At 44.0% G+C, this 144,179-nt stretch overlaps 1 protein-coding gene across 3 annotated transcripts; it reads left to right on the top strand.

The window, feature by feature from the left end:
- Positions 1-37,658: 37,658 nt before the first annotated feature.
- EIF2AK3 (eukaryotic translation initiation factor 2 alpha kinase 3) lies at positions 37,659-142,348 on the top strand. 3 transcript variants are annotated; one of them, XM_082252890.1, is made up of 18 exons: positions 37,659-38,020; positions 64,245-64,374; positions 83,327-83,521; positions 83,607-83,737; positions 86,094-86,328; positions 99,604-99,766; positions 115,994-116,134; positions 117,141-117,263; positions 118,288-118,347; positions 119,144-119,367; positions 120,274-120,380; positions 123,497-123,619; positions 124,337-124,486; positions 124,699-125,482; positions 132,209-132,376; positions 133,602-133,703; positions 137,936-137,998; positions 141,821-142,348. In XM_082252890.1, the coding sequence occupies exons 1-18, from the start codon at positions 37,773-37,775 to the stop codon at positions 141,995-141,997; spliced, it is 3,324 nt and encodes a 1,107-aa protein (XP_082109016.1). In that variant the 5' UTR covers positions 37,659-37,772; the 3' UTR covers positions 141,998-142,348. The 3 variants fall into 3 exon arrangements, with proteins under 3 accessions (XP_082109016.1, XP_082109015.1, XP_082109017.1); XM_082252889.1 differs by having other exon boundaries at positions 118,288-118,380; XM_082252891.1 differs by lacking the exon at positions 118,288-118,347.
- Positions 142,349-144,179: the final 1,831 nt, after the last annotated feature.

Here is a 144,179-nt window from a genome sequence, read left to right as displayed (position 1 = left end):
TTTTTTTTTTTTACAAAGCTTAATTGAACAGCTGGTTAGAAGCTGATTGGCTACCCTGCACAGCTGCACCAGATTCTGAGTGCTCCAGTTTTAGTACATCAACCCCTATATTTTATACTCACAAAGGTACTTGGTATAAGCATGTGTAACATAAAATCTATCTACCGTACCTAGAAGTAGACATGGGCATAACAAAAAAATTTGTTTAGTTTTGTTTAGATTAGTTCATCTAAATATTTAGTTTTGTTAAATTTGGATAATTCATTCAATTCGAACTCAGAATTCGTATTCAGAGTTCATTTTATGTCTTTTTCAAATTGTTTTTCAAATTTACTGATTTTTTTTTCGATTCGAAATGTTTGAATCGATAAATCAGTGGAATCAAAAACTTTAGATTTATTTTTTTCGATTTAAATGTGGCAAAGTGAACAAACAAAAGAAAAATCTTCATCAAATAGATTACTATGACTTTAAATCATCTTTGGCTTAACAAAAACAGCATTATTTCAAAATGATACTCTAATAACACACACAGTCTTTGATTTCATAAATAGGTTTACAGTTCGCATTCGACTGGAATTTCGTTTTTAGTTTTGTTATTTAGAGCATTTAGTTTCATTATTCAGAGCATTCGGTAAACTTCGTTTATACTGAAATTCGGATATATCTGAATAACGAAAAATATGTCTGAATATTTATTCGGAACGAAACGAACCGCACATGTCTACGTAGAAGCTCTCTCAAACCAATAGGCACAGATATCCAGCTGTTGAACAGCAGAATGTGATCATTGCCTCAAATGTGCATAACAGCTTACAATTTTTGAGGGTGTGCCCTCTTCTACAGAGCTCTCCTTCGGCTTTGATCATTTTGATGATATTTGAACCACCCATTTGGAATCAGCACCACTCCAGCCTCTCCCTGAATGTCAGTGGTAAACACAGGATCTTTCATGAACTGCTAATGGCGTAATATGATGAAGACAAAACTCTAATGGGTTATGATTTGGAGTGTATGTGCACTCACAGGGGACACAGACAGTCCACCAACCTTTATCACTCTACTGGGCAGTGTCGGCCCCTCCATTGGGGGAGAAGGGGCGCCGCCCCCCTATCCATGCATCCGGCCCCCTAATCTACATGCAGGGCATGGATTCCAATGTTTTTTTTTTTTAAGCACATGATTAGAGCCAGAGGCTCTAATAGGCTTCAAAAAAGGGTGGGCTCGGGGCGCAGAGCACTGCGCCCTGAGCCCACCCAGTTGTGTGACAATTGTTTCCCGATTGGCCGAAAGGAGAAGCCACCCTATTGGTGAAGGAGGAGGAGGAGGGAGGAGACGCAGGGGAAGCCCGACCCATGGAGGAGACTGAGTGGGAAGCTGCCGCGGCCGCTGCCTGCCCTCCGCATGTCAGTCCAGGGTGAGTGAGCCAGCGACCGGGGGGGCAGGGTATGTTGTGCGGGCTGGAGCTGGTGTGGTCCGGGGGGGGGGGTATGGTGTGGTCCCATAGAGCACTGGTCCTCAACCCTGGTCCTCAGGGCCCACTAACAGGCCAGGTTTGCAAGATAACTGAAATACATCCCAGGTGATATAATTTGCTGTTCAGTGACTGCAGTACTCTAGTCTGCATCTCCCCAAGGTAATACTTAAAATCTGGCCTGTTAGTGGGCCCTGAGGACCGGAGTTAAGGACCCCTGCCATAGAGCACCAGCCGCCACTGCTACTGGGTTTATTGTGAGTAGATAACCATGGATGGTTTGGATAGAAATGGGTTATACTGGGGTTGGTGGGGTGAAGAAAAAAGGGACTGAAGGCAAGAGGTGGGGTGGCATCAGGGGAAGGGTAAAGAAGGGAAGAGAGAAGAGGCAAAGGGTGAAAAGTAGAAGGAAGAGAAAAAGAAACAAAGGAGAGGGGGTGAGTATGTTATCCAAGGTAAAACAACAACAAGAGAAGGGGCGCACTGACCTAGGGCATTATCATAATAAAATTTAAATGTATTGAAGGAGATGTACAGCCAAAGCTCGTTTGGCTGTACTTCTCCTATGGATTACAGGAGTGCAGTTTGTTCTGCACTCCTGTGACCCAATTTCAGCAGAGGGCGGACTTCAGCCTGCTCTCTGCTGACATCACAGAAGTCGGTCCAGGCTCCGCGTCATCACGACCACGGAGTCGGGATCCGCCAGATTCCTGGACCGACACCCGGCTCAGCCTCTCAGCCAGCCGCTCTGCCCCTCTACAGCCTAGCGCTCCAGTGAGTGTAGAGGGGGCAGAGCAGAGAGCTGTGAGATCTAAGCGATCGACAGTGTTCGATCACTCAGTTCTAAGTGTGGAGGCGCCGGGGGATAGATGCAGCATCGGACCAATGCTGCATCCACCTATGTAAGTATGATTCTGGAAAAATGTAAAATCCATAATTCACTTTTAAAGGTTAAAAGCGTCAAACACCATACTAACAAAAGCATGGTAAGTAAAGGCATGGAATCGCCTCCAGGTTTGCTGTAATCAATCAGTGATGTGGGAAGACCAAATGCAGTCTGTATTGGCTGTCGTGTTTCAAAATCTTCAGTTTTACTCAAATTAGTTGATGCAAAAATGAATACACCCCACAACAATAACTAGTACATCTAGTATTCTGTATGAGCTCCATCATTCGTAAGGACAGCACTAAGTCTTCTAGGCATGGAATGAACAAGTTGGCGAGATATTGCAACATCTATCCTTTTCCATTCTTCGAGAATTACCTCTTTTAGAGCCTGGATGCTGGATGGAGAGTGATGCTCAACTTGTCTGTTCAGAATTCCCCATAGGTGTTCAATTGGGTTTACATCAGGAGACATACAGTACCTGGCCACTGAATCACTTTCACCCTGTTCTTCTTCAGAAATGCAACTGTAGCCTTAGATGTGTGTTTTGGATCATTGTCATGTTGGAAAAGTGCATGACGATCAAGGGCACGGAGTGATGGTAGCATTTTCTCCTTTAATATAGAGCAGTACATCTGTGAATTCATGATAGCATCAATGAAATGAAGCTCCCCAACATGAGCAGCACTTATGCAGCCCCAAAGAAGGACACTGTCACCACCATGTTTCACTGTAGGCACCATGCATTTTTCTTTGTACCCCTCACCTTTGCAACGCCATACAGTTTTGAAGCCATCAGTACCAAAAACATTATCTTGGTCTCATTAATCCAGAGTACAGAGTCCTAGTAGTCTTCTTCTTTTCAGCATGAGCCCTGGCAAATTCTAGGCAGGCTTTTTTTTTCATGGGCTTTAGGAGAGGCTTCCTTCGTGTATGACACCCATGCATGCCATTCCTCTGCAGTGTATGCCATATTGTGTCACCGGAAGCAATCACCCCTGTTTGGCTTTCTACTTCTTTAGCTAAGTGCAATGAACTTGCATGGCAAATTTCTTCAACCCTTCTCATCAGAAGACGCTCCTGTCGAAGTGTTAATTTCTGTGCCTGGAATGGACATCTCTGTGAGATGGTTGCAGTTCCATCTTTGTTAAATTTCTGTATCACTTTTGCTACAGTATTTTGACTCATAAGTGAAGCTTTCCCAGGACTTTTGACATTTACCTTCCTTGTGGTGCCATTGCCAACAGCATGAAATGAGAGAGGTTTTCTTTTTTAGGTTCCGCCCTTTTTATAATCAACTGTCTTCTGGACACCTGTTTCATGAATAATTAGATTCATCTATAGCTGAATTTTTGTTAATTATGTAGCACCCTCCTAGTTAGGTAGTTGCTAGGAAAAGCATATATTGCTCCTTCTGCTTATCAGGGGAGCCTGATCTATTAGGTTGCCTGTCACATGTTTCCAGGTGTGATTCACTGGGTCTGAGGGAGTGTCCCCACTGCATCCAACGAGGGAGATTGTTGGACAGTGGAGGAAACCCAGCCAGTGACGCATCAAGTTTTATGGCAGTCCCAGTGGGAATGCACCACCACCATAAATACTGAGGGGACATGTGACAGGGCATCTTTGGCGGGTAGCAGAGTCCCAGGAGGAGGTGGATGGCTGTCTCCCCTCCTGCAGATGTGCGGAAGGTGATCTTAGGCGGTTGGCCTAGTGAACCAGGGATGGAGCTGAGCAGCAGAAGATCCAGTGGAGCTGCTGGCAGAATGTCTTGGGAAAAACAGTGTCCGTGAGTACCAGGAGATTTGCCAAAGGGGGGGGGACTCCAATAATCTGGGGATCAAGGAGCTAGCTCACACAGGGAGTGTTACAGAAAAGGGGGTGCTGTGTAGAGAACCCTGAAGAGTAGGAACAAAGGGGGTGCCAGGAAGGGCCCTGAAGAGTGTTCTGCAGTACAGTACAGCTTATCTAAAACAGTCCATTAATTACTACTTCACTGCTAGTGACAAGGTGAAGCAGCGGCCTTGCCGCACTCAGTGATAAATAGTGGTCCCAGCAATTTTTGCATAGTTCATTCAAGTTGGTGTATCCCACTCATTCCCTTCTCCCATCCAAGTTCTCAATAAAAACACAAAAAACCAAAGCTCCTAGACTGTATCCTGACTGAGCCAAAGACACTTTGAAAATGTTGAACTGTCATGTTGTTGCTAATGGTAACCCAGGGGAACCTGTAACCAGCAGCTCCCAAGGGAGCAGTGCTACAATTAGAATTTTGTTGTCTAAAATTTAAAAAGACTTCTATTGGGGTGTATTATTTTTTGCAACATGGTCTTGAATGAATTTGTTAGTAAAAATACTTTTTTGTGTGTTCAAATTAACAAATCTTAGTTGCAATCAATGACTTGCACTTGTGGGAGAATTTTGTAGTATAGCATCCCATAGAAAATGTTGATTCTGAAAGGGAAGTAAAGGTTTTCTGATGAATTTGTTGGGGTGTACTCATTTATGCCGAGCACTGTATATAAAATCATAAGAATATCCCCACACAGGGGCAAGTCGACCGTATATGTGCCATTGTAAACTCGCAATGCTTTCGTTGCTGGAGTAAGATGGATAGAGTCAAGGGTTTAAAATGTGGTCCTTCCGCCCCATCGACCAATCATAGGTTGCTATGCCCTGCACCATTCAGAGAACGTCTTGTATTTTTATCAGTGAATACAATGCATTCTCTTATTACACAAGAGAGAGATTGTGGCGTCACCACCCCACTTCCTCCTCATCCAATTAGATAAAACTTTGCATTCTTTGAGAAAGTACAAAGCATTCCCTAAATGGTGCCAATGCCTAGCAGGTGACTTCCTGTGGTGGTTACTATATAGCAGGGCAGCCCCTCGTCACAAAACTCAGAAGATAGCGAGGATCATTGTAGTAGTGGCTGCTACTTCAATTTTTCTCCGCTTCCACATGGATCAGGCAGGTACGACTTATACATACTTACATTGGTCCTAGGTGGATCAATGTAACAATGCAAAAATATCCAAACCTGGAATTCAGTTTTAACCACTTCTGGACCAATTGTGTGGTCATACAATGCTGTACCCAAACTAAATTTATGTCCTTTTTTTCCCACAAATAGAGCTTTCTTTTTGTGGTATCTGATCACCTGTGTGGTTTTTATTTTTTGCGATATAAATGAAAAAATACCAAAAATTTTTGAGAAAAAATGAAATTTTCTACTTTTTCTTATAAAAAATATCCAATGAACTCAATCTTGTCATACATTTTGGCCAAAATGTATTTAGCTACATGTCTTGGATAAACAAAATCTCAATAAGCGTATATTTTTTGGTTTGCGCAAAAGTTATAGTGTCTACAAACTATGGTGTATATAATGGAATTTATGCAGCTTTTACTTTCTGACTGCCTATCTCATTTCTTGAAGTACTAAAATGGTAGGGCAGTACAAACCTGCCTCCCCAAATTACCCCTTTTTGGAACGAAGACACCCCAAGGAATTTTCTGAGATGCATGTTGAGCCCATTAAATATTTAATTTTTTTTGTCACAGATGTTTAAAAAATGACAAAAAAAAAAAAATTACACAAAGTTGTCATTGAAATAATATATTGCTCCCACATGCCATGGGTATATGTGGAATTACACCCCAAAATGCATTTTGCTGCTTCTCCTAGGTACGGTGATACCCCATGTGTGAGACTTTTCTGCAGTCTAGCCGCGTACAGGACCCCAAAAGCCAGCTTCCTCCAGGCTTTCTAGGGGCGTAAATTGTTGATGTCACTGCTCACTACCTATCAGTTTTGGAGGCCATAAAATGCCAAGATAGCACAACCCCCCCACCCCCCCCAAATGACCCTTTTCAGAAAGTAGACACCCTAAGCTATTTGCTGAGAGTCATTTTAAGTCCATGGAATATTTTATATTTTGTCACAAGTATCAGGAAAATGCCAATTTTTATTTTTGTTTTACAAAAAGTTGTCACTTACATGATATATTGCTCACACATGCCATGGGTATATGTGAAATGACATCCCAAAATACATTCTGCTGCTTCTCCTGAGTATGGGGATACCACATGTGTGAGACTTTTTGGCAGTCTAGCTGTGTACAGGACCCCGAAAACCAATGACTGCCTTCAGGCTTTCAAAGCGCATAAATTGTTGGTTTCACTCCTCACTACCTATCACAGTATCTACTTTCCAAAATGGGATTATTTGGGGAGGGTTTGTGCTATCTTGATATTTCAGGGCCTTCGAAACTGTGATAGGTAGTGAGGAAGTAAAATGAGCAATTTATGCCCTTAGAAAACCTGAAGGCGTTGATTGATTTTCACAGTACACAGTTAGGCTCCCAAAAAGTCTCACACTTGGGGTATCCCTGTACTCGGGAGAAGCAGCAGAATGTAATTTGGGGTGTAATTCCACATATACCCATGGCATATGTGAGCAATATATCATTTCGTTACAACTTTGTGTAAAATAAAAAATTTTAATTTTCCCGAAACTTGTTGCAAAATATAAAATGTTCCATGGACAAAACATGCCTCTCAACAAATAGCTTTGGGTGTCTACTTTCTAAAAAGAGGTCATTTGGGGGGTGTTTGAACTGTCCTGGCATTTTATGCCCAATATTAGAAGCTTATGCCACACATCACCCACTCTTCTAACCTCTCGAAGACCAAAGCCTTTTCTGGCACTTTTTGTTTACATCAAAAAAATATTTTTTTTTGCTAGAAACTTGCTTTGAACCCCCAAACATTATATATATTTTTTAAAGCAGAGGCCCTACAGAACAAAATGGTGGGCGTTGCAATTTTTTTTGTCACATGGTATATGCGCAGAGATTTTCCAAAAGCAATTTTTTGGGAAAAAAACAAATTTTTTTAATTTATTGCACAAATACACTATATATTGCCCAATTGTTTGGTAAAATATAAAAGATGATCTTATGCCGAGTACATAGATACCAAACATGACATGCTTTAAAATGGCGCACGCCCGTGCAGCGGCAACAAACTACGTTCATTTTTTAAAGCCTTTAAAAGCCTTTACAGGTTTAGATTTAGATTTACAGAGGAGGTCTACTGCAGGAATTACTATCCTCAATCTGACGTTCATGGCGATACCTCACATGCATAGCGCAATTGCTGTTTACATATAACACTAGACCGATGCTTGTGTTCGCTTTTGCGCGCAAACGTGGGGGGACAGGGGTGCTTGAATTTTTTATTTTTTTTATTGTTATTTATTTTGCATTTTTATTTTATCTTGACACCTTCCCTTTCATTTTTCTTTTTTTATAATTTTTATTGCTATCACAGGGAATTTAAATATCCCCTATGATAGCAATAAGTAGTGACAGGTACTCTTTTTTAAAAAAAGTTGGGGTCTATTGGACTCTAGATCTCTCTTCTGCCCAATGCTTTCCAAATTTCCCAATGGCGCTGTTTATATCTGGCGAAACCGAAGTCATGAAATGCTCGTAGCTTCCGGTATCTTAGGCCATAGAGATGATTGGAGCCATTATGGTCTCCAATCATCTCTATGGTCAGCTGATGGAACCACCCGCTGCAGTCTCGCGATACCCGGTGGGACAGGTGAGCCCGAGAAAACCGACGGCGGAAGAATGGGCTGAAGGAAAAAAAAAGAACATAGCAGATTCCTCTATTTGCATCGATCGATGTGGATGAAGAAATCTCTGACAAGAAAAGTGTTTTTAAAAAAATGGCGAAGCATAGGAGAGATCCACCCTCTGTATCCACCCCATCCCCTATGCTTCGCCATATATGCTCTTTTTTTAACTGCGTTGGTGAAATCCCCTCCTACAGCGCTATAATCATTGATTACATATATGGTGAGAGCAAACTCTGTTGCTGTCAGAGTAAACAAATCGGTGCTGCAGCTGATGGGAGTGCCTGCAAAGCAAATAATGGTTAACAATAAGACACAGTAACAATAAAACATTACAGTATAACAGTAAATTATAAAGGACAGTAAAAGTAGAAAGAGTAGAACTGTAGAGTAAGAACAGAAAACTAACTCAATAAAACGACCACTGTCTTTTTTATTTTTATATTTATTTTGTAACTTTTTTTTGTAACTGTAAAACAACTGTTTCAAGCTAGGGTCTCTCAAAATAGCTAGCTTCGATAGCTTCACCAGAAGGTTGAGCGGCACTAGTACTGACACTCTGCTGCATGCGAGAACCCTGCGGATGTTGCACTTCAGCAACACAAGAATGGGTTGGGTACGCCTGACCCTAGCAGGGACCACTACTCGGTCGTCAAAGCTATCTGTTAGGGTGCCGCTGCTCTCTATAGGCTTGAATACTGAGGCTGATTCTGACAGTGAGGCTTCCCCATCGCTCTCGTCTGTCATGCTCAGCATTGTGTAGGCTTCTACACTAGTGTACCTCTGTTTGGACGTTTTGGCCAATAAATTTATAGGCACCTAGTGTGACTCACAGATAAAAAAGCACCTGGTTGTCAAGGACTGTTTGAACCGCTACCAAAAAATGTAACTGCTAGTGCTAGCAGAGATCAGGCCTGGCTCTGCTAATGCTGTGGTGTAGTGTGCTGTGTATTGGAAGTGACAGTAATCTGTTTATTCTGCACTTCTTGGGGGGGCGGAGGGGCTAAACCCAGGTGCTGGCAGGTGTCAGGGCCGATCCTGATTCCGGGAACACTAAACTTTTGGGGACGCTAGTATAGTTCTGATCAGATCAAAGATATTGTTCCGTTCAGACACTAAACTAGTAATGGAGGTGTTTAGTGTGTGTGTGTGTGTGTGTCACTGGCAATCAAAGGGTTAAAATGTTTTACTAAATATGTGGCGGGCAATCCGACGCTGTCCTGATTTGATGCTAGCCAACTGATGTCACCTGTGACACTAATACAATGATCAGAAAAAAGATCTGTACACTATATTAGTGACACTGTGGCAGGGCAATGAAGGGGTAACTGGGGGTTATCAGGGGGTTAAATCATAATTAGGGGATATATGGTGGGGACCCTAAACTTATCTGGGACTCCCTCTAACTACCGCTAACTGCCTCTCACACAATCTGAAGTCACAAGTGACACTAATACAGTGATCAGTACATTTTATCTGTACTGTATATAGTGTACACTATGACAGGGAGTGAAAGGGTAAATTAGGGGGTAATCAGGGGGTTAAATGTGTGCCTATGTGTACTGCGTAAGTGTAGTGCTTGTGTACTCACAGATGATGTTGTCTCCTCTCACACTGGAACCAAAAAGGACTCCAGGAGGGGAGATTGCATAATTTCCTGTACCTGTGTTTACATTACACAGTCACAGGACGTTCTGCCATTGCTCAGAACCGATCAACAGGTTCAGGCCAAAAATCCTTGGCCTGGACCTGATGACTGATCGGTTCTGAACCGAATCAGAGCATCGCAGGGACAGCGGGGGAACGTGCGCACCCCCCCCCCCCCCCCAGCCCTGCGCGCGACTGCAGTACAGATACACAGCCGATTTGCGCAGCCGGGCCAGCTTGCTGCAGTTTACCTGCAGTGCGCGGTCGGCAACTGGTTAAAATATGAGTCTTTGGGAGGTATGGTGTCACCCCATGTGATGGTTCATTGGCTGAATGCCAGGGGAAGAATAGTATTTCCAACGTCATTCTAAAGGAATGAATTAAATACTGTAGGTTTTTTTAGAATTCTAGAATGTGCCAGTCCTTTCTGTGAGGACACGTCATACACTAGACTAGTAAGGAAAGTACCGACAGCTTACGTATGGTTAATACGAAGTAGGTATTGACAGCTTTGTAATACCCATACAAAAGTAAACAGCACTATCTGGTGTGAAGGAAACTGTTTACCCAGCTGCAAGGCATGGAACAGCATATCTCAAGGACAAGGGACATTATACTGAAGACTGTGGGCGGCTCTGTGTTCTGTCCTGTTCCAGAACTTTTCAGAAGTTTTCAAGAATCAAACAGAAATTTCCACGTCCCTTATAACCCTTTATAGCTTAAATACTTCAAGTGGTGATGGCTCAAGAGAAACATGGAGGTTGCTCTTTCTGATTTCTCATTTTGTAAATGCGGGTTGCCTGGTTGTTATGCCTCCATACTTTCAGTCATTGTCCCAGAACACAAGTATGTAGATATATGGAGTGAGAACAAGTATGTAGATGTGGACTGCTGACATTATTCTGACCTGCATTCGTGTTCCTGGTCCCTGACTCAAATATATTGAAGCCAGTGTCACTGCATAAAAAGTATATAAAAAAGGAAAAATCATATATCATACAGTGATATCCACTTGTGGATATCACTGTATGATATATGAATTTTTTCCTTATTTATATACTTTGTATGCACTGTGACACTTTAAAAATTTAGTTACCATGATATAAATACCTCTTGGATACATTTTAGCATCAATTGCACTCAACAGACACGCCAGCGGGGTGAGAGGTATAGGTGTTTGGGCTAGATCAAAAACAGTTTGCATAACTCCTGCCCAATATCGTGTAAGTTTCGGTAAACGCCATATCATGTGTATAAAGTCCCCTCTGTGGACTGTACATTTCAGGCATAAAGGAGAGTCCCTGCATCCCCAATCAAATAGATTAATAGGTGTACGATAAGTTCTGTGTAGGATAAATAGTTGCAAAAGTTTATGGGAGGCCGATACCGACCCAACTGGAAGAAACTCCAGGGCCATGTCCCATTGATCCCCATCTATATCTCCAATATCAGTAGTCCAATGGGTTTTACATTTAAATAAAGCAGGATCCTGAATAAACGATAACAATACTAAGTACGCTCGCAATATCAACCCCTTGCGATCAGACGCCTGCATGACCTCCTGCAGCAGCAAGGAGCTAGAGACAGTCAAATTTAGCATTTGTTTTTGGGTCTGTATCGCATGCCTGAGTTGGAGATATTAATAGGATTGTTTGTGTGTTAATCAAAATTCCTCACATAATTAATCATACCCCTAGAGTGTGCCACTAGAGTATAATTGATTGAAAAAAAAAATCCCCTGCTGCCTCCATAAGAAAAATCCTTGTAGTTTACATAGTTCAGGATAATTAGGATTTTTCCACAATGGAGTAAACTCCTTAGGTCCGGTAATGAACAGCGCCTTCCTGGTTGCCTGCCAAACCTTCCTAAGCAGATTCGCTGTTGAAGAGGAAGAGGGAACACCTGGAAGATCCATCTCCAGGTGAGAACCAGCCATAAGCGTAGAAGTAAGTAAAGACACCAGTTGAGCAATAGGGTCATTAGTAGTGATCGGCCGATATTGACCGATATTTTCGGACATTTAAAAAATTATTATTATTTATTTTAATTTTTTTACAGGTACTTTTGTGGAGGGATCTGGGGGTCTAAAAGACCCCAAACCCCTCCTCTGCACTTAAAAGCATTCAAAACGCCAAGTTTGGCTGTTTTGAATGCTCGCATTTTTTATTTATTTTTTTCCAACACGCATTTTTTTTTAATTTGCCGCCGAGTACCTGGAAGTTATGTCATGACATCCCTTCCAGGTTTTTACATGGAGACCCGATCAGAGCCGAATGCGACTTTGATGGGGTCTTCTGTTTGGCGGCCGTGCAGGTAGGATGCCCGGTGGGACGGGAGACCCAGGCGAGCCTCGGAAGGCAGCGGGAGTGGGGAGACGTCCCCTCCCGCTCCTTGTAATGATAGCTGAGTGGCTGGCTTCTCAGCTGCATCGGTTGTCATTACAAGACAGCCGATCATCGGCTATGGGCGCCAGTACTGGGGTGATGCCTCTAGCTGCAGGCATCACTCCGGTACTAGCACTTTCCCTAAATATCGGTAACCTCAGGGGCCGATTCCGATATACCGGGGAAAGTGCATATCAGCCCCCCATATATCGGCATTGCCGATAATCGGTCAATCCCTAGTCATTAGTGTCCCCAATCCCCCAACCTATGAACTACTGTAATTGGGATGCCAAAAATATGCATTTTGGAACCTGGACATATTGTAGGGTACTGTATTCAAGCTATTACAGGCCTGCCTCTTCTTCCATATAAAATCACGGTTAGTTTAAACCATTTAGTAGAAATCCACATAGGTGAATTTTGGAAGATATATAAGAGCTGTGGAGCCCAGATCATCTTTAGTAAACTTCCTCTTCCCACTACTGACAATAGTAACTTGCACCAACCTTGACATTTAATATGTTGTCTGTCTAGTAAAGGAGTTAAATTAAGTGTCAGGTATTCTGACAGATCAGGGGATATCCCCACTCCCAGTTATCTAAAATAACTAACAATAGCAATCTGAGAGGCACCTATGGGGAGGGGCGATACCAGCGGATCAAGGGGCATAAGAACAGATTTAGACCAATTTTTGGTAAATCCAGAGAATTGCCTAAATGTAGTGATAGTTCCCATTAGAGTTTACAAGGAGTCATTAGTGTCTCCCAAATATAACAATGTGTCATCTGTGTAAAGAGATATCTTATCTTCCAAAGCACCTCTAGAAAAGCCTACAATGGCAGAGTTCCTATGGATCAACATGGCCAAAGGTTCCACCGCCATTGCAAATAAAGGTGGGGACAATGGACACCCATGAGGAGTTCCTCTATGCAGGGAAAAAGGAGAAAAGAGCGAGTTGTTAATGCGGATCTTAGCACGGGGAGAAGAGTAGAGAACCTGCACCCAATTGATAAAGTTGTCCCTCAAGCCAAACCGAGACAGAATCTCCCAGAGGTCCGGCCACTCAACGCTATCAAAAGCCTTGGAAGCGTCTAAAGATAGAATGGCCCTACCCCCAGGATTATCCACTGGTATCTGTAAGTTTAGAAATAGGCGTCTTATATTATCTGAAGTTGATCGTGTTGGGATAAACCCAGATTGGTCTTGGTGAACCAGACGGCCAATTATCCCAGAAAGCCTATTGACAAGGACATGGGCAAGGAGCTTAATATCCGTTTTTAATAAAGAAATAGGATGGTATGAGTCACACATTTCTTGGAGTGAATACCAGTGACCCACTACTGCAGTCCATTTGAATTGCTGAGCAGTCTTGTGGTCACCCATCTTCATGATATCATCATATCTCTCTTGATGGACAGCCAAAAGAAAGTGTCCATGTCACCAGACTGAGGGGTGGGTACCCGAAGAAGGACTCTTGAACTCTACAGACCAGAAGATGGAATACTCAGAATCAGGTGCACCATGTGTCCACAGATTTAGGTGTGTATTGGTTTTTCTTTTTCAAATGCTGCTTTATGCATTGACATATCTCCATAGACCCAGTCTGTCCGGAACTGGCGCACACTGCGCTGAGTCCTGCACTGACAGATACGGAAATTGCAACCAGTGCAAATTTCACATTAGGTAAGTGCAGAACAAGCAGTGTTTTTTTTCAGTCTTATAAAGTGTAAGAAGACAATGACTTTCCAAAGCTGTGTCACTGTGAAGAACTAACACTGACTTGGTGAACGTGCAAGAAACAGGGAGGGTCTAGCTAGGACTGAACTAACTATCATTAAAAAGGAGGGAAGGACAGAGGGAAATACCAAATCACATAAGTAAGCTGTAGTGGCCCTAAACTGTCATTAGATGTAAACATACATCAAAACAATAGCAACCTGATGCGGTTCAAAACAACACAGAAAAAGGGAGAAAATTTATCAAGGATACAAGTACAATTTACAAAATGAAGGAGCAAAATCAGGACGAAGCCCTGTCCCACCCACTCAGCGCTTAGGTCTATGCAATACCAAACAAAGGGTGAAAAAAAGCCTTTAGGATGAGCTAATCTTAGTAATAGATTACTGACAATATTCAAACAAAAGCTGCTGCTATACCAACAAATGAATATCAAAAAGGTGCGTATATAAACCAAGCCTATACATGCACTAGCAGCGCTGATAAACTCTTACTGACAAGAGAAACTAATCTGTCCATAATCCAATTGAATGAATGTGATCAGGTGTTTTCTTAATCAGTCACTCTGAATGTCCAGTTAGCAAATTGGCATCCAAAAATAACATGCAAGTCTCTTATTGACAGTGGTGAAAAGATAGCGTGGAAAGGTTCAAAAAAAGGGGGAGATCCTCCTCTATTCCTCTATACACCACCAAAAGCCTTCACCACACCGATGTGCTCCCCTAGGTATTAAAAACGTACCCTCATAACACGGATCAAGCGCCTTTAGATCAAACCCAGTGATCCTCCACTATTAAAAGGCGTTCCACCTCCAGGTTCTGATGTCAGCTTGCCAATATGGATCAACGATTCCTCATATCCTCATATTATGATCACATACACACTGCAAGCTCTGGTGGTAGACAGGTTTTGCTAAGAGTTTGTAAATAATCTCATCAAGCATACTGGCTGCCAGGAACATTGTGCCAGCCGTCGGACTCATGCACATGCACATAAGCGTGCAAATGTTTCTGTACATAGCAGGCTAACTAGATGGATGACTTTGCAAATGCTTAGGTGCCAATGTCTGTGGTAAGTGTGTATATCATATGCATCATGCATGCCCATGACAGACCACTACATTGGCGCTAAGCTGGCTATTTAACCACTTAAGCCCCGGAAGATTTTACCCCCTTCCTGACCAGGGCCTATTTTGCGATTCGGCACTGCGTGACTTTAACGGACAATTGCGAGGTCGTGCGACGCTGTACCTAAACGAATTTGATGTCCTTTTTTTTCCCACAAACAGAGCTTTCTTTTGGTGGTATTTGATCACCTGTGTGATTTTTTGATCATGCGCTATAAACAAAAAAATGCGTAAATTTTGCAAAAATAACAATATTTTTCACATTTTTTTATATGAAATTCCCGAAAAAAAAATGTAAAAATCTAAATTTTTTAACATTTTAGGCCAATTTGTTTTATGCTACATATGTTTGGTAAAAAAATCTCAAAAAGCGTATTTTGATTGGTTTGCGCAAAAGTTTTTGCGTTTACTAACTAAGGGAAAGATTTTTGTCATTTTTGTTGTTTTTTTTTTTTTAACGAGTAATGGCGGCGATCTGCAATTTTTTTTGCGGGACTGCGACATTGCGGCGGACAGATTGGACCCTTGACTGACATTTTTGACACTTTTGGGGTTACCAGTGACATTACTACAGTAATCAGTGCTATACATATGCACTGTTACTGTAAAAATGACACTGGCAGGGAAGGGGTTAACTTTATTTGAGAGGGAGGGGTTAAGTGTGTCCCTAGGGGCGTGTTTCTAACTGTGATTGGATGTGGCTTGAGGTGTAAGAACAGAGATCAACGGTCCTACATAGCAGAACCATATGATCTCCATTCTTACACAGGGAAGAATGACAGGCGGATTTGTTTACATTAGCCGCCTGCCTTTCTCCCGCTGTAATGGACAATCGCGAGTGCATACGCGTGCGGGGGGGTCTGTGAGCAAGCGGCAGCGCGCCTCCAGTGGCGCGCGCTCGCTCCCTAGAGCCTCACAGGCTAGCGACGTAGACCTACGTTGCTTTGCCTGTGAGGGGCTGACCGCCGATGTAAATCATCGTTAGGCAGTCGGCAAGTGGTTAAACCTGAGTCCTGCATAGGCTTGTTTACTAAATGGTCTTACAGTCTATGTTCCTGTGACCTGAGATCCCTGATCCTGAACTTGTGCCTGTCCTTTGTTACTGACCCAGCTTCTGTCTGACCTGTTCTTGAACTTCCCCTGTCTGCCTGTCATTGCTGGTTACCAACTTCCGCCTAGACTTCTGACCAAGATTCTGCACACCAACTTTGTACTTCACTGTGTCAGTGTTGCCGACCTCTGCTTATTCTCAACCTCCATTCTGCTTAGGATTTGGTGCCTTGCTGCTTGTCTTTAATAAACCCCGGCCTGTGATCTGACGTCACCTCTATCTGAACTTGGTGCTTCTTCTGTATACTGGACTAGGTGGAGAGTTGGGGAGGTGATGTTGCGCTCTATACCTTGTCCAATCAGAGAATGCTTTGCAATCATTAAGAAAATACATAGCATTCTCTAAGGCCGGGTTCACATATGTGCGGCCGCAGGTTCATGCCTTGGGTCCAGTGCGTGTCTGTTCACTGGTTCAGGTGCAATTTAGGTCTGAATTTTTGCCTGAATTCACACCTGAACCGGACCCAAAGACGCACAGGAGCCTTCTGCACAACAGGCCGCGGCCATCTCGGACCTGTGTGAACCAGCTACATTGAGAGCCGGTCACACTCGCCTGTCATGCGAATTGGATGCAGGGAAACCCGCATCCAATTTACATATACACTATATTACCAGAACTATCAGGATGCCTGCCTTTACACGCATATGAACTTTAATGGCATCCCAGTCTTAATCCGTAGGGTTTAATATTGAGTTGGCCCACCCTTTGCAGTTATAACAGCTTCAACTCTTCTGGGAAGGCTGTCCACAAGGTTTAGGAGTGTGTCTATGGGAATGTTTGACCATTCTTCCAGAAGCGCATTTGTGAGGTCAGGCACTGATGTTGGAGAGAAGGCCTGGCTCAAGGTCTTTGCTATAATTCATCCCAAAGGTGTGCCACTGGGTTGAGGCCAGGACTCTGTGCAGGACAGTCAAGTTCCTCCACCCCAAACTCGCTCATCCATGTCTTTATGGACCTTGCTTTGTGCACTGGTGCGTAATCATGTTGGACCAGGATGGGGCCATCCCCAAACTGTTACCACAAAGTTGGGAGCATGAAATTGTCCAAAATGTCTTGATATGCTGACACCTTAAGAGTTCCCTTCACTGGAGCTAAGGGGCCAAACCCAACCCCTGAAAAACATCCCCACACCATAATCCCCCCCTCCACCAAATGATTTGGACCAGTGCACAAAACGAGGTCCAATAAGACATAAAGAATGAGCAAGTTTGGGGTTAGGGTTGCTACCTCATTACTTTAAACCCAAACACATATTAGTTAGACAGGATCTTTGGCTGATTAAGGTGGTAATTAAACTCACTTAGTGCCTTATCTGCATTAATCTACCCTCAGAATCTGTGTAATTAATATGTGTTCAGGTTTAAAGGGATTAGGTGGCAACCCTATTTGGGGTGGAGGAACTTTACTGGCCTACACAGAGTCCTCACCTCAACCCGATAGAACACATTTGGGCAGGGCCGGACTGGGTATGAAAACCAGCCCTGGAAAAAATTACATACCAGCCCCATAGCATTGCGTCGTCATACCAGCACAACGTCGATTTCTTGTTCATAAAAGGTAAAATCATGCATTTTAATGCACATTTAATGAGTGCATTATTTATAGATAAGACAGATATAAAATCACACAAAGGACTTAGACCCCGTTCACACTGGGGCGACTTGTCAGGCGACCTGGTCGCCTGACAAGTCGCCGTGGGTCGCCTGCCATAAAGCAGCACAGGACCCGTTCTAATAGGAGCGACACAAGTCGCTCCGACTTAGAAAAAGGGTCCTGAGCTTCTTTGGGGCGACCTGGAGCGACCTGCATTGACTTCAATGATATGAAGTCCGTGCAGGTCTCTCCGAGGTCGCAGTGCGAGCTGTGCACCGTGACTTCACAGGTCGCCCCGGCAAGTCGGGTCGCGCCTATGTGAACCGGCTCTTATATATAAAGAGCAAAAAAAAAAGTTGTAAGCGTGGAGCAATCATCAAGATTAGACCCTGTATTAGGGGGAGGGGGGGGGTGGATCAGCATTATATTAGGGGGAGGGGGGGCAGCATTGTATTAGGGGCCTTAATATGCTGATCCCCCCCCCCCAAATGCAATACAAGAGGATGAGGTTCCCCCCACCCCTAATACAATGCTGATCCCTCCCTCCCCCTAATACAATTCTGATACCCCCCATCCCCCTAATACACTGCTGACCCCCCCCCCTGGCCTCCTCCCCCTAATACAATGCTGATCCCCCCTCCTAATACAATGCGGACCACCTCCCCCTAATAAAATGCTGACCCCCCCCCGGCCCCCTCCCCTAATACAATGCTGACCCCTTCCCCAGTCCCCTCTGTTGACCCCCTCCCCCTAATAAAATGCTGACTCCCCCGGCCCCCTCCCCCTAATACAATGCAGTTCCCCCTTCCCCCTAATACAATGCTGATCCCCCTCTCCCCCTAATACAATGCTAATCCCCCCTCTCCCCCTATTACAATGCTGACCCCCCCCCCCCGGCCCCCTCTCCCTAATACAGACAAAAAGGCTAGAGTACAGATAAAGGGGGGGATCAACTGGAATTTGTCATGTCCATAATTAAATATGTAAAAAAGAAAAAGGCCAATGGCCTGAATGCCCCCTCATGGACTAAACTGACAAATGCCATGCATAAAAATAAATGGTATTTTATTCAAAAATATTAAAAAGTATTCAAAGAGTACTTAATACAGATTATGTCACTAAAAGAGAGACAATAAACATGTATATAGTTTGTTAAAACATATTGTACATATTAGATAGTGGTAATGGAATATACATATCGCCTGACATGTCGGACATCAGCTCGTTCCTGCATTGAACACCTTGACTGCTTTTGCTCCCTATGTGTGAACTGAGTGATATTTGGGCACAGGTGATACACCAGCCCTGAGTCCCTGTGACTCGCACTAAACAGTTGGCTTGAGAATTGCACTATGCACTTTCCTACAACATCCTTCCACCAGTGGCACCTGTCATTTTTATGATAAGCAGTATCCTATCATCAGCTATATTTTGTGTTGGCATTGGAGAAAAGCTAAGCACACCAATCTCTCACGGATACATATATATATATATATATATACACACGTGTATGTGAACTGGGATACAGCCTATGAAGAAGGACGCCACCCTCTTCATGTCCGACATGTCAGGCGATATGTATATTCCATTACCACTATCTAATATGTACAATATGTTTTAACAAACTATATACATGTTTATTGTCTCTCTTTTAGTGACATAATCTGTATTAAGTACTCTTTGTATACTTTTTAACCACTTTACCACCGGAGGATTTTGCTGTCTTACGTCCAGGCCACTTTTTGCGATTCGGCGCTGTGCGACTTTAACTGACAATTGCGCGGTCGTGCGATGCCGTACCCAAGCGAAATTTACGTCCTTTTTTTCCCACAAACAGAGCTTTCTTTTGGTGGTATTTGATAACCTGTGCGATTTTTACTTTTTGCGCTATAAACAAAAAAAGAGCATTTATTTTGAAAAAATAACAATATTTTTAACATTTTTTTATATGAAATTCCCCCCAAAAAAGATGTAAAAAACAATTTTTTTTTACATTTTTGGCCAATTTGTTTTCTGCTACCTATGTTTGGTAAAAAAAATCACAATAAGCGTATTTTGATTGGTTTGCGCAAAAGTTATTGCGTTTACTAACAAAGGGAAAGATTTCTGTCATTTTTGGTGGGTTTTTTTTAACGCGTAATGACGGCGATCTGCGATTTTTTTTTTTGCGGTACTGCGACATTGCGGCGGACAGATCAGACCCTTGACTGACATTTTTGACACTTTTGGGGGTACCAGTGACATTACTGCAGTAATCAGTGCTATAAATATGCACTGTTACTGTAAAAATGACACTGGCAGGGAAGGGGTTAATTTTATTGGAGAGGGAGGGGTTAATGTATGCCTGGTGCTTACTGACGTGTGGAGGGGGAGGTGACTGAGTGAGCCAGGGACAGATCGGATGTCCAGCTATGCTGAACACTCCGATCTGTCACTCCCTGTCACTTGGGAGATCCGCCCGCTTGTGTTTACACAGGCGGGCGGATCTCCACACTAGATCCCCGACGATCGGGGATGAGCGGCGGCGATCGCCGCTGCTCTTCCCCTGGCCCGACTCCCGCTGTGACCGAAAACAGCGGGAGCGAGCCTCCGGCGGCGCGCAAGCGCCGCCCAGAAGGGGGAGTGTCTGACGACGTAGTACTACGTCGTCAGACGATAACGAGCCACTCTGCCGCAGTAATATTACTGTGGGCGGAGGTAAAGTGGTTAATATTTTTGAATAAAATACCATTTATTTTTACCCATGGCATGTATCAGTTTAGTCCATGAGGGGGCCAGGAGGTGTGGCGGATCAGCATTGTATTCCCCCCCTTCCCCGGGCATTGAGTCTTACCTGGGTTTTTACATGTGGCATGGCAGCTCATGTTCTGCTCTGCTCACATTGTGACCTGTCCTGCTGCTGCTGCGATGATGCTGCTGGCGTCTGTGTGGGAGGGATCGGCGCGGACCGTCATGCAGAGAGATGAAGGAGATGATCCGCAGCCGCCTCCCCCATCGGATGTAACGTCATGCCACTCACAGCGGCTGGCGTAGAAGAAGCTATCCATCGCTGGAGTCGGATCGCAGCGGGGGCCGTATCAAGCGGCCGGACGTCCCCATCTTAAAGCGGCCGGACGGCCCCATCTTAAAGCGGCGGCAGCGGCCCCCTCTTAAAGCGGCGGTAGCGGCCCCATCTTAAAGCAGCACACCGGGAAATTTCCCGGTATCCCGCTAGGCCAGTCCGGCCCTGCCTTTGGGATCAAATAGTGTGGAAACTGCGAGCCAGGCCTTTTCTCCAACATCAGTACCTGACCTCACAAATGTTTTTCTGGAAGAATGGCCAAACATTCCCATAGACACACTCATAAACCTTGTTGAAGTTGTTATAGCTGCAAAGGGTGGAGCAACTCAATATTGAACCCTACAGATTAAGACATTGGTGCCATTAAAGTTCATGTGCGTATAAGGGCAGGCCTCCCAATTTTTTTTAATATAGTGTATGTGAACCCAGCCTGAATGGTGTCCATGCCCAGTGGCCGATCTCCTGTGTTCAGAATGCAGTATAGCAGCTGCTCAACACTGTAGAAGCTAGCGGAAATCACTGGATGAGCGGTGTCCCACAGGTAAGGTGTATGAAAAGATACAAATGTCTAAGCTTGACCAATGTAATTATGTAAAAAAATACCTGTATACTTGGAATTCTTCTCCACTTTAATGCCAGGCCTTCTTCTGACACTTATTTACAAATTAAAATCAGAATTTTTTGCTAGAAATTTACTTAGAACCCCCAAACATTACATAATTTCTCTAGCAGAGACCCTTGTTTTTCAAATGTTTGGGAAAAAATGCACAAAAAACACAATATAATACCCATTTGTTTTGGTAAAATATAAAAGATGATGTTACGCCAAGTAAATAGATACCAAACATGCCATGCTTTAAAATTGTGCATTCTCATGGAACGGCAACAAACTACGATACTTAAAAATCTCCATAGGTGACACTTTAAAAAAAAAAAAATTCAGGTTACCTGTTTAGAGTTACAGAAGAGGTCTAGTGCTAGAATTATTGCTCTCACTAAAACAATTTTGACGATACCTCATGCGTGGTGCGATCACTGTTTACATTGCGCAACCTACGTATGCGTTCGCTTCTGGTCTCTCCTCTTCTCGATCTGGTCTCTCTTCACCTTTGTGTCCAGCCGCACGAACCGCCACATCGTTTCTCAGGCTCACAGGTGAGAACAGTAAAAGCTGCGGGAGAGGGGAGACCCCGGCCACTGCTTCTAAAATTGATCCAGCAGCTAATCAGATTGCTTTTATCTGAAAGAGAATTTCTGGCTAAAAAAAAAATAAATACCTGGGTTATGGCTGATAGCTTCAGTCATAACCCTGGTAAACCACTTCAAATCCGTAACGTTATTGTATGTTAGGGGGTCTTGAAGTGGTTAAGTTACTGAAAGGTCCATTTGTTGGAGAATATGCTGTGGCTATATTGTATAGCATTTCCTGTTTTGTCCTCCATTTTACGAGTTACGAGTTATAATCCTCACCTATGGTCAGGTTCTGATGTCGGCTCTTTTTCACCAATAAAGTTTGTAAAATTTTTTTTTCCTCTCCAGCTCCAGGAATACATTCATGAGTAATATAATTCTTTGTGAAGATGAGTCATTGAATTTTAAATGCCCCGGAGACTGTCAATACTTAAATCACTTGATCAACCATTTCCTGCAGTGGATAACCCATAAGTGCTTCCACCTAAGGATAGGAAGACTTTGACCGGGGTAGTAATCGATGTTGACCTGCCGTTCATGGAAAACTTGGAATAAAAAATATCACTCTCTATTACTACGTGTTTGGATTTGTAATATATATGTTTTATATAGAAGAGCCGTCTTTGTATTGTGGATATCATAAACTAGTAAAGAAAATGGCAGCGCACTGCCATCTTGGTGAATTACAGTTTTACTATTGGTGACCAACATAAATGGTTGTTTTAAAGGCATTATATTCCCAGTCAGCCAGTTTTATGTGTGGATTCTCCTTGGCGTTTAATATATACTATGGATTTCCTACAATTTCCATATTGTTGCTCTTTTTTTTGGATGTGTATTGAGGGGCACTAAGTACAAAGGATCATATCACTTAAAAAATAACAATGAATAAAATCCTCTTTTGGGGGGAAAGAGCCTCCCCCTTCTTTTGGCTGGGCTCACACATATGCAAATTGCATGCGGGTTTCCCTGCATCCAATTCGCATAACAGGAGAGTGTGACCAGCTCTCAATAGAGCTGGTTCACAGGGCTACAGGTGGCCGTGGTCTGCATTTTGAAAGGGTCCTGTGTGTTTTTGGCTCCATTTTAGGTCTGAATTCAGGCAATTATAAATTTCTGATTTGCACCTGAATCGGTGAACAGGGACGCACCAGACCCCATGCTGTGAGCCGCGGCCGCAGCATGTGTGAACCCAGCCTTTGGGCTTGAGCAATGGATGTTGGTAGAATCATCATGAAATGCAGTAGATCAGTGGTCCCCAGCTTGATTGAGATCAGGGCCCAGTACATTTTTCCAAAACCTTCCATGCCGCAAAAAAATTATACTAACACAATAAAAGTATAGGGATACAAAATATACATTGAAATTCTGGAAGGCTCTGGATGGGGCTGGGTGTCTTCACGGGGGGGGGGGGATGAAGGTTCTGGAGGGGTTTAGGGGACTCTGCAGCAGACTTAGTGGTGCTGTAAGGATGAGGTTTATGGAGGGGGCTGTGAGAGACTGGAGGGAAATGTGGAGGCTGAGGGACACTGTGGAGGGGGGGGGGGGGGGGCAGTGTTGGAGGTTAGCAGGCACTGTTTGGATTGAGATCTCTTACAGAGTTTTACTGCCCCTAACCGTAGATATTAATGAGCCATAGAAGTAGTTAACCACTTAAGCCCCAGAGGATTTGGCTGCTAAAAGACCAGGGGGTTTTTTGCAATTTTTTACTGCGTGACTTTAACGGACAATTGCGCGGTCGTGCGACGCTGTACCTAAACAAATTTGACGTCCTTTTTTTCCCACAAACAGAGCTTTCTTTTGGTGGTATTTGATCACCTGTGCGATTTTTTGATCATGCGCTATAAACAAAAAAAGAGCGTCAATTTTGCAAAAATAACAATATTTTTCACATTTTTTTATATGAAATTCCCCCCAAAAAAATGTAAAAATCAAAATTTTTTAACATTTTCGGCCAATTTGTTTTATGCTACCTATGTTTGGTAAAAAAAATAGCAAAAAGCGTATTTTGATTGGTTTGCGCAAAAGTTATCGCGTTTACTAACAAAGGGAAAGATTTTTGTCGTTTTTGGTGTTTTTTTTTTAAACGCGTAATGGCGGCGATCTGCGATTTTTTTTTGCGGTACTGCAACATTGCGGCGGACAGATCGGACCCTTGACTGACATTTTTGACACTTTTGGGGTTACCAGTGACATTACTGCAGTAATCAGTGCTATACATATGCACTGTTACTGCAAAAATGACACTGGCAGGGAAGGGGTTAACTGTATTTGAGAGGGAGGGGTTAAGTGTGTCCTAGGGGCGTGTTTCTAACTGTAAAGGGACATGGCTATTGGTGTAAAAACAGAGATCAACGGTTCTACATAGTAGAACCGTCTGATCTTCATTTTTACACCAGGGAGAATGACGGGCGGCTTGTTTACATAAGCCGTCCGCCTTTCTCCCTTCACCGGAGCGATCGTGAGTGACCGGCGGACAATCGGGTCCGCCGGTCACACGCACTGACTTGTCAGTGAAGGAGCCGGGGCGCGCGCGTGCCTCGGCGGGCGTGCGCCCGTCCGCAACTGGCTCACAAGTCAGTGACAGGCGAGTGACGTACCCCTACGTCACTCTGCCTGGCCGGGGCTGACCGCCGCAGTATATAGTCGTGCGGCGGTCGGCAACCGGTTAATGGATGATTCTAGAATCCATCATCCTGGAACGATAGTAGTGATGGTCACTCATGCTCGAGCTCTGGAGGGAATTGTGGAGGCTGAGGGGCACTGTGGAGGGGGGCAGTGTTGGAGGTTAGCAGGCACTGTTTGGACTGAGATCTCTTACGGGGCCTGGGGCCACTGTGAGGGGTTGAGGGGCACTGCGGGCCACTATGAAAGGTTGGTGGGTGGAGGGGTTATCACTGCGGCCGCAAAGCATTGCATTGCGGCTGCGGCATGTGAACATGCCTGGCCACTACCTCTCCTGCTAAAAGCAGAGCTGTTGAGGGGTGGTAAAACGCATCTAAACCACAGAGTTTTACTGCCCCTAACCGTTAATGGATGATTCTAGAATCCATCATCCTGGAACGATAGTAGTGATGGTCACTCATGCTCGAGCTCTGTCATCTGCTATCACAAGATATTGGTTAAATGACCAGCAAGAAAGGAGATTTAAAGCGGAGTTCCACCCTGGATTTTTTTTTTTTTTTTTTAATACCCCCGGGACAGTCAGGGCTAGTGCATTCCACAATGGCTAGCCTCTGATCTGTCCCGGGTTGCACTTACCTGTTAGGACAAATACTTACCTTGCAAACGTCTTGTCCAGCGCTGCCATCTCAGATGTGGGCAGCTGGAAGCCAGCGCGTCCTCTTCGGCGTCTTCTTCCGCCTTCTTTGGTCCCACGATGCTCTGTGCCGGCCCCGACGTCACTTCCGGGTCGCGCGCGTCATCCTTCCACAGCTTCTGGGCATGCCCAGAAGCTGTTTAGAAGGGGATGACGCGCGCGACCCGGAACTGACGTCGGGGCCGGTGCAGGCGCAATGATTCCTGGGAGCTATGACGTCCAGCTCCCAGGAATCATTGCAGAGCCAGGAAGTGACGACGGGCCGCGGCCGAGGAAGGAGGAAGAAGGAAGTAAGGTAAGTATATTTTCTTCGCTACGAGGTAAGTAAAAAAAAAAAAAATATGCGATTATCCATTTCTTTTTCAGGTGACCCGGAGCGAGAAGATGGAGGTAAGTATAAAAATAGGGTGGAACTCCACTTTAACTTAATTATGCTCATTTTAAGCCACTGCTGGTAGGGTTAGAGCGGCATAAATGGCTATAAAAACGGCAATATATATATATATATATATATATATATATATATACACCGTATATATACATATATACACACACACACACACATGCCAACATAATGACCCAGTGCAACCTATGGCCCACACTTAACACCCCCCTGCCCAGATCATGACTACTTTCCTGGGGCAGCCCAGTCTAGATCACATTCATTTTCTGGAAGGTCCCAATCCTAAATATGCAAGAACTGCCCACTAACGACTGCAATCCTCTCAATAATACCCCTTTTTTTAAGAGAAAGGAAAAGATCTGGGTGGGCACACTCCAATGCAAACACCTTTATTGCTGTGATAAGTCCATACAGCATAAAAGCATAGGAGAAACTAACAGCGAACAGCTAACGCGTTTCACACCCTTCACTGGTGCTTAATCATAGGTATGATTAAGCACCAGTGAAGGGTGTGAAACACATTAGCTGTTAGTGTCTCCTATGCTTTTATGCTGTATGGACTTATTACGTCAATAAAGTTGTTTGCATTGGAGTGCGGCCATCCAGAACTTTTCCTTTCTCTGCTGTGTTGCAGAGCCAGCACCGGCTTGCAAGGTGGAGGTGTATTTGGAATGCTGATACCTGGAGCGGTACCTATCTTTGCCTCTTTTTTTTAGTTACAGTGCATACTCAGTAACTCAAATAAGTGTGATGCTGTGACCTCGGGACCCAGCCCGGGACACAGCATCACCGGAACAGAGCACCTAGATGTGGGACTATTCTGGCAAATCTGGGAAAGTTGGCATCTACTGTATGTATATGCAGTATGGTAGAATGTTGTTCTAGGATTTTCTTTGACTGCTATAAGGGTTCAGTAAGGATTTTCTTTTTACAGGTTAAAGGTGAACTCCAGGCAGATGTAAAAGACAAAAAAAATAATAAAAAACTCCCTGAATTTCACTTGCTATCAGCCTCTTGTGGTGCTTGTACAGCAGGGCTGGTGTGTGGGAGGAGGAAGCAGCAGCAGAAGGAGCCAGTCATGCTAATAGGGGGAGAAAGCTGACAGATGAACTCATCACTGCTGCTTTTCCTTTCACTGTCCAGTTACAGGCTGGGGGAGATCCAGGACAACCTGGGCTCAGAGGAAGTCGGCTTAATGATGCTGGCCCTTAAATTTAGGACATCTAGTGGTAGAAAAAGTACTGCGGGGGAAATCTTTCATTTTAAGGTAAATATTAAAGTAAAAGCTGGTTTAGTTATGTTATCTCTTAATGAGCTTTTTAATTTCAATGTGTTATTTTTAGCTGGAGCCTTGCTTTAAGCACACTGAACTTCTGGATAAACTGAGGCTTTTGAAGATACAAGCATTTTTTTTTTGTTTGACATGTCAAGACCAGACTAATAAATTACATCTGCCGGCAACAGAAAAATTTCCAGGCAAATCCAATAGGATTAGGACAAGCCGGAGGCAGATAATAATTTCACTTTGGCGCCAATGTTGATTTTTTTTATGAATGAAAACCCCCCGGTAGAGAGATGACATCACCGATAACTGAAAATATAAATATAAACCATCCCCAGAGAGAGTTTAGGATGAGCTCATCGGATATCTGACCACGTGACAGGATGGTTTCAATGCATCTGAAATGAGGCAGGTCAGACACCGCAGAGACGAGAGATTCCGATTCCCTCTTTATCTCGTGTCGGCTACAGAATGACCTCATCTCATTCACCGCCATTCAATAGTTCCTCCTTCCCCCGGACACCATCAAAGACCTGCTTTACTATGTAAATGACCACACACAGATCAATACATGGTAACCTAAGCCGTACAAATGTTTCCTAGTGCTGAGATACTTCTTGGATGTGATGAAGCATTGCTATTTTTTGCATCATATTGCACTTTGTGCTTTTGTAGCATATTATGTCAGTTTATTAAATGTCAACATTCCAAATATTTTATTTTAGTATTTTCTATTATTTCAGTTCATCATTTCAATATTTTGTATGTGCGTAGTTTGATTGAGGTTATCTATATTTGTTCTAAATAAAGAGAAACTGAAGTCCTTTAAATGTGATCTGTGCCCATTCAAATCTAGAAAAAAAGTTCTATCAGACATACATGTGGTTCTGACCCAATGAAAGTGTTCTATTAGATAAACATGTGGTTGTGACCCAATAAAAGTGTTCTATTAGATATACATGTGATTGTGACCCAATGAAAGTGTTCTATCAGACATACATGTGATTGTGACCCAATGAAAGTGTTCTATTAGATATACATTTGATTGTGACCCAATGAAAGTGTTCATTCGGATATACATGTGATTATGACCCAATGAAAGTGTTCTATCAGACATACATGTGATTGTGACCCAATGAAAGTGTTATATCAGACAAACATGTGATTGTGACCCAATGAAAGTGTTCTATCGGATATACATGTGATTGTAACCCAATGAAAGTGTTATATCAGACAAACATGTGATTGTGAACCAATGAAAGTGTTCTATCAGACATACATGTGATTGTGACCCAATGAAAGTGTTCTATCAGACATACATGTGATTGTGACCCAATGAAAGTGTTCTATCAGATATACATGTGATTGTGACCCAATGAAAGTGTTCTATTGGATATACATGTGATTGTGACCCAATTAAAGTTTTCTATTAGATATACATGTGATTGTGACCCAATGAAAGTGTTCTATCAGACATACATGTGATTGTGATCCAATGAAAGTGTTCTATCAGATATACATGTGATTGTGATCCAATGAAAGTGTTCTATCAGATATACATGTGATTGTGACCCAGTGAAAGTGTTCTATCAGATATACATGTGATTGTGACCCAGTGAAAGTGTTCTATCAGACATACATGTGATTGTGACCCAATGAAAGTGTACTATTAGATATACATGTGTTTGTGACCCAATGAAAGTGTTCTATCAGACATACATGTGATTGTGACCCAATGAAAGTGTTCTATCAGACAAACATGTGATTGTAACTCAATGAAAGTGTTCTATCAGACATACATGTAATTGTGACCCAATGAAAGTGTTCTATCAGATATACATGTGATTGTGACCCAATGAAAGTATTCTATCAGATATACATGTGATTGTGACCCAATGAAAGTGTACTATTAGATATACATGTGATTGTGAACCAATGAAAGTGTTCTATCAGACATACATGTGATTGTGACCCAATGAAAGTGTTCTATCAGACATACATGTGATTGTGACCCAATGAAAGTGTTCTATCGGATATACATGTGATTGTAACCCAATGAAAGTGTTCTATCAGATATACATGTGATTGTGACCCAGTGAAAGTGTTCTATCAGATTTACATGTGATTGTGACCCAGTGAAAGTGTTCTATCAGACATACATGTGATTGTGACCCAATGAAAGTGTTCTATCAGACATACATGTGATTGTGACCCAATGAAAGTGTTCTTTCGGACATACATGTGATTCTGAACTAATGAAAGTGTTCTATCAGACATACATGTGATTGTGACCCAATTAAAGTGTTCTATCAGATATACATGTGTTTGTGACCCAATGAAAGTTTTCTATCAGACATACATGTGATTGTGACCCAATTAAAGTGTTCATTCGGATATACATGTGATTGTGATCCAATGAAAGTTTTCTATCGGATATACATGTAATTGTGAACCAATGAAAGTGTTCTATCAGATGTACATGTAATTGTGACCCAATGAAAGTGTTCTATCAGACATACATGTGATTGTGACCCAATGAAAGTGTTCTATCAGATTTACATGTGATTTTGACCCAATGAAAGTGTTCTATTAGATATACATGTAATTGTGACCCAATGAAAGTGTTCTATCAGATATACATGTGATTGTGACCCAATGAAAGTGTTCTATCAGACATACATGTGGTTGTGACCCAAATGAAAGTGTTCTATTAGATATACATGTGGTTGTGACCCAATGAAAGTGTTCTATTAGATATACATGTGATTGTGACCCAATGAAAGTGTTCTATCAGACATACATGTGATTGTGACCCAATGAAAGTGTTCTATCAGACATACATGTGGTTGTGACCCAAATGAAAGTGTTCTATTAGATATACATGTGGTTGTGACCCAATGAAAGTGTTCTATTAGATATACATGTGATTGTGACCCAATGAAAGTGTTCTATAAGATATACATGTGGTTGTGATCCAATGAAAGTGTTCTATCAGATAAACATGTGATTGTGATCCAATGAAAGTGTTCTATCAGATAAACATGTGATTGTGATCCAATGAAAGTGTTCTATCAGACATACATGTGATTGTGACCCAATGAAAGTGTTCTATTAGATATACATGTGATTGTGATCGTGATCCAATGAAAGTGTTCTATCAGATAAACATGTGATTGTGACCCAATGAAAGTGTTCTATCAGACATACATGTGGTTGTGACCCAATGAATGTGTTCTTTTAGACATACATGTGAATGTGACCCAATGAAAGTGTTCTATCAGATATACATGTGATTGTGAACCAATGAAAGTGTTCTATCAGATATACATATGATTGTGATCCAATGAAAGTGTTCTATCAGATATACTTGTGATTGTGACCCAATGAAAGTGTTCTATCAGACATACATGTAATTGTGAACCAATGAAAGTGTTCTATCAGATATACAGTACATGTGATTGTGATCCAATGAAAGTGTTCTATCGGATATACATGTAATTGTGACCCAATGAAAGTGTTCTATCGGATATACATGTGATTGTGACCCAATGAAAGTGTTATATCAGACAAACATGTGATTGTAACTCAATGAAAGTGTTATATCAGACATACATGTAATTGTGACCCAATGAAAGTGTTCTATCGGATATACATGTGATTGTGACCCAATGAAAGTGTTCTATCAAACATACATGTGATTGTGAACCAATGAAAGTGTTCTATCGGATATACATGTAATTGTGACCCAATGAAAGTGTTCTATCAGACATACATGTGATTGTGACCCAATGAAAGTGTACTATTAGATATACATGTGATTGTGACCCAATGAAAGTGTTCTATCAAACATACATGTGATTGTGAACCAATGAAAGTGTTCTATTGGATATACATGTAATTGTGACCCAATGAAAGTGTTCTATCAGACATACATGTGATTGTGACCCAATGAAAGTGTACTATTAGATATACATGTGATTGTGACCCAATGAAAGTGTTCTATCAGATATACATGTGATTGTGACCCAATGAATGTGTTCTATCGGATATACATGTGATTGTGACCCAATGAAAGTGTTCTATCAAACATACATGTGATTGTGACCCAATGAAAGTGTTATATCAGACAAACATGTGATTGTAACTCAATGAAAGTGTTATATCAGACATACATGTAATTGTGACCCAATGAAAGTGTTCTATCGGATATACATGTGATTGTGACCCAATGAAAGTGTTCTATCAAACATACATGTGATTGTGAACCAATGAAAGTGTTCTATTGGATATACATGTAATTGTGACCCAATGAAAGTGTTCTATCAGACATACATGTGATTGTGACCCAGTGAAAGTGTTCTATCAGATTTACATGTGATTTTTGACCCAATGAAAGTGTTCTATTAGATATACATGTGATTGTGACCCAATGAAAGTGTTCTATCGGATATACATGTGATTGTGACCCAATGAAAGTGTTCTATCAAACATACATGTGATTGTGACCCAATGAAAGTGTTATATCAGACAAACATGTGATTGTAACTCAATGAAAGTGTTATATCAGACATACATGTAATTGTGACCCAATGAAAGTGTTCTATCGGATATACATGTGATTGTGACCCAATGAAAGTGTTCTATCAAACATACATGTGATTGTGAACCAATGAAAGTGTTCTATTGGATATACATGTAATTGTGACCCAATGAAAGTGTTCTATCAGACATACATGTGATTGTGACCCAGTGAAAGTGTTCTATCAGATTTACATGTGATTTTTGACCCAATGAAAGTGTTCTATTAGATATACATGTGATTGTGACCCAATTAAAATGTCCTTGCACTTGCATCATCCCCTGAGTTTGATCAATGAGACAAAAATGAATTTAAACAACTTTAGTATCAGGCTGCATCATAGACATGTGCAGAACGGAAAACTTTGTTTAGATTTGTATTTGCTATGTAACTAATTTTGTTTTGTTGATTAGTTTCGTAATTCATTTAGTTTAGTTTAATTTTCTTTCATTTATCAATTTTTTAATGAATTCCAAATTTTCAGAACTATTCGGATCGGTCGAAAAATGATCAATCGATTTGAATTCTGTGAAGAATAGCTGGTTGTTAAGGAGCTGGCCGGGAAGCCAGCCGCTGCGTCCTTAAGAACCGATGACTCATCAGCTGTCAGGGGGCTTTCCACTGACAGCTGAAATGTAAACATAAGAATGCCGGCACAGAAAATTCTGAAAAAAACAGTATGGGGTGCCCCCCCCCCAATCCATACCAGGCCCTTCAGGTTTGGTATAAATTGTAAGGAGAACCCCACGCCAATTTTTTTGTTTAAAACGGCATGGGCTCCCCCCCCCTCCCCCAAAATCCATACCAGACCCTTATCCCGGCATGCAGCCCAGCAGGCCAAGAAAGGGGAGAGATGAGCGAGTGCCCCCTCCCCTCCTCCTGAACCAAAGCAGGCCGCATGCCCTGAACATGGGGGGGGGGGGGATGCTTTGGGGCATGGGGGGCTCTGCCAGTTATTCTTCACACAGGATTCAAATCAGTCAATCATTTTTCGACCACTCCCAATTCGAATAGTTCCGAAAAATTGGAATTAGTTAGACCACCATGCTTAACTGTTGGGATGGTATTGGGCAGGTAACCTCTGTGCACCACACATGTGAGGTATTGTCACGAATGTCAGAGCAAGAGCAATAATTCTAGCACCAGACCTCCTGTGCTACTCTAAACTGGTAACCTGTAAAGGCGTTTAAAGAGTGGTCTATGGAGAATTTTTAAGCGTAACTCCACTTTTGTTGATGTAGCACTGCCCCCTTGAGGGCTGCTGGATTTCCTCACCTTTTTGGGTTCGCCCTGGGTTACCGGTAGCAACTGCATGCAGAAACTTAACACTTTACTTTCCGGCTCAGTGAAATGAACAGTCTAGGGGTTGTTGTTTTTGTTGTTTTATTTTATATGGGGATGGGAGAAGGGAAAAGTGGGATACTCCAGAACTTGAACTATTCACAATACTGAGGACTTCTGCCTGGATGTGGCTAGGCCGCAGTTTCACCTTGCCACTAGATGAATCTTAGGTAAAGTTCCTGAATAAACACTTGCTTAGCACTTATCTTCAAGGTACTTGCCTAGCACTCTCTTTCACTCCACCAGCTGACACCTGTCCTCTGACTACTCTACTCTGGGGTGGCCCCAGACATCACAACCTGCAAAAACTAATTTCAGGGAGGTAGCAAGCTAATTTCAGGGAGGTGGCACTCCGCGACGACACTGGTGCTGGTCTCACTCTCTGGTTCTGGTGCTGGTCTCACTCTCTGGTGCTGGTCTCACTCTCTGGTTCTGGTGCTGGTCTCACTCTCTGGTGCTGGTCTCACTCTCTGGTGCTGGTCTCACTCTTTGATGTTGGTGCTGGTCTCACTCTCTGGTGGTCTCACTGTCTGGTGCTGGTCTCTCGGTTGTAAATTGGTCACAGTTTCAGAGGAGGTTACATACTTGTGGCCAATGGTGAGGTCCGTGTAGCCGATGGCGCGTCAAACCGCTCCTGGAGGAAGGCAGCATGCGGCTGAAGTAGAGAGCAAAGCCGCTGCTTCCTGTGTATGCCTCCTCTTAGCAATGAATAAGCACAAGGTGTGAAACGCGTCTGCTGTCCAGTCTGTCTTGTGGTCTTGTCTGATGTTGTACCCATGATTTGAAGAAATAAACTCACGTTTCCAAGTTCCTGGGTCTGGAAGTGCCACTTTCTTCTTCATTTACATGTATGCCTCCTCCTCTCACAGGCGGAGTGCATTTGATATCACTCCGCCTGTGAGCTGGACCTACAAAGGAAGTAGCGGCTCTGTTCTCACACACTGCAGGACTCAATGATGACTCAGACTGGCTGTGTGTGTGTGTGACAGCTGCTCTCACTCGCTGCTTTGCCGGGATATCCGGGATATCGCCCTGAGCTTTGCCGGGATATCGCCCTAAGCTTGCGGGTGTCCGAGAGCTCAGGCTGGAATGCGGGAGACTCCCGCGACTTGCGGGAGACTTGAGATGTCTGTGGCCCCCTCTCAGGTCAGGCCCTTAGACACGATCCCCTGTACTCATGTTACTGTTTTTCTAGGTTTTCCAGTGTCTCTAGTCAGCTCTCCTGGACCTCTGGGTTCAGCTCCTTCCTTCTGGCTCACCAGGCCGACTGCCTGTGACCCTCCACCAACTGCTGCATTAGAGGAGGCAGCCGCCACCCTCCTTCGGGGACTCTGCTTACCAACCAAAGACCCCGAGCACATGTGCTCCTGGCTTTTTATACCACACCCCACAATGCACCGAGACAGCAGTCTGTAGCGGCTCTGTTCTCACACACTGCAGGCCAATCACTGGGGCTGTATCAAAGCCTGTGTACCCATTGGTCAGGTTTTCTTCACTGTCCAATATGCCTCCATATTGAACCAGCGTGAAACACTCCCTAGACCAGATGAATCACACACTGAGCACCATGAGCAGACCTAACTCACAGATCTGATAGGCAGACAGAGCCAAAACTATACTCACTCTCTAGCATCTACCCAGGAAGGTGCTACATTGAAAAAAAAAACATTCCCCTCTGGGTGATCTTGTACATTGCAAGGATTATAACAAACTTTGTTGCAGATTCCTACCTTTGGTTATTCTGAAGAAATCCCTGTTTGTTTCTCTGAGCTGAGTGGGTCAAGTGGGAGTGGTTCCATAATTATGTGTCAGCTGTGGCAGCTGCAGGGCTCTAATGAGGAAAGCTGCTGGGTCTGTATCCCTTTAGACGTGTTCCTATTGGGAGTATTTCACCAAAAATGACATTTTTGTTGCAGGGGTGCCTGAAATCTGACTTGTATCTTAGGCAGACTTCTGGGAAAATTGGTGAGCCAATCACACAAGCAGGAAATGATGTTTCTGGGGTGTGGTCAGTATACATTCTGTGTACAGAACACCTCCAGGTAGCCATATTGCATTGCATTTTCAGGAAAATCACAACATCTGCAGATTGAAAAGGAAAGGTAATTTTTAATACCATTCCATTACAATATGATTTGTGTCGCTATTGTATACTAAGGTGACCAGATTTCTAAAATTAAATCCAGGGACATTTTTTTTTGTACTAGTAATGGCGGCAATCAGCGGCTTATAAGGGGGTTTACACTTTGTAGGAACCAGTGACACTAATACAGTGATTAAAAATATGCACTGTCACTGTACTAATGACACTGGCTGGGAATGGGGTTAATATCTAGGGCAAGCAAAGGGTTAAATGTGTGCCTAACAAGTGTTTTCTTACTGTGGGGGAGGTGCTTTTACTAAGGTAAGGCATAGATTCCTGCCCCTGCTTTGCAGGAACACAGGATCGTTGTCTTCCGTACTGACAGACCACCTGCCGTTCTGCCTGTGTACAGGACGATCGGTGGGTACCGGCGGACATCAAGCCTCCCAGACCCACTGATCGGCTAAGCAACTGGTTAAGATCACCAGTATTATGATAACTCACAGGAAGGGGGAGCTCTATCATGGCTCTGGCTGGCTCTGTCACAGTGTGTAACATAACATGGCTGCTGGGTGCTGATTTTGTTAACTTATGATCAATAATCAACACCCAGCAGCCATGTTACATACCTCCCAACTTTTTGAGATAGAAATGAGGGACACCTACTAGCAAAAGCATTTAGGCATAGGACACACCCCCTGCCACGCCCCCTTAAAGGAGAATTCTAAAAAAAAAGATAAGTAAAACCCATTAGTGCTTTTTTTTTTTTTTTTTTTTTTTTTTTACCACCGCTATTCCTTTATTTTGGCTTTTGGAATTTACAGAGGCAGCAATTTGTAAATTGGATGAAAGGCTTAGCACTGGGAAACACTTTTTGAAGGATAAATAGCGCATTTTATAAACAACTATATAGATCAGACCAAAATGAGGGACAAATAAGGAGGAAAGAGGGACAGAGGGACTTTTTCTTCAAATCAGGGACAGTCCCTCTAAATCAGGGACAGTTGGGAGCTATGATGTTATGTGACACACTGTGACAGAGCCATGATAGAGCGCCCCCTGCCTGTGAGTTATGATACCATCCATGATACCAGATAGACAGGCACAGTGCATTGCAGTCTATTCACATCACAGACACCCCCAAAGCCCCCCTGGGTTGCAGCCTTGAAGGCACTGGCAACCCCACAATGAGATCCGCTTCCCCTCTGTTCCTGCTGCTGGACAGTCAGCTGAGATCGGCCGTACCTCTCTGTCTGTCGCCACCACCGATGCCCGCCTCATAGCTTCCCAGTCTCGCTCTCCAGGCCCCTGCTACTACTGGGTGAGGAGCGGAGTTGGTTGGAGGACGATCACTTCATCGGGGAAGGCAAGGAGATAGGCAGGCAGGCAGCTACCAGTGACTTGAGCCAAGGCAGAAGAAGATGCGAGCGGGAGCGGAATGGGTATGTGCCCGAAAGTGAAGAAATAGTCCCTCCGCTCCGACCAGCACATGAACATCAGAGAGGGGCACAGATAATGGAAAAAATACCCCCCCCCCCTAAGCTAGTATGAGCTGCGGTGTGTAACTCAGACCTTTTTTTTCGAATTCTGCACTGACTGTCTTTGAAATTACCCCGCCCCCTGTTCAGATCCAATCCGGGGACAAGACTGGGGACAGATTTGGTCCAGGACATTGTCCTCAATCTGGGGACTGTCCTCGGGAACCGGGGACATCTGGTCACCCTATAGTATACTCTATATTGTTTTTTCTTTATTTGCTATTTTTTTTCCATACGAAAGTGGAGTTACCCTTTAAGCACCGCAGTTTGCCGCCATTCCACGGGCAGACGCAATTTTGAAGCGTGATATGTTAGGTATCCATTTACTCAGAGTAACATCATCTTTCACATTTTACAAAAAAATTGGGTTAAATTTACTTTTTTTTTTTTTAGTCCGTGAAAGTTTTTTTCCCAAAAATTTGCATTTTAAAAACCGCTGTACAAATACCGTGTGACATAAAGTATTGTAACACACACCAGTTTCTTCTATAGGGTCTCGGCTAAAAGTAAATATCTAATGTTTGGGGGTTCTAAATAAATTTCTAGCGAAAAAAACAGTTGATTTTTCCATGTAGGAGGGAAGTGTCAGAACTGGTCCGGTGTAACTCACGGGTATGGTTTTTTTCACGGAACACCTGATAGCAAGTAGTTAACAATAAATAAGATCCTCCAGGCATGCAAGGGTTAAAGATAACGCGCGTTTATTTTTGTAGAAGAACCATGTGACTCCCTCCTCCCAGCTCCTCCCACTTGTCACGTTCATATCAATGGCGGCTTTACAGACACTCAAAACCGGCCACGTATGTGTTGCCACCTTCCACCAATCCCCTTCTCTCTACCCTCACTTTCCCGCCTCCTTTGTGTTGACGTTATCACCAGCCAATAGAAATAAACCGCTCAACCCATTGGTTAACCAATCACCTCCACTTGTCCGTAGAACAAACTCTGATTGGGTAATCCAATCTTTGGAAGGGTGATGTTAGTAAACAGAGCGCCGAGATAGAGCGATCTGATTGGCTGCGAGGCTGCCTCCAGTAACTGGCTGAAGACGGACACGCACGGCGTATCCCAGGAGGCTTTGCGCGTCAGCTCCCATGGCTCTGGGCTGATTCACCAATAGAATTAACCAGGGTTTGTTGGTGGGCGGGGAAAATGCAACACGATTGACATGAGCAGTGCCCTATGGCTGACGTACTTGTCATCTCTGTGCGGTGTGATTGGCCGGGAGCGCTGTGAGGTGAGGGAATTCTCAGGCTACTCCGGGGGTTGGGGGGAGTTGTCTGTCAGTACAGAAGTGTCATGGCGGCGCTGGCGCTGGCGCTGGAGTGAGTCGGTGAGGAGCCGCGCTGTGTGCACATGTTGGCGGGGACATGGAAGGCCGGGGCTGGGGGCGGCTCGGCCTGTCCGTACTGGGGCTGTTACTGCTGAGAGTGGCGGCGGGCGGGCTTGTGGAACACGGAGCTCCTCGCGGGAGAGGAGAGGAGGAGAGCGGAGCTATCAGTACTCTGGCCCCGGGAGGGTTCGGGGCGGCCGCGGCCTTCCCTGCCGGAGATGTGACGGTGGAGGATGACGAAGCCTCGTCCGAGCCGGAGGAGAACCGGGAGAGCCGCAGAACCAGGTGAGGGGGCGGACACTGAGGGGTTGGTCACAGCACCGGAGATTCTGCAACCCGGATATCCCTGAGGAGACCCCCATACACCGCCATGTGTATATATCACATCCCTGAGGAGACCCCCCCCCATACACTGCCATGTATATATTATATCCCTGAGACCCCCCCCCCCCCATACACCGCCATGTATATATCCCATCCCTGCGACCCCCCCCCCCATACACCGCCATGTATATATCCCATCCCTGCGACCCCCCCCCATACACCGCCATGTATATATCCCATCCCTGAGACCCCCCCCCCATACACCGCCATGTATATATCCCATCCCTGAGACCCCCCCCCCCCATACACCGCCATGTATATATCCCATCCCTGTGACCCCCCCCCCCCATACACCGCCATGTATATATCCCATCCCTGCGACCCCCCCCCATACACCGCCATGTATATATCCCATCCCTGCGACCCCCCCCCATACACCGCCATGTATATATCCCATCCCTGAGACCCCCCCCATACACCGCCATGTATATATCACATCCCTGAGGAGACCCCCCCCATACACCGCCATGTATATATCACATCCCTGAGACCCCCCCCCCCATACACCGCCATGTATATATCACATCCCTGAGACCCTCCCCCCCATACACCGCCATGTATATATCCCATCCCTGAGACCCCCCCCCCATACACCGCCATGTATATATCCCATCCCTGAGACCCCCCCCCCCATACACCGCCATGTATATATCACATCCCTGAGACCCCCCCCCCATACACCGCCATGTATATATCACATCCCTGAGGAGACCCCCCCATACACCGCCATGTATATATCACATCCCTGAGACCCTCCCCCCCATACACCGCCATGTATATATCCCATCCCTGAGACCCCCCCCCATACACCGCCATGTATATATCCCATCCCTGAGACCCCCCCCCCCCATACACCGCCATGTATATATCACATCCCTGAGACCCCCCCCCCCATACACCGCCATGTATATATCACATCCCTGAGGAGACCCCCCCATACACCGCCATGTATATATCACATCCCTGAGACCCCCCATACACCGCCATGTATATATCACATCCCTGAGACCCCCCCCATACACCGCCATGTATATATCACATCTGAGACCCCCCCCCCCCCCATACACCGCCATGTAGATATCACATCCCTGAGGAGACCCCCCCCATACACCGCCATGTATATATCACATCCCTGAGACCCCCCCATACACCGCCATGTATATATCCCATCCCTGAGACCCCCCCCCATACACCGCCATGTATATATCACATCCCTGAGGAGACCCCCCCCCCCATACACCACCATGTACAAACCCAATTCCAAAAAAGTTGGGACACTGTACAAATTGTGTGAGTAAAAAAGGAATGGACTAGTTTACAAATCTAAAACTTTTATATTTTTTTCACAATATAATATAGATAACATATCAAATGTTAAAAGTGAGACATTATGAAATGTCATGCCAAATATTGGCTAATTTTGGATTTCATGAGAGTTACACATTCCAAAAAAGTTGGGACAGGTAGCAATAGGAGGCCGGAAAAGTTAAATGTACATATAAGGAACAGCTGGAGGACCAATTGGCAACATGATTGGGTATAAAAAGAGCCTCTCAGAGTGGCAGTGTCTCTCAGAAGTCAAGATGGGCAGAGGATCACCAATTCCCCCAATGCTGCAGCAAAAAAAAGTGGAGCAATATCAGAAAGGAGTTTCTCAGAGAAAAATTGCAAAGAGTTTGAAGTCATCATCATCTACAGTGCATAAAATCATCCAAAGATTCAGAGAATCTGGAACAATCTCTCTGTGTAAGGGTCAAGGCCGGAAAACCATACTGGATGGCGGTGATCTCCGGGCCCTTAGACGGCACTGCATCACATACAGGAATGCTACTGTAATGGAAATCACAACATGGGCTCAGGAATACTTCCAGAAAACATTGTCAGTGAACACAATCCACCGTTCCATTCACCGTTGCCGGCTAAAACTATAGGTCAGAAAAGAAGCCATATCTAAACATGATCCAGAAGCGCAGACGTTTTCTCTGGGCCAAGACTCATTTAAAGTGGACTGTGGAAAACTGTTCTGTGGTCAGACGAATCAAAATTTGAAGTTATTTTTGGAAAACTGGGACTCCATGTCATCCGGACTAAAGAGGACAAGGACAACCCAAGTTGTTATCAGCGCTCAGTTCAGAAGCCTGCATCTCTGATGGTATGGGGTTGCATGAGTGCGTGTGGCATGGGCAGCTTACACATCTGGAAAGGCACCATCAATGCTAAAAGGTCTATCCAAGTTCTAGAACAACATATGCTCCCATCCAGACATCGTCTTTCTGGTAAGGCCTTGCATTTTCCAACATGACAATGCCAGACCACATACTGCATCAATTACAACATCATGGCTGCGTAGAAGAAAGATCTGTGTACTGAAATGGCCAGCCTGCAGTCCAGATCTTTCACCCATAGAAAACATTTGGCGCATCATATAGAGGAAGATGCAACAAAGAAGACCTAAGTCAGTTGAGAACTAGAAGCCTGTATTAGACAAGAATGGGACAACATTCCTATTCCTAAACTTGGGCAACTTGTCTCCTCAGTCCCCAGACGTTTGCAGACTGTTATAAAAAGAAGAGGGGATGCCACACAGGGGTAAACATGGCCTTGTCCTAACTTTTTTGAGATGTGTTGATGCCATGAAATTTAAAATCAACTTATTTTTCCCTTTTTAAAATTATAAATTTTGTCAGTTTAAACATTTGATGTCTTCTATGTTGTATTATGAATTAAAATATTGAAATATGAAACCTCCACATCATTGCATTCTGTTTTTATTCACAATTTGTACAGTGTCCCAACTTTTTTGGCATCTGGTTTGTATATATCACATCCCTGAGGAGACCCCCATACACCGCCATTTATATATCACATCCTGGATATCACTGAGACCCCCCCATACACCACCATGTATATATCACATCCCTGAGCAGACCCCCATACACCGCCATGTATATATCACATCCCTGAGCAGACCCCCATAAACCGCCATGTATATATCACATCCCTGAGGAGACCCCCATACACCGCCATGTATATATCACATCCCTGAGGAGACCCCCATACACCGCCATGTATATATCACATCCTGGATATTCCCGAGGAGATACACCACCATGTATATATGGAAGACTGCAAGCTGATATCTCACCTGGGGAACCCCCCACTGACATCATGAGGGCCACACTCTGCTCAGTCATATAGTGAGGAAGAGACGCCACACATGAGCTTCTCTGTGTCTGCCACCTCTACCATGTCCTTCCAGCCCCTGGATTCTTCCATCCTTCACTTCCTCTCTCCAGACTCTTCCATCCATCCATATCTTCTTTTTTTTTTCTTATTTATGGACTTGTCTTGGTGCCTTCCCTGTCCCCGGACTCTTCCCCCCTTCCCCTTCTCCCCTTTTCGTCTATATTTATTTGAGTAGTATTTGCACATTTTGGACTTTATGTAGGTGGAGCAGCGCCTTACCTGTTTTACAGAATACTCTTCCGCCTTCCCTGGACTCTTTCCCTTCCCAAATGCAAAAAAAAAATTCTGCGCTATGGATAAATTTGGTTATTGAAAAATTGCAAACGTGAAGCCTATGATAAACAACAAATGAGCTGCAGCCCCCAAAAAACGCTACTACTTAGTTCCTGTGTAAGAGTATTCTGTAAGATAGGTAAGGTGCTGCTCCACTTAAAGTGCTAAATGTGCAAATACTACTCAAAACGTGCTGCTCAAATATAGAAAAATAGGTAAAGTTGATCACATACAATACTGCAAAAAATCAAATACTGTGCAGTAAGTGGAGCAGCGCCTTACCTATTTTACAGAATACTTTTCCTGGGCCCTTCCCTGTCCCCTTGCTACCCATGGGCTCTTCTCAGTCCTTTACTTTCTAGCTATTTTTTCCTGACTTCTACATCCTTAAATTCATATTTCTGGACTTTTTCAACCTTCCATCCCTATCCATGAATTCCTCCATCTTTCAATTTTTATTGCTGAATCCCTCCATCCTTCAGGTCTATCCCCAGAATCTTCCACCCTTCCTTCTTTTTAATGGATTCCTCCTTCCCTGTCTCCAAACTCTTGTCCTCCCATGCGGTCACGGACCCCCCCCGCGCGTGTGACAGGCGGACCGATGTCCGCCGGTCACTCGGCGATCGTCGGTGCAGAGGGAGAAAGGCAGGCGGCTGATGTAAACAAGCCGCCTGTCATTCTCCCCTGTGTAGAAACAGTGATCATACGGTTCTACTATGTAGGACCGTTGATCACTGTTCCTACAGCTCAAGCCACAGCCAATCACAGTTAGAATCATGCCCCTAGGGACACACATAGCCCCTCCCTCTCAAAAAAGTTAACCCCTTCACTGCCAGTGTAATTTTACAGTAACAGTGCATATGTATAGCACTGATTACTGTACAAATGTCACTGGTAACCCCAAAAGTGTCAAATGTCAGTCAAGGGTCCGATCTGTCCGTCGCAGTACCGCAAAAAAAATTGCAGATCGCCGCCATTACGCGGTAAAAAAAAAATAACAATCTTTCCCTTTGTTAGTAAACGCGATAACTTTTGCACAAACCAATCAAAATATGCTTTTTTTTTTTTTTTTTTTTTTTTTTCCGAACATATGTAGCATAAAACAAATTGGCCGAAAATGTTAAAAAATTTTGATTTTTACATTTTTTTTTTGGGGGAATATCATATAAAAAAAATGTGAAAAATATTGTTATTTTTTCAAAATTGACGCTCTTTTTTTGTTTATAGCGCATGATCAAATAAAAAAAAAAAAAAAATCGCACAGGTGATCAAATGCCACCAAAAGAAAGCTCTGTTTGTGGAAAAAAAGGACGTTAAATTTGTTTAAGTACAGCGTCGCACGACCGCGCAATTGTCCGTTAAAGTCACGCAGTGCCGAATCGCAAAATACCCCCTGGTCGGAATGGGGGTAAAATCTTCCGGGGCTTAAGTGGTTAATAAAGTGGTATAATAAGTGGTCACAGCACTTGGGCGTCCCAAACATTACTAGTCTTGAGTCCCAAATTCTGCCATCTTTCCCCTTTTTAGGGCTACACTGGTACAATGATACTTACTTTCCTGTCACCCATATAGTGAGGGGGCGCAGCACATGAGCTTCTCGAACTCTGGCATTAGTACAATAGTCTTCTATGCTGCCAATCTCACCTAGGGAGTTATAAGAGCCAAACTCCTGTGACCTGTATAGTGTTGGGTCATGTCACATGGGCTGCCACATCTCTGCCATTTTTACCCTGAAGTCTAAAAGGCTAAACTGGTTATATGAGACCCACACTCCTGTCATTTATATAGTAAGAAGGCACAGCACATGGACTTCTCTATCTCTGACATTCCTATCCCTGGAGTCCTCTCTCGCATGGGAAGCCTACACTGTTTTACCTCATTTACATTGGACCTGTCAAACCTACATTTAGTGGGCATTTCTAAACACATATAAATGCATGTAAGGACCTTTTAAATGATGCCATGCACACGGAGCCTTTACCTGTGTATAGGTGCAGTTAATTTAGCTGTGTTTAGGGTCCCTCTCACACATAACTCACCACAACAATTTGAAGGTTCATGTGCAGCACTTATATGTATTTAACATTTTTTGTTTTTATGTGCTTTGGCATGTATTTCATGTCATCCATAGTGAAATGACTGATCCCTGGAAGGGTGAAAATGCTAACAATTTATTTTTTTTATACTTTTACTTTTTCTTACCTGCCTTCAAGGGCTTAGCGGTCATGCAGACAGGTTGCATTTTTAACACAACTCACAGGTACACAGAATTGTGGTGAGAAGCAGTGACCTGTGGAGATCCATTGCAGAAAATCTCAGGTCACTGCACATGATGTGAATGAGCCCTTTGAGAAGATAGAATTGAGTAATTCTTGGATCTCATTAGAAACTCTAGACGCGGCTAAACCTACATTAGGGGCCTGTCCACACTAGATGAGCTGGAACTACACTGGCAGCTATTTCCAGTGCTGTCCCAATGCACAGACAAGAAAACTGCCTTGACTCCAGTGGTGTCAGTTGATGCCACAGAGTTGTTGGAGCACATTGAAAGAAAGAAAGCGAGAATCGGGTTGCGGCACACACCAGCACATGGTCACCACTTGTGACATTTCAATAAAGTTATGTGCAAAAAGTTAGCTTTGCCAGGATCAATGCACTGGCAGTGTGTCTTCCAGAGAATACCATACCATCAGCCTGAATGTTCAGGGCGACTTACTAGTGTGAATGGGCCTTTAAGGGAGGGATATTGAAATGCCAGAAAAAGAAACCTGAGAGGTATAAAAGTTGTTCAAACTTCCCAGAGAATTTTTTATGTCTTAGAAATTTCTTAGAAAAGTTAAGCGCAGGTGTGGCAGTGTGAATGAGGCCTAAGAGTGGCATCTGTGTAAGTGGTCACAGCACTTGGGCTTATAAAACATTACTACTCTGGAGTCTGCAGTTCTTCCATCCTTCCCCTGAGGGCTCCACTGTCCCAATACCAACACTCCTGTCACCCATATAGTAAAAAGAGACGCTCATGTGGTGTTCTCTTTTTACTATTTCTGACATTACAGCTCTAGATTCTTCCATTCTGCTAATCTCCCCTAGGGAGCCTACACTGTTACCATGAAAGCCACAGTCCTGTCACCAAAAAGCAAGGGGTCACATCACATGAATTGCCTTAGCTCTGCTGTTCCTACCCTGAAGTCCATGGGACAACACTGGTACCATGAGACCCAATGCTCTTGTCATTTTATATAATGAGAGGTCACATCACATTGGCTTCTCTAACATTTCTATCCTAGAGTCCTCTATCCTTCTACTTTCGCCTATGAAGCATACACTGCTACTATAAGAGAAAAACTCCTGTTCCTTGTTATGTGAAAGGTCACAGCACATGTCCTTCTCTGACATTATTACCTTGGAGTCCCCAGTTCTGTATTCCTCCCTTGAGCGTTTCACCTGTAATGGTAAACTCACTTGTCTGTTATTATCATCTAGTGAGGAGTCATAGCACATGGGTTTCTATAACTCTTAACATTCCTACCCTGGAGTCCTTAATGCTGCCACTTTCATCCAGGGTGCCCATACTGATACCATTTCATCCATAGTCCTGTCACCTGCATAGTAAGGGGTCGTATCATATGAGCTGCTTTATCTCTGCTATTCCTGTCCCAGGGTGGGTTACAGCATTATCATTAAAGCCACTCTCCTACATTGGTGTCCCAACACTGCTTTCCTTTCCTCTAATTCCACTCTTATTACCATGGAGTCCCAGGACTGCAGTCGCTGCCTCTGGGAGCAGCTAAACTTGAGTCTCCGCTTATCATGCATTCCTATTTTCCTATTATTATTATTAGTTACTGCAAGTGGCTTCACTTCTTACATTCATGTCCTTGCAAGTATTCTTCTGCTGTTAATGTGAGACATCACCAGCACATTGAAATTTTCCACTCTGATAGGCATTGGGGAGCCCTCTGCCTGTTCTAGTCTTGCTTTGAGAGTCCCATATACTTCTGCTACATCGTGGTTACCTACACACCTTTCAGTCTCCCTCCGAGAGTGTTGGGCATCTTTCTTTCACTCTTTTAGGAACCTGTGTACCTGCCATTCCAGCTTGCCCCTAATCAACACTTTGGGTTGCTGAAACACCCAGCCCTCACACTGTCAGCTAGTCAAGCTAGTGGATCTTATTCTCTAAGGCAGTGGTCCTCAACTCCGGTCCTCTGGGCCCACTAACAGGCCAGATTTTAAGTATTACCTTGGGGAGATGCAGACTAGAGTACTGCAATCACTGAGCAGCAAATGAGATCACCTGTGATGTCATTTACTTATCTTGCAAACCTGGCCTGTTAGTGGGCCCCGAGGACCGGAGTTGAGGATCACTGCTCTAGGGCAGTGATGGTGAGGCTTGACACCCCAGGTGTTTTTGGAACTATATTTCCCATGATGCTCAGCTACACTGCAGAGTGCATGAGCATCATGGGAAATGTAGTTCCAAAACATCTGGGGTGCCAAGGTTCGCCATCACTGCTCTAGGGGATTGACTAAAATGAGTGCACATTGATTACTATGCACACAGCCACACCAGAATCTATCAGCTTCCGACTTTAGCTTGACAATTAAAACCTGTAAGTGGATTGCTTAATATGCACAACTGCACCATATTCTGTGTTTAAGTTAATCTCGCCCTTGGTGGGTATCCTCCACTCAGGAAAACAAGGGGGAGAAAGCCGCTCAGGTGAGGTGTTGATCCAGGTGCAGGTCGGATCCTTTATCCGCAATAGTTGACAATCAAAAGAGTATGACCGCACTCGAGAGCGATAAAATCAATGATATCCTTTATTCCTCATGGACAAATCCATACAGACAGTGCATCAAAGACATGCCAGGTTGACGCGTTTCACGATACAGATTATCGCTTACTCATAACCACACAATCACAATTGTGTGGTTATGCGTAAGCGATCATCTGTACCGTGAAACGTGTCAACCTGGCATGTCTTTGATGCACTGTCTGTATGAATTTATCCATGAGGAATAAAGGACATCATTGATTTCGTCTCTCTCTTGAGTGCGGTCATATTTTTTATCCTCTACTCAGGCCTGTTGTAGTTGAAGCATTGTGTGCATGCAGTGAGCTTGGTTTTTCATAGTTACCAGCATGTTACAATTTCCAGGTGCTCTGTGTTGCTTAGTCAGTATATATGTTTGTCAAGAGTCTGAAGGTTAAATACTTTGTTTTCTGAAGTGCTGATTGTCTGTAATACTGAAACAAAACTTGTAGCCAAACTTTGAACTCTGTGGAAAATGAGGATTCTGCATTACACATTTACTCTTCTATAGGTTCTGGAGTACTACTTTATGGTAAATCGATAGACTGCGCAGGCAAGATCAAAAAATGAATGGGTGGGACTTTAAAGTTGCTATTCCATCTAACCTCTGGAAGAATTACACAAAGCCATATGTAAATTCACAAATTTTATTACAAAGTCATAATAAAAAGCGGGCTAACAACCTTCCAAGATTAAAAACCGTTTTAGATGAGACTTTGTGTATAAATAATTAGTAACTTCATACACCTTTTCTTACATATCAATAATCGTCAACATATAGATTACACTTATCCAATAGGCCAGGGGTCTCCAAATTTTCTAAGCAAAGGGACAATTTACTGTCCTTTAGACTTTAGAGGGGCTGAACTGTGGCTATAGGGGGGCTGAACTGTGGCTAGTGTTAGAAGAAAAGGTCCTGACTTCAGTGGGAATAAATAATTTCCTACCATTGGTGTCAGTGGGGGAATTGTGCCACATCATTGGTGTCAGTGGGAGAAATATTGCACCTTCATTGATGTCTGTGGGGGGAATTGTGTCCCATTTTTTTTTTTGTATCTGTGGATGAAATGGTGCCCCAAAGGCTAAAGGTAAGCAAAGGGCTGCAGCTGGCCCCCGAGCTGCAGTTTGGAGACCACTGCAGTAGTGCATAGATGGAGACAAAGTGTAGAGAGTTGTTATGTCCCAAATATAGAGGCAAGGTGGACATCAGCCACCATCTGCTCCCCTCCAACATATCTCCATGTGTCTAAGTAGAAGTTTTAACAGAAGTTTTGAATTCCACTGCAGGAGATGTTTGTGGTCGGACCTTTGCTTAGGCTCCATTCACACCTGAGTGTGGTGCAGCGACAGCTGCTGTTGCTGGTTTTTTAATCTTTTTTGTGTTTTTGGAGCAGCACCATTTATTTGATTGGGCCTCTCTTTTCCAAAGAAGCTCATGTACCAAATTTTGGCACAGAGCCAGGAGCGTTTTGGCATTGCGATTTTTGCTGAGATTGTAGTGTGTTTTGTTGCTCAACAATCATGGCAAAATCCCACCAGGTTTGGGGTACCATTAAGAAATGATGGCATCGCAAATGTGTCCTGCCGCGATTTTGGAAATCGCCTAGGGGTGAACGGAGCCTTGGTGTCTAAGCTGAAAATCTTTTAAACAAACAGATGAGCATTTAACTAAAATAAATATACCAATTCTGGTGTCCATAGACTTAAAATGTTCATCACCAGGATTGATGCTACAGCGAGATCATGAAATCTGGCAGCATCTGCTGACTTTCCATGGGCAGCTGATCTTGTTAGGGGGGGCGTTTGACTGGCAAGCTTGGTTTTTCTTAGCAATTAGGGTATCCTAAAAAATGAGCACCTCTCAGGATGTCCGTGCAATGTCCCTGCTTCCCCTTTTAATGGGCAATAGATCAAAAACATGCAAGCTCAGGCTTCCAGAGCATGAAATATTTTGAGGTTGGAGTGAGCATGCACAACCAGGGTCTTTCTGATTGCTGTGACTAGAATTCCTGGTACGTGTGTGGGCTTTTTTTGACGAGGTGGAGGAGCAGTGATGTGATCACCACCTCATCCAATCAGAGATCACCTTGTATTCCTTGAGAAAAATACAAAGCATTCTCTGAATGGCACCTCTACTGAGCGATTCCTTGTGGTTTCTATCCAGCAGGGCAGTTAGTCCGTAAAGAGAGAGATGGTGGGGATCACTGTGGTAGCAGTGGCTACTAGAGAGATTCTCTGCTTTAACAGGAATCGGGTATGGAATATGCCTATATACATTTGATCCAAGATGTGCCAATGTAATCACACAAAAAATAAATATCTGGAATTCTGCTTTAAAAAACGTTGGCTGGAGTTTGTCTTCACTTTGTTAGTCACTTCTGTAAAGTCCATTTTTTCACTACATCTCCACAGTGTGACAGTTCTACTGTCAAATCTCAGTTCTACTGATCTCCTGCAACCACTTTTTTGAGTTGATTTACTAAAACTTGAGGGTGAAAAATCTGGTGCAGCTGTGCATGGTAGCCAATTACCTCCTAACGTCAGCTTGTTCAATTAAGCTTTGACAAAAAAAAGAAAAAATGGAAGCTGATTGTTTTTTTGCATGCAGAGTTACACCAGATTTTGCACACTCCAGTTTTAGTAAATCAACCCCTCTGTGACAGGTGCATTTTATTGATGGCAGCATGGTGCTTTTTTTTTTTTTTTTTTTTTTTTTTCTTTTTTTTTTTTTTTTCTTTTTTTTTTTTTTTATTATTATTATTGATGGAAGCAATTGTGGACAGTGCCTGTTAAACGTTAAAATGTTTTGAAATGGCTTCTTGTAGTTTTAGGGTGACAACGCAGAAGAATAATTGGGAGACGGGGACAGAGCGTTGTCATACCCCAGCAGGAAGTGAGAGGATATTTGTTATTGGAGTTGCATATACTGTACATTACCATTACAATAATACAGTACAAACTGTTCTGCCCATGTAACGATTCTCTAGTACAGCCTTTTTTTAACCAGGGTGCCCAGGCACACTGGGGTGCCTTGGCAAAATGCCTAAAAATGTATCAGAAATTGTATACAAGCCAGCAGGTGGATGAAGCCTGCCCTTTAGTTATACAAAGCCACGGGTTTCCATTATGCACCATTACGACTTTCTAGACACTGGCATCCTAATAACCAATGACGTCATCAGTTAAGCCCCATACACACGTACCGATTGTCGGCCGTAAATATTCGGCCGCCGGCCGATTGTAGGCTTGTTAGTATGATGCTTCCGACAGCCGACAGCGCATTTTCGGCCGAACAGAATCTGCTTTTAAAATAGCAGACTTTAAAATATTTGTTGGCCGTCACCAGAACGGCCGATTTGTTCGCCAGTCAGCACAGATTTCGGCCGACAGACAGCAGATTTGCAAGACTGGGCATGCTCAGAGAAGAAAAAAGACAAGGAAAGTTAACCAACACATGACATCACTTCTGCAGTCGGCTGTTGTTGGCCGACAAAATTCGTGTGCAGTCTTTTGCACTTTTCAACAGACAAGACAGCCCTGGACAAAAGACGGCCGATCGTTCGGCCGACGATCGGTACGTGTGTACAGGGCTTTAATAAGAAAAATGTCTGTTGCCTTCACCCTCCTGTGCCCCTCTCCCTCAGCACTGGGGTGAAAGCTGACTGATGGAAAGAAATTGAGGGAGAAGAGAAACATTGGAATACTAGTCAGTACCAGTGTGCAAAAGAGTATTTGCTTTGGAAGAATAAATCGCCTCTAACATTGGGTGTCCTACGTGTGGATGTTGCTGCATGTAAATCTATATGAACAGTTTTTTCTTTTTACAGTGGGGCGCCTTGAGACTGTCCATAATTTTAAAGGGTGCCTTGACTGAGAAAATGTTAAGAAACCCTGCTCTAGTATGAAGACAATGCTGGTTCTGGTTGGAATATCTTTGGAACAGTTTGTGTTTAAAAAGGACACTCCTTAAGTAAACAGAAGTGCAGTTTATTACAGAAGCATGTTCTGTTTGATGTACTTCCTGATTTATGAAGGTGCTATGTATTCTTTATGATGATTTTCTCCTGTTGAGGTTACGAGGTTTTCTTGTGTTTGTTGTCTGAAAGAATATCTGTGTCAGGTGAACATCTGGATTGTACAGGTTGGTTTCCCTGTTCTCAGAATTTTGTATGTGATCTTCCCAGCTATTTCTGTCACTTCTCCTACCTTTGGGAGCAATTACAGCGCGTGTCAGTGAAGAAGCCCCAGATGGGAGTTATCGAGTGTTTGCTGGTTCTTCTTCTTTTCTCGTAGTTTTGTTGTAGTAGCCTGGGTAAAACACAGCATCCCATTTTAAAATAATTTGTTTAGGTTGATCCTTTCAGCCCAGGTTTAGTGTGTGATCTAGGATTCAGAAGTATGTTGATACGCTTACTTTCATTTATTTTATTTGCCATTTTCCCTTATGTGGCATCACACTGGATCTTATCAGTACAGACACAAAATATCAATGTTTTATGCCAATTGAATATGATGGCTAAACCCTAGAACAAAGATCTTAATATATTGCTGCTTTACATGGTGTGGCTGCATTTTGTTTTCTTTTCAGGCTTAGTACATTTTCTGCAAGTACAGTACAATGTCCTTGTAAGTTCCTATGTGGTAAACGGACATTCAAACCAATTTATCAGCCTCCCTGCTTGTGTATTTTAAAATACCTCCTTCCTTAATCAATGAAAATGGTGCAGCACTATTTCTGGTTCAATAGTTTTTATTGTACTAGGCAAAACAACATAACTGATCACCCACGCAGGGGATACAATACATCAAACATGGCATAAAGGCATGGACAAAGGCATGATCAACAGAATATTTTGGGAGTACAAAGTGTCCACTGAGTAATCTAGGTGTATGATGAGCCAAAGGTCCACATAGGTCGCCTAGGCCTGAGGGCCTACAGGGGGAGCCCATGTTTCAAGTGCACTAGTTTATGTCAAAATATAATACATATGCAGATCAAAGCGAAAAAGTAAAATGAAAGTGTTACTGAACCCAGGAGCCTGCATTCACTTTATCTGGTCTCCCACGGTGCACAGAACATGGAAATGCAATAATTTTAGTAAATGTAAACTGCTAAATATCCTTTCTCATTAGCAGTATATAGCAGTGTTGTGACTTCTATCAGTGCCTGGTTAAACTTTGCAGGACTTTTCATACTGCACTGGCTGTCCTTTCAAGATGCAGGACCCCTGACCCTCTGTCTGGACAGTGCTGACTCGCCCTGTGCTGATCACATGCACTCTCCCAAGAAAGAAAAAACTCTCTAGCAGTACACACCAAACTGAGCATGTGCAGCCTGACTCCAGTAACTGTCTGGCCCCAAAAACATGTGGGGATAAATGCTAGAAAGTGAGGATCAGAGAAGTCAGGATCAAACATCCTGTTTACACAATGCAGAGGATTGACCTCTTAGGTTCCATAGTGAGTATAACAAGCATGCTTTATCTGCATATACAGACTGATTTTACTGTTGTGGGTTTAGTAACACTTTAGGGAAATGGGTAAGGGCATTCATGGTGTGACAACTTAGAAGTGTAAATGCAAAAATTATGATCTAGCAGTACTAGTCGGATGTCAGCAGAAATGCCCTAGATCCGAGGGCTTGGGGGCATACTGTGAGGAGGAAAGGGTGAGGGCAAATGTGTGCCCAGTCTCAGCAGCAAAGAGAAGAAGGGTGCAACAATATTTCAATAAAACCATGCAATCTTTTATATAAATGTTTATGTGGCAATCTTATCATTAATAACCTATATAGCTTTCAGTGCATCTGTTTTCCACTTAAGGGCCCTTTCACACGGGCGATCCGATCAGATCCGCCTGTCAGTTTTTTAGGCGGATCTGATCGGATCCTCCATGCAGCTCTATGGGGCAGCGGGTGTCAGCGGAGACACCTCCGCTGCCATCCGTATCCGATCCTGTCTGTGAAATCTGGACGGATGGAAACCCTATTTTTCCATCCGTTCAGTGATCGGATCGGATGAGAGCGGACAGGCGGTCTGCTCTCATCCGATCCCCCATAGAGGGCAGCGGGGGCTGTGACACCTCCCTCTCCGCACTGCAAGCGGAGATGGAGCTGTCATCCGCCGGCTCGGCGGGTATTGCGGATCGATCCCCGCTGAGCAACACGGATTTTGCTTGTGTTCCCGCTATTCGCTAGTGTGAACAAAGCCTGCATTTTCTCCAAAGTAGCTTTGCCCAGGACAAGGCTTATATGTTTACAAAATTAAAAAAAAATTCTTCTCTATAAAAAGTAGAGGGATAAAATGATCCAATGATCTTTGGCCTCATTCACTCTGGCGTACCTAAGGCCAGCCATAGATGGAGTGATTTTTCTTTCCTGCAACCACGGGTTGGAGGTAAATAAAATTGATCGATTCCCCCATCAACACAGACAGTCCCTGCTAGGAGAACACAGTGATTACTGCTAGTGGCTATAATAGCCGCTAGCAATTATCAGGTGTAAAATCTGACAGCCTGGTTGAACCCAAGTTGATTGATGGATCAACTTTGGTGCATTCAGCCTGCCCATACATGGTTAGAATTTTGTCCGATTCCTGCTAAACCGGCTGAGATTAGAACCGTCTATGCCTGGCTTAAGCATACACCCATTCAAAGAGCCGTCTTTGCCTGCATGGGATGCAAAAGTCTTCCATGCACCCACGTGCAGGCAGTTCCTTTCATGTCTGTTGGCACACAGTGATTGCACAGACTGTGTGTGTTGGAGGACACGCACCCACAGGGCTGGCAAACTGGGATGTACTTAGTTACGTGTGTGTGTGTGTGTGTGTGTGTGTGTGTGTGTGTGTGTGTGAAGCCTATTTTTTGTAATCCATTACCTATTAGTAACTTTTTGCATTTCATTGTGAAGTCAGCTGCTAAGTTTGAAAACTAGCAAAAAAAAAAAACAGGTTGTACGTAAATCAAGTGACATGAACTGGAATTGCTCCAACGTTGTACAGGAACCATTGCTAGAATCACACTGTCCTGAGTCACATTTAATTTTTCACATTTGATGTGAACAGGCACCATTCAAAACAATGTGATTTCCATTGTCATGCAATTCTGTGCGACTTGAGTCCAATCGCAATTCACACTGGCATGAACTGAGCCTTAGTGTGTGACGTTTGGTGTGTGAAGTGTTACTTGGCATGCTGTACCAAAAGCCATTATTAAATATAATGTGAGAAGCGTTATTGATGTCTTGGAGGAAGTTGTTGCAGTGATGATGGAGAGTGGTGATCGGTTGCAGTTCTCAGTGGGCTGTCCTGACCTCACACACCAGTTTGATGAAACAGTTTTGTCTATTATGGAAGTCAGTGATAGGAGTAGGATGAGGCTTCATGCAGGGATATGGCAGCATGCAGGTAAGGACCTAAATACTGATATTCAGCATCTGCAGTTGTTGGGTATCATATTGTGTAACTTCTGCTGGGCACTCCCTTTTTATTTTTAGGTTTGGTTTTGGACCCTTCCTCTGTTTCAGGTTTCTTAGAGGTTCACCGGTATGTACAAATTTGATGCTTGTATTTTGGTAGTATTCTTTAAATGTTTATTATATTTATGTTGGTTTGCACTGCAGCTCATATTATTATTATGATTATTATTATTATTATTATTATTATTATTATTATTTTTTAATTTTATTATTTACTTGGCATGGTTGAGGATCAAACCAGAAACTGATGACCTGTGCATGGCTGGATGATGGCTATGGAAACCGCAGGCTTTGTGAAATTATTGTACAGGATTTATATTGCGCCAACAGTTTGCGCAGCATTTTAACTTAAACAGACAGTACATTTACAACACAATTCAATACAGGAGGAATTTGTTTATATGCTTGTAGACTTTGTATCAAGAGTGTATATATTGCCTTTATGACCTTCAGATCAAATTGTGATAAAATACATAGATTGTAAGCTCCCATGAGCAGGGCCTACCTAATCCTCTTGTGTTTTATTGTATTGGAACTGTACCGTCTCCCTTTTTTATATTGTAAAGCGCTGCATAAACTGTTAGCACTATATAAATCCTGCATAATAATAATAGCTGCACGATTAATCGTAAAAAAAAAAAAAAATTGCAATCTTGATTCAACTCCCCTCACTATCTTAAAGGAGTTGTAAAGTCAGGAAGGTTTTTTTTTATCTTAATGCATTCTATGCATTAGGATAAAACGCCTTCTGTGTGTAGCAGCCTCTCCAGCACCCCTAATACTTACCTGTGCCCCTCTGTCTAGCGCTGTCCTGGGACTCTCCCTCCTGATTGGCTGAGATTCAGCTGTGGTGCCATTGGCTCATGCGGCTGTCAATCAAAGTCAGTGAGCCAATCAGGAGAGAGAGAGGGGGCGGGGCCGAACAGCAGCTCCGTGTCTGAATGTACAAATGGAGCTGCAGCTCAGCTCGGGTGCCACCATAGCAAGCTGCTTGCTGTGCTGGCACCCGACAGGAGGGAGGGGCTAGGAGCATCAACAAGGGAGCTGAGAAGAGGAGGATCTGGGCTGCCCTGTGCAAAATCAACTGCACCGAGGAGGTAAGTTTAACCTGTTATTTATATATATATATATATATATATATATATATATATATATATATATATATATATAAACATGTTTGTTATATACATGTTCGTAACGTTCTCTTTCACATTACAGAAAAAAATGGGGCTAACTTTACGGTTTTCTTTTTTACAAGTGCATTTTTTTAAAAAAAATTGCATTTGTAAGATTGCTGCACAAATACGGTGTGACATAAAGTATTGCAATGATCTCTATTTTCACTAGTGTCCCTGCTAAAAAAAAAAATAAATATAATAAATATATATATATATATATATATATATATATATATATATACACACAGACCAAAAGTTTGGACACACCACCTCATTCAAAGAGTTTTCTTTATTTTCATGACTATAAAAATTGTAGAGTCACACTTCAAGAGGAAGTCACCTGAAATGGTCTTCCAACAGTCTTGAAGGAGTTCCCAGAGATGCTTAGCACTTGTTCAGTATGCCTTCAATTTTGAATAAATCCCCAACAGTGTCACCAGCAAAGCACCATCACACCTCCTCCACCATGCTTCACGGTGGGAACCAGGCATGTAGAGTCCATCCGTTCACCTTTTCTGCGTCACACAAAGACACGGTGGTTGGAACCAAAGATCTCAAATTTGGACTCGTCAGACCAAAGCACAGATTTCCACTGGTCTAATGTCCATTCCTTGTGTTCTTTAGCCCAAACAAGTCTCTTCTGCTTGTTGCCTTTCTTTAGCAGTGGTTTCCTAGCAGATATTCTACCATGAAGGCCTGATTCACACAGTCTCCTCCTAACAGTTGTTCTAGAGATGTGTCTGCTGCTAGAATTCCGTGTGCCATTGACCTGGTCTCTAATCTGAGCTGCGGTTAACCTGCGATTTCCGAGGCTGGTGACTCGGATGAACTTATCCTCCGCAGCAGAGGTGACTCTTGGTCTTCCTTTCCTGGGGCGGTCCCCATGTGAGCCAGTTTCTTTATAGCGCTTGATGGTTTTTGTGACTGCACTTGGGGACACTTTCAAAGTTTTCCCAATTTTTCTGACTGACTGACCTTCATTTCTTAAAGTAATGATGGCCACTCGTTTTCCTGTACTGGTTAGTTTCAAAGTAATGAACGTCTTCTGCAAATGAGGTCAGTTTAAGCAAGACCAAGCCTTTTTCTGACACTTGTTGCTGACAAGTTAAAATCAGTATATTTTGCTAGAACATTGCTTAGAACCCCCCCCCCCCCATTATATAATATTTAGCAGAGACCCTAGAGAATAAGATGGTGGTCATTGCAATATTTTATGTGAAACAGTATTTACGCAGCAGTCTTTCAAACACAATTTTTTGGGGGAAAATGCACTTCAATAAATAAAAAATAAACTAAACAGTAAAGTTAGCACACTTTTTTGTATAATGTGAAAGATCCCCAGAATTGTGATCTTTATTCTAAGCAAATGAATTGTGAATCTCATTTTATCCAGAATCATGCAGCTCTAATAATACATCTACGTACATGCATTTCTCTTTCTCCTGCTGACAGCTCAGTGATTTATATGACTTTGGCAGGGATCCACTTTTTAGTAACCCTTCCTTTTCTCAGGCTCCATTCACACCTGAGCGTATCGTTTTTTTGTAATCTGTCAAAAAGAAGCTCATGTACTTTTTTTGAGCTTCAGGCGTTTTGCTTCAGGTGACAAAATGCTCAAATGTAAACAGGGGCCATTGAAATGAATAGCATTTTGCTTGTTGGGCGTTTTGAGACTTCAGAGAGAAGCTTTTTAAGAGCTGAAAAATGCTCAGGTGTGAACGGGGCCCTATACTGCTGACATATAAACCAGTACATGCAGATCAGTCTTTGCCCCCTGTAAGAGCTTAGGATCTTCTGTTCCTATCGCACAGTGAAACCAACCAACCATAAACTAGTAGAATTTCTTTAGAAATGTTTGGTTTTAAGAAGAATTTTGTAATAGTGGAGTGAAATCAACTTTTGCTTTCAGCTAAAGTGACTAGAAAATTGGAAGGAGCTGGTTGGAAATTTTTGTCTTGCATGTGGAAGTTTCTAACATTTGTGTGTGGTTTTTGTTCTGGAAAGTGCATTTATTCCAGAATTGAATGTTGACAGTAAACAAAATGTGAAGTACTTTTGAACGACCTACATCAAGCTGTCGAATGTAATCAAAATTTTCATTAAAATTTTTTTACAAATGTTTGCATGAATTTCGAAAATCTATTAGTGGTATGGCCAGATTTAGATAGAGAAGACGCAATTATTGTTATGCAGTCCAGTGCGGTCCCCCCCCCCCCCCTCCAAAAACGCATGGACAGTAGGTTATATGTTTTCCAGTGGCATAGTTCACACCAGTGAGGTCACCTACTTGGCGTTCCAGTTTTAGAAGGGAAAAAAAAGGAGAACCTGCTGCATTTTTTTTTCTTTATAGAACTGTACTGGAATGTGGCAAACCACTTCAAAAACGCACCGAAACTCATATAGAGAGAAATTTTCCTGGAGTGCAATAAAAACACATTAAAAGCTCCCATCAGGGCTCGTACGGTTCTTGAAAACCTGGAAAAGTTTTGGAATTTGTAGATGACACTTTCCAGGCCTGGAAAGGTCATGGAAACTTAGGATTCCACTAAGGTTTTGGAAAAGTCATGTAAATATATACTGGGGATCGGCGGGGAGCGGATGCTTAATTTGTTTAATTTATTATTTTATTCGGTAATGTTTTATTGAGAGTGCCACATACTATTTACTTTGCCTTCCGGGTCCGCGGTATGCCGTGCGCTGTCACTGGCCAGCAGCAGCTGAGGAGATGATCGTGAACCAATCACTGGCAGCGGGGAGGGCCGGCCGCGGTTTGCCTGGAGACACTGTGACTGGCCAGCAGCAGCAATAACAGCCGGGAGATAACAAACCAATCACAGGCAGCGGAAGCGTCACTGGAGGGCGGGCCGGCCGCATGAACGTGATGATGATGCGGAAGGGGGCGGTAACCGTTTTGGTTGCCGCACCCCCGTGTCATCACGTTAATTCGGCCGGCCCGCCCTCCAGTGACGCTTCCGCTGCCTGTGATTGGTTTATCTCCCGGCTGTTATTGCTGCTGCTGGCCAGTCAGTGTCTACAGGCAAACCGCGGCCGGCCCTCCCCGCTGCCAGTGATTGGTTCACGATCATCTCCTCGGCTGCTGGCCAGTGACTGACAGTAGGGCAAACTGCGGACGCGGAAGGACACCTACCTGTGATGTCCGCAGCCTCTGACCACCTCCTGTATCATGTCCGCAGCCTCTGACACCTCCTGTATCATGTCCGCTAAATGTACAGTGTGTGTCGTAAAACGTTTGACATTTCGAACATGGGAGAGGCAGCGCTGTCTAGCCACGCTAAAGGTGAAAAGCACCAGTCTGCAGCTGCGTGCTTGACAGCTTCCAATCCGATCTCTGGCTTTTTCACCCGTGCGCCTGAAGTGACACCGGCTCCCAGCTGCGGCAGCGGTGCTTCCATCTCATCCACTGTAAAACAAGGGACCATTTTGAGTCACGCTGTATCCAGAAACAAAACCCTAACTGCAGAGGTACTGTACACTACAAAGCTTGTCATTTATTTTAGTAAAAATATGCTGGGTGTGACATAGATTTTCTTATTTAACACGTATACATAGACATTTCATGAAACACTAGGTCATGAATATTTACGTGAAGTCATGGAAAAGTCATGGAAAAGTCATGGAATTTTATTGGTGAAAATGTGTATGAACCCTGTCTCATGCAGAAACGCATCTGAAGTTTTTGTGATGCTAACTATAAGGCCCCTTTCGCATGGGAGTCCCTTGGCGGACTCCGTTTTTCTCAGCGGGGGATCGATCCACCGATCCCCCGCTGAGCAGGCGGATGACAGCTGTGTCTCTGCGCTGTGTCCCCCCCCCCCCCCCCACCTACCTTCCCAAACTTCCCCACCATCTGTTATTTTCATAGTTGGATTTGCTAATGTAAGGGGTTTTGTTGGCTTAAAAAAATGAATATTGCACATGCTGTATTGTGGGTAGTGTTTCACACACGTATGTGGTCACATAAATAACACTAATGACGGCAGAAGTGAGATAACTATGTTGCCTGCAGCGGTGCGATGAGAAATGTCACTATAGCAGGAAGGCAGTGCTATCTGGAGGAAATATACAATTCATAGAGGATGGAATGCAGAGAATTGTGTGCTCTGTAATATAAAGACTATGGTGCTTTTTAAATATATGCAAGCACAGCTGGTATGTGTGTGTATGGGGATTTCCAGGATCGCTGACGTCTCCTTGGTGATGACTGATGCTGTGAGGCCGTGTGCTAAAGGGAAGAGAACTGAAGGCTTGGAGGTAGTAGTATGAATCTGTTGGGTTAGCATCCTGGGATGTGTAGTTCCTTGAGTTGTCCAAAACTGCAATAAGGGGCACGTGCTGCCAAGAAGAGAGCACTACCAAGTGAGGAGGTTCTATTGCAAAAAATGGTGCAGCGCAAATCAAAAGGTATATATAAATAGCAGATAATATAAACATTAATAAGACCGAAACATATTAGAAGCTGTCCATAAATAATGAAAAGTCCCAGAGGTTAATAAATCCGTATAAGGTGCTGGAAGAGGCAGGTCACACAGAATCCAATCAGTGAATTCCTTCACCAAAAAGCACACCCAATGCGCTCACCTCAAAGTTTGACCCCTGTTTCACCAGCAGGTCAAACAAAGCAGTATAACAAATTCCTCCAATGATCTCAGGGAACAGCTTGCCTCCTATACTCTGCTCAATTAAAGACGATCCCAGCGACTGGTGGTATTGAAGAACGGAGTGAGTGCTCCTCAGCAAGCTCCTGCAAGGTCTTGGCCGAAAGGATGGGCTCAACTTTGTGTTGCACCGCGCCTCGGCTCAGCTGGATCTGGTGTGGATGTGATGAGAGAGGCCTCCAGGCTGCTGCTGGATGTCCAGAAGTAGCGGACAATGGATGCCTCTGTACACACGCTCAGTGACTCTCTCTAGGACAGGCTGCGACTTGGCCACAGCACAGTCTGACACTGAGTCACTTGCTTGCAGATCCAGGCCAGCATCCCAAGTGAGGAGGTTCATCAGTTTATTGAGATAGAAGTAGAGCATGTGTGTCAAACTGAATCTGGCCCTCCAGGTCATTTCATGTGGCCCTTGCACCTCTCCTGCAGCACTTCCCTCATCTCCACCACCCCCTGTCTCAGCAGTCTAGAGCAGAGAGGAGGACAGAACTCCTCCTTCAGATCCTGCTCCTCTCTGTGCAGCTGCAGCACCCCCCCCCCCCTCATCTCCACCTTCCCTGGTCTCAGCATTCAGAAAACTCCAGCCCTTCTCTGGTCTTCCTCCAGACCCTGCACTTTCTGCTTCCCACCTCTGCCCCCACTGTGATGTCAGGAAGGGTGGGGGGCCCTTGACTTCTAATGGGGGGGGGGGTCTGATGTAGGGGGAGGTGGTACTCTAGACATGTAGCCTTATATATTATACTTTTTTTTTTTTTTGTGAAAATGACACCCTTACATTCTGTATAGAGTACATTTCAATTAAAGGCAAACAGTTTAATTTAATTTCCACTACAGATTTGAGTATGAATGTATTGGAAATTTACTCATCTATGTACTTAAAGGAGTACAGTCAAAGCTTGTTTGGCCGTACATCTCCTATGGATCACAGTGCAGTTTGCTGAAAACAGGTCACAGGACTGCAGAACAGAGAGTGGTTTTAAGTCCGCGCTCAGCTGTAGTCACAGAAGTCGGTCCAGGAACTGCGTCATTGCAATCACGGAGTCAGGATCCGCCAGGTGCTTAGACCGACAGCCGGCTCAGCCTCTCAGCGAGCTGCCGAGAGACTGAGCCTGCCCCTCCACAGCCCAGCACTCCAGTGAGCGAGGAGGGGCAGAGCAGAGAGCTGTCAGAACCGAGCGATCAGCGGTGTTTGATCGCTCAGTTTTTAGTGTAGAGGCGCTGGGGGAACAGATGCACGATCGGACCAATGCTGCATCCACCTAGGTAAGTATAAATGGGAGGGGGAAACAAAAAAATTCCCATACAGCTTTTAAACAATTCAAACTATTCCCACTTGGGGAGACCCTTGGATTGATGAGTTGACTGGTAACTCTAAAGCAACATCTGAAGGTGTTTTAGCCCTCGTTTATGTGGATTTGAAATTGTGCAACTTAATCTGATATCGCACAATTTCAAAGCCACGTCAGTGGGACTTGAAAGACATCCATGTGTGGCTTCATGCACAGATGTCTATTGTAGTTGCATTTGAATTTGCCAAAAGTAGTGCAGGAACTACATTTGCAAATCAGTGGGGCGTCGCACCAATTGGAATCATTGTCTAAAATTGTCTAAAATTCTAAAATGAGGGCCATGGTTGCACAGTAGCACCAAGGCAAAGTACCTATGTATGGATTTGGGTGGTCACGTATTGAAGGTACCTTGTTTAGGTAGGGATTGGCATTGTAAAATGGTTAAGCTACCTATGAATTGATTAGAATTGTAATGATGACGATGCCTGTTAAGGGATCGGGTTTATCATCTAGATATGAATTTGGATGTTCACATTATAAAGGTGCCTTTGTGTTTGGATCGTTATGGCCACATGATGAAGGTAACTATGCAGGGATTGGAGTTGTCACATGATGAAGGTATCTAGGAATGATTTTTCATGGTCACATGATGAAGGTACCCATGTATGGATCGGGATGATGGTGAGATTGATGAAAATACCCATGTAGGACTCTGGGTTGTTACATGATGAAGGTATCTAGGTACGGATTGGGGTGGTCCCATGATGAAGGTACCTTTTTTGGGTATGGATTGGGATGTTCACATGATGAAACTTGTTTGTCAGCAGTTAATTGACAATCTTTTCTGCATTAAGGCCCAAAAATCCCATTTTGGTGTTCAGGTGATTTTAATATGGGAAAGAATCTTTGTTGGTTGGAGAGTCTTGTCAGATTATCTGTTTATTAGAACATTTAAACTTTGTGTGTGATACCCCCTCATAGGTACCATTCAGGACTTCAGTGTGCATGCGTTGTTTTAGTATTCAATAATTTTTATTACGTTTTTCAGAACAATGAAAAAAAGTTAACAGATACCACACAGCAGTGTGGTCATACATACAAAATAGAATGTTTGATATCAATGAGACACTAACACATAGGGTCCAGTAACAGTACTGCGCCATGGGAGGCATGCTCAGTATCCAGAAACCGTACTAGTTCATAATCGGACAGGCGAGTAGAGGCCCCCACCACCCCACCCCAGACACCTCGACTGGGCTCAAATTGTGTTAGTGGCGGGACGCGGCGCCCCCCCCCAGCGCCGATCACCGCATACACCCCTGCCCACCATGGGAACCAGTATTAACCACTTGCCGACCGCCGCACGACTATTTACTGCGGCGGTCAGCCCCTCACAGGCAGAGCGACGTAGTACTACGTCGCTAGCCTGTGAGGGTCTAGGGAGTGAGTGTGCGCCCCCCCCCCCCCCCCCATGGTCACGGACCCCCCGCGCGTGTGACCGGCAGACACGATGTCCACCGGTCACTCAGCGATCGTCGGTGCAGAGGGAGAAAGGCAGGCGGCTAATGTAAACAAGCCGCCTGTCATTCTACCCTGTGTATGAATGGTGATCATATGGTTCTACTATGTAGAACCCTTGATCACTGTTCATACACCTCAAGCCACAGCCAATCACAGTTAGAATCACGCCCCTAGGGACACACTTAACCCCTCCCTCTCCAATACAGTTAACTCCTTCACTGCCAGTGTCATTTTTACAGTAACAGTGCATATGTATAGCACTGATTACTGTAGTAATGTCACTGGTAACCCCAAAAGTGTCAAAAATGTCAGTCAAGGGTCCGATCTGTCCGCTGCAATGTCGCAGTACCGCAAAAAAAAAATTGCAGATCGCCGCCATTACTCGTTAAAAAAAAAAAAAAAAAATGACAAATCTTTCCCTTTTGTTAGTAAACGCAATAACTTTTGCGCAAACCAATCAAAATACGCTTTTTGCGATTTTTTTTTTTTTTTTTTTTTTTTGTTTTTTTTTTTTTTTTACCAAACATATGTAGCATAAAACAAATTGGCCGAAGATGTTAAAAATGTTAGATTTTTACATTTTTTGGGGGGGGAATTTCATATAAAAAAAAAAATTGCACAGGTGATCAAATACCACCAAAAGAAAGCTCTGTTTGTGGGGAAAAAAAGGACGTCAAATTTGTTTAGGTACAGCGTCGCACGACCGCGCAATTGTCCGTTAAAGTCACGCAGTGCCGAATCGCAAAATAGGCCCTGGTCAGGAAGGGGGTAAAATCTTCCGGGGCTTAAGTGGTTAAGACACTTCCAAGAAATATAGCTAGCATTGTAACGAGGCAAGAAGCTTGTGGCCACCGCTCAAGTGGCCGATAAGGCACCAACCTTCACTCGTGCATGAGTTGTTTTAGAGACTGATTGTTGATGGCTTCTATGCCATGAGTTTCGACTTATTTTTCATTATTCAGTAGGAAAAGTCTGTATTTGCTGTATCTTTTATTTCTGTAAAATCTAGACCACACAAAGCCTAGTTCCATCATCTGAGGGTTAATTTATCTTGTGATCCAATGCTTGGTCTGTTATCTTGTCCTGGGATAAATGTAATCAGTTTACATTGCAGCTTAGAATACTCATGCAACCAAACACCGGAATTAGTTCTCATGTAGGCAAACATTTGTGTTGTCAGCTGTGCTTGAGAGCCGTCCTGCTGTGTGCCAGTTAGTGGAACACAACAGTCAGGGATGATCCAGAAACTCAACATTGGAGTGCTGCATGTGTCTAGGTAAGCGCTAGATTCTTACATTGTATCTCCGAATTATTAGCTGACACTCCGGGGAAATATCTATTGATGGCAATATTATTAGGATTTTGAGGATATGTACACTCTTCCGGTTACTCTTTGCAACACATTCATATTGAGGCAAGTCTGCTTTTAAAGGAAATGTGTAGTCCCAATTAATTATATATATATATATATATATATATATATATATATTATTTTTTTTTTTTTTGTAGATGAAATCTAGTAAAACTGTGCCTGAACAGGTCCATTTGTGAATAAAATAATTATATTAGAACCGAGGTTCTTGTTGTGTAATGAAGAGATCACCTTGATGTAATTGATCTTTAATCTGTTTTTTTTTTTTTTTTTCCCCCTCAGGTCTTTGCTCATAATTAGTACATTGGATGGAAGAATTTCAGCCCTGGATCCTGAGAATCATGGGAGAAAGCAATGGGACTTGGATGTGGGGTCGGGATCTCTTGTGTCATCCAGCCTTAGTAAACCAGAGGTATGTTTGCTCTTCATTGCGTTGAATATATGTAGGTAGGGAAAAGGAGAAAGATGTAATCAGTGGGAAGCTTGATGTGTACCATTTGCATAATTTATAAATGTATGTGACCTAAATATTATGCTCTGTGCTGTGATCAAGATTTGCGCGTGTTGGTTTGAAATTGCTCTTTAAAAGAGCATTTTGTATTAAACATGTTGAGTTTTTTTTTTTTGCATTATTGACTTATCAAGGAATTTGTGCACTATATTGCCACAGAAAGGGCTGTGTGTATAAGGCCCCTTTTACACTGGTTTTGTTTCAAAACTGCCAGTAAAATGCTGAGCACTTATGAGGCGTTTGCGGTGCGGTTTTCCTTCCTGCCTTCTACCCTCCGCTCCCTCATCACTGGATTTGATTGACAGCATCAGGAGGCAATGACTGAGTCCAATGAAAAGGGGGAATGGACACCCCCCCCCCCCCCCCCCCCTTCACACAGCACATCAGAACAGAGCTGAGGCTGTCAATCAGCTGGAGCCCCCTCCCCTGTCACAATTTTTCTCTTTGTGCAAGGAAAACTTGTCAGAAGTGAGTCCTGCTGATAGCAGAGGAAGGAGGCAGCGGGCAGAAATAATTAAGGATCAATGAACTACTGTTTACCGCATGCGATAACATGGTCACGTGACTAATTTTCTTAAATTATCGCATGTAGAAAATCAAGTTCAATTCACACAAAAAAAACCGATGTGGTATTTACCGCAAAATGAAAAATGTGGCGATTAAAATATTGTGAAAAAAGCCATGCAGTAAGCTCTTATGTCCAATTCATAAAACGAGCAGAGAGTAACAAATAATGCAATATTTACCACCCAGTGTTTTGCTGACCGAATCACATGTGGTATTTTTATTAAACAGCGTGGGGTTCCCCCCCCCCCCCCAATAGCTGGTTGCTAAGGAGCAGGCGGGGAAGCCAAAGCAGAGTCCTTAACAACAGATGACTCATCAGCTGTCAGCAGGTTTCCTGCTGACAGTTGAATGTAAAAAAAACTTGCCGGTGTTCCGTGAGAATTACCTACCCGTGAGAAAAACCTACCCTCGTCACTTCCGGTTGCACGGCACTGTATGTAACATGAGCAGTTACATTAAAACAGCTGTGCTGCAATATCACTCATCTCCGCTCCTGTCCCTGTCACTTCCCTGCTCTCGCCTAGTAAATATAAAAGCGGCGGCGGCTGTATGAAAAGATAAATTACGGAGCCGCCAGCCGCTTTTATATTTAATAGCCGAGAGCAGGGAATTAACTGGGACAGGAGCGGAGATGAGTGATATTGCAGCACAGCTGTTTTATGTAACCCTCGCGTAGGTAGGTTTTCTTCACGGACACCGTGCTCGTTTCATACTAGTGCGCTTGCGCACTAGTCTGATTCTCAGCTGCTCCATTAGGTATCCGGGGCTATGAGCATGCGCACTGCTGCGCTGCTCAGCTGTTCCTCGTCGGAAGTGACGAGGGTAGGTTTTTCTCACGGGGTAGGTAATTCTCACGTTACACCGGCAATAAAAAATTCTGAAAAGGGGAGAAAAAAAAAAACCTGCATAGCCCCCCCCCCCCCCATGCCTACCAGGCCCTTCAGGTCTGGTATGAATTTTAAAGTGGTAAAGTCAGAAGGTGTTGTTGTTTTTTTTTTTTTTTTTTTTTATCCTAATGCATTCTATGCTTAAGATGGAAAAACCATCTGTGTGCATCAGCCCATCTCGATCCATCGATGTTGCAGGAGTGTCTGGACTGCCTGGGACTCTCCCACCTCATTGACTGAGATGGCAGCAGGGCGCCATTGGCTCATGCTGCTGTCAATCAAAGTCAGTGAGCCAATGAGGAGAGTGAGGGGTGGCCGAACCCCAGCACCGCGTCTGAAGGGACACAGAGTAGCAGCTCGGCTCGAGTGTCCCCATAGCAAGCTGCCTGCTATGGGGGCCCTTGGCAGGGGGGGTCAAACCCACCTGCGAGGGAACTGAGAAGAGGAGGATCTGGGCTGCTCTGTGCAAAACCACTGCACAGAGCAGGGAAGTATAACATGTTTGTTATTTTTAAAGAAAAAAAAAAAACAGACTAGTATCACTTGAAGGGGAACCCCACGCCAAAATAGAAAATAGTTACGAAAAAAAAAAAACCCTGCTTGGGGACCCCCCTCCCCCCCAAAGTCTATACCAGACCCTTATCCCAGCATGCAGCCTGGCAGGTCAGGTAAAGGGGGGGGGGGGTACATACCAGGCCACATGCCTTCAACATGGGGGGGGGCTTTGAGGCAGGGGCTCTGCCAACCCCCCCACCCCCAAAGCACCTTGTCAACGTGGAAACAAAGGCCTCTTCTCCACGACCCTGGGCTGTGGTTGTGGGGGTCTGCGGGCAGGGGGCTTATAAGAATCTGGAAGCACCCCCATCCCCTAAGTGAATAAAGACAGTGGTGGCTTTATTGACGATGGATCTACATCTGGGGACAGTTTTTTTTTTTTTTTTTTTTTTTTTTTTTTCTTAAAGTTGTCCAAAAACTTTTGTACTGTCTTTTTTTTTTTTTTTTTTTTTTTTTCACTTTTACACTTTTTTTGGTAAATGGCCAGGGGCTGCATCTGGGGTACCCCACCCACCCTGGTGTGTTTTTTGCATTCAGCTGTCAGTGGGGAACCCGCTGACAGCTGATGAGTCATCCATTGTTAAGGAGGCAGTAGCCAGCTACCCGGCCAGCTCCTTAGCAACCAGCTCAATGCGGTAAATTACCGCATAGGAAACATGCGATAATTACTGCTCAATCGAACAAATACTGCATTCGTTATTTAGCACAAAATTCTTAGTGAATTGCACTTTCAAAACTGATTTTACTGCAAGCATTATTTTACTGAATTTTATTGGTGTTATTTAACTCTTCGAGAATTAATCCTTTAGTGCTTTTTATAGAGACAGTATACACTATAGAGGGATATGCTTTGTTCATATTTAATGTCTGAGGTTTACAACCACTTTAATGTGGAGAATGCATTAGTGCAGGGATTCCAAAACTACGGCCCTTATTGTTCAGGAACTACAATTCCCATCATGCCTAGTCATGTCTGTGAATGTCAGAGTTTTACAATGCCTCATGGGATGTGTAGTACTGCAACAGCTGGAGGACCGTAGTTTGGGAATCCCTGCATTAGCGTAAAGAAAGCTATTTTGTCCTTTTACGACCACTTTTAGGGCCAAGAAGAGTGCTGGATCCCAATGTTTGGATTCAGAACGCCTCTCACTCTGTGAGTCTCTTTTATGCAAATTACCTCTCCTGGCTAAAATGAACACTCTTTCAACCCCAAAGAACAAGGCGGTAATATTCCCAGCATGTGTTTGTAAAAAATGCTTGGACCAATTTGAGAGCTGGAGAGAATCTGCTTTGCAAGCTCCACAGTAATGTTCCCCAATCCTTTCCTCAAGGCGCTTTAGCTGTTGACTACCAATAGCCTCTCACCTGCCCTACTATCCAGCGGTTTGCTCACCCCAGCCATTTGCATTTCCTGCAGTGTCTCCCTGGCATGTTAACCGTGGACACCCAGCTGTGACAGCTTGTGGCTTCACAGCCAGGTGCCCATTGTGCATGTGCAAACTGCTCTGCGCATTGTCATGTAACCCAGAAGACTGGGGGGGGGGGGGGGGATGGGAATTCTGCTTGCAATTGCCTAGGTGGTTGGAGCAGAAGTGGTTGTCGGCACCTGTCAAAATTGGGTACCTGCTCCTCCCACACCCCAAAAGTGCCACTGCTTAACCAGGAGCGGGGTAGGAAGCCTTTAACCACTATAAGACCGGAAGGATTTGCCCTCTTAATGACCAGGCCCTATTTTGCGATTTGGCAGTTATTTTAACAGACAATTGCGCGGTCGTGTGAAGCTGTACCCAAACGAAATTTTATGTCCTTTTTTTTTTTTTTTTTTTTTTTTGGGGAGTGATTCTAACTGTGGGGGGGGGCGTGGCTTGTGAAATGATCACAGAGACATGTGATCCTATATAGAAGGATCCCATGAGCTTTGTGATCATCCCAGGGAGAAGGACGGTCAACTGTGTTTACAACGATCGCGGGTGTCAGGCGAGAATTGGAGCCGCCTGACACCCACATCGGCTTCCCCGTTGACGATTGGGGGCGGGAGGGCGCCACCGACGGCGCGCGCTCGCCCCCTAGCTGACCGTTTTGCCTGTATGAGTCAGCCTGCCACAGTAAATATAACGTAAGCGGTCCGGAAGTGGTTAGAGTGGAACTTCCCCTTTTGGATGTAGCGCTGCTTTTAATAAACTCCTTTTTATGGAGCATTTTTCTCCTGAAACCAAAGTTGTGACAGTGTTATGTGCATCCTGCAATACCGACAGGTTTCACCTTAGAGTCATAAGTATCCTATTACAGTAAAATCACGTTTTTAGAATTTTTATGTATCCAACCACTGTGCTGTGACTAGATTATACCAAATTGCCTTCTTCATTACTGTGATACTAACTATGGTGTTGAATGGGCGGAGTATGGAAGAGAGTGTCCCTGCAGTGGCAGAGCGCACAGGCGGCATTACTACAGTGGCTGCGACTGCTGAGGTGTGTTTCAGTTTCTGTGTTTAAAGTTGCTTCTTTTTTACTGGTGTTTTTACTTTCAATAATTTTTATTCAAGAATAACAAATGTACAGGACATTCAAGTACAATAATATTGTAAAGAAGGCAACACAACTTCGGGAGCTTAACAGTACCAATAGTATAAGGTAAAACATGAGTAGAGGACATCCAGGGCATTTGCCAGTAGTCCATAGAAGAGTACCTTTCTGACAACACCAAAGAGTCAATGTGCAATGAGGAAACAAATGTAGCACATGTAAAACAAACAAACCAATGAGATTTCATGGTTGTCAAGCCTGTCATCAAGTATCCTGACCCAAGAGAGGTCTATGTGAGCATGGTGAAATAAGAAAATTAGATCAGTAAATAGAGGAATACTCCCGGTACATGTCCGTACCAAATCGGGTTTCAAACTCCATATAAGGCATAACGTAATGACAACTAGTTGCCTCACAACAACATAGAGAAAGGGCCCTATGGCCCAGAGAAGATTGGAATGACAGAAGATCAGGAGAAGGGAAGGAGGAAAAGGAGAAAAGAAGAGAGAATAGGACAGAAGTAAGGGTTTACAGCCAGTCCCCAGATAACATCAGTAAGACAATCTAATTCATAGTCACTCCTGGAACCAGTGAGATACCTACGTAGGATGCCCAGGGCTCCCAAATCATCTCAAATTTGGGTACCGTGGTGGTCAGCACGCTGACCATTTTCTCTTGGGTCATAATCCATGTGATTTTATTCCTTATTTTCCTGATGGAGACCCTGGGCAATTTCCAGGATCCCGCTATAGCGAGTTTGGCTCCCAACAGTATGTAGCGAACCAGTGTGTAGGTGTATTTCGGAATGCCCGGGGGTTTTGAATGCAGTAGGGCGATAGGGGCAGTGTTGGGAATCCTATGTCCAGTCACTTTGTATATCATATGAAAAATTCTGTTCCATGTGCCCCTAATTCTAGGACACTCCCACCATATATGCAACATAGAACCAGGCATCCGGCATCCCCTGAAACAGAGAGGTGAGGCAGAGGGATACATCTTGTGTAATTTGACGGGCACAAAATACCAACGGGTCAAGACTTTTATGCCTGCTTCCATTAATGATATACTGTGGATCCCCTGAAAGGAGCGAAATCCAACCCTACCCCATTCCTCTCTGTCCCATTCGGACGCCAGATCCCGTTCCCAGGCCCGCATATATGGAAGTTTCTCTTGGTCGGATACCAGTGAATTATAGATTATTGAGATGCCCCCTCTCTGCTCCGCTGAATTACAGCACCATACCTCATAGCTTGTGAAAGAGAAGGGAGGGGATTCCCCTTTCGAGATGGATGTGAGAAAGTGCGAGATTTGTAAAAATCTAAACTTTTCCGAAAGTGGCATTTTGAGCTTGTCAGAGCAATGTTTGAGGGTGAGAGGTCCCTGGGAGGTGAAGAAGTGTCCTATACGATAAATTCCTTTATCCAGCCACCATTGGAAGGCCCTAATGTCCATACCGGGTTGAAATGCCGGGTTATGGAATAAGTGTGAAAGTGGTCTCATACTGGAGGTGAGGGAGGAGGACTGCCGTAGACCATCCCACAAGGCGAAGGAAGACGACAAAACAGGCGACAGTATGGGAGGTCTGAGCTTAGGTGGACTCCATAGGAGATAATCCAGGGTGTACATAGGAACTGCCTGTCTTTCAATTTGTATCCAGTCTGGTTTCTCAAATCTGGAGTAAACCGCAGAGAGCTGTGCTAATCGCGCAGCCTGGTAATAGAGCCAAAGGTTAGGGACTCCCAACCCCCCTTTCCGTCTGTGTGCATACAATACCTTGCGAGAGAGTCTATGTCCCATTCCCCCCCAGATAAAGTTGATAATCAGGTTTTGAAATTTCCGCAGCGGTTCCCTGAGGAGTGGAACAGGGAGAGCCCTGAATATGTAGAGAAGCCTAGGAAGCAGATTCATCTTGACAGCATTAATTCTGCCTAGCCATGATAATCGATAAAGAGACCAACTCTGTAGTTCACCCTTCAAGGACTGGTAAATAGCTGGGTAATTTGCTTTATGTAAATCCTCGAACTTGGCCGTAAGGCTAACCCCAAGGTATCTGATACGGGAATCTTGCCAAAGAAACTCGAAGGAGGATTGCAAGCGTTGAGCCTCCTCACTTTTTACGGAGATATTTAGGATGGAGGATTTTGATAGGTTAACCCGAAGGCCCGAAATATCTGCAAAGTTAGCCAATGTTTTGCATACATTAGGGAGGGAGACTGAAGGAGAAGTGACGAATAAAAGAAGGTCGTCTGCAAATAATGCACATTTATGTTCCTGAGTGCCACAGGAGACCCCCTTAATGTCTGGATTAGACCGAAGTGCAATGGCGAGAGTTTCAATAGCGATTGCGAATATAATAGGTGACAAGGGGCATCCCTGCCTCGTCCCCTTAGAGATTGGGAACGAGTCAGAGTAATATCCCTGATATCTTATTCTTGCCGTGGGGGATGAGTAAAGAGCCCTGATAATGCCCATGAAGTGTGCTCCAAATCCCCATCTTTCTAATATCGAGAACAAATATGGCCATTCAACTGAGTCAAATGCCTTTTGAAGATCTATGGAAAGGAGCAGACCTTCCTGCAGGACACCCCCCGACCAGCCTGACTGTAGTATAGAGATGATGTCGATCGCTCGCCTCACTTGGTCGGGACCCTGTCTGCCAGGGATAAACCCTACCTGATCTTTATGAATGTAAAGATTAATAAAGGACGCCAACCTATTCGCCAGTAGTTTAGTGAGTATCTTTAAATCATTATTTATGAGCGAGATGGGTCTATAATTGCTGACTTCTCCAGGGTCCTTATCAGGTTTAGGGATGACTGAGATGAAAGCCTGATTGTTTTGTTTGTCGACCGGGCTACCGGTTTTAAGGGTGTTAAAGTATCTAGTTAAGTAGGGGGAGAGCAAGTCAGAGAATGTCTTGTAGTAAAGGTTAGGGAACCCATCAGGTCCCGGTGCCCAACCTAATTTAAGATCTTTAATCACGCCTCTGACCTCCGCTTCAGTGAAGCGTGCATCCATGACCTCCGTATGTTTCTCGGAGATACTAGGGATAGGCAGGCTGTCTAGGAAGGATTGTAACGCTTGTGTCTTATCCGAGTGTGCATCTTGATAAAGGTTTCGAAAGTAGGTTGCAAATTCCTGCAGTATGCGTTGTGGGTTCTGGGTCCTGCCTCCCCCCCCCTACAGACATTTTGGGCATTGCATGCAATCCCATTCTGGGCCTAAGCTTCAGGGCCAGCATGGACCCTATTTTGTCCCTCTGGTGATAAAATTTGGCTCCCTGCCATCGGAGGTGTTTCTCCGCCGAGCTGGTCAAAGCCAAATTAAGGTCTGCCCTTGCTGCATCAAGTGCCTTCAAGGACGCCTTGGTAGGTTTACGCTTATGTTCGGTACTTAAGGCTACAAATTCATTTTCCAGGCGGCGTATTTGTGCATTCCGTTCCCGTTTGAGATTGGATGATATTTGTATCAGTTTCCCCCTAATGGTCGATTTATGAGCCGCCCAGAGGACTTCAGGAGAAATCCCATCTAGGTCATTCAAAGAGAAGTATTCCGAAATAGCATGCTCGAGTTCCGACACTCTACAGGGTTCACTAAGAATGGATTCATTAAGTCTCCATTGGAAGGGGCCCTTAGGGGTGCAGGTCCTGGCTACCTTAATTTCCACCATCGAGTGGTCCGACCATACCACGTCTTTAATAGAGGCCAATAACAGTGAGGGGAGCACGGCCCGAGAGACTAAAATATGGTCAATGCGTGCAAAAGTCTGGTGAGGATGAGAAAAGTGTGTGTAATCTTTCGATGTCGGGTGCAGTTCCCTCCAGCCATCCACCAGTCCCAGTTGGTTAATCAATTTGGCTATCTGCGAGCTATGTTTGGGAGGTTTAACCTCTCGAGAGCCCAGTGGTTTAGATTTGTCCAAGCCATAGTCAAAAGCTGTGTTAGAGTCCCCTCCAAAAATGACGCGGCCCTCCAGATGCTGCGAAACCCGACTAAACATGTGCTGGAAGAAGTGGGACTGATTCTGATTCGGTGCATAGTACGAGACAAATGTGTACAATTGTTCTGCAATGGTACCCTTGACTAGCAGAAAGCGCCCCCCGGGATCCCGTAGCTCAGAGTGGAGGGTGAAGTTACAAGATTTAGCAAAAAGGATCGCCACACCCCGCGTTTTGTCCTCTGCATTGGCTAAAAAGAAAGTGGGGTACTTAGCGTGCAAAAACGAGGGACAGTACGAGTGGGGGAAGTGAGTCTCCTGGAGCAATAAGACCTCTACCCCTCTGCGGTGGTAATCCTGAAAAGCCTTCCTTCGCTTTATGGGAGAGTTGAGACCCTGAGTATTGTGGGTAGCTATTTTGAGGCATGGGGCTGTAGTTTTAGAAAGAGACATGGAGCAGGTAGTGTAGGTGCATCTGAAAAATCACATCACTCACCCCGTTCCGAGACAAGATACCTGGAGTGTTCATTCGACAAAATCTGGAAATCCGGTTAGGTGTAGAGATCGTAAGCATCATTCTCCCAGGGACCAGCTGCAAGAAAAGAAGAAAGTAGATGAGAGAGAGAAACAGGAGAAAAAGGGAGAGAAGCGGGTAAGGGTGAAGTCGTGGACCAACGTCCAAATAGGACATCCAATGTCGGGTTGAGGTCCACATCAACCCGACAAGGTCAAGTACAGAGTTCCAACCTCCCATGAAGGGGGGCTGGAGAGAGTCACTTGAGAGAACCGAGATCCTCTCCCGTGACTAGTGGAGGCGTCATCCGACCACTCCGGCAGGGCTCCCGCCCTAAGTAAACAAATGCTGTAAATAAAGAACAAATAAATGCAGGTAAGCATGCAAGTAGAACGGCTGCAGGAGAAGAAAGAAAAAAAAAAAAATGCACTACCCCCAGGTGCTCCGCTGCTACCCAGCTATCCAGCTGGAAGAGCCCCCAAAGGCAGTGACAGAGTCGTCTGCAAAGTTCATAAACAAATGGCAGGCCAGTGTCCGGACTGCGAAACTCCCCGAGCAGGACCCCTCCAATTGAAGGGGAGCCTGCCCGAGAGATTGGATCAAAAATAGCAGGCAAAAATCAAAAACAAAGAACCGTAAGGTTCTTAATCAAGGAGACAGGTTCATAAGGTGGAACTCCACAGTGAAGGAAATCTTGCTAGGAGCATCCGTGGCTACGATCAGGGGGGCTTGCCATCTTTAGAGCGCTTAAATTTGGATCCGTTCCAGAGCGGGGCAATGGGGCTGGATGGGTTGGGGCGCTTGGATGATCCTGGGCCAGTTGAAGAGGCTTGGTGATCCGGGGGCTGAGGCATTAGTTGCAGATGATGCAGTAATCTTTCTCCTTCCGTGAAGCTGGAAAAGGTATACGTCTTATTCCTGTAGGTGAACTTGAGTGCGAAGGGGAAAGCCCACCAATACTTAAGCTCTTTCTGGGACAGAATGGACAAGAGTGGTTTTAACCACTTTACCACCGGAGGATTTTCCTGCTAAAAGACCAGGGGTTATTTTGCGATTTTTTTACTGCGTGACTTTAACGGACAATCGCGCGGTCGTGCGACGCTGTACCTAAACGAATTTCACGTCCTTTTTTTCCCACAAACAGAGCTTTCTTTTGGTGGTATTTGATCACCTGTGCGATTTTTTGATCACGCGCTATAAACAAAAAAAGAGCGTAATTTTTGCAAAAACAACAATATTTTTCACTTTTTTTTATATGAAATTCCCCCCAAAAAAAATGTAAAAATCAAAATTTTTTAAAATTTTCGGCCAATTTGTTTTACGCTACCTATGTTTGGTAAAAAAAATCGCAAAAAGCGTATTTTGATTGGTTTGCGCAAAAGTTATCGCGTTTACTAACAAAGGGAAAGATTTTTGTCATTTTTGGTGTTTTTTTTTTTAACGAGTAATGGCGGCGATCTGCGATTTTTTTTGCGGTACTGCGACATTGCGGCGGACAGATCGGACCCTTGACTGACATTTTTGACACTTTTGGGGGTACCAGTGACATTACTGCAGTAATCAGTGCTATATATATGCACTGTTACTGCAAAAATGACACTGGCAGGGAAGGGGTTAACAGTATTGGACAGGGAGGGGTTAAGTGTGTCCTAGGGGCGTGATTCTAACTGTGTAGGGACATGGCTACTAGTGTAAAAACAAAGATCAACAGTTCTACATAGTAGAACTGTTTGATCTTCACTTTTACACAGGGAGAACTGACAGGTGGCTTGTTTACACAAGCCGCTCTGTCTTTCTCCCGCTGTAGCGGCGATCGTAGTGTGACCGGCGGACATCGGGTCCGCCAGTCACACTCCCGCACTCCTCCGTGAACGAGCCGAGGCGGGCGCGCGCCTCGGCGGGCGCGCGCCCGCCCGCTATTGGCTCTGGAAGGAGTGACAGGCGAGCGACGTAGACCTACGTCACTCTGCCTGGCCGGGGCCGACTGCCGCAGTAAATATACTGTGCGCAGTCGGCAAGCGGTTAAGGATCTCCGTCGTTGTATTGTAGATGGGGCTAGATCAGTGAAAATCTGAACTGCGTGGCCTTGACAAGTAAGATTTTGAACCTTCCTGGCTCTGCTGACAATTTCTTCCTTTATCATATAGAAGTGGGGTTTGACCACTATGTCCCGCGGATTACCGTCCCGCCTTGGGGGACCCAGTGCTCTGTAAGCTCTGTCAAGTTCAAGTTTGTGCGCTGGTATATCAGGGATAAGATCCTTAATGAGCCCCTGCACAGCGGTCTGGACATCCGCAATTGATTCTGGCAGACCCCGCAGTCTAAAATTGTACCTGCGAGACCTGTTTTCAAGATCTTCCACCTTAAGGAGGGCCGAGTCCAGCTGATCCTGAAGTGATTGTATGAGGGTAGTGTGCTGGTTAGTTTTTGTCACTGTCCTGTCTATTTTGTTCTCAATAGCTTCCATCCTGTCACCCAGGTTCTGAAAATCCACTTTTAGGTTTGAGGTGACTCTGTCAGCAATTTGTGACATACCCCTCTCCATCATGATGGACATTTTGTGAAGAAGATCCTCATAATCTGAATAGGAGAGCCCTCCGGATCCCTCCGTGGCAGGGGGTCTGATGGTGGGTATGGGTGTATAGCAGGCAGGGGAGAAATCCCCCATCACCCTGCTCAGGAGGGACTCTGTGGAGGCAGGGGAGGGAGTCAGGAGCAGGGGGTTACTCACAGGTCCCTGTGGAGTAGCCAGGCAGTTTCCTTTAGCCAGAGAATCTGGATGTTGCTGAGCGGCGTCCCCCCTCCTCCATCTCCTCACGCTGCTGGGACGGATCCGCCATCTTGGATAGCACTGCCTCCGGAAACCCTGAGGTAAATTGCCTCGCTAGGTCTCTTCTGACCCGATTAGCCTGCATACAGTGATTCCCGCGGGTCCGGTGGAGGTGCGGACCCCGATCCGGGTCTGCTAATGTGCTGCGTTACCGCGCTGGGCGGGAGATAGTGCCGGGATGGCGCGGAGCTCCGGTCCTAAGCGGCCATCTTGGGAGCCGCCGCGCATGCGCCTTTTTACTGGTGTTTTTAGAACACACGTGCTAGAGATGAGGAAGTGCATTTGGCTTCAGGCAAGAATCTTATGGGGTGGAGGGACAAACAAAATGAATATTATCTGCAGCATGAGAGCCAGACCATGCTACATGGAACTGTGCTTAGATTGTGTCACCTCTGGGGCTCAGGGGGTTGTACAGGGTGAAAAGCCATTTGTTTCTGGAGAAGTGTGAAGCTGCATGCAGGCAGCCTGTGTTAGTGAAGATGCAGTGACTGTACATATTCGCCTGCACATCTGAGTTTGACAGTCTTGCAGGCAGTGTTAATTTCGTCGACTAAAACCGACTAAAACCTTTTCGTCGACTAAATTAACACAATATTAGTCGATTAAAATGCGACTAAAACTAAAACAATTCAGATGACTAAAATATGACTAAAACTAAAATGGCATTTTAGTCAAAAGACTATAACTAAAACTAAATCGAAATTTACTGCCAAAATTAACACTGGTGCATGCTCAAAGCTTAATACCATAAATAATAACATTACATTTTTCACTCCAGGACCAGCAGTAGTATATAATGAGTTTGGAAATTGTAGAGAAATGCTTAAATAATGCATTACAAATTACAATTGAACTACACCCATTAGATTATAGATGACTAAAATGAGTTTTAGTCAACTAATATGTAAGACGTTTTAGACGACTAAAATGTACTGGAGTTTTAGTCGACTAAATACGACTAAAACTAAAACACTTGCAGAAGACTAAAATGGGACTAAAACTAAAATTCCATTTTAGTCCTAAGACTAAAACTAAATTGAAATTTGCTGCCAAAATTAACACTGCTTGCAGGGATGGGTGCATTGCACCAAATGCACACTGCCTGTACTCAGGACCATGCACCCATCCCTGCCTACCTCGTTGCCAAAGCTCTTACCAGGGCTTTGACCAAAACAGCATGGACACAGTGTGAATGTTGCAACCCACTCCAGCAGCAGCCATGGGGATGATTTGAAAGAAAGTTCTCCGCAGCCCCCCACCCCCACTTGCAGAAGGCTGCGGGACTGTTCAAAACGTGCAGCACGGCTCACGCATGCAAAGTGGGCAGCTGGCTTTGAAGCTGCAAGGAGTGACAGCCAGCTGCCCACAGTTAGCATGCCATCGCCAGGGACCCAAAGACCGATGAGGAACAGGATCAGGGGAGCACAGTGCTGGATCCTTGGACAGGTGAATATCTGTTTATTAAGCCCTGGTTCACAGTAGAATGAGGTGTGGGAAACCCTCGACCTGTGCAAGTTTTGGCTGCGTATTCAAGTTGCACTGCCCTTGTTATCTAGAGTGGGTGTAAGTGATATCTATCTTACGACAACCCAAACAAAGTGTGTTTTCCTGGACTGGATCGCATGGTATAAAAAGATTGTGTGATCTGGTTGAAGTGTGATTCCAAAAATAATACAGATTCTGCTAAGAACAGCATTGCTTTTTTTCATTTGTCTCCTTTTTGTATTTCCTATCACTGTAGAGAGGGTGCTTATTGTAGCTGTATGTGGTAAAACGATTGTTGAATTATATTTCATAGAACATCCAATAGAGTGACATTCCATAGACCAATCATTGCACTGGTCTGATCAGTGTTTAGATAGTCACCTGATTAATGGTCAGTTTAGGATTTATCTTTATCTGCTCAAGATGAATTGTCCTTCTATTGAAGGGAAAACACATCATCACTTAATCCTCATCTGTCAGGCAGCTTAATTATGTCTGTGCCGGAGTGTGACCCTCAGATGGGTTAATACGCAGCATTCTGCTGTCAGATCTGGTGACTCACTGGATTAGAAGATGAGGTAATGCTGTGTACAGAGGGATGATGTCATCTTTCACCTGCAGGGTCTCCACACTCCATTCTCTCTGCAAGTGCCCTCCACCTTCCCCAGTCTCCAGAGCCCATACACAGCAATGTGGTGCCACAGCCATGTGATTCATAAATATTCAACACATTCATAGGCTGTGAACCTGCAGCTGAGCACATCTCTGTTCCATTCTCTCAGTACATTAAACACATCTTAGGCTTTTGTATGCATTCTTTATATGGCATATCAAGGAATTTGTGCCCTGTATTGCCCAGGAACAGCAACACAGCCCATTTTAACCTTGTGACCATAGTAAGTTCAAGTATGCAGAATGGTTTAAATTATTATTTCTATAGTGTTTTTCCGGGTGGATTTAATTATAATCGCTAGTAAAAAGGCTTGATTTTAAATCATAATTTTTGAGGCGCAACTGCCATCTCTGTCCCGCAGCGGCTCCTCCTCCGACTTGCTGTTGACTCACCAACAGTCCCATTCACTTTAATGGGGTGGCTGGTGATGTGGTAGTAACACAACAAGATGAGGGACGTGGCGGCAGCAGGTGAGTGGATGCCCACTAACAGGTGCTGCCATGGTGGATCTGAATTGACAGGTGCTCGTTAACCACTTCAGCCCCGGAAGGTTTTACCCCCTTAATGACCAGGCCATTTTTTTGCGATTCGGCACTGCGTTGCTTTAATAGTTGCGCAGTCGTGCGACGCTGTATACAAATACAATTGATGTCCCCCCCCAAATTGAGCTTTCTTTTGGTGGTATTTAATCACCTCTGCGGTTTTTAAACTTTGCGCTATAAACACAAAAATTAAAAAAAAAAAAATAATTTTTACTTTCTGCTATAAAACATTCCCAATAAAAAATTTTTGAAAAATCAAAATTTTTTTATTAGTTTAGGCCAATTTATCTTCTGATACATATTTTTGGTAAAAAAAAAAAAAAAATCTTAAAAAGCGTATATTAATTGGTTTGCGCAAATGTTATAGCATTTACAAACTGGGATAGATTTTTGGTCTTAATTTTTTTTTTTTGTTGTTTTTATTACTAATGGCAGGGTTCAGCCATTTTTAGCAGGATTGCGACATTGCGGCAGACGGATCTGACATTAAGTGACACTTTTTGGGGACCAGTGCCATTAATACAGTGATCAGTGCTAAATAATATGCACTGTTACTGTATAAATGACACTGGCAGGGAAGGGGTTATTACTGGGGATGATCAAGGGGTTAAGTGTGCTCCTAAATTGTGCTTACTAACTGTGGGGTGGGGGAGGGCTCTGTGAAAAGCGGCGTTTTCAGCTTAACTGAGACAAAGAATCTCATTGTGCCTGTCTGACAGGAGAGCTACCTGCCTTGTTTACATAAGCAGGCGGCTCTCCTGTCAGTTTCCCTGAAGATCGTGATAGGCCGGCGGCGATCGCGCCCACACCCCCTGCAGTCTGGCTCCCGCTGTGTCTAATAGATCTATGTGATTATGCGCAGCCGAGCCGCCCTGCCGCAGTAAATCTACACTGGGCAGTCGGCAAGTATTTTTAGTGTGAAATTGTGTGACTGCATCAATGCAGTTGCATGTCATATCGGCTTTCAGATTTTGGATTCCTTGAGCCTGGGTTCACACAGATGCGATGCGGGAACCAACGCGATTCTAGTGCGGGTTCCCGCATTGCATCTCTCCCGCAGGCATTTCGCACTGCTCATTGCAAAGTTGATGTCACCCCCAGATCGGTTCGCAGATCGCAGTGCGAACTGTGAATTCGGACAGGAATCTGAGTGTGAACACCCATGTGATCTGAATCCAGTGCAGGGGGAAAAAAACGTTCCTGCATCTTTTTTGTGCGAATCCAATGTGAGTTCAGCCATACAACTGACATTGCATGTGATCTGCACAGCAATGCGGTACGAATCACATGCGATGTCTGACAGCGCATGTGTGTGAACCCAGGCTGAAAGACTTTACCAAAAATGTAAATATTGCAGAATATACAGCCTCATGCTACATAACGAAGTCCATTTCATGCTGAATAAACTAAATTATTAATGGATCTTTAAATAGAAAATCAGCTTTAGATTGATTTTTTTTTTTTTTTTTTATATATACTCCAAAAACATTTTATTAAAGTAAATTTGATTAAAAAAAATCTGATTGTTTTAAATTAAAAAAAAAAAAAAAAAAAAAAAAGAAAAATCTTTTTTTTTTTTTTCCTTCTCCACCCTGGTGCTCAAATTATTATGCAGCATTTATATAGCGCCAACAGTTTGTACAGCGTTTTACAATATATAGGGAGGCAGTACAGTTACAATAAAATACAAGAAGGTTAAGAGGGCCCTGCTCAAAAGAGCTTACAATCTAATGGGTTGGGGCAAGTGGTAAAAAGGTTATAAGTTGAGTTAATTGGAGGCGTCATAGGCTTCCCTGAAGAGTGGAGTTTTTAGGGATCGCCTACAGGGAGTCAGAGTAGGAGATAGCTAGGCAGATTGAGACAGAGAGTTCCAGAGGAAGGGAGAGGTCCTGGAGAAGTCCTGGAGGGAGATAGAGAGCAGGAGGTCCAGGTCCAGCCAGTTAACCTACTAGCATGTCTTTAGAGTGTAGAAAGAAACTGCAGTACCCAAAGGCAATCCACACAAGCAAAGGGATAATTACTGTACTTGCAAAAGTGTGACCTTTTATGGATGGGCACATCGCTGCAGTGGGTGGTGGTGAGCACAGAATGACGCATTGGTACAGGTGGGCTGAGCTCTGAAGCATGAAGTGAGGGCATGTGAGAGAAGTGGTGAGAGCGGGGGGGGGGGGGGGGATGGGGGTCAGCTTTGGTAGTGAGGTCCCAGTGATGCAGAAGTGTTTGTCAAGAGAAGGGGAAACCCTGAGCCCCTACCAAGATGGCCATTTCCACACAGACAAAGGGACTTTGGGCTTCTGTTCATGGCATTTCAAGACCCCTCCTAAGATCATTCAGAATGAATTGACCGGTACATTTGACGTGCATCAAGCAGGATTTAAATTCTCTTAGATGTGTATAGAAATTTATAACCTGTCTGACATGAACAAAAGCCCAACCACACAGGACCTAATGAGGAAAAGATCAGCTGCTGGGAGTCTACAGTCAATTCTAGTGACTAGTTCTTTGCTCTCTGACTTTCCGTGTTTTAGGCTCCTCTTATGCAGTTCAAGTTTATTTTTTACACCATTTAGTCATCAGAAAACATTGTTTGGGACAGTAATGATTCTTTTGAAATGTATATTTAAAGTGGTTCTAAAGGCAGAAGGTTTTTTACCTCCGGAGCACCATGGAGCTGCGTGCAGGCAGCCTGCATTAGTCATTGGAGATGCAGCGGCTGTACAATATTTGCCTGCACATCTGCGTTTGATGGACTCACAGGGATGGGTGCCCCAAATGCACACTGCCTGTGATATCTCTGCCTGTCTGTTAACTGTTTGACCTCCATAAGATTTACCTCCCATCATGACCAGGCCATTTTGTTGCAAAATGGCACTCCATTATTTTAACTGACAATTGCGTAGTCGAGCCACTCTGTACCCAAATAAAATGTATGCCTTTTTCCCACAGTGCTTTCTCTTGGTGGTATTTGATCACCTCTGCTGGGTTTTTTCTTTTTTGCGCTATAAACAAAAAAAGACCAACCATTTTGAAGAATAACAATTTTTTTTGTTACATTCTGCTATACAAACCTTTCCAATAAAAAAAAAATGTAAATCAAATTTATTCCTCAATTTACGCCAATAGTATTCTGCTACATATTTTTGGTAATAAAAAAAAATCCCAGTAAGTGTATAATGATTTGGTTTGCACAAGCGTTATAGCATATACAAACTATGGAATATATTTATTTAATTTTTCATTTATTTATTTTTTACTAGTAATGGTGGCGATCAGTGACTTAGAGCAGGACTGCGATATTGCAGCAGATAAATTGGACACTGACACTTTTTGGGGACCAGTGACATTATTACAGTGATCAGTGCTAAAATATGCACTGTCACTGTACTAATGGCACTGGCTGGGAAAGGGTTAACATCAGGGGAGATCAAAGAGTTAACTGTGTGCCTAGCCAGTGCATGTGTACTGTGGGGGAGGTGCTTTTACTAGGGGAAGGCATTGATCTAGCACTGGATCTTGCTATTCCTCCTGACGGAACAGAGATCTACCTTGTTTACATAGGCAGATCGCCATTCTGGCTCTCTGCTCAGTGATTGGTGGATGAGTCCGTGGTGTTCGCAGATCAGCTTCCATTGTGTGGAATCCCAGCGGAAGTGGGTCACCAGCGGTGCACATGTACGACCTGGAAGTGCAAGATCATACTAGGTACGTGATACTGCGCAGCAGATTCACCTTGCAGCCGTAAATGTAGATTATACGGTCAGCAAGCGTTTAAAATGGTTTTAGAGGCTGAAGATTTTTTTTACCTTCATACGTTCTATGGTGAAGCTCCATCCGCCCCCCCAGCCACACTTATACTCACCTGAGCCCCATTTCGATCCAGTGATCTACAAGAGGGCAGTGGCTCTCCCAGGTCTCTTTCCTTTTTGGCTCACGCAGCAGCAGCATTACCCAATGGGAGAGCGGGAGGTGAAGCCAAGCCATGTTCTGTGTGTGAATGGGTAATGTCCATTCACCAGAATGTGGCTTCTGAGCGAGCCTGCTCAACTGCCCGTATAGCCAGAGGCTTGCTATTGGGGGCACTCAATGTGCAAAATCATTGCCCAGAGCAGACATGTTGTTGTGTTGTTTTTTTTTTTTTTTTTTTTTTGTCTTTGTTATTGCAGCCTTTAGAATCACTTTAATTTACGTTCTTTAGTTCTCTACATAGGCATCTACTGAACTGTTCTCCTAAAAGTGATTAGAATGAATTTGTATAAAACTTGATCTCCCAAAATCTTTTTTGGACTCAAGGTCTGTTTGTCTGTCTGTCTCATTTATTTTTTCCTTTCTTTGTCCTAGGTATTTGGTAACAAAATGATTATCCCCTCTCTGGACGGAGATCTCTTCCAGTGGGATCGCGATCGAGAGAGTATGGAAGCCGTTCCGTTCACAGTGGAATCTCTTTTGGAGTCTTCCTATAAGTTTGGTGATGATGTCGTATTGGTTGGTGGAAAGTCCCTTACAACCTATGGGCTCAGTGCTAGCAGTGGCAAGGTGAATCTCTGCCTATTCTTTTTCCCACATTTGTAAATCTGATGGCATGTTTTATTTACAAACCTGGTTTGCAATGTTACTGCAGGTGAAATATGTCTGCTCAGCGATGGGCTGTCGTCGGTGGAATGAGGAGGAGGTGGAACAGGATGATGTTCTTTTGTTGCATCGGAAGCAGAAAACCGTGCGTGCAGTGGGGCCTCGCAGTGGGAGCGAAAAGTAAGTGTAACAGACGTAAGCTGGGCTTCATGCCATATTTTAGCTATATGTATTCCGATGTATATACAGGCATGCTAATTGAATTCAGCATTCATTGAATAGGCTTCGTGAATGGTTGGTTGTTAAGGATAACTATAATTTTAGTGAAAAGAACACCCTGCCAATAGGTAGCCAACTTTCTGCCTAATTGCATTAACCACTTAAGCCCCGGAAGATTTTACCCCCTTCCTGACCAGGGCCTATTTTGCGATTCGGCACTGCGTGACTTTTAACGGACAATTGCGCGGTCGTGCGACGCTGTACCTAAACGAAATTGACGTCCTTTTTTTCTCACAAACAGAGCTTTCTTTTGGTGGCATTTGATCACCTGTGCGATTTTTTTTTTTTTTTTTTTTTTTTTTTTTTTTTTTATTTGATCATGCGCTATAAACAAAAAAAGAGCGTCAATTTTGAAAAAATAACTATTTTTCACATTTTTTTTTATATGAAATTCCCCCCCCAAAAAAATGTAAAAATCTAAATTTTTATAACATTTTCAGCCAATTTGTTTTATACTACATATGTTTGGTAAAAAAAAGCGTATTTTGATTGGTTTGCGCAACAGTTATCGCGTTTACTAACAAAGGGAAAGATTTTTGTCTTTTTTTTTTTTTTTTTGAGTAATGGCGTCGATCTGCGTTTTTTTTTTTTTGCGGGGCTGTGACATTGCAGCGGACAGATCGCACCCTTGACTGACCTTTTTGACACTTTTGGGGGTACCAGTGACATTACTGCAGTAATCAGTGCTATACATATGCACTGTTACTGTAAAAATGACACTGGCAGTGAAGGAGTTAACTGTATTGGAGAGGGAGGGGTTAAGTGTGTCCCTAGGGGCGTGCTTCTAACTGTGATTGGACATGGCTACTGGTGTAAGAACAGAGATCAACAGTCCTACATAGTAGAACCGTCTGATCTCCATTCTTACACAGGGAAGAATGACAGGCGGCTTTGTTTACACTAGCCGTCTGCCTTTCTTCCGGTGTAACGGACGATCGCGAGTGCCTGGCGGACATCGGGTCCGCCGGACACACGCGCAGGGGGGGTCCGTGACCGCGCCTCCGGCGGCGCGCACGCTCGCTCCCTAGAAGCCTCACAGGCTAGCGACGTAGTACTACGTCGCTTTGCCTGTGATGGGCTGACCGCCGCAGTAAATAGTCGTGCGGCGGTCGGCAAGTGGTTAAACACTTTATTTGAGCACTACATGCCAAAAATGCTTTTTAAAATTCAAAGCGAATCCCCCCCCCCCCCCCCCCATTCACCATGTGTTCATGCTTTTATTTTGTGGAGAAATCACTTTGAAAATGACCCCTCTAGCATTTCTGGCTGTGACCATCTTGAATAAGGTGAATGATTGATTCATGTAGCATTTACTGCCGGGAATTCATCTGCCCTTAGCTCAGGCATGCAGCCAGGAGGGTGTACTTAGCTGAGAGCCCCATCCTTCACTCCTGAAGGCTCCTGGGGATGTATGACATCACTTGCCTAGGCATGAAAACCAGAAAGTAACTGAAGAAATAAAAAAATAAAAAAAATACGTTTTTAAGACAAGCAAATAGGATATACCTTCCTATCTATTTACTGATGCTAGCAGCATAAAGATTAAAAATAGTCAACCTTGATTGAGAGAGTGAAGTTCCACTTTATGATAAAGCTATATGGGCTTGGATTCTGAGAATCTGTCAGGATGTCCTCTATGCCCCCATAAGGATCCTGCCTGCCCTGAGAGGCCGGGAGGAAGTCTAGAGTGGGCAATTGGAAAAAAAACTGCTTCTAAAAGGCACTGGTTTGCAGTTTTGGAAGCACATCTGCTGTCTTCTGGGGCCGGGTTTATCCAGGATCAGAGTACGTTGAGGATTTTAGGTCATTCATGGCACAGTAGGAGTGTGATTGACTGTTGTCCAGCAGATGTGATACAGCTTATCCCCATATCCATCAATCCCAGGATTACGGAAAACAGTTAAAAATCTTAAAACATTTTTGTGTGCTGCCTATAAAGAACCCGTAATTTGAATAATGTTTTATTTATCTTAAAGGCTCAGTCCACTTCAAGCTGATGTCTAAGATTTCAGTAGGTGTTTGGCAGCATTTAATATCACATGCTAGCTATTTCTATTCGTCGTTCCCGTAGGAAGTCCCGTTCTTTTTAGATTCACATTTACATATCTATGTGTATTATCTGTATATTACTTTTTGTAAATTAAAACAAGAAGAGTGAGTGTCTATGGAAGGTAGAAGCAGAGTCATGAGATTCAATTCATGCAAACATGCTTTTGTTTTTGTGATTTTATTTTTGACATCTTTTGTATCACCCTAGGTGGAATTTTAGCGTTGGGCATTTTGAGCTGCGATACATCCCTGACATTGACCCAGGAGTGGGGTTCATTGGAGGCCAACTAGAACACAGCGGTAGCACAGATGAGTCCAAAATCATATCGGACGTTGATGAGCAGGAAACTGGGACAAAGGACTTCGTCATTAAAGTTTCTGTGGCTGATTGGAAGATCATGGCCTTCAACAGGAAATTGGGAAACTTAGAGTGGGAGCACCAGGTACAAACAGCTTGTGAATGGCATATACTGTACTCCAGCGGTGTATATGCTGCATGCATACAGTTTGTGTGTTTGTAATTTATTTTTTACAGATACTTGTATAATGGCATCCATGAACACAGCGCTTTACATATACACTGTATTACCAAAAGTATTGGGTCTCCTGCCTTTACACACACATGAACTTTAATGACATCCCAGTCTTAGTCCGTAGGGTTCAATATTGAGTTGGCCCACCCTTTGCAGCTACAACAGCTTCAACATTTCTGGGAAGGCTGTCCACAAGGTTTAGGAGGGTTTTTACTTGCAAAAGTTTTTTATTTTGTAAGACATATGTAGATTAATAACATACAATCTCAGGAAATATTGCATAAGAAAGGTATACAATGTGTCATATACAGAGCCCTCTCGGAAAGGGACTTTGTAATGATAACAATGGCAACAATGCAATACGAGATAGGCATGGTTACTAAAACAGTATTACTAAAACGTCTGAGGATCAGAACAGAATCCCAGCCCGCAAGCAAAGCACAGAAAAATATAACCGTGGACCTCCATGTAAGTTACAAATGCCCTCTGTAAACCAGGAAGGGGAACCCCCCCCCCTGAATCTTATGAACTGGGGTTGCATATAATCACCCTCTGAAGATATAGGTCCTGAGAGAGGTAGATACCCTATAAGCCACAAGAAAGGAGGAAGTATGGAATATCCGAAAGGAAGAAAAGGAAAGGAAAAGAAGGAAAGAACACAAGAAGAGAAAGGGGATAGGAGAAAGGATGGAGATGCTGGAGTGGATGCAAGAAGGGATCGGGTGGAGAAAATACAAAACACAGACAATTAGGATGAGGGAGGTGAGATATACAGACGCCAGGGTTCCCATACTGCTTCAAATTCCGCTTGCTTGTCACGGAAGATGCTGACCATCTTCTCCTGGGTCATGATCCAAGAGATTTTGCGTTTGGTCGCCCCCATTGAGACCGAGGGGGACTTCCAAGCCCGAGCCAAGGTAAGCTTCCCCCCCAACAACATGAAATGCATGAGCTTCAAACTGGTTCTGGGCCCTTTTACACCAGAGCCAAGAAGCAGTGCTACTTCCGGGGTCCTGGGAGCCGGAAGCCCGGTAACTTTGTGGATCAGACTAAACAATTTATTCCAAAAACTACGGATACGCGGGCATTCCCACCAAATATGGAGCAAGGAACCCTGATGTCCGCACTCGCGAAAGCAAAGAGGATCAGTCCCCGGGTACATTCTGGCTAGACGGGTGGGAACAAGGTACCAACGCGTAATAATCTTAACATTAGCTTCAACTAGAGATATATTCAAGATACCTTTAAAAGCCCTCCGGAAAATGGAGTTCCAGGTGTCCGGTTCCCACGATAGCTCCAGATCCCTTTCCCAGGAAAGGGCGTAACCGGGCTTGTCAGGTGAGTCGATCAAAGCCCTGTAAATCAACGAAATACCTCCCCTCTGGACTTGAGCTTGTGCACACCAGCATTCATATGAAGTGGCCCGGGGTTCAACATCTGAACCTGCGACCATAGATGATAGGAAATGTCTAATCTGGTGCAACCTAAATTTTTCTGAGGAAGGCATATCAAGCTTACTCGTACAGTGTGCGACTGACAAGGGGCCCTGAGGTGAGAGGAAGTGTCCTATCCTGAATAGTCCCTTGTTGGTCCACCATCGAAAAGCCCTTATGTTTAGTCCCGGAACAAAGTCCGGATTGTTAAAAATATGTGTCAGGGGTTTGTGAGCCGAGATAAGTGTAGGATGTGTATATAGTCTATCGCACAGCGCTAATGAGTGAGAGAGGGAAGGTGCCAATACAGGAGGTCTCCTACTTGGAGGAGCCCAAACCAAGTAATCTATGGTGTGATTAGGGACCGATTGTCGTTCCATATCAACCCAATCCGGTCTGCCCCCCATAGCATATACCACCGAGAATTGTGCCAGTTGGGCTGCCTGGTAGTATCTCCAAAGCAGGGGGACCCCTAGGCCCCCCTGTAAGCGGCTTCTGAAGAGGACCCTCCGCGGGAGTCGGGGACCTCTGGTGCCCCAAATAAACTGAACCATCTTGGATTGAAGACTCTGCAATTTCCCTTTAGTTACCTGTATCGGGAGTGATCTAAAAAGGTACAATATCCTGGGGAGAAGGTTCATTTTAACAGAATGAACTCTTCCCAACCAGGAAATGTTCCCTCTGGCCCAAAGTTCCATATCGGTAGACAATTTAGCGAACAGAGGCGGGTAGTTTGCTTGGTACAAAGAGGAGATGGAGGCGGTCAAATTGACCCCCAGGTACGGGATAGAGGTGGTGGCCCAGGAGAACGGAAAATTTTCCCGGAGGGTCTGCAACATTGATTGCGGGAGACTGACGTTCAAGGCTATTGACTTAGAGAGATTTACCTGGAGGCCTGAGATTTTCCCAAACTCATCCAACAGTCTGAGAAGATTGGGACTAGTAATGAGCGGTCTCGAGAGGAAAAGAAGAAGGTCATCAGCGAACAATGCGCACTTGTGTTCTCTACCCCCGCACAAAATCCCTTTAATATCAGGATGGCTTCTGATTGCTATAGCCAGCGTTTCGATGGCCACCGCAAAAATGAGGGGGGACAGTGGACAGCCCTGTCTGGTCCCCCTGTGTATCGGAAACGCGTCCGAATAGTGGCCCTGCAGTTTCACGTGCGCAATAGGAGAAGAGTAGAGGGCTCTTAAGGTGTTTAGGAAAGAGGGGCCAAAACCCCACCTGCTCAAGACATCAAACACATATGGCCATTCAACCGTGTCAAAGGCCTTCTGGAGGTCCAAGGAAAGGAGGAAACCCTGTTGGGGTCTCCCTCCATCCCAGGGGGCCCCCAGAAGAGAAATGATGTCCACAGCCCTTCGGATCTGGTCAGGTCCCTGCCTCCCCGGCATGAACCCCACCTGATCTTTGTGAATATAGCGGCCTATAAAATCCGCCAACCTATTGGCCAATATTTTCGTCATAATTTTTAAATCGTTATTAATCAGTGAGATTGGTCTATAATTTTTAACGTCAGAAGTATCCTTGCCCGGCTTCGGGATAACCGAAATGTATGCGGTATTGGCCGAAGCCTCTAATTGCTGTCCCTGCCTAAGGGAATTAAAAAAACGCGCCAAATGCGGGGCAAGCACTGGACCAAACGCTTTATAATAACCCGAGGAAAACCCATCAGGCCCGGGGGCCGAACCTTTTTTCAAATGCTTAATTACCTCTAAGATTTCTAGCTCCGAGATGGGGGATTCCATGGATTTCATATGAGCCTCGGAAATACTAGGTAATGCCAGGCCATCCAGGAAGGCCGTCCTGCCCTGGATGGTCGCTCCCTCACTAGGAGTGTACAACTGAGAGTAGAATTTGTAAAAAGCGGTCATAATTTTTTGTGGGTTCTGAGTCATGGATCCATCCGAAGTCTTAATTTTGGGAAAAGCATAGGATCTGGGCCTGGGGGAAAGTTTAGCAGCTAGCCGGGGTCCTATTTTGTCGGTTTGGTAATAGAACTGTGCAGAGGACCAACGTAAACTTTTCTCTGCCCGGGTGGTAAGAGCCATGTTCAGGGCCAGACGACCCGCTTCCAAACACTGTCGCGACGCTAGAGTTGGTTTTTTCTTATGTGCCCTAGACACTTCCCGGAATTCCTTCTCCAGTTTAGCTATATCAATTTGATTTTCCCGCTTAAGTTTCGCCGCCAGCTGGATAAGCTTACCCCGCATGACAGCCTTATGAGCAGCCCACACGGTTTCTGGTGAGACCCCGCTTTGAGCGTTCAAATGAAAGTATTCAGTAATGTCTTTTTCCAGCATATTGCAGAGAGAGGGATTACTGAGCAAAGATTCGTTCAGACGCCACCTGCGCACCCCATCCCGTGATCTAGGGGACAGGAGGTCCAAGATGACCACGGAGTGATCCGAAAGAGGTGATTCCCTAATATTCGCTTTAATGGCCAGAGGGACCTCAGCCGATGACAAGAAAATGTGGTCAATCCTGGCAAATGTGCCATGAGGGGCAGAGAAATGTGTGTATTCCCTGGAGGAAGGGTTGAGTTCCCGCCATATGTCTATCAGACCCAGTGAGTTAAGTTGCTTAGCGATGGTGAGACCACGTTTGGGTGGCCCCAAGACCCTAGGGCGCCTAGGGCTGGACTTGTCCAACATCTTATCCAATGACGTGTTGGAGTCACCCCCAACTATCAAGGTACCCGTTAAATACGGTTCAAGCTTCGCCCACATTCTGGTGAAAAACCTAGCCTGTCCCTGATTGGGGGCATAGTAGGACACAAACGTGTAGGAAATCCCCTCCATTGTCCCTGACACCAGAATGTATCTCCCTTCCGGGTCTCTAACTTCTGATGTGGGGGAGAAGCCCAAGTGTTTAGAAAAGAAAATGCCAACCCCTTTTGTCTTATTAGCTGCGTTAGCCAGGAAGAACTGTGGAAATTTGGAGTGTATGAATTTAGGCAAATAAGTATCAGGGAAGTGGGTTTCCTGGAGCAGGAGCACTTCAAATTTTTGGGAGTGTGCATGTTGAAAATATTTCCGTCTCTTAACTGGGGAATTCATCCCCTGAACATTGTGCGATGCAATTTTTAGAGGAGCCAGAGATGGTTTACTAACCGCCATAAATCCAGAGAGGAGCTATAACGCCAATGAAGGACCCACCTGAAGTTCCGAGGAGTTCGGGAAGTCGGAGGAACCGGAGCACCATCACAGCAGTCCACCCACCGTCTGAAGAGGAGACAGAGTCCACTCCAGCATCTGAAGAGAAAGCAGACAGATAAGAGAGAGAAAGGCAAAGAAGAAGAGAAAGAGACGGGGAAGAGGAAGACCAACCCAGAGGCCCCTGAGGCATGTAAGCCAGGGGAGCCCCCTCCCCCCCTAGGTCCGGGCCAGGCCCGCCTAGGCCCAGACCATGAGACAAGCAAAAGTTACCTGTCCGCGAAAGTTGCAGACAGACGTCTGACGCCGCCCAGGGCATATTACACTGGACGGGGTCAGAGGGAGGCGCAAAGCTCGCGCCCCAGACCTACCCGGCCCCAACCCAAATGCTATGATAACGAACATAAACTTAAATACAACATTGTGGTGAGAACCAGGGCCAACCATCCGACCCAAACCCCCCACCCTCCAAACATGTATGTCATTCCGGATGATGAATCAAGGAGTGATGAATCCCTCTACTTCCTCTGGGAGGTGGTGGAAGGACCCGGGCAGAGGCTATACCAACCCAACGGGCGTCAGCCAACAAAACCATGCGACCCCTAGGTCGTCCACCAACCCCCCAAAGCAAAAATGTGACTCCCACCGCAAGGATGAGGTATGGGGGATATCGAGCAAGAAAAGAGCCGTACAGCAAGATTTCAATGTACGGCCAACCTGTAAAAAAAAAAAAAAAAAATAGCAACAGATAGCAAGAATTTAACCAACTTAACACACCCGGCCTGATCCCAGGCCTGAAATTAACCGGGAACAGAGTTCAAAAAAGAGTCCAAGGAGTCCCCTATCTGAGAAAAAAAAAATGAAAACATTTCTCAGAGAGAGGAGGTGGAAGAAAAATTTGGAACACAAAAAAAAGGGGCTGGAAAGCAGTTCAGGTGACATGCGAGTCCTTGGATCGCTTAGATTGCTTCTTCACCCACGCCTGGGCAATGGGGCTGGCTGGAGAAGGCCTTTTGGATGGGCCAGCTGGAGCCGGGGATGTAGAACGTGAAAGTTCCAGGGAGATGATGCCCAATTGTAGAAGGAGTTTTTCGCCTTCCTGAAAGCTAGAGAAACCAAGTGTCTTACTCTTGTAGGCGAAAGAAAGACGAAATGGGAACGACCACCAGTACTTGATTGCCTTTTGGGTTAAAGCATGTAGAAGCGGTTTAAGAGAACGCCTTTTCTGGATCGTCAGGGGCGATAAGTCCGCGAATATTTGGACCGGGTGTCCTTGAATTTCCAGACGATCAGAGGACCTGGCCAGTCGCATGACTTCTTCCTTCACTTTATAAAAGTGTGGCTTTACCACAATGTCCCTGGGGAGATTATCCTTCCGGGGTGCTTGAAGGGCCCTGTGTGCCCTGTCTAACTCCAGCCTATGTGCTGGGATGTTGGGAATCAGGGAGGCAATAAATCCTTGGACAGCGTCATGGACATCCTGAACTGCTTCAGGCAATCCTCTAATGCGAAAGTTGTAACGCCGTGAGCGATTTTCAAGGTCATCAATTTTGGAAATGGCGGTTTCCAGGCGATCTGTTAGGTCCTGAATGCGGTCAGTGTTTTGGTTCGTCCTGGAGACTGTTTGGTCCATCTTGGACTCCATGATTTCAATTCTGGAACCCAGGTTTTGTAGGTCTGCTTGAATGGTGTGTGTGATTTGGCTTGCTGTCTGCGCTAAGCCATCAGACAGCATCTTAGAGAAGGCCGACATCATAGCATGAAAGTCCAAAGAGTGAGCAGGGGGAGTAAGCTCAGAGAGGTTGGATACTGAGGGGCTGCACTGTAGGCCTCGGACTGGGGTGTGGAGTAAATCTCCTAAGGTGTGCCTGATGAGCGACTCTGTGGAGGTAGGGGATGGGACCGCGATGATGCTGGTACTCACTGCGCCTTCCGGGAGTGCATGGGGGGTTGGGAGACCCCCTCCGTCGCTGTCCTCCATCCCCTCTGTCCCGGGATCTTGATCCTCCGGCGCGGGCGGCGCCATCTTGTGTAGGCCTGGAGCCTCCGCTCCGAAGCCCGGGTTGCGGGAGAGATCCCTGCGGACCGTCCCCGAGGCCATAGAACTGATCCTTGGTGTGCCCCGAGTTGGATGGTGGGGTCCTGTGTCGGCTGCGCTGCTCAATGTGGCTGTATGGGGCCGGATGGTCTGGGGCGAGACGGAGCCTCGGAGCTAAGCGGCCATCTCCGCTGCTCCGCGCATGCGCACTGAGAAGATATCACTTAAATGTTTCATCGACTGTAATTCATTAATTTGGAATGCAATTTAGAGGCATAGATAAGTCTGTGAGGACGTTATGATCTCTCAGGGTGAAGCTTGTCAGAATTTCTGCTTGCTCAGAAATGATATTGAATGAGATCAGGAAGGCAAATTGTAAAGGTGGATTGAGGAGAGAGGGATCCGCTGTTTAGGATAGATTGTAGCTGAGGCAGAAAGCAGGATAGGCTGGGCTTGAGCAAGTGAAGGATGGCAAAAAGTGAAGAATTCAGTGCCTACCCAGTCCACCGTGATATATGGATCGTCCCTTTAGGAAAAGTCCTGGATGCAGTGTCTGCTAGGCCTCAAACCTGTCTGCCTCCCTGCAGCGTGTATTTCGGACCAAAAAGCAGGATGAAGGTTCCAGGGAGGATCAGATTAGCTGTGGGTACACCGACTCTCCACCCAGGTGATCCTGGGAGCCGGATGGCTGCAGATTGGGGAGTAAGGTAGGCGATGCTCCTCTCTTGCCGATCCTGCTCAAACCCCTTTTTTGTAATCAACCCCGCAAAATATAGGCATCGGCCGATACCTATGCTCCCATAGGGCAGCTGGGGTGAGTGATGGGGCTCAGGATGATGTCCGGCAGCAAGATTATGGTGGATTGCCTCTTAGGCCTAACTAGGCCGCGATTGTAAATCTGCTCCCGGTGGCTCGATTTTGAAAATAATTGGATGATCGTGTCCCCCAGGGTCCTGAGAGGCTGGATGGGGCAAAGATGCGCTGCTCAGGTCCGTATTTAGAGAAGATTGCCACGGATTAGCTATGCGATCGGCGGCGCTCCTCTCCAGTCCGCTTCCAGCCTACTCTGCAAATTTTTACTGATCAGGTCCCCTGGGTGATAGGGTGGGCGGTATTGAGGGTAGATTGTCCTCTGGAGAGGGGATGGAGAGCGGATGCGGCCGGATACTGCTTTAGGAAAGGCCGAGGCTTTTCCTGCGAGTAGGCCGCGGCTGGATGGCTGTGTTCGGCGGCTTTTTCGCTGTAAATTTTAGGTTTATCTGGTCCCCAGGGGTTAGGGTAGTTGATGTGAGTGGCGGATTCTCCTCTAGAGAGGGGATAGAGAGAGGATTGCGGTGGATTATTGCAAGGAGCCGGCGGAGCTCTTCTCCTAGACGTTCGCCATGTTCCTCATCCGGCCACGCCCCCGTTTAGGAGGGTTTTTATAGGAATGTTTGACCATTCTTCCAGAAGCGCATTGGTGAGGTCAGGCACTGGTGTTGGAGAGAAGGCCTGGCTCGCAGTCTCCGCTCTAATTCATTCCAAAGATATTCTATTGGGTTGAGGTCAGGACTCTGTGCAGACCAGTCAAGCTCCTTCACCCCAAACTCGCTCATCCATGTCTTTATGGACCTTGCTTTGTGCACTGGTGCGCAGTCATGTTGGAACAGGAAGGGGCCATCCCCAAACTCTTCCCACAAAGTTGGGAGCAAAAAATTTGTCCAAAATGTCTTGGTATGCTGACGCCTTAAGAATTCCCTTCACTGGAACTAAGGGGCCAAATCATACCCCTGAAAAACAACCACACACCATATTTCCCCCTCCACCAAATTATTTGGACCTGTGCACAAAGCAAGGTTCATAAAGACATGGATGTGCGAGTTTGGGGTGGAAGAACTTGACTTCAACCCGATAGAACACCTTTTTGAATAAATTGGAGCTCAAACTGCGAGTCAGGCCTTCTCGTCCACATCTCGGAACTAACAAATGCGCTTTTGGAAGAATGGTCAAACATTCCCATGGACACACTCCTAAACCTTGTGGACAGTCTTCCCAGAAGAGTTGAAGCTGTTATAACTGCAAAGGGTCAGCCAACTTAATATTGAACCCTGGGATGCCATTAAAGTTCATGTGCGTGCAAAGGCAGGCGTCCCAATACTTTTTGGTAATATAGTGTATATTACACTTTAAATCAGTCCCTGTCCTCATGGATCTTAAAATCTAAGGTTCTTAGCTCACATACGAAGACCAATTTAGGCAGGAGTCAATTAACCTACCAGCATGTCTTTGGAGTACCTAGAGGAAACCATAGCAGGCACAGGGAGAACATGCAAACTCCAGGCAGATAGTGTAGTGGTTGGGATTTGAACTGACGACCCTAGTGCTGCTAGGCTGAAGTGGTAATCATTGAGCCACGGTGCTGTCCTGTAATTAACCACTTCAATACAGGGCACTTTCACCTTTCACCCCCTTCTTGCCCAGGCCAATTTTCCCCTTTTTAGCGCTGTTGCATTTTGAATGACAATTGCGCGGTCATGCAACACTGTACCCACACCAAATTTATGTAATTTTCCCCCCACAAATAGAGCTTTCTTTTGGTGGTATTTGATCACCTCTGGGTTTTTTCATTTTTGCTAAACAAATAAAAAGACCGAAAAGTTTGAAAAAAAAAAAATGTTTTTTGTTTGTTATACAATTTTGTAAATAAATACGTTTTTTTTGCACTGATGGGCTGGCACTGATGGGCTGGCACTGATGGGCTGGCACTGATGGGCTGGCACTGATGGGCTGGCACTGATGGGCTGGCACTGATGGGCTGGCACTGATGGGCTGGCACTGATGGGCTGGCACTGATGGGCTGCACTGCTGGGCACTGATAGGCACTGATGGGCAATAATGGGCACTGGTGGGTGACACTGAAAGATGGCAATGATGGGCACTGTTGGGTAGCACTGATAGTGAGGGCACTGGCGGGCAGCACTGATGGGGAGGGCAATGGGGGGCTCCCTGAGCCCTGATTGCCATCTCTGGTGGCCATAGTGGGCATCCCTGGGGTCATGGATGGGCATCCCTGGTGGTTCTAGTGGCACCCCCCCCCCCACTAGGGTCTGCACTGGTAATCAATGGTCTGATTACCAGTGCCGACCCCCCCCCCCCCCTGTCAGGGGAGCTGCCGATCGGCGCTCCTTTACTCGTGCCTGTCAGGCACTAACCTAAGGAAAGCCGATCAACGGCTCTTCCTGTTTACTATGTGACCAGCCGTGATTGGACACGGCTGGTCACATGGTAAAGAGCCTACGTCAGTAGGCTCTTTACCGAGATCGGAGATGCAGGGAGTCAGACTGACACCTCGCATCACTGAACGCCGCTCTGCGCGCCCCCGCCATCATATGACGTCCGGTCAGGATAATACAACCACAATCCCGCCGTCAATTTGCTATAGGGCGGGTGGGATGTGGTTAAAGTGTTCCAAACCCAAGATAAAAAAAAAATAAAAAATCATACATTTTTAAGTGGCCGAATTATGTTTTTTTATTCATATATATATTTTTTAATAGGTCCTCCCAAGCTACTGTTTGACATGCAATACCACACTTTTTCCAGGTAGTTTGGGCTACAGTCTATTTAGCTCATTATTAAATCAAAGAAAGATGTGCTTTGCTTCACTTCCCCTGTGATGTACAATACCGGTAGTTTAATAAATTCACTAATTAGCATATTATTATTCTGGCATCTGCTTCGTTACTGTGACGATACATTTTTTGGGGGGACAACTCACTATTATCAAGTGTCTTTAGGTGTGTCAGCATTCATTTTTCTTTTTTTTCTTCCTGTATTTTCATCTGCTGATCCTGCCAGTAACACACTTCCTTGTGCTAGACTGACAGTGCTAACTTTCTGTACTTTATCTGTGAAGGAGCAGCATTGTCTTCCTAGAACATTAAGTGTATTAGGACCACAGAACACCACACCACCTCCTTATTACATGACCGAGTGAAGGTGCTCTGTAGTTCAGAGTAGATGTGGGTAAGGTGTGATCATACTCATTGAGATACCAGTGTACACCACTGGATATTTTATAGAATGTACTTCTTCTTTGTGCCTATCAAACCGATATTCAAACCAGTTCAATGATATATGTAATAGACCAAAGGGGAGCAAATAAGAGAAGTTAGTTGCTAGGAATTACACCGATTTTAGGTACAGTGCCCAATAACCAATCGGAACCAGTTTTTTTTTTTTTGCAGGTCAGTATATTCTGAACGGTTGCTGCACATGAAAGTCGGATCATAATAAAAACTTTGTATTGAATAAACCCTTTTAGATATTTAATAGGATCATGCATGTACAGTGCATTTGCCTCAATATCCAATTATTTGGGTTACTGGACTTACCACACCATCGTAGGTAGCTAATTAGGCCCCTTTCACGCCTTCAAACTGTTTGGGTTTGCCTGTCTGTTTTTCAGGCGGACCCGATTAGGACCACCGTATGTCCTCTATGGAGCAGTGGATGCCAGTGGACATGTGTCCACTGACACTAACCGTCATCGGATCTGGTCTGCTAAAAACAGACGGATGGGGATCGTATCCCCATCTGTCCATCGGATGGAAATGGACAGGCAGGCATAGAAAACAGCAGAGCGGACACAGACCTCTCACCCGCCTGCTTAGTAGGGAGAAGCGGACAGATTCCCTACTGAGCCGGTGGATCTGCTGGACAGAGTCCTCCCCGTCTGAAAGGGGCCTTATTGTCTGTAAAGTAGACATACTAAGAGCCGGTTCACACTACTCCGACTTGGAACACGACTTGTGTGCCCTCAAGTCGCTCCAAGGCTCTTGTCATCACAAATTCAATGTAAATGAATGGGAGCCGTCTTAATATGCACTACTGAAGTCGCTTCGACTTCAGAAAAGGTTCCTGTACTACTTCAAGGCGACCTCTATCCGACTTGTGCACATAGACTTCAATGGGAGTCACTCCTAAGTCGGATCCTTATCTATTTTCAAGCAACTTGTTAGCCAGGCATTCCCACAGACAAAGTCGCCTATCATTTAAGTCTCTTCAAAGTAGTGCACAAGTCTCTTCCAAGTCTCTTCAAAGTCACGCTAAAAAGTTGCTCCTTCATGGGGCGACTTTCTGGTCGCGGTATTGTGAACCGGCGCTTAGTATGTTGTTTTGTAAAGATTGCAACAAATATTAGAATGGTCAGGCTCTGTTGAGGGTCACGTTACAGTGTTTGTCCATCGTTTTAAGCCTAAGGATTGTGTTACAATAATTTCATTATCCTAACATATGTATAAATTATTACATATTACAATTGGCTGTTCTTTTTCAGTTTTGGACAGTACAGTCAGCATGATTGCTAAAGATCACTAAGGCCCCCTTCACTCACCTGTGCGTTAACACATGCGTGTGTATAAGTATGTTGTATTTATGAAGCCTATTCATTTTGAATAAGCTCCCTCACAAAACATGCATTGATGTACTATTCAGAGTGATTCACACTGCTTCTGATTGTGTGCTACTGTACAATGGACGGATGTGAAGCCAACCTTTCAGAGCTAAGCCGGCCATAGTTAGATCAAAACCTGGTTGGTTCAGGAGGGATTGGCCGAATTTCAATCCATCTATGGGTAGGCTAGTTGTACACAAGTCTATCTCTCTTGATCAACTTGTGTACCACCAGCCTGTTGGAAAATTTTTGCTTGCTCAGTCCTGCCGGCTATAGCCAAAGGTGCTGATGAGTATATTCTGATGGCAGTCTCCCTGCTGTCAGAATACAGTAGCTCTGTGGGAGGGATTCCCCCATCCACATCAAGTGTGTGAATGGGGGGTATCAATTAATTTTCTTTTGTTCAACTAACTGGCTGTACGAAAAAAAAAAAAAAATTAATCCTGGTTGGCCAGCCTAAGAACGGCCATAGACAATTTGAATCTCTGCCAATTCAGCAGGGACCAGCTGAGATTCGAACTGTGTATGGGCAGGCTGACTGTACCCAATTTGATCGATCAACTTGGGTAAAACCAGCCTGTCGGATTTTTTTATGCGATTATTGCCAGCAGCTGTTGCCGCTAGCAATAATCACTGTCTTCTCCTGGCCAGGACAGCTACTCCCACCAAAAGTGGGTTGCAGGAAAGAAAATCGCATGGTCTATGGTTGGCTCACGTTCCATATAAGATAATCTGCTGTGTATTCATGTCAGTCATGGGATGATAGATATGCACTGAGATAAGTGTTAAGCACAATTGCAGTGGTAAACGGGAGGAACAGCATGACTGCCCCTGTAGAGGTGTAATCATACACTATACACGGCAACTGTATTACATGAATTGTTAAAGGTTTTTAAGTTAAGGTAATGACATTATTACATTGTTTAAACAATAAAATGTATTATATATCCTAACGTGTCAGGATATTTTATAGCTGGTTTGTATGCGTTTTTCTGTTCTGACATTCCCTGTTGTAACCTTGGCCTACATTTGTCTCTAGTCTTTCAAATATACATTAATTTTTTACGTGCTGCCTTTTATGCTGCATCTGACAAATAAAGAAAATGTCTTATTCTTTTGTAGTTCTGCACTCCGATTGCTTCAGCCTGGTTGGTTAGAGATGGGAAGGTCTTTCCTATCAGTCTTTTTGATGACACAAGTTATACATCAGAAGACCATATTATGGAGGATGAGGAGGATATTGTAGAAGCAGCAAGAGGAGCTACAGAGTCCAGTTTCTACCTGGGTGAGTGGCAAGAATTGCATGTTCTATGGGACATCATTGTGAGTACTGACATGTCTTCCTGTGCTGAATTGTCAGAATTTTTTTTTTTAAATGTTTTTATTAATTTTTACTTAAATACACAAAAGAAAAAAGTTAATACAACATTTCCAAACCAGACCAGATTATCATGAAAAGTAGAAAGGAAAGAAAAAGTAGAAATTTAGTGCCGGTTCACATTAGTGCGATCACAGAGCTTGCATGTAATTCGGAGCGCACTGCTCCTAAATTACATGCGATCTCATTTGCGGTGCAAATTTCAGCCATACAGTTTGTATGGCTGAATTCGCACCGCAATCGCATTAAACACGCACATGACCCTCTTTTTTAATCCGCAGCAGAATCGGATCGCATGGTGGTTCACACTAGTGCGATCCGATTCTGTGCGAACTTGCAGATCGCACTGCGATATGCAATCTCAACTGGGGATGTCGTTAACTTTTCTCTGTCGCTCATTGACAGACGTAGTCCTCCTTGATTAACCACTTCCATACCGAGTCATGTAAAATGACGTCGGCAAAGTGGTTGTCTAGATCCGGGCCGCCGTCATATGACGTCGGCCCGTTCTAGCTGCTACTGCGCGCCCCCGGCGGCGCGCAGCGGCGCGATCAGGGATGAGGCTCGTCCCTCGGACATAGCCCATCACTGATCAAGGTAAACAGCCAATAGAAATTGGCTGTTTACCACGTGATCGGCTGTGTCAATCACAGCCGATCACATGAGCGGCTCCAGCACGAGCCGCTCGTTCTCTCTGCAATGCGCGCCCCCGGGGGCGCGCAGAGCAGCGATCCCTCGGACAGAGTCGATCCCCGATCTAGGTAAAGAGCCAATGAAATTGGCTCTTTACCATGTGACCGGCTGTGTCCAATCACAGCCGGTCACAAATGTCAACAGAGAACACGGTAACTAGCTGTCACCGTGTTCTCCTCCTCACACACTGATCCTGTGTGAGGAAGAGAGTGTGGTAACAGCTAGTTACCAACTACAGTGCACCCTAAACACACTGATTGCCCCCCCCCCCCCCAATAAAGAGCACCTGTCACTAGCCCATCAAAGTACCCGAGTACCTGTCATCAGGTACTCAGATGACAGGTACTCGGGTACTCTGATGGGCTGGTGACAGGTATTCGGGTACTCTGATGACAGGTACTCAGGTACTCTGATGACGGATACTCTGATGACAGGTACTCGGGTACTCTGATGACAGGTACTCGGGTACTCTGATGACGGGTACTCGGGTACTCTGATGACAGGTACTCGGGTACTCTGATGACAGGTACTCGGGTACTCTGATGACAGGTACTCGGGTACTCTGATGACGGGTACTCGGGTACTCTGATGACGGGTACTCGGGTACTCTGATGACGGGTACTCGGGTACTCTGATGACAGGTACTCGGGTACTTTGAGTACCTGTCAATGGAGTACCCGTCATCAGAGTACCTGTCACCTACCCATCAGAGTACCCGAGTACCTGACGCCTGAAGTACCCAAGTACTTGCCGCCTGCTCATCAGTACCCATCACTACTCATCAGTACTCATCAGTACCTATCACGTATCAGTACTGATCATCAGTACCCATCAGTACAGTATCACCTATCAGTCAGTGAGTACTACTCATCAGTACCTATCACCTGCCCATCGGAGTACCCGAGTACCTGTCACCTGCCTATCGGAGTACCCGAGTACCTGCCACCTGCTCATCAGTACCAGAGTACCTGTCACCCTTCATACAGCCACCATGTCCAAGTCCAAAAAGGTTTATATACGTCGTCCGTTTAAACCTAAATACCGGTGTTATGGCAGCAGATAGCTGCCATAACCCTGGTATTTTTTTAAACGGTGGACGGTTGGCTTTCCGATAAGGGTGGTCCCAGCGGCGGATTCGCCGTGGGATCACCCTTCCGGGATGGCGGAAGAGGCGCCCCCCCCCCCCTCCCGACGCGTTTCGGTCCTTTTTCCCGCTTACCGGACCCGCCGGCAGCGGGGAAAACGATCCGGTCCCGAATCCTCACAGACAGGATGTCGAGTGAGGGCAAGCTTGCCCTCACTTGACTCTATGGTCTTGGAGGACCGGAGCTACGGAAAATGTTGTTGCCTAGCAACCGGTTTAAAGGTCCTTTTTTTTTTTTTTTTTTTTTTTTTTTTTTTTTTTTCATTTTATATTATAATTATAAATTTTTTTTTTTTTTTTTTTCTATCTTTTAGTGTACTTGTGAGATCTGAGGACTTTTTGACCCCAGATCTCACAAAAAAGAGGTCCTGTCGTGCCTATTTCTATTACGTGGAATATTTACATTTCTTTTAATAGAAATAAAAATGATCAATTTTTTTTTTTTTTTTTTAAACGGTGTAAAAATAATAAATAAAATAAATAGTTAAAAAAAAAAAAAAATTAAAGTGCCCTGTCCCCGTTGGCTCGCGCGCAGAAGCGAATGCATACAGAAACCCCGCCCACATATGTAAACGGTGTTCAAACCACACATGTGAGGTATCGCCGCGATCGTTAGAGCAAGGGGAATAATTTGAGCCCTAGACCTCCTCTGTAACTCAAAGATGGCAACCTGTAGAAATTTTTAAATTGTCGCCTATGGGGATTTTTAAGTACCAAAGTTTGTCACCATTCCGTGAGCGTGCGCAATTTTGAAACATGACATGTTGGGTATCTATTTACTCGGCGTAACATTATCTTTCACATTATGGAAAAAAATTGGGCTAACTTTACTGGTTTCTTATTTTTTAATTAAAAAAAGTGAATTTTTTCCCAAAAAATTGCGTTTGGAAGACCGCTACGCAAATACGGTGTGATAAAAAATATTGCAATAATCTCCATTTTATTCTCTAGGGTCTCTGCTAAAAAAAATATATTATGTTTGGGGGTTCTAAGCAGTTTTCTAGCAAAACAACTGATTTTAGCTTGTAAACACCAAATGTCAAAAATAGGCCTAGGCAAGTGGCTAGGATGCATGATGATGCTCCTTGGATGTTAGGCCCCTCTATATGGCTAGGCTGTGAAAAAGTCTCACACACGTGGTATTGCCATACTCAGGAGGAGTGGCAGAATGTATTTTGGGGTGTCATTTTTGCTGTGTACATGCTATGTGTTAGGAATATCCTATAAATTGACAACTTTGTGTAAAAAAAAAAAAAAAAGTTTTCATTTTTTTCCCACATTTTCCAAAAACCTGTGGAAAAAAATATGTTCAAACGACCCATAATGCCTCATAGAATATACGTTGGAGTGTTTGCTTTCCAAAATGGGGTCATTTTGTGGACTTTTCCATTGTATTGGTGCTCTAGGGCCTTGAAAAGTGTGATAGGTAGTAAGAAAGTTTTATGTGTATTTATGCTCCTAGAACGCCTGAATGTGCTTCTTGGACGTGGAGTCTCTTTTTGTGGCCAGGCTGTGTAAAAGTCTCACACATGTGGTATCGCCATACTCGGAAGGAGTAGCAGAATGTATTTTTGGGTGTAATTTTTGCTGTGTACATGATGTGTTAGAAATAGCTTATAAATTGACAACTTTGTGGGAAAAAAAAGAAAAAAAAAATGTTTTCTTAATTTTCCCAAGAATTGTGGGAAAAAATTACAACTTCAAAAAACTCACCATGCCTCTTACTAAATACCTTGGACTGTCTACTTTACAAAAAGGGGTCATTTGGTCGGTATTTGTACTGTCCTGACATTTCAGGGCCTTAAGAAAGGAGATAGGCAGTCAGTACATCTGGTGTGATCAATTTTCAGTAATTGGTACCATAGCTTCTAGACTCAATAACTTTCACACAGACTAAATAATATACACTAATTTGGGTTAATTTTACCAGAGACATGTAGCAGTATACATTTTGGCCCAAATGTATGAAGAAAAATTTATTTTTTGCAAAATTTCATAATTGAAACTAAAAAAAGGTGTTTTTTTTTCAAAATTTTTGCTCTTTTTTTGCATATATCACGAAAAAAAAAAACCCCAGTTGTGATCAAATACCACCAAAAGAAAGCTCTATTTGTGTGAAAAAAATGATAAAAATTTTGTTTGGTTATAGTGTAGCATGACTGAGCAATTGTCATTCAAAGTGTGAGAGTGCTGAAAGCTGAAAATTGGTCTGGGCAGGAAGGGTGTCTAACTGCTCTGTATGGAAGCGGTTAATATCAACTCGGGTTATACTGCCCTCTACAGGAGTAGGACTAGACAGGAAAGAAAACGTTCTGGCCACACCCTAGGGGCAGTCCCAGAGGGTATATCCTCTCACTTCCTGCTACAGCAAATCAGTTTTTTTCTGTCTAGTTAGGAGTAAGGACCTAGATTCCTTGCTAGGATCTTCGGTCCTGGCAGGATTTTTTTAGAAATACTTTTTAGACCGCTTTTTTTCCTCCAGTGTTCCTGTGAGATCTTCAAGCAAGTACGCTGAACTGGGCGACGGGCTGGATGTTGAGATCCAGTGGTCACCCCAGTTCAGCCTACGAGCGCGTGCAGGCCATAGCTCCGCGCTGGGTCGGCCGCGACATAGTCCCATTGGACGGGGACTGACCCTGCGAGTTAAACATCTCGCCTGGACGCCAATGACCAGTTGCAAACTGGGTCACGGCGTCCGTATTGGTCGACAGCCCCCCCACCCCGGTGGAGAGGGGTTCTGTCAGGAGTTAGCGCCCGCCTGGTTCCGGTATGGTGAGTAGAATGTTCCCCCTCTCCCCCTGTCGGGTTTGTTGGTGGACGCAGGCCCCTCTCTGGGATGGTCGGACACTCAGTTTCTGGGTCCCCCCTCTATCCTATAACAGGTCACAGATCCCCCAATTTGAGTGTGATTTTGTGAATAAGAAACCAGGAGGCTTGGTTTGGGAGCTGACTATCTAAAGTCACTATATGAGTGTAAGGGTGACTGAAGTCAGTGGCATCCTACCTGTCAGTGTGTATACAGGCCGATGCCTATGCCTGAGTTACTGCATCCGCAGGTCGCCATCCCTCCAGAGAGCCGGTCACTTCCACAGGTCGCACAGCCTCCCGCAGGCCACACAGGCCGAGCGCACACTCCCGCAGGCCGCACAGGCCGAATGCACACCTCCCGCATGCCGCTGCTAGTTTGCAAGCCGCTATCCTACACAGGCCGCCGCCATTTTCCTGCAGATCACACGAGGCCACCATATTGGCGTAGCCTCGTGTCTCCAGCATGGGGGCGGCCATGTTTGAGGTGACCAAACACCTCGTGGAGTAATTGGGAGGCGCCGGAAGGCGTGTAAAGGGGCGGAGTCGCCTCCTTGGCCCAGGGAAAGCAAGCCAAAGACTTCCTGTCTGTGACAGACAGTGCTGGAAGCAAGTTGATAAGAAACTTCTGTGCATCAGGTGAGCCTTGGGGTCTCTCTCTCTCTCTTTCTGAGGGGTCCAAGCAGGTAGACTGAGGGGCGCTATTGCGTTGGGGGACTAAGTAAAAAAAAAAAAAAAAAAAAAGTTTTTTTCTTGCAATTAATTTTTTTGTTTGCTGGCAAGTGTCTTGTTTCATGAACCCTGCCACACATGTATCCCCACCTGATCCCCTCGGGGTGGCCGCAGGACCCTCCAGTACCCCACTTGTGATGATGCATTATCAGCAGTTTTGGAGTCTTTGGTATCCCGGGTGGAGGTAGCCTGTCAGGGACGGGGGTCAAGAAGAGCGACCCCCGCCTACCCCTATGTCATCTGATACTTCAGATACGGATTCTGAGCTGGTCATTGCAGCCCCTTTTCTGGGGTTGCTGTCTCAGGTACGGTCTCCTCAGACAGTGAGGAGGACGCTTCTGCTTCCGCCATAGCACAAGAAGCGTTGGTGGAGGCACTAGTTGTGTCTGTCCGGGAAACCTTAAATCTTGAGATTACACCGGCAGAGGTAGCGGAGACTCATATTCCTTTTTTGGTACTAGCAAGCCTACCAAAATGGTGAAGGGTTTCCCTTGCCCAAATGGGGTCGTCCGTAAACGAGCCCCTGCTATTTCCAAACGCATTGCTAGGCGCTATCATTTTGAGGAATCCCTCATTACTAAGATGGACGGCACCACCAATAGTGGACTCATCGATTTCCAGGCTAAATAAAGCCACTGTTATCCTGTTGGATTGACAGAATGGGCCCCACCCATCTCTAGGGTGGGGGGACGTCTTCACCGGTTTCCGGATCAAGGGCTTTCCAGAATCCCGGATAAAGGGGTTCGCAAGGTCATATGGTCGGGATACAAGATCGAGTTTCGATCACTTCCACCGGTGCGATTCTTCCCTTCCAATATTCGACATCCCCGGGTCGCTTAAAAAGCTTTGCGGGTGGACAGCTTGATGCAACAAGCAGTGGTAGTTCCCATTCCTTGGAGGAGTTCTAGTCGAACTTGTTCACAATGCCCAGGAAAAAGGGCTAGGTGCGTCCAATTCTGGTCTTGGAAAAGATGGAGTCCATCCATACAGTGGTGGCCTCCCTGCATCAGGGGGATTTCCTGGCGTCCATAGACATTTAGGGTGCCTATCTTCTTATCCCCATCTTCGCAGGACATCAGCGCTTTTGTTGCTTTTCCCAAAGATCATCCCTGGTTCCCACCAGGAGACTGAACTATCTGGGCCTAATTTTGGATACATCCTTGGCAAGAGTGTTTCTCCATGCGGAGAAACTCCGGAAGATTCAGTCAATGATTCGGATGTTGCTGTCCGTCAACTGGCTGGGATTGATGGTCGCCTCCTTAGAGGCAGTACCGTTTGCCCAGTCTCCTACCCGAATTCTCAAAAGAGGAGATTCTTCTCATATGGAATCGGAATCCCGATTCCCTGGACAATCGGATCCGATTGAGCGAGCAGACCAGGGAGGCTCTGGTCTGGTGGCTTCGGTCTCCGATGCTCAGCCAGGGGAAGTCATTTCTTCTGATAAATTCCAGGTTACCGATAAATGTGTTTTGGAACTGAGAGCGATCAGATTTTGTCTGAATTACTGGACCGAGCAGCTCCAGGGCAGCCCGGTTCGGATCCAATCGGACTATGCCACAGTCATGACTTATGTCAATCACCAAGGGGCACCAAGAGTGCCCTGGCGGCCATAGAAGTGGCCAACATTCTTTATTGGGCGGAACAGTTGTTCCAGCTCTCTCCGCGATATTCATCCCGGGGGTGGACAGGCAGATTATCTCAGCCGTCAGATTCTGGATCAAGAGGAATAGTCTCTTCATCCAGAGGTATTTCACCAGCTGTCCCTTCATTGGGGCACCCCGGATATGGATCTGTTGGCAGCTCGGCTCAACAGGGCTCGCGCCCGCGATCCTCTAGCGGACGCAGCAGACGCGCTGAGCGCCCCGTAGGGGCAGTATCAGCTATTATGTCTCCCCCCCCCCCCCCCCCCCTCTCAAGTTGCTGCTGAGATTTCTCCGCAGGATAGAGGTGGAGGGAACTCCAGTTATCCTGGAAATTCCGGGCTGGCCTCATCAAGCCGGGTACGCCGACTTAGGCAGGCTAGTCGCGGACGCTCCTTGGAGACTTCCTCTCAGGGAGGATCTGCGGTCTCAAGGACCGATCTTCCATCGTGCTTTACAGTCGCTGGCTTTAACGGCCTGGCCATTGAGACCCAGGTACTGAAGGACAAAGGATGTCAGCTTCAGTTATTCCTACTCTAATTAAAGCAAGGAAAGCGACTTCCAGCAAAGTCTATTATCGCACATGGAAGGCTTATATTGCGTGGTGTGAATCGTTGGAGTTTTTCCTCCACGTACCTATTCGGTGACCCGAATCTTGGCTTTTTCTGCAAAAGGGGGTTGAGCAGAAACTATCCTTGAGCACTATCAAGGGTCAGGTTTCAGCGTTGGCAATCTTCTTCCAGAAGCCTCTGGCTACTCATTCCTTGGTGCGGAATTTCATCCAGGGGGTGCGGCACTTGGCTCCGCCAGTGCGTGCGCCCTTACCGCCCTGGGATCTTAATTTGGTTTTGTCGGTTCTGCAGAAACCTCCCTTTGAAAATATCAGGGAGATTCCCTTGCTTACATTATCCCAGAAGGTGGCCTTCTTGGTGGCTATCACTTCTGCATGCAGGGTGTCAGAACTGGCTGCATTATCATGCCATTCCCCATATCTAGTGGTTCATAGGGATAAGGTAGTTCTTCATCCAAAGCCATCCTTTCTTCCTAAGGTGGTTTCAGATTTTCATCTGAATGAAGATATTGTGCTACCTTCCTTGTGTCCGAAGCCCAATCATCCTCGGGAATGTGCGTTGCATTCCTTGGATGTAGTTCGGGCAATCAGGGTATACCTGAAGACTACGGAATCATTCCGTGAAACGGATTCACTTTTTGTGATCATGGATGGCCCCAGAAAGGGGTTGCCTGTATCTGCCGCGACTATCTCCAGATGGATCAGACAGACGGTGGTACAGGCTTATTCTATTAAGGGTCGGAATCCTCCGTTGCCTGTTAAGGCGCACTCCACTCAAGCGCTCAGTACTTCCTGGGCCTACCAACATCAGGCGTCAGTGGTCCAGGTTTGCAAGGCGGCTACCTGGTCGTCGGTGCATACCTTTACAAAATTTTATAAAGTTGATGTGATGGCATCGTCAGATGCCTCTTTTGGCCGCAAGGTTTTGCAGGCCGCAATTTGAGGAGACCGGTGGTCTACCTCGAGGGTTTTTTCCATTGGAATTTCAGTTGTCTCATCTTTTGATTGATGAGCCTTTAAAACTTCTAGTTGGCACCGGTTGGGCCTTCTAGATTGGATTTTGATTTCCATTTTCCCACCCCTCATTTGTGGCACTGCTTTGGGACGTCCCAAGTTGATATTAATCAAGGAGGACTAAGTCTGTCAATGAGCGACAGAGAAAAATGGATTTTTGTAAGATCTTACCGTAAAATCCTTTTCTCTTAAGCTCATTGACAGACGTAGTACCCGCCCCTCTGTTTTCTGAGTTGGGTTGGGTTAAATTCTCTAAACACTGCTTTGTGACATAACGGATTTGCTGTAGCAGGAACTGAGAGGATATACCCTCTGGGACTGCCCCAAGGGTGTGGCCAGAACGTTTTCTTTCCTGTCTAGTCCTATTCCTGTAGAGGGCAGTATAACCCGAGTTGATATTAATCAAGGAGGACTACGTCTGTCAATGAGCTTAAGAGAAAAGGATTTTACGGTAAGATCTTACAAAAATCCATTTTTAATTGACACCCCCTGCGTATTGCATATGGCAGTGTGAACTGCCAGGTGTGCGGATGCGATAACACGCTGTATATTCGCAGCATTCCCGCATTGCACAAATGTGAACCGGGACAAACAAACCTATAAATGTAACATTCCCAAAATAAACAAACATTAAATATTCCTCCATACCTTAAAAAAAAAAAAAAAAAAAGAAGACCCCAGAGTTCTGTATCAATTACACACTCCTTTGAAAACCATATCAATTAATGTAAGAGGAAGAGCCAGAAAAAGCTACCTCCTATCTAAACACAAAATTAGCTATTCCCATTCTGTGAACACGCAAAGGAAAAAAAAAAAAAAAAAAAATATATATATATATATATATATATATATATATATATATATATATATATATATATATATATATATATATATATATATATATATATATATATATATATATATATATATATATATATATATATTATATGCGAGTTATATTTATTGCTGTTAATAATAAATTATTATTTAAGGGAAGGAGCCACCAGGATTCTTCCTCCACCCTATTTATCATGTTTCATACCCAAATCCCAAATATCAATTAGCACTATTCCTTCACCAAAAAACAAAAAAAAATATTTACATTTTTAAAAGAAAATTTCTTTCATTACAATGTTTATTTAGGTCTTCTTATTGCGCCTCCTGTTCTCTACTAGCAGATTTAATTCAGCCTATTTTATTATCGCTCCCTGGTCTCCATTATCCCTTATCTCAGGGTCACTGTGCTATGGTGTCGATAAATTTTATCCATTTCCAACGAGTGGGACATTCACCGGAACCAGGCGTTCATGAATTGCATTTCCCTATCCTGACCTATGTACCCAGCGCTCTGCCTCTAGAATCCTATCCGCCTCCCTCTTCCATTCCCCCAGTGTGGGGCATTTGACCTGTCTCCAGTACCGAGGGATAAGACCTTTTAGCTGCATTAAATAAATGGGGTATGATACTCCTTTTATACGACTTCACAGATGAGATCGTATTGTGCACAGATGAGATTGTATTGTGAAAAAGAAACCTAAGGGGTGTAGACTCCAGAGTACTTAAAGTTAATCCATGTATCCAGGTAGAAATCTCTTCCCAAAACCTTTTAATCTTAGGGCACATCCACCATATGTGAAGGTAAGTGCCCTCCTGGGAGCAGCCTCTCCAGCACCTGGAAACATCCTGGCCAAAACGAGATGGGAGTACGATACCATCTGGGAAGGAATTTGTAGCAAGATTCCTGTGTTCTCGTATTAATAGATGAAGCATGTGTTAGTTTGTATATCCGCTGGATTTGTGTCGATGTAAAGGTAATTCCGAGTTCATTCTCCCATTCCCTGACAAAATAAGGGGTGTTTTGAGAACGTAAGTCTAAGAGGAGTCTGTATGTGCGGGAAAGTAGGTGCCCACCATTCGATCCCCGTACGCACGTTTTCAAACTCGGTTAATGAGTCACTTGGGCGTAATATGGGTCCCAATTTGGGCAGGAAGTCTTGAATCTGTCTATGGCGCCAGAAATCCATAGGAAACTGTCTATAATTCTGTCTTAGATCAGTCAAGTGGGTAATACGTCCTGTAGGGGCTAATCTCCTACACCTTGAGTCGCCTTCCGGGTTCCAACGGCCGGTTCCTCCCCTGGGGGAAACCATGGAAATCCCCCCAGTGGAGCCAAAGGTGAAGTGGTCGGAGCCAATTTGCCATCTTTATTGCTTCAATCCCATAGTTTCAAAGTCGTAAGAGTCAAGGGTGAAACCCAAGTAGAGAGGCCCCTCCCTGATGCAGGTATCCATGGCGTTCCAGCAAAGTTACGGCCAGCTAAGATCTTTTCCAAGGGCACCCATAGTTTATCTGCAAAATATGATGCCAGTTGAGAATTTGTACCAAAGCCATAGCTTTATGATACAAATTAACATCAGGCAAACCCAGTCCTCTGTTCTCCTTACGTCTACTTAAAAGAGAAGAAGATCTTCTTGGACGTGTTTCCTTCCATACAAAACACTTAAAAAGCCTCTGCACCCGGCGGAAAAACATCTTTAGCAGATCTGTCGGTACCGTGTACATTAGATACAATAGGCGGGGCAGAACTTTCATCTTTAGGACGTTAACTCGGCCTAGCCAAGCAATAGCTGATTTCCCCCATTCCTTGAGGTTTGTCTCCAGAGATCTTAAGAGCTGATCATAGTTCTCGTTATACATTAATCGGAGGTCAGAGGTGATTTTAATGTCCAGATAAGGCAAAGACCTTGATTGCCATTTAAATAAGAAATTTTGCTGTAGAAAGGACACCTGATCTGGGTCGACCCCCACCGGGAGGATTTCAGATTGCTTATAATTGGCCCTAAAGTTAGATAATTTACCAAATCTCTGCAACTCTGATATTAGCACCGGAAGGGTAGTATGGGGTTGGGTGATATAAAAAAGAATATCGTCGGCATAAGCTGACAATTTGTGTTCTTTATCTCCTACACGGACCCCATGTATATCGGAGTTGTTTCTGACTTTACGCAACAGTGCTTCCACAACCAATGTAAATGGGGGAAAGGGGACATCCCTGTCTCGTCCCGTTGTATATGGAGAACGAAGGGGAGAAAGTCCTGTTCACCCGCACTCTCGCTTCGGGTTGCTGGTATAGTGACATGATCCATTCCATCATCCTCTGTCCCAGACCCAGCCTCAACAGGGTTTCCTCCAAGAAGACCCAGTCCACCTCGGTCAAAGGCATTCTCCGCATCAATGGAAATAAGGAGTGCTGAGGATGGGAATGGGCCATGTCGCAACCAGTGTAGTATGTGAATAGCCCATATAGTATGGTCTCTGGTTTCTCTACCAGGGACAAATCCTGTTTGATCCAGATGAATAATAGAGGTGATGGAATCCTGTAGTTTCTGGGCTAGTATTTTAGCAAAGATTTTTGTGTCTGAATTCTATAATGAAATCGGTCTATAGTTTTGGCAGTATGTGGGGTCCTTTCCAGGTTTAGGAAGTACCATCACATGTGCCAGTGAGGCCTCCTTAGGGAAGGGGTTCAGGACACCAATGGCATTAAAATATTCACACAAAGGGTTCATCAAGATTGTAGAGAACTTTTTGTAATAGGCATTAGAAAACCCATCAAGGCCTCCGCTTTTCCCACTAGGGAGAGCAGCCATCGCCGATGAAAGCTCCTCAGTGGTGATCGGTCTCTCTAGGTCCTGCAGAGTTTCCTCTGATAAAGATGGGTATTCTACTTCCCGTAAATACTCGCCTATCCCATCCTGCTTCCGTTGAAGTAGCAGGGCCGAGAGGCGAGGGTTAATGTTATACAACTTCTCATAGTAATTCTGGAACTCTGTTGCTATGCATCGGGTGTCCGCTGTGAGGCGGTCACCCGCAGCCAGCTTATGTACGTGCGCCGCCTCCTGTCTGGACCTGATTGTCAGCGCCAGGAGGTGCCCGCACTTATTTCCAGATTCATAGAATCTGTGAGCATAGAATCTTAGCTTGCTTCTAGCTTTTATAATCTAGACATTCCGTCAGCCTGGCACTCAGAATCCCCAATTGATTGACCTCTATAGTTTGCAATGTAGATTTATGTTTTTGTTCCAGAATTCTAATAGTCTCCATCAGGTCATCCATCTTCTTCTGTTTCAGTTTAAGTCTCGCTGGCTGATCAGCACCACCCTGATCACTGCCTTGTGACCCTCCCACAAGGATTGCATCCAAACGTCCTCCGAAGTATTCAACTTGGAGTAGAATCTTATGGATGACTGCAAATCCTGAAATACCTCCTTGTTGTCCAGGAGGTTCTCATTAAGTCTCAATATCCACTCTCCACTGCCCATCCCTGATGGGGACAATGCGATGGTGACCAGAGCGTGGTCAGATAAAGTTATCTGTCTAATAGAGGCCCCAACAAAGCGATATTGATCGACGTATATAAGATCAAGTCTGGAATAAGAATTATGTATTCCTGAATAATAGCTATAATCTTTCTCTGTGGTGTGTCTAGCACGCCAACAATCTGCCAGGTGCATAGAACCTATGAGTTTCATCAGGTGTCTTCTAGCTTTAAAGGAAAAGGATGACTTTCCGGAAGAGGTATCTATCCAGGGATCTGGGGGTAGGTTAAAATCTTCCCCCCAATATCAAGAGTCCCTCAGTAAACCTAGAGAGATGCCTCAGGGCCCTAGAAAGAAAGCCAACAGTAAGCCTGTTAAGAGCATAGAAATTAGCAATCGTCCCATGTCTCCCTGCAATAGTACCTTTTACAAAAATAAAGCTGCCCTCTGTGTCTACCTGCTGATCTATAAATACAAAAGGACACTTTTTATGTATAGCTATGGCCACCCCTCTGGCCTTTGCCAACAGGGAAGGACATAAGTACCATTGAGAATAAGGAGATCTTGGAAGAGCAGGTGTAGAAGAACATGTAAAGTGGGTCTCTTGGAACAGGACAATATGGGGCCGGATGCGGCCGAAGCTTCTGCCACACCATGCCTCTTTTCTTGGGGGAATATAGGCCCCGTATATTATAAGTAGTTATTTTTATATCAAACATTGTAGGTCATGGTGTGGTACAGAGGGCGACTCTACCAGGGGACCCCCTTCTGCTCCCACTCCCCAAGAATGGGTAAGCAAGGGAGCATCCATTGACGGCATTGAGAGACCAGGTTGTTTCTTTATATGTAAGCCCAAACCGGTAAGTGCATATTTCAAAATTACCCAAGACATATCAAACCTATAAAAAAGAAAAAAAGAGAAATAAAAGACATACCCAATTGTACATTATGAGGGCACAAACGGGTTTACCGTGTGTCACTCCCACCTTAGCGCGCACACGGGAACCCCAGTGAACAACTGTTCACAGCACCGCCTCTGCCCTCTATTGGACGGTGCCTGCAAGTGGTCGTGGGTGGCAAAATGCCAGAGATGCCCCTCTAAGACATCCCGGATATTTTTGTCATGTATTAACATAGTCTGTTCTAATCCGGTTCCCATAGAGTTGACAAATGTTAATCCATTAACTGACAAGAGAACGGCGCCCTCTTTGGGAGAACAATAGAGGCACAAAAAATGCAACAATTATCCGTCCTTCAAGGCCGGGTCAGAAGGTGTCTTCCTGGTTTCCCTACGGCGGCGGCGTGACCCTTGCGATACTAATTCCCAGCGTCCTTTGGGATAGGGACGACCGATAGGGACCTCCAGTCCTCAAAATCCACCAGAGGCAGTGAAAGGGTGCTCAACAATCTAGGGAGATTGTCTTTATTCCTGAGAGTAGCAGATTTCCCATCTTTCTGGGCAGTTAGACGGAAGGGATACCCCCAATTATAAGTGGCCCCCTTACTCCGCAAGATCACCAGAAATGGTTGCAAAGACCTTCGCATCACCAGTATCTGTTTAGAAAGATCTGGTACCGGGGAAATCTGAGCACCATCAAAATCAATACTATCTTTACCCCTCATAGCCCTCATTATGGCTTCCTTTATGGTATACTTATGAAGTTTGCAGATCACTTATTGACTGAATATGGCTTATTGACGACATCCTGAGGAGGTGGTAGCAAAGCTCTATGGGCTCTATCAATTTCAATTGTCTCAGGTATTTCTCCTAAAATTTGTGAAGATCCCCTGTTGCGTAGGTATAAGATCTATAGCTGTTACCGCTTCAGGAAGGCCTCTAATCCTTGTGTTCTGTCTCCTCCTCCCTGTACTCTTAATCATCCAGTTGCAGCATAATCATTTCAATCCTAGTATCCTGTTAATGCATGTGGGCCTGTAAAGCCTTAATGGAATCCGTAATGCCCTCCTGCTCTTTTTCCAGTGTCGGTGCGACTTCAAGGTAGTCTCTGCACTACTTTTGGCATGATTTTGATGCGTTTTGAGGAAAAGACATTATAAGCCCAATCAAAATCGCTGCAAAAAGTTGCGTCAAAATTGCGTGACTTTGAAGTCGCACAAGTGTGAAAGGGGCCTAAAGTTAGCTTCCACCACATTTATCAGTTTTAAAATGTCATCTTTAGTAGGGAGTGCTTTTATATACTCCTTTGTCCCGATCCCTATCTGGCCCCTCCAGTAGGGGTCCAGGACATGGTGCAGTGACTGAAGTTTGAGAGGAGGCTAAGCTGTAGCATTGTACCTGGGCTTCTTTGGGGGATGTAGGCATCTGTAACTCAACTGTGTCTCCTGGCAGGGAAAGATCACGAGCTGTTGTGTGCAGCGTCCTGACGCTATCTTAGAGCCCGCTATGCGGTCTCTGGTTCCTCCAGCGAAGAATCCTTCTATGGCACCAGTTCTACTCCCAGCCACCCTGGATTGCTGGGAGGACAGTTTGCGTTTACCTGGCATCAGGCGGTGGGTATCTCTGTAGTGGGAACCAATTGCAAGCGGTTAGATACGGGAGTCTGTGGGAGCACTCAGAGAGTCGCCCTCACGCCAGCATTGTCAGACCATGCCCCCCCCCCCCCCCCTTAGAATTTATTTTAATGCAACCTGGGGCCATTCAACTATAGTGGAGACACATGTTCTAGTGACAGAGTAGACACTCAAACCTTCTAGCAGGGAGGAGGTGGCTTCGTTGGATGAAGGCTGAATTAGAACAGTGGTGTGTAGGAACATTCCCTGGCATTCATAAACTTTGCACAAACAGATTTAGCAATAGTGTGTCTCTCATGTTCTAAAAGTGGTGCCGCATTTGCCAAATTCTTGTACCTGTCTAGAACTTGAATTTGGCACACGCTGCGCCACTTAGAACGCGCACGAGACACTTTCACAAAATCTGTCTGTACCAGTTTGTCCCTCTGTATGCCAAAAGAGTTTGTCTTAATTAGCACCACTTTCATATGATACTGTTGGTATTTTATTTTGAAGTTGGTGCATTCATTGCGCCACAATATACATAAAAGTGGTGCTTTTTAGAACCACCTGAATTTGGTGCACTAGTCGCTGATGTGAGCAACATGCAGCCCTAATTGACTGCTACTATTCCTATGCTTGTCAAATTGCGTCTATCGTATGAAGGATGTTTAAAGGTGGCATGTGTCATTGGTTGTTTTGTAGGAATGTATCGTGGGCAGCTGTATCTGCAGTCATCTGTGCGAGCATCTGAGAAATTCCCAGTGAATCCCACAGCCCTGGATACAATGAAGGATAAGCATGCTATTATATCGCTGCCAAGAATCAAGTGGAAGCCATTGATTCGTAAGTGTTGCTTTATTGCTGGTCTTAGTGTTTGTTTGCTCCTGTTTCAGAATATTGGTGTTGAAGACTGCTTTGTGTATAACACTCGGTATAATTGTAATGCAGATTGGCTACCTCCGCTCCATAGCATGTCAAAATTATTATTTTTATTTGCTTTTTTGCAGACCCTCCTGTTTCAGAACAGTTGTCAGGATTTTATACCTTTTCATGTATCTTGACAATAAAAACCAGACATGTAAAACTTTCACTGTGTGATTTTTAGTGACTACCAATCAGAATGCTTTTTTTTTTTTTTTTGGGGCCCTTTCATATGATCATTCAGTCCGAATCCATCCACAAGTTTTTTAGATGGCTCTGGACTGAACCAAAACAATATCTATGGGTGGGTGGATGTAAACTGCCATTAGTCTTGCATGTAGGTCAGCTTATGTCCGCAGAAAAAAAATCAAAAGGTCTGCATCCTAAATTTAGTTATGTAGTGTTAAAGTTATGTAGTGTTAAAGGGGTTGTAAAGTCCAAAAGGTTTTTTATCTTTATGCATTCTATGCATGAAGATAAAAAAAGCCTTCGGCGTGCAGCAGCTCCCCTTAACCCACCTAATACTTACCTGAGCCCCATCCCTGTCTGAGTGCTTCAACTGTCTGGGACTCTCTCTCCTGATTGGCTGAGACACAGCAGTGGTGCAATTGGCTCCATCTACTGTCAGTCAAACTCAGTAAGCAATCAGGAAAGAGAAGGGGCAGAGCCGATCTGCAGCGCCGTGGCTGAATGGATAAACGGAGCTGCAGCCTTGCTTGGGTGCCCCTATAGCAAGCTGCTTGCTGTGGCGGCACTCAAAAGGAGGGAGGGGCCAGGAGAGCCCAAGAGGGGGATACGGACTGCCCTTTGCGAAACCACTTTTACAGAGGAGGGAAGTATAACATGTTTCTTATTTTAAAGCAAAAAAAAAGACAAGACTTTACAATCAAAGTTCATTAGCTTGATATATTTTTCATGTCTTTCCCAGACTCTCCCTCCAGGACTCCAGTGTTGGTTGGTTCTGATGAGTTTGATAAATGTCTCAGCAATGACAAGTTTTCTCACGAGGAGTACAGCAATGGGGCACTGTCTGTGCTGCAATATCCATATGGTAAGTTTGGATCACACCTTGGTTTTTGTAATATGATTGTAAACGTTTTATTTTATTCCTCTCAGGCTCTGTTCACATCTAGGCGATTTTGGGCCATTTTCTGCCCTAAGCCTCATCTCTAAAAATGCCAAACAAGACAAATCCCATTCATTTTAATGGCCCTGTTCACATCTGAGCGTTCTGTCGCCTTATGCAAAACGCCTGTCACTCAAAGTACATGATTTATTTTTTGGCAGATTACAGGCGTTTATTTTTTTTTTTTCATTGGTCACTTGTCAACCTAAAAACGCCTGTAAAACAACTGTGAAGCACCTGTAAAAATAGTAACGTCTAGATGTGAACGTAGCCGCAATCTTTTGTGGAGCTATAGAGAGTGCCACCATCCTTCTTCTTCTTTTTTTTATTTATTTTTTTTTTTCCTCTGTTTGGTGTTCTTTTTTATATTATAATAAAGCAGTATTAAACCCAACAATTTAAATTCCTCCTATCTTAAAGCATATATGTATTACTTGTAAGTATCTTCCAAATCTTCTGAAGCTGTGCCGTTAAGGAGATATATACATGTCTGCTTCAGCTAATGATGTCACTCGCACATGCACAGTTCACTGTTCATTCATGGCACACCGCTTGTGCCGTGTTTGCAAGGAGTGCCGTGCCGTGATGATGTGACATGGTATTTTTTTTTATAGAAAATCAGACTGAAAAGTCTTTACGCTCTGCATTATGTTATCCCGGATACAGTTAGGAAAGGCTTCGATCTGGTCAGATATGTAAAATTAACTGGTAAAATATTTTAATGTGACAAGATGGCATGTTTAAAAATAGCAACATGAAAGCCCATTTCCTGCAACCCTAGGCATGATCAGAAGATTCTTATTCAGGAATTATGATCATCACACAAGTGTGTAACTTTACAACATGAGTTATTGCTAGCCATCAAAGTGTTGGAACTTACTGAAATCGGCCTCTATTTCTGATGAAACTTTATGCAGAGGTTCTCCTGACTTGTTCACCTTGTTTCTAGCAAAGACGGGAGGAACCCGGAGACTTGAAAGAGCCCCACGGCACAGTGTAGCAGATGTCGGTATGGCTGCACCTCTACCTCTGCTTTCTACTGGTACATCATTGTACTGTGTGAATCCATTCCAACACTGTGTGGCCTCTTCATTGTGTGTGCACATTGCTTACTGTGTCCAAACTAAAAAAAAATCACTTGATAACCCCATCATTACAGATTATTGGTTTGCACTGTTAATTGATTTAATCTGCATGAAGTACAATGGTAATTAAGTCTTCTACTGTTCAAATCTAAAAGGATTACTTTTTTTAAGATCTGTTTAATAATGACATTGTGATCATAGTTGTACTAAAAGTAAATGGGGTTGGAGACTACAGAAGAGATAAATATCCCTTGGCTCTGGACCCCAAATAAGGTTTTAGAATTCCTTTAAGGGATCCCTATATGACCAGATTTGACATTACTTCTGTTACATCTGAGATTTAAAAAAATGATTGGATGCCAAGAAGCACCACACACACTCCCACTCATAACGGAATTGTGTGCAAGGACCATTGTGCTCTGAATGTTTTTAAATACTGTCATTAGCAGTTCATCTTTTCTTGATGTTCTTTGATTGGATAACAACAAATACACTAGTAGATGCAACAGTTGTTAATTCAATTCTATACACGGACAGTGTAAATTCCAAACATAACCATCTATCATTTGTCCCGCCTGTCACACAGATGGGCTGAACTCGTATTTTAGCGCCCTCTACAGCTGAGTGTGTTTGTCCTCAGATGCTTGCTTTCTGTAAAACATACATTGAGAAAATGATCCTCCTTCAAATGTAATCTTGTAAACCTATCCTTTTTTTCAGACAATGGCTATTACCTGCCATACTACAAAAGAGAGCGCAGCAAGCGGGGGACTCAGATCACCATTGGGATCCTGGAGAACCCAAACTACAAAAACATCAGGAAGAAAGATCCTGTTCTTCTGCTGCACTGGTGGAAGGAAATAGTGGGCACTATTCTGCTGTGCATCACTGCCACCACCTATGTGGTACGCAAGCTGTTCCAGCCTCATCCACACAGTGCCAGGGTATGTACAGTTCCTTGTTTTGTGTCATTCTTGGTGGTCAATGTTTTTGTCAGCTTTTATGTGGAATTTTTTTTTCTTTTTACCAAATATTAAAGTACATTTATAATGTTTGTAAAAGTACATATATATATATATATATATATATATATATATGTGTGTGTGTATATTTACACTATATTGCCAAAAGTATTGGGGCGCCTGCCTTTTACACACTTTAACTTTAATGGCATCCCAGTCTTTGTTGGCGGCGTTCAATATGGAGTTGGCCCACCCTTTGCAGCTATAACAGCTTCAACTCTTCTGGGAAGGCTGTCCACAAGGTCTAAGAGTGTGTCTATGGGAATGTTTGACCATTCTTCCAGAAGCGCATTCTGGACTCTGTGCAGGCCAGTCAAGAGATTATGATGTTGTTTTTCAGGGGTTGGGCTTGGCTCCTTAGTCCCAGGGAAGGGAAATCTTAAGGCGTCAGCATACCAAGACATTTTGGACCATTTCATACTCCCAACTTTGTGGGAATTGTTTGGGGATGGCCCCTACCTGTTCCAACATGACTGCGCAAAAAATTAAGCAAGGTCCATGAAGACATAGATGAGTGAGTTTGGGGTGAAGGAACTTGACTGACTGAGTGCAGATTGTGAGCCAGGCCTTCTCGTCCAACATCAGTGCCTGACCTCACAAATGTGCTTCTAGAAGAACATTCCCATAGACACGCTCCTAAACCTTGTGGACAGCCTTCCCAGAAGAGTTAAAGCTGTTATAGCTGCAAAGGGTGGGCCAACTCAATATTGAACCATATGGACTAAGACTGGGATGCCATTAAAGTTCAAGCCTGTGTAAAGGCAGGCGTCCCAATACTTTTGACAATATACTGTATATGTATGTATAAATATTATATTTATTTTTCAGAAAAGACAAGAATCTGAGACTCAGTGTCAGACGGATAGCAAATATGATTCCATGAATGGCGACCTTGCTGACAGTAGGGGTGAATACAGCTGTGGATACGTGTCACGGTCAGTTCACAATGAAACAAATGTGAATAAGCTCAGACTTTCTTGGTATGCATGAACATTCCTTATTACTTCATATTATTCATACTTCAAATGTTTCTTACAAATTTCAAAAAATAAAATCTAATTGGAATACGATAAATTTAATTGAAGGGAGTGGAAATCTCCCACAGAGAGGGGTATTCCCCTCTTAGACAGTTGTCCCCATTGGAGGATTTCCCCATACTTCTGGTTCTAGGGACAACTCTTAAAATTTCGGATTTCTCGATGACAGTGGTCACCAGTATAAGCAGTGGTAAATATCCTCAGAGGGGACAGACGCACCTGAAAATGTGACAAAAAGTCTAACTCTTCCCTGCTCTATACAAAAAAAACATTTTTGCCTAGAGAAACTTTTTAATAGTGGCTAAATTGTTTGTATTATTGATCTGTATTCCTGAGGTCCTGCGTTTTCGATTTGTACCACAAGCAAGTTTGTATGTCCTGTATAAATTATAAAACAAAAAAAATCTGCGCTAGATATAAAGTGAAAACATCAAAATTAATAAATGAACCAGCAGCTTGCACGGGTCAATAGATAAAAACCCAAACAGACAATATAATATACATGCAGCGCTAGTAAAAATTACATACCATGTGTAAAAAGACAAATGTGAACGTATATCACTAGTGAAGCAATATAAAAATAGTGAAACAAATATATAATTTTAAAATACTGTGCATAAAAATCCATAAAGTGTCCATGTGCTAAAAAATGTCCATATGATGGAAAGTAGGGATAGACCGATATGATGTTTTCAGGGCAGATACCGATACCAATATTTTGGCCATCGCATATCGGTATCGGCCGATATGGGCCGATATTTTGTACGTTTTAAAGTTTTGAAAAATAAAGACAATTTTTGACAAAAATCTGGTACTGAACATGTTAATTTTTGTTTAATGCTTAATGGCTGGCTTGCTGGCACCCTGTGGTGGGTGGCTGGCTGGCACCCTGTGGTGGGTGGCTGGCTGGCACCCAGTGGTGGGTAGCTGGCTGGCACCCAGTGGTGGGTGGCTGGCTGGCACAGGGGCTGTAGGCGGCTGGCTGCTACAGTGCCTGTGGCTGGCTGGCACCCTGTGGTGGGTGGCTGGCTCGCTGGTACAGTGCCTATGGGGGCTGGCTGGCTCACTGGTACAGTGCCTATGGTGGGCTGGCTGGTAGAAGGCCTGTGGATATGGGTGGCTGGCTGGCACCGGGCTGCTGTGGGTGGGTGTATGGCTGTGATACACTCCCACGAGACTAGTCCCGCCTCCAGACGAGGCTGTCCAAGGCGAGGGAGGCGGCCTAAGTAGGCACAATGACGTCACAAAAATATCGGCCAGTTCCAGGGCCGATACCGATATATCAGGGAAAGTGCATATCGGCCTTGCCAATAATCAGTCTATCCTTAGTAGAAAGCGAACTCTGACTCCAATAGTGTAGAAAACGCTATCCTTATGGAAGGTAGCACAAGTCCCAGCATGCATATAAAGCCAATCTTCCCAAGTGCTAACAGATGAAAGCACCAATAACTGTTATAAAGGAATGGCCGCTTACCAAAAAAATGTTGGCTTCCAAATTAATGGACAAGCCAAAAGCGCTTTTGAGGGTATTCCTCACCAGGTAAAGATCACCAATCAAATGGACTTGCAGATGGTAAACCCATTCCAATAGACATGGGAATAAATGCAAGGGTACATAGCGTATTACAGTTTCAAAAAAAAAAAACACGTTTAATGTTTAAAAAATGCACTCACATGATGTAATATACAAATGAGCATGTATAAAACTCCCAGGAGATCAAGCTGCAGCGTTCCTGTACAAATCTGTCCAGGGGCATTGTGACGTCACGTCTGGTCCCACCCAACGGGTTTCGTCAAAAGTATGACGAATTGCATTGGGTGGGACGAGACGTACTCGTTTGTATATTACATCATGTGAGTGACTTTTTAAACATTTAACGTGGGTTTTTTTTTTAAACTGTATTACGCTATGTACCCTTGCATTTATTTCCATGTCCATTGGAATGGGTTTACCATCTGCAAGTCTATTTGATTGGTGATCTTTACCTGGTGAGGAATACCCTCAAAAGCGCTTTTGGCTTGTCCATTGATTTGGAAGCCAACATTTTTTGGTAAGTTGCCATTCCTTTATCAGTTATTGGTGCTTTCATCTGTCAGCACTTGGGAAGATTGGCTTTATATGCATGCTGGCACTTGTGATACCTTTCCATAAGGATAGCGTCTTCTACACTATTGGAGTCAGAGTTCCCTTTCTACTATATGGACTTTTTTTTAGCACATGGACACTTTCTGGATTTCAGTACCAGATTTGTGTCAGAAATTGTCTTTATTTTTCAAAACTTTAAATGTACAAAATATCGGCCGATACCGATATGCGCTGTCCAAAATATCGCTATCGGCCCTGAAAACAACATATCGGTCTATCCCTACTTTCTATCATATGGACATTTTTTAGCACATGGACACTTTCTGGATTTTTATGCACAGTATTTTAAAACTATATATTTGTTTTACTATTTTTACATTGCTTCACTAGTGATATATGTTAACGTTTGTCTTTATACACATGGTATGTCCCTTTTACTAGCTCTGCGCGTATTTTATATTGTATGTTCTGTATGTATTTTGTGTGGGTTTCCAGATGCCCTGGTTTCCTAATATAACACTGAACATACCGATAGGTCAGGCAGGCTTCAGTCCATACGGTCACTGGTTCACTTCTGTATGACCGTGGTGAGAACGTTCTCAAACTTCTTGTTTATGGATGATGCAGTATTCTCTGTAAAGAGCTGCAGATTGGGTTAGATATATGTATATCAAGTAAATAATGACATATATGGTCACCATCTGCAGTGGAAAGGCTCTTGAAAATCCTATGTGCACCTAGCCTTCAGAATTTCATTTTTGTAGAGGCAGTGGACACTTTTGGTAGTAACAAATTATACCTCAAAATCCTGTACAAACATAAAAAGATGTATCATATTTGTCAGGAAGATCGCGTTGGATTAGCCTTAAATTGTGGTTGAATTTGTAAAGGAGTTAATGTTTTAAATTTGACTGTTCCTGCATTACAGATATCTCACAGACTTTGAGCCTATTCGGTGCTTAGGGCGAGGTGGCTTTGGGGTCGTATTTGAGGCTCGGAATAAAGTAGATGACTGCAATTATGCCATCAAAAGAATTCGACTCCCAAACAGGTAAAATGACTTTTCCTTTTTTTTCATTTTTTTGCTTTCTTTTTAATGCAACAGTTTTTCATGTAAACCATGTGTTTGCATGTATTTTTAAGGATGCCTCCTTAGTTTGATGGCAAGGAGATTTCTTCTGAACGGAGCGCTAGCAACACAGTGTGGTTGATTACTAAAACTGGAGAGCGCAAAATCTGGTGCAGCTTTGCATGGTAGCTAATCAGCTTCTAACTTCAGCTTGTTCAATTAAGCTTTGACAATAAGCCTAGGTTCACACTGAGGCGGATTTGAAATTGTGCGAGTTCAGCCGGAATCGCACGATTTCACACCGGCATTTTTAGTCCGACTTTAGGGGCGATTTCACAGACATTGGTACAGATGTCTATTGAAATTGCCCTCCGATGTCACCAAAAGTAGTGCAGAAACTACTTTTGGGCATCGGTGCGGTGCAGCAAAGTTGGCATTGCATAGATTCCGATGGTGCCATTGCTGGCAATTGGCTCTGATTTGAAATGCGATTTGACATGTCAAATTGGACCAATGTGACCGTGGGCTAAAACCTGGAAGCTGATTGGTTTTTGTGCAGAGCTGCACCTGATTTTGTACTCTCCAGTTTTAGTCAGTCTCCCCTATAGTCTTTGTACTATAAAGTTTTTAAAAGGTCTGATAAAAACTTAAATTCATATTATTTTATTGTGTGTTTCCTCTCTGCTGAACTGTTCATAGGAAACTTGCCAGAGAGAAGGTTATGAGGGAAGTAAAGGCTCTTGCCAAGCTGGAGCATCCTGGGATTGTGCGCTACTTCAATGCATGGAAGGAAGAGCCTCCAGAGTTGTGGCAAGAAAAAATGGATGCACTGTGGCTGAAGGATGGAAGGTGTGTGCTTTTTTTGCTGTTTCACGTTTTGGGGGCTGAGGCCCGATTAAGCTAGGTTTTATCTTTAATTTTAGCTACAGTACAATATAGTGCTGAAAGGGGGCTTGTAATCCTGTGTAAAGCAGGGTGTAGCATGGTAAGAGTGGGGAGTAAGTATTTCTACTGTCCTGTGCATTCAGTGACTAATTAATATATGTATATTTTATATCTAGCACGGATTGGCCATTCAGCTCCCCCACTCCAGTAGATGGGCTTTCTGTCAAGATTCGGAGTAGTGATCTCCACTCCATGAAGGAGCAGGTAGAGGTGATCACCCCTTCATCACAGAGCCTAAGCTCTCTGTCCACTGAGTTTGTTGCCGTTAATGCAGGTGCACATCGGAGACTGTCGTTTCCTCTCCATTTCTCTACAAGTAGTGACCTCAACGAGTCATTTGATGCCATGTTTAATCTGCAGGACAGTTTCCTTACAGACTGTGACCTTGATCACAGTGCAATGGATGATGACGAGGATGCTGAAGTTGTCTGTGGACATGGCCCTCGGAGAAGACAGGAGATTGGCATCCATGAGAGGACCTCGTCCTCTATCGTGTTTGAAGACTCTGGCTGTGATAACACCTCTAATAATGTGGACAATAGAACAGATGTGTCTTTTGTTGTTACAACCAGTGATTTCTCACACAGAGACTCTGACACAAAGGACTCCAGTGAAAGTAAACCCACTTCCCCAAGCACTTTGTCTACATCTCCTCCCAGACCAAAAACCTTGAACTTGGACCTCACAAAAAACCCTGCAGAGAAGCTGAACCCCGGCTCTCCCAAAGTGTACCTCTACATTCAGATGCAGCTGTGCCGCAAGGAGAACCTCAAAGACTGGATGGAGGCACGCTGCACATTGGAGGAGCGTCCACCAGCTGAATGCCTCCATATTTTTCTGCAGATTGCAGAAGCTGTTCAGTTCTTACACATCAAGGGGCTGATGCACAGGGACCTGAAGGTGAGTTCTTGTGTTATTGTCCTGACCTCATACATAAAACATTCACAAGCTTTTCTCCTATCAGATTATTGTAAACTAATGTTTACAATATTCAATATAGATTAATGTGGTTCCATTTTTTTTATTTTTTTTCATTTATATGTTAACTTGCTTACTTTCACATTCAAGGACCAGATCTCAATCTGCAGCATTGGCCAAAGATAGGAGCAGCTGTGTAGGGACCTTTTCTTGGTGATGGATTCTCCCTATATTATATTATTGAATAGTATGGCAATGGCAACAAGATGAGTGTGAGTCTCCTTGCTTGTTTACTTCCTCCAGCCCCATCCGTATAGACTGGAGAAAATGTTTGCAGAAGCCTGTGCATTGCAACTGCGATGCTCTGCAGGCTCAAATACTAAAAATTAATAAATGGACATTTATTTACAATAAAAAATTTTATTTATGTGGGTGCATTAATAAAATTGTTTGTAAAAGGTGGGCTTTAAATTATCTTTTATAAGGATGCCAAGTGTGAGATCTTCCCTGTTCATGAAGGAGTTCTGTTCCTTCCTGCAGGTGTTCAGGAACATGTTTCCCAGTGGGATATCCAGTGTTTCTTCCTCTACCATTATCTCTGAATGAATAGTTGTAAATAAAATGTCAGTGTAAACCGCTTATTAAATCCACCCATGTTAGGCACCGTTATGCATATATTGTCACCAACAAAGTACCACCCAATGATGCTTTCCTAATACTTATACATTCTGAGTCAGGGTTGGATTTGTTTGAGGCACAAGCTGTTTTTTTTTTTTTTTTTACCTGTAAATATAAAGAAAATTTGTACAAAATGCTTCATTTGATGAAAATTACGTTTCACTGCTTTGTATTAGAATTTTTTTTTTCTTTTTGTGTGTGTGTTCTTATAAATGACACAAATCAAATGCGAATCTGCACTTTTTATCTACAGTCTCAATAGTTGTCATCCCAGTCAAACTAGAGAAGAAAAAAATCTACAGTGGGGAAAATAATGATATGATCGCCTGCAGATTTTGAAAGTTTGCCCACTTCCAAAGGAATTGAAGGGTCTATAGTTTTTATCAAAGGTATATTTTAACTGCTTGCCGCCCGCCCGCTGCAGATATACTGCGGCAGTCTGGCTTGGCTGCGTGAACCACCGTACCTGAACGCAGAGAGCCTGTGATCTTTCTATTTAGGATCACAGGTCTCTGTGTTGATTCCAGAAGTATCTTCCCCATACAGTTAGGAAACACTCCCCTAGGCACACCCTTAAGCCTTTGATCGCCCCTAGGTTAACCCCCTTCCCTACCAGTGTCATTATTACAGTAACAGTGCATTTTTTTTTTTTTTTTAAGCATTGATTAATGTAGTACTGTCACTGGTCCACCCAAACGTGTCAATGTCAGTTAGGGTCCGATCTGTCCACCACAATGTCGCAGACCCGCAAAAAAAAATCACAGATCACCGCCCTTACTAGTAAAAAAAAAAAAGTTAAAATAAAAATGACAAATCTTTCCCCTAGATGTAAAAACTATAACTTTTGTGCACACCAATCAAAATGCGCTTATTGCGATTCTTTTTTCCCATAGATATGTAGCAGAATACAAATTGGCCTAAAAGGATAAAAAAAATAAAAAAAAAATGATTTACCACCAAAAGAAAGCTCTGTCTGTGGGGAAAAGGACATTGTATTAGGGTACAGCACTGCACAACCGCGCAATTGTCAGTTAACCACTTGGCGAGCGCCGCAAGTACATATACTGCGGCGGTCAGCCCCTCACAGGCAAAGTGACGTATGGGTACGTCACTAGCCTGTGAGGCTCTGGGGAGCGAGCACGCGCCGCTGGAGGCGTGCTCCCGCTTGGTCACGGACCCCCCCCCCCCCCTTGTGCCCGGCGGACCCGATGTCCACCAGGCACTCACGATCGTCCGTTAGAGCGGGAGAAAGGCAGGCGGCTGATGTAAACAAGCCCCCTGTCATTCTCCCCTGTGTAGAAACAGTGATCATACGGTTCTACTATGTAGGACCGTTGATCACTGTTCCTACACCTCAAGCCACAGCCAATCACAGTTAGAAACACGCCCCTAGGGACACACACAACCCCTCCCTCTCAAACAAAGTTATCTCCTTCACTGCCAGTGTAATTATACAGTAACAGTGCATATTTATAGCACTGATTACTGTAGTAATGTCACTGGTAACCCCAAAAGTTTCAAAAATGTCAGTCAAGGGTCCGATCTGTCCGCTGCAATGTCGCAGTCCCTCAAAAAAAAATTGCAGATCGCCGCCATTACGCGTAAAAAAAAAAAACACCAAAAATGACAAAAATCTTTCCCTTAGTAAACGCAATAACTTTTGCGCAAACCAATCAAAATACGCTTTTTGCTATTTTTTTTTTAACCAAAAATATGTAGCATAAAACAAATTGGCCTAAAATGTTAAAAAAATTTGATTGTTACATTTTTTTTGGGGGGGGGAAATTTCATATAAAAAAATGTGAAAAATTTTATTTTCTTGCAAAATTTACGCTCTTTTTTTTGTTTATAGCGCATGATCAAAAAATTGCACAGGTGATCAAATACCACCAAAAGAAAGCTCTGTTTGTGAGGAAATAAGGACTCAAATTCGTGTAGGTACAGCATTGCACGACCGCGCAATTGTCCGTTCGCAAAATAGGCCCTGGTCAGGAAGGGGGTAAAATCTTCTGGGGCTTAAGTAGTTAAAGTAACGCACTGCCGAATATCAAAACAATGGCCTGGTCTTTAAGGGGGTAAAACCTTCTGGTCCAGAAGTGGTTAAATGATAGAGACAGAATATTAACCAAAAATCCAGAAAAAAACACACATGATACAAATGTTATAAATTGAGTTGCAGTTTAGTGAGTAAAATAAGTATTTGATCCCCTAAAAACCAACAATAATTTTGGCTCCCACATACTGGCTACAGTATGGCTCATGTGGTGCACAGATTTGTCCAGTCAAAAAATTGCTGTTAAGGACAACTCGTTCTGTGTATAAAAGACACCTGTCCACAGACTTTCTTCCATTCACACCTCACCATCATGGGCAAGACCAAAAAGCTGTCAAAGGATGTCAGGGACAGGAGTGTAGACCTCCACAAGGCTGGAATGGATTACAAGACCATCAGCAAGAAGCTTGGTGAGAAGGCGACAACTGTTGGAGCAATTTTTCACAAATGTAAGAAATACAAAATACCCATCGATTGTCCTCGGTCTTGAGCTGCAAGATTTCACCTCCTCTGGTAAGGATGATTGTGAGAAAAGTGAGGGATCGGCCCAGAACTACACAGGAGGAGCTTTTGAATGATCTCAAGGCAGTTGGGTCCACAGCAAACAAACTATTTGGTAACCTAATACACTACCATGGATTAAAATCCTGCAGCGCCCGCAAGGTCACCCTCCTCAAGAAGGCCCATGTACAGGCCCATCTAAAGTTTGCCAATGAAAATTGAAATGATTCAGAGATGTGTTGGGAGAATTTTGGTCAGTTGAGACCAAAATTAAGCTCTTTGGCATTAACTCGACTTGGCATGTTTGGAGGAAGAAAAATGCTGACTATGACCCGAAGAATACCATCCCTACAGTCAAGCACAGAGTGGGAAACAATATGCTTTGGGGAGGTTTCTTTGCTTAGCCTCGGTTTCCACTAGTGCGGCTACGAAGTCGTGCTACTTCTAGCACGACTTCGTAGCAAAAGTAAACCGCGGCTTCAGTTAGACTTGTCCCTCATATATAGAGGGAAGTCGCGCTCAAAAGTAGTACACGATTTACTTTTGAGGTCGCGGCAACTGAAGCCGTGGCAGTGGAAACGGGCCCCATTGAAAACAATGGGTTTTGACTTGCTGTGCGACTTGACATGTGTCAAGTCGCACCGCAAGTCGCACTAGTGGAAACCGAGCCTAAAGCTATAGGCTGACTTTGCTGCATTGAGGGGCCAATGGACGGGGCCATGTATTGTAAAATCCTGGATGAGAATCTTCCCTCAGCCAGAACACTGACGATGGGACATGGATGGGTTTCCAGCATGACAATGACCCAAAACATACTGCCAAGGCAACAAAGTAGTGGCTCAAGAAGAAGCACATTAAGGTCGTGGAGTGGCCTAGCCAGTCTCCAGCCCTTAATCCTAAAGAAAATGTATAGAGGGAGCTGAAACTTCGAGTTGCCAAACGACCGCCAAGAAACCTTAGGGATTGTCGTCGTTGGGAGCAATTTCTTGACCGGACTAATCTGTGCACCACATGAGCATATACTGTAGCCAGTCTGTGGGAGCCAGAATTATTGTTGGTTGGTAGGGGATCAATACTTACTTAACTGTAATTCAATTTATAACATTTGTATCGTGTTTTTTTTTTTTTTTTTCAGGATTTTTGGTTGATATTCTATCTCTATCATTTAAAATACACCTATGATAAAAATTATAGACGCTTCATTTCTTTATAAGTGGGCAAACTTACAAAATCTGCAGGGGATCAAATATATCTATCCATCCTATCTATCCCTATGGCTGAAATGTAAAATAAATTGTCTTTGACCATGAGGAGTATACAGGTATGAGAATAGGAAAGGTACATTTTTGGTGTCTGTCTTCAGATGATCATCTTTTCACATGAAAAGGCTCCTGTCTGGTTTTCTCATGAATGTTCTGCTGTCCACACTATTGTGGGTGGTTGCAGTGTGGGAATTGCACATGTTCCTGCACTCACAACCACCTGCAGCCATAACACGCTCTTAATAGCACCCCCGTACATTTAAAAACAAAGCTCATTTGCGGTTGAGGCAAAGCACCATGCAGTTATCCTTCTGCTGCATTTTATCCACTTTACCACCGGAGGATTTTGCTGTCTTACGTCTGGGCCACTTTTTTGCGATTCGGCACTGTGCGACTTTAACTGACAATTGCGCGGTCATGCAACGCCGTACCCAAACAACATTGACGTCCTTTTTTTCCCACAAACAGAGCTTTCTTTTGGTGGTATTTGATCACCTGTGCGAATTTTTTTTTTTTTTTTTTTTTACTTTTTGCACTATAAACAAAAAAAGAGCGACAATTTTGAAAAAATAACTACTTTTCACATTTTTTTATATGAAATTCCCCCCCCCCCCCCCCCCAAAAAAAAATGTAAAAATCGAATTTTTTTATCATTTTAGGCCAATTTGTTTTCTGCTACATATTTTTGGTAAAAAAAATTGCAATAAGCATATTTTGATTGGTTTGCGCAAAAGTTATTGCGTTTACTAGCGAAGGGAAAGATTTCTGTAGTTTTTGGTGTTTTTTTGTTTTTGTTTTTTTTAACGAGTAATGGTGGCGATCTGCGTTTTTTTTTTTTTTTTTGCGGAACTACGACATTGCGGCGGACAGATCTGACCCTTGACTGACATTTTTGACACTTTTGGGGGTACCAGTGACATTACTACAGTAATCAGTGCTATATATATGCACTGTTACTGTAAAAATGACACTGGCAGGGAAGGGGTTAATTTTATTGGAGAGGGAGGGGTTAATGTATGCCTGGTGCTTACTGACGTGTGTGGGGGGAGGTGATTGAGTGATACAGGCACAGATCGCAGGTTCAACCCTGCAATCTGACCCTGCCTGTCACTTAGGAGATCCGCCCGCTTTGTTTACACAAGCGGGCGGTGCTCCTCCCCTGGCCCGACTCCCGCTGTGACTGAATACAGCGGAAGCGAGGCTCTGGCGGCACGCGCCGCAGAGAGGGGAATGTCTGGCAACGTTATCGAACCACTTTGCCGCAGTAGAGTTCAAGTGAGTAGCGGTAAAGTGGTTAAAATGGCGCAGGAACCTTTTTCTTGCATGAAACGTTGACACCGCAGCCTTTTCAAATGAATGGGTTGCAGTGCCCATGCAGGTGCTTGAACCAGGCCTAATGTACAAGAATACCAGACCTGTAAACATAATGAATAATATTTTATCTACTTTGCCCTCATGTCAGAAGTTGCAGAGTCGTTTGGCTTTACTTAGACTTGAATGAGGAAAATAGATGTGGAAAGTGTAAAGCTAAATTATGGAGATCTGCCCAAGTCTGTGGTTAGGCAGTGCGAGAGAAACGGCTCACAAATGAAATTATCACCAGGGGCATCACAGGAGTTTGATGTCATGAGTTTTAGGTGTTTTCTAAACTGCATGTGCAATATGATTGCAATTAGATAAAAATGCGATTCCCAATGTAACCCCCCCCTGCTGAAACAGAACTGAGTACGCCACATGAAAGCAGATATAAAGTATTCCATGTGTGAAATTGTAATATTCACAACACAGGAACATAATGGGGGAAGATTTACTAGAGCTGGAGAGTATAAAAACTGGTGCAGCTCTGCATAGAAACCAATCGGTTTCCGGGTTTTATTGTCAAAGCCTAATTAAGCAAGCTGAAGCTAGAAGCTGATTGTCTCCCATGCACAGTTGCATCAGGTTTTGCACTCTCCATTTTGTGAATGGCATTCTCTGTGATACTTTTGTTATTTGAACCCACACGTGTACTGCTTGGACTGGAAAGAAAAAAAAAACGCCAACATAGCTTATCTTGAAAATGTAAATGTTATTGCAGAAAGGAATCCCGTATCATGGACAGTATATAATCACCTCAAGCTTTGTAGTTGTTAATGTCCCGGTGAAATGTATTGGAGCAAACTAGTCCCTATGCACTTTGAGTAAGGTTTGTATTTCTCTTTTTGTGATTTCCAGCCTTCCAATATATTCTTTACAATAGACGATGTTGTTAAAGTTGGGGACTTTGGGCTAGTAACTGAGATGGACCAGGAAGATGATGAAGAAGCAGCTTTGACGCCAATGCCGGCATATGCTCGACATACTGGGCAAGTCGGGACCAAACTCTACATGAGCCCAGAACAAGTATGGGAAATTTGTTTTGCTAATTACTTTGAGTGAATGAGGAGGGGGTCACCATAAGATTGTTAGCAGTGTTGAAATGCACTAGCTGTTGGGGGGGGGGGGGGGGTTGCTGGTATAAATATTTGTAGAACTTAATGAGTATCTATGGTAAAGCCTGTCAGCAACTAGTTCATCTCCACACAGATCTCCAGTAAGATCACAGCCTTCAGCTCTCCCATTCTTTAAGGCGGTTGTAACTATTGATCGACCAATATAGTTTTTTTACCGCCGATATCGATCTTTTGGTCATCGGATATCGGTATCGGCCTTTAAAATTTATTTTTTCTTTTTTTAATCTCTACAGGTACTGTGGTGGAGGGATCTGGGGGTCTAAAAGACTTCAAACTTCCCTTCAAGTTTGGCTGTTTTGAATGCTGTAAGTTGTTTGAATTTGGTGCCGCCAGTACCCGGAAGTGATGTCATGACGTCACTTCCGTGTATACGGCGGCGCCGAATTCAAAGAAATGGAGACCTGGTCAGATGGTGGCGTATGCAGATGTAGACCCGGTCAGACAGCGGCGGTGAAGGTAGGATGCCCGGGTCTCCCGGTGGGACAGGAGACCCGGGCAAGCCGCGGAAGGGGGGGGGGGGCATCCCCTCCCGCTCCTTGGAATGACAGCCGAGCGGCTTCTCAGCCGCATCGGTTGTCATTACAAGACAGCCGACCGTCGGCTATGGACTCCGGTACCGGGGTGATGCCTCTAGCTGCAGGCATCACTCCGTTATAGGCACTTTCCCGCAATATCGGTAAATCAAGAGACCGATTCCGATATATCAGGCAAAGTGCATATCGGCCCTCGATATATCGGCTTCGCCGATAATCGGTCGATCACTAGTTGTAACCACACGCATATACTCAGTGGTCTCAGGTGATACACAGGGGGAGATTTACTATAAGTGGTGCAGCTCTGCCTAGTAACCAATTAGCTTACAGGTTTTATTGTCCAAGCTTCATTGAACAAGCTGAAGTTAGAAGCTGATTGTTTTTACTGTGCACAGCTGCACCAGTTTTAGTAAATCTCCCCCAATGAAATGAAACAAATCCTCACAAGTATGCTGTACCTGTTTATCTGCAGCCTTCTTGCCTTTACAACTTCCTAAAGCACACATTTTACACAGCATCTCTAAGCTCTAGCAGGCAGGGGGCAGAACTGATACTAACATGTCCTTCTCTGTTTATTTGTAGATGTATGGCCAAAGTTACTCCCACAAAGTGGACATCTTCTCTCTGGGTCTGATTTTATTTGAGCTGCTATATCCGTTCAGTACCAATATGGAGAGAGTACGAGTAAGTATCTGATGATGCATTCAATGCATGCTGGATAGCTCGAGGGTTGCCAAAGACTTGATTGGGGAGGTTTCCTGCTTTTTCTCATCGGCCAGGGCCAAAATCACGTTCGTATGAAAGGACTCTGACTTAACCACTTGCCGTGGCTGCACTGCCTTTTTACGTCGGCAGTGTGGAGGCCACTAGGGGGCGAGTGACCGCCGCCGGAGGCGCGCTCCCGCCCCGATCGTCAGCGGGGAGCCAGTGCGGGTGCCAGGCAGCTCCGATGGCCGCCTGACACCAGCGATCTCCCCCCAATGGCAGAAGGACGGATGGCTGATGTAAACACAGCCGTCTGTCATTCTCCCTGACATGATCAGAGACCATGCGATCCTGCTATATAGGATCGCAGGTCTCTATGGTCATCTCAAAAGCCCAACCCCCCCACAGTTAGTATCACTCGCCTAGGCTTACATTTAACCCCTTGATCACCCACAGGGTTAACCCCTTCCCTGCCAATGGCATTATTACAGTAACAGTGCATATTTTTAGCACTGATTACTGTAGTAATGTCTCTGGTCCCCCCAAAAGTGTCAAAAATGTCAGTTAGGGGTCCAGTCTGTTTGCCACAATTTCGCAGTCCCGCAAAAAAAAAAAAAAAAACAATAAAAATGACATAAATCTTTTCCGTAGTTAGTAAACGCAATAACTTTTGCATAAACCAATCAAAATACGCTTATTGCGATTTTTTTTTTTTTTTTTTTTTTTTTTTTTTTTTTTTACCACAAATATGTAGAAGAAAACAAATTGGCCTAAAATGTTAAATTTTGATTTTTTTTTTTTTATTTTTTTTTTTGGGAATGTTATATAGCAGAATGTGAAAAATTGTATATATGTATGTATGTGTGTGTATGTATGTCTGTATGTATATGTATATATATATATATATATATATATAATGTGTGTGTGTATGTGTGTATGTATATATGTATATATATATATATATATATATATATATATATATATATATATATATATTATTTTTTCTTTTTTTTGTTTATAGCGCAAAAAAAAATCGCACAGGTGATCAAATACCAACAAAAGAAAGCTCTATTTGTGTGAAAAAAAAAGGACGTCAATTTCGCTTGGGTACAGCGTCTCACGACCGCGCATTCGTCCCTCTAAAGTAACGCAGTGCCTAATCGCAAAATAGGGCCTGGTCATTAAGCAGCAAAATCTTCCGGTCTTAAAGTGGTTAAAAAACAACACGGGAGGGGGAGGGGGGAATTCTCCCTAGCCAAGGGTTAAATGCTCACTTTTGTCTAGGGGATGAGGGAAATCATTTTTACTTCCCGGCTCCTTTGCTCCCCTTTTTTCCAGCAGGGGTCTGTTTCTTGCCTCTAGTACAGGACTATGGGCCCTGACAGGCTGGATGACATTAGAGGGTCTTGTAAGGCCATTTTCACATGGAATGATGCGGGCCCGTCTTTTCCTGGCATGCGAGAGCCTAAGTGTTGTGTACATCCCTGTGCAGGCTATTGAGACACACTAGTCCAATATGACCTGTAGGTGCATGAATGCACACAGTTAGTTGGGGGACCCGCACTCGTATGTCATATTGGGACACAATGACTGTGTTTGTGTAGCCATCAGTGTTAATTTTGGCAGCAAATTTCAATTTAGTTTTAGTCTTAGTCTTAGGACTAAAATGGCATTTTAGTTTTAGTCCTATTTTAGTCTTCTGCAAGTGTTTTAGTTTTAGTCATATTTAGTCGACTAAAACTCCAGTATATTTTAGTCGACTAAAACGCCCTACATTTTAGTCGACTAAAACTCATTTTAGTCATCTATAATCGAATGGGTGTAGTTCAATTGTAATGCATTATTTAAGCATTTCTCTACAATTTCCAAACTCATTATATACTAATGCTGGTCCTGGAGTGAAAAATCGAATATGTTATTATTTATGCTTTGAGCATGCACCAGTGTTAATTTTTGGCAGCAAATTTCGATTTAGTTTTAGTTATAGTCTTTTGACTAAAATGCCATTTTAGTTTTAGTCGTATTTTAGTCTTAAGACTAAAATGCCATTTTAGTTTTAGTCGTATTTTAGTCATCTGAATTGTGTTAGTCGACGAAAACGTTTTAGTCGACGAAATTAACACTGGTAGCCATGTGTCCCAATAGGCAACAATGGGACACCGGAATAGGGATGCACATAACAGCTGTGCATTCCTGTGCTGGGAAAGAAGGACCTGCATGAAGCAAGCATGTCATTGCCCCATATGAACAGGAGCAGAGGTTGTCATTTTCTTTTTTACATGACTGTTTTGACGAGCATAGACATCACAGAAAGCAATGGGTAGAATGGATTCCTATCCTGCAATCATTCATATACAGTAATATTCCTGGTGATCTTTCTTTCACTATTGCAATAGATTGGAAATCTGCGTCCTGTTGTTCTTCTGTACTTTTGCTTCTAAGCAGAAAGTAGATTTGTAATCTCGCCTTTCATGGTTTCTTGAAATATAAAGCAATTTTGAGTCTTCTCCTCTAGATGGTGATGTTTCCTCTCATGGAGCTCCGATCTGTAATAATGAGCCGCATTCACCAGTCTCACACACATACACAGGCTTGTTACTATTTTTGTTTTGCCACAAAGACTATGTAACAGTCACCTTATGTGATCTGCATAAAATAGGTTTTAAGGCTCATTCACAACAGAACCTGCACGTTTTTGCATATGCAGTGATGTGCATTTGACTCATGTATTTATGCACATTTACAGTGCATTATTCCAAAGCTTGCATTTCCTTTGAGGGGACTTCTGTCTGTCTTTGAGCTTTGCTATACTTTTCTGTGCATTTTCAGTGCAGGAAAATGCAGATTTCTGTTACCTTTTTTATGTTTTTATTTTTTTTTAATTTATTTTAACTGCACTGCAATAGTGTGAAATATGCCAGTAGGATAACTTGGATTTTGTAGGGTCTGTGCAGTCAATAGTGCATTCCACTGTGGTGTTAATAGGCCCTAAATGTTTTCTTAATCTGGGTACACACAAAGTTGTGTTTTTTTTTTTTTTTTTCCTCCCCCAACCCAGCGGACTGAACAAAAAAAAAAAAAAAAAACGATCACTATACCAACACAAGCGATGTTATTGCAGCGATCTTCCTCTGTGTGCCTTTGTGTTCTGACAGACCTCAACCCCCCGCCACAACACACATTTGCTGCCAGCGCTGATCAGATGCGGGTCAGATGCTGTAGACTTGACAAAATACGTTATTTTGTATATAGTCTTATAAGCATTCATTTAATATGCCAACGTTTACCCTGTGCTTGATTAAATAGTGCGGTAAAAATTCAGCTAGTGGCTTTTAAATGAGTAGTCCAGCCTCCATAATGTCACAGATTAGGCACATGGTTAGCTGAAGAACATAACCAGGGCTGAATTTGGCAATAGACCATAATGACTGTGGCCTTGGATTCTAGCGCCTCTTGGGCTGCACTCAATCCAGTTACCAGTTTTGCAGCACTGGGCACTGCTCAGATAGGCATCGTAGTGGGGCACTTGCCATCCATTCCTCTCCTGTTGCAGAGCCTGCAGCTTCATGCACACCTCCAGTTTGAATGAATGCCCACTAGAGGGTGAAGAAAAACTGCCCCTTGTTATGTGACCCATTACAAAAAGAAATGGAAAATTCACTTACCGCCCTGCACTGGTTCTCAAAAGAGCAAGCTTTTCTCTTTTAAGATTTTAGGGTGTTTTGCATGTTGCATCTCTTTTAGGCTAAATTTTGACATACAGTTGGGGGCATTGAAAACGCACGATTGGGACTGCATTATTAGCGCCTCGTCACCCCTTAAGCTGCAATGACAGCAAATGGGTGTTTACATGGCGCAGTCGCGATGCTTTATGCACGTGGTTGCGGTATGTGTGGAAGTGAGAAGTCGTCACATTGCGTTGCGTTCAGAGGAGTAGTGGGTTTAGATGTATGTCTAAACCTAGCCTTAGAGTCTTGATTAATACATACCCAACTGTTCTACTTAAGATTGACCATCAAATGAGTAAGTTCATTGCTGACATCCCTTCCGTTCCTTACCTCCTGTAAATTCTTTATATGCCACAGCTTGGCAATTGATACAGCAGCAGACTACAGTTTAGTAGCCTAATGGACAAGGAAAAAACTAAAAGCATATTCAGGGCTAGATTGCTCTAATTTTTTTTTTTTTTCTCCATTCATTTCTATTGATAGATATTAACAGACATCCGAGATCTGAAGTTTCCTGCCTTGTTTACACAGAGATACCCGCAAGAGGTAAGCAGTGCACCTAAAGTATGTAGGCAAGCAGTGGACATGTTATGTTTCTTCTTTAGACTTTTAGTTACTTCTTTACTTTTAGTACAGTTAGTACTAATCCTTTTTGGCATGTAATATTATATATTTATAAAAAAAATTTTCCTAAAACGGTTATAGATTTCCTTTAAAAGAAGGGAAAAAAAATGTATGACTTTTTTTTTTATTGCCATCCTTTTCATACAGAACCGATACTTGAAATAGATGTATAAAAGTAGGACATGTACAGTATGCATTTCCTCTATCTCTCTAAAAATGTTCCCTGTGCATCTTCTACTTTTATTCTTTATATATTTGAGGAATAAAGAAGTAAATGAATAGCGGGCACCAATTTGAGTGTAGTAATTCAAAGACACTTTAATACATAAAAACAAAGTGGCAACTCACATGTGGTATTGAAATAAAGCCCAAGTTACAAAGGTATCCTCTGCGGCTGTAAACTTCTGCTCCAGTCAGTCCATGAGGAAGGGCACTGCCGCTGGCTTAGCATAATAGAGAACCTCGGGAAGCAATCAGGGACCATGGACCGCAGAAGAGAGCCGATCAGAAGTGACATCAGCACTGGGGGCTGAGCAGGGACATAGCTACGGGTTACAGAGCTGCCCTGCTCTTTTGAAGCTTGACAAAGGAGCAGGGTAGCTTCGAAACGAGTAGGCACACCCCATTTGGCCCCTGGAGCTGGCATTCCTTCTGGGCAGCTCTGTTCTGCAGTCCACTTTCCCAGATTGCTTCTTGTCTTCTGAGGTTCCCCATTATACCAAGCCAGCAGCAGTGCCCTGTCAACTTCCTGATGAACTGACTGGATTTGTGGGCAGAAGTTTTCGGCAACAGAGGATACCTTTTGTGGCATGCGCTTTATTTCAATACCACTTGTGAGAGTTGCGCATATATATATATATATATATATATATCACACAAACACACACACACACACACTTTGAATCTAGGAGCCAGCTAAAAAAGTTAGCCATGTTTTTTTTTATTAGCAAGGCTTTGTTCTCGGAGGCGGAAGTAGCAGATCTTGGATTTGCACATGGATGTGATTGAAGCCAGGCATGATGCTGGGTGGGACAGCTTTCTTACTGGGTGATTTTGGGGGATTCATGTCCCTTTTGGGCTATCAGGGTGTGGGGATTTGACACTTGGGGTTGTTGGGACTGGGGTTTTTGTGTGTGTGTGTGTGTTTGCCTCTCATGTTCTGCGTGGACTGGACTTAGTTCCACCTCCCTGCTTGTCTCCAACCCTGCATGCTGGGACTGGCGGGGGAAGGAGGTGGACTACGATGCACGCGGATTGGCTTGTGCCATGGGGGGGCCTTTCTGCGCAGCAGCAGCAGATCTCCTGGGGGGAGGGGCGGAGGTGCCAGTGTGTGAGGAAGAAAAGAGGAGCTTTGGCACTGCTGCGGGTAAGCGGCAGAACTAGAGGTTTTTTGTTTTTGGATGCTGGAACTGGGTTAGCTGCCCAGTGCTTGGGGCTGCATGTCCAAGGCATCGGGTGGTGGGAGTTGCTCCGCCTGGTGGCGGGAGCCCAGGCGCCGGGATGCAGTTTCTGGTCGCTGTGTATTTATGCAGCCTTGTACTAAAATGTCTTTGCATTACTACACTCAGATTGGCACCCTCTGTTTAATAACCTCTTGGCGCTGGCCGTACCCAAATATGCTGCCTCTTGGCCCTGAGGTGGCCGCATATTTGCATGAATTGCTGTCATTACACCTTTGCCGATAACTGCACAGTTGCCATCGCCTAAGCGAAAGCAACTGATCGCAAGTTTTCGGATCACGTGACAGCCAATCACTGCTGTCACGTGATCTTAGACCATGCCCCGCCTCCCAACGTCAAAAACCTCTTAAAGGGCCGGGAGGTGCTGGTGCTAAAAGGTTAAAAAAACTAGCAATAGTGCAGCGCTTTAAATATGATGACAATATGCATAACATATAATATGAAATTCCATAAAGTCCACAGCAAGGAGATGCTTTCAGTGTAGGAAGAGGTGAGTGATATGCACCACTATACAAAGTTAATCCTTCCACCATAGAATATCAAAGCCTCTCACCGCCAGCAATCGACCACTAGGGGTCACTACGCCATGCAATACCACTGCAGACATCAATCCTCTTGCTAAGACCTTGGCCTGAGATGAACTTGATATGGGCATGTCATCCGGAAGGCAAAAGTAAAGAGAATCTAATGCTCTCTTTTTTTACACAATTTATTAAAAAAGCAAGGAATAAAACTTACAAACACGGCACTGTCACAGTGCTCAAAGCAGGCATGTTCAGAGTAACGGCATTCACATCGGGCGGCCGCGGGTGACGCCAGACTCCTCCCCCCATACGCGTTACGTCAGTGGGCATGACTTCGTCAGCAGGGTAAAGAGTGCTAAAAGGTTACCATTCCCAGAGATCTCCTCAATATCCATGGAGCTGTATCAAGTGTGGGTAACACTTTATGGACATTTTTTTGTACTTTTTATTTTCCTGCTTCGTACAATTATATTAGCCAAGCATGTACAGATGCATCTCATAAAATTAGAATATCATAATTTATTATTTCAGTAATTTATTTCAAACAGTGAAACTCCTATATTTTATATAGATGTATTACACAGTGAGTGATATATTTCAAGCAATTCCTGTCTTTTTTAATTTTGATGATTATGGCTTCCAGCTAGTGAAAACTCAAACAATCATCATGGACTGTAGAAAATTTTGCATTTAATTTGGAAATGAAGGTCCCAGAGTCTGGAGGAAGAGTGGGGAGGCACAGATTCCAAGTTGCATGAGTTCCAGTGTGAAGTTTCCACAGTCCGTGATGATTTGGGGAGCCATGTCATCTACTGGTGTTTTATTAATTACAAAGTCAGCGCAGCCCTCTACCAGGAAATTCTAGAGCGCTTCATGCTTCCCTCTGCTGACCAGCTTTATGGATATTCTGGTTTCATTTTCCAGCAGGACTTGGCACCTGCCCACACTGCCAAATGTACCAATACCTGGTTTAATGATTATGGTATCACTGTGCTTGATTGGCCAGGAAACTCACCTGACCTAAAACCCATAGAGAATCTGTGGTGTATTGTCAAGAGGAAGATCAGACACCAGACCTAACAATGCAGAGGAGCTTCAAGTCGCTATCAAAACAACCTGGCCTTCCATAACACCTCAGCAGTACCACAGGATGATCACCTCCATGCCACGCCACGTTGATGCAGTACTTCATGCAAAAGGAGCCCCAACCAATTATTGAGTGCATACTATACTGTACATAGACTTACTTTTCAGTATGCCAACGTTTCTGTATTATGTAATATTCTAATCTTCTGGGATACTGAATTGGGGTTTTCACTAGCTGTAAGCCATAATCCTCAAAATTAAAAGAAAGAAATGCTTAAAATCGATCACTCTGTGTGTAACGCATCTATATAAAATGAGTTTCACTTTTTGGATTGAAATACTGAAATTAACTTTTAGATGACCTAATTTTATGATATGCCCATTATGTACTTGTGCGCCATCTTACTTTTTTTTTGAGGAATAAAGAAGTGGCAGAGATGGTCATAAAATGCACAAAAGTTTTTTTTATTCCAGCACATTTTTACTGTATCTCCCCCCCCCCCCCCATTTCACATGTATGAACTGTTGATCATCCAGTCATACTTGACTGACATTGGAGAAATCTTCCTAAAAAAAACAAAGGCATGGTTTTTGTTTCTGTATTTTCACATGTAGTTTGATGTAATGACCTCATATTATTCTATATGACCTAAATGTGTTTTTTCTCCTTACAGCAAAACATGGTGCTGCATATGCTCTCCCACAACCCCAGCAAGAGACCGGAGGCTGAAGAAATAATAGAAAATCCTTTGTTTGAGAGTATAGAACTTCCTGGGAAACTGACTCTTAGACAGAGGTCCCGAACGCTGAGCACCTCAGGCCTGAAGAGTTTGAAGCATTCCATAAAGTGATCACTCCTCATATACATTCCATGTCACAACTGATTGTGTCTGACCTGAATGACTGCCGACCAGACTGTATCAGTTATGAGGTCGTGACCAAATACTACAAGAAAAACTTTTTTTTTTTTTCACAACAGTTTCTGCATTTCGTTACCAAAAATCTCTCAATTTTAAAAGTTTAAACAGATGTCCAGTTGGTGGATGTGGCTTGAAGACTTGTGGATCGCAATGGACCTGCTGACACTATGACGTTGTGGATTTAAAAGTGAACTTTGACACTTTTTCTTGAAAAGACTTCGCACAATTCTAGTTAATGTTTATTCTGTTCTGTGTATACTGGTCCTTATTTGCCAAAGTGTCAGAAGTAGTGTTCCATAGGCCGACCATAGACCGAGCGAATTTACAGGAAAGAAGTTTGTCCAATTCCCCCATTTAACACAGACAGGGCAAACTGTCCCCGCCGTGAGAACTCAGTGATTATTGCTAGTGGCTATAACAGCCACTAGCAATAATTGCGTGTAAAATCCGGCAGGCTGCTTGTACCCAAGTTAATTGATCGATCAACTTGGTACATTCAGCCTGCCCATACATGATTAGAATCTGGAACCGGTCAAGTTTTGAATCGTCTATGGCCGGCTTACACTGTAAACCATTGTCGTTTTTTTTTTTTTTTTTCTCAGTGCATTAAGGGAGAAACTGGTTGCTTTAAATCTGAACTCCAGATTTATTGTCAGATTTGTATAGTAATAGACTTGCACCAAGAGTGAAACCGGTATAATCACTGTGCACCACTACTAAGTAGAAATTCTAAACCATAAATAGAAACAAGCTTTTTAAAACACATGCTTAATTTTTACATCAGGCTGATCACTTTAAAAATGTCTAAAGTCACATTGAAAAATACTATTGAATCTGTGTGATCTCACAAGAATAATCAAGTTGGCAGACTTTCCTGCAGTACTTCTATTTGCAGAAAAAGCCTGTCTAGAATGAGAAATGACTTCTGGGTAAACACAATTTTACATGGCAAGCCAATACATTTATTTTGTTTATTTATAACTGGTACACCGCTCTTTAAATGTATATTGTACATTCCCATCAGTCCCGGCCCTCAAGAACCTTACAATCTAAAGTCCCTAACTTACATTCAAACATACACATACCAGGGAAAGTTTAGCTATCAGAATGTCTTTGGAGTGTGGGAGGAAACCAAAGTATCCAGAGGAAACCCATGCAGGTAAAGGGAGAACATGCAAACTTCATGCAGGTAGTGCAGAGGTTGTTATTCGAACCAACAACCCCAGTGCTACTAGGCAGAAGTGCCTACCCCTTAGTCATTTACAGGCAGCACAGTGGCTATCTCTGCCTTTCAGAAAATTCAAGGACATTGTTCCCTCATTTGAAGTTAATACTGGGCAGTTAGAACTCCAGTTACTTCCATGGCACTTTTGTGTTGACCAGAACAACCACTGATGAGACACAGTAGGCCAAACAGTCCTGCTAGCAAACGGGTTTTCTAATGCCTCGTACACACGCAACGATTGTTGGCCATGAATTTTCGGCCAACGTCAGATCGGCCGATTTTCGGCTTGTTAGTATGCTTCCGACAACCGACTGCGACTTTTCGGCCGAATAAAATCTGGTGTGCATGCTATCAAATTTTTGTTGGCCGTCAGCACAACGGCCGATTTCCCGTCAGTCAGTACAGATTTCGGCAGACAAAAATCTGATGAGCAAGACTGGGCATGCTCAAAGAAGAAAAAACACACGGAAAGTAAACCAGCACATGACATCACTTCTGAAGTTGGTTGTTGTTGGCCGAGAAAATTCGTGTGCAGTCTACAGCACATTTCAACCAAAACAAACACTGGACAAAAGTCGACCGATCGGTCGGCCGATAATCATTGTGTGTGTACGAGGCATAAGTCAGCCAAGGACTTGAGATACGTTGAAGGCTTCACATGGCATTCATTTGCACACTTGCTTTACAACGATGACACTTGCCCAGAAGGCATTTCTCCTTTTGCAAATGTTTTTATTTTTAAATGAAGAGATCAGTTTCTGCTTTGGGCACTTTGGTAAATAAGGCTGTTTGTGTTTTTCTAGAAGATATTCTCTAGATTTGTTAGTTGGTCTTTTTAAATCTATTTTTTACAAAATGAAAAGCACAGCTTTTATGACGTTGGCAGAT

The sequence above is a fragment of the Pelophylax lessonae genome (genome assembly GCF_965119305.1).
Source record: "Pelophylax lessonae genome assembly, chromosome: 1".
Classification (NCBI taxonomy): domain Eukaryota; kingdom Metazoa; phylum Chordata; class Amphibia; order Anura; family Ranidae; genus Pelophylax; species Pelophylax lessonae.
The sequence above is the reverse complement of the archived record's forward strand: the minus strand, read 5'-3'. Positions and strand labels throughout refer to the sequence as shown.

Coding starts and splice junctions, on each gene's coding strand:
- EIF2AK3 (XM_082252889.1), top strand. CDS start 37,773: ATGGAAGGCCGGGGCTGGGGGCGGCTCGGCCTGTCCGTACTGGGGCTG. Junction 99,767..115,993: donor AGAGTCCAGTTTCTACCTGG/GTGAGTGGCAAG, acceptor GTTGTTTTGTAG/GAATGTATCGTGGGCAGCTG. Junction 125,483..132,208: donor TGATGCACAGGGACCTGAAG/GTGAGTTCTTGT, acceptor TGTGATTTCCAG/CCTTCCAATATATTCTTTAC.